At 37.6% G+C, this 127,062-nt stretch overlaps 9 protein-coding genes and 1 non-coding gene across 11 annotated transcripts; 6 read left to right on the forward strand and 4 right to left on the reverse strand.

The window, feature by feature from the left end:
• Nucleotides 1-3,307: 3,307 nt before the first annotated feature.
• DEX1 (defective in exine formation protein (DEX1)) lies at nucleotides 3,308-28,025 on the reverse strand. Its single transcript, XM_089165724.1, has 13 exons — nucleotides 27,611-28,025; nucleotides 27,213-27,323; nucleotides 25,332-25,414; nucleotides 24,358-24,475; nucleotides 24,072-24,226; nucleotides 23,230-23,735; nucleotides 23,035-23,105; nucleotides 21,290-21,546; nucleotides 14,633-14,814; nucleotides 4,583-4,866; nucleotides 4,348-4,465; nucleotides 4,051-4,233; nucleotides 3,308-3,956 (listed from the first exon to the last, which is right to left on the reverse strand). Exons 1-13 carry the CDS (start codon nucleotides 27,757-27,759, stop codon nucleotides 3,639-3,641), a joined length of 2,535 nt encoding a protein of 844 aa, XP_089021850.1. The 5' UTR covers nucleotides 27,760-28,025; the 3' UTR covers nucleotides 3,308-3,638.
• A 6,453-nt stretch (nucleotides 28,026-34,478) lies between these two features.
• Nucleotides 34,479-43,777, forward strand: LOC149027771 (HAD superfamily, subfamily IIIB acid phosphatase). Its single transcript, XM_089165738.1, has 5 exons — nucleotides 34,479-34,777; nucleotides 36,605-36,773; nucleotides 40,818-41,259; nucleotides 41,612-41,812; nucleotides 43,064-43,777. The coding sequence occupies exons 2-5, from the start codon at nucleotides 36,725-36,727 to the stop codon at nucleotides 43,260-43,262; spliced, it is 891 nt and encodes a 296-aa protein (XP_089021864.1). The 5' UTR covers nucleotides 34,479-34,777; nucleotides 36,605-36,724; the 3' UTR covers nucleotides 43,263-43,777.
• A 1,160-nt stretch (nucleotides 43,778-44,937) lies between these two features.
• Nucleotides 44,938-46,020, reverse strand: LOC149027772 (uncharacterized). Its single transcript, XM_089165761.1, has 4 exons — nucleotides 45,719-46,020; nucleotides 45,539-45,631; nucleotides 45,317-45,454; nucleotides 44,938-45,208 (listed from the first exon to the last, which is right to left on the reverse strand). The coding sequence occupies exons 1-4, from the start codon at nucleotides 45,938-45,940 to the stop codon at nucleotides 45,167-45,169; spliced, it is 495 nt and encodes a 164-aa protein (XP_089021887.1). The 5' UTR covers nucleotides 45,941-46,020; the 3' UTR covers nucleotides 44,938-45,166.
• Nucleotides 46,021-47,231: 1,211 nt separating this feature from the next.
• LOC149027773 (Cysteine proteinases superfamily protein) lies at nucleotides 47,232-63,766 on the forward strand. Its single transcript, XM_089165748.1, has 8 exons — nucleotides 47,232-47,392; nucleotides 47,602-47,761; nucleotides 47,918-48,005; nucleotides 48,980-49,043; nucleotides 50,988-51,093; nucleotides 51,231-51,285; nucleotides 60,657-60,710; nucleotides 62,741-63,766. The coding sequence occupies exons 1-8, from the start codon at nucleotides 47,371-47,373 to the stop codon at nucleotides 62,879-62,881; spliced, it is 690 nt and encodes a 229-aa protein (XP_089021874.1). The 5' UTR covers nucleotides 47,232-47,370; the 3' UTR covers nucleotides 62,882-63,766.
• A 2,552-nt stretch (nucleotides 63,767-66,318) lies between these two features.
• On the forward strand, nucleotides 66,319-83,887 carry LOC149027774 (ataxin-3 homolog). The gene is made up of 2 exons (XM_089165773.1): nucleotides 66,319-66,730; nucleotides 81,027-83,887. The coding sequence occupies exons 1-2, from the start codon at nucleotides 66,479-66,481 to the stop codon at nucleotides 81,576-81,578; spliced, it is 804 nt and encodes a 267-aa protein (XP_089021899.1). The 5' UTR covers nucleotides 66,319-66,478; the 3' UTR covers nucleotides 81,579-83,887.
• A 1,754-nt stretch (nucleotides 83,888-85,641) lies between these two features.
• On the forward strand, nucleotides 85,642-85,712 carry TRNAG-GCC (transfer RNA glycine (anticodon GCC)). The gene has a single exon. It is a non-coding gene; the product is annotated as a tRNA-Gly (tRNA).
• Nucleotides 85,713-86,456: 744 nt separating this feature from the next.
• LOC149027776 (Reticulon family protein) lies at nucleotides 86,457-89,390 on the forward strand. The gene is made up of 4 exons (XM_089165784.1): nucleotides 86,457-86,747; nucleotides 87,068-87,248; nucleotides 88,007-88,218; nucleotides 89,039-89,390. Exons 1-4 carry the CDS (start codon nucleotides 86,681-86,683, stop codon nucleotides 89,206-89,208), a joined length of 630 nt encoding a protein of 209 aa, XP_089021910.1. The 5' UTR covers nucleotides 86,457-86,680; the 3' UTR covers nucleotides 89,209-89,390.
• Nucleotides 89,391-91,772: 2,382 nt separating this feature from the next.
• On the reverse strand, nucleotides 91,773-92,598 carry LOC149027777 (putative F-box protein At1g44080). The gene is made up of 2 exons (XM_089142910.1): nucleotides 92,427-92,598; nucleotides 91,773-92,272 (listed from the first exon to the last, which is right to left on the reverse strand). The coding sequence occupies exons 1-2, from the start codon at nucleotides 92,596-92,598 to the stop codon at nucleotides 91,773-91,775; spliced, it is 672 nt and encodes a 223-aa protein (XP_088999036.1).
• Nucleotides 92,599-99,057: 6,459 nt separating this feature from the next.
• On the reverse strand, nucleotides 99,058-113,845 carry LOC149027778 (ARM repeat superfamily protein). 2 transcript variants are annotated; one of them, XM_089165803.1, is made up of 10 exons: nucleotides 113,817-113,845; nucleotides 113,700-113,745; nucleotides 111,173-111,241; nucleotides 110,553-111,087; nucleotides 110,387-110,473; nucleotides 107,348-107,538; nucleotides 104,353-104,548; nucleotides 100,587-100,651; nucleotides 100,327-100,428; nucleotides 99,058-100,175 (listed from the first exon to the last, which is right to left on the reverse strand). In XM_089165803.1, the coding sequence occupies exons 3-10, from the start codon at nucleotides 111,214-111,216 to the stop codon at nucleotides 100,073-100,075; spliced, it is 1,323 nt and encodes a 440-aa protein (XP_089021929.1). In that variant the 5' UTR covers nucleotides 111,217-111,241; nucleotides 113,700-113,745; nucleotides 113,817-113,845; the 3' UTR covers nucleotides 99,058-100,072. The 2 variants fall into 2 exon arrangements, with proteins under 2 accessions (XP_089021929.1, XP_089021922.1); XM_089165796.1 differs by lacking the exons at nucleotides 113,700-113,745; nucleotides 113,817-113,845 and having other exon boundaries at nucleotides 111,173-111,273.
• Nucleotides 113,846-115,348: 1,503 nt separating this feature from the next.
• Nucleotides 115,349-119,162, forward strand: LOC149027779 (pentatricopeptide repeat-containing protein At4g04370-like). Its single transcript, XM_089165813.1, has 2 exons — nucleotides 115,349-115,481; nucleotides 115,943-119,162. The coding sequence occupies exon 2, from the start codon at nucleotides 116,298-116,300 to the stop codon at nucleotides 119,160-119,162; it is 2,865 nt and encodes a 954-aa protein (XP_089021939.1). The 5' UTR covers nucleotides 115,349-115,481; nucleotides 115,943-116,297.
• The last annotated feature ends 7,900 nt before the right edge of the window (nucleotides 119,163-127,062 follow it).

Genomic DNA, 127,062 nt, shown 5'->3' on the forward strand with positions numbered 1-127,062 from the left:
CAAAACTCGATTAGTGGTAAGAGACGTTACTAAAAGATTGTGAAAGAGAGTTTAAGGGATATCCACATTGGATATCATAAGCCATTGGATTTCTAGCAAAGAGAGCACACATACACCATTGAATAGATGACCAAAAGCTCTTAAAAGCTCTTTTCATTATCTCCAACCATTCCTTTTTATCTCTACCACCCTTTGCTTGCTTTATTTTATGATATAAGTTTTATTGTGGAATCTAGTAATGCGAGGCAGGCAATATGTGTCACTACATTGTCATACCAAATGATTTCAACGAATATTATCAAAAAGATAAATAATTCCAAGGAATTTGCATGCAATGACAAATGATTTTCTAAGGGCTGTTTGGTTACATGAGTCTAGAGATTTGAAATCTTTGGATTTATGAATGCGAGATTTATACCCGTTTGGTTGTAAAAATCTATAGATTCATGAAATCTATATATTCATATTTTTATACTAAAAACGTGAATTTGTAGATTTTTATGGGTATGGAGTGAAATCCGAGAATTTCATCCATACTATAAAAATGCTAAACATTTGCGCATTCACAAAAATCACTGATGAATTCACAGATTTCATCCACACATTCGATTAACCAAACAGTTAATTTTATAAATTATGACTCCATAGATTTGAAATCTCTAGACTCATGAAACCAACAGGCCCAAGCAAGCACTATATCATCCAAACATGGCCATCAATAGGAGTCTATGGCCATGTTTTTGTGTTAAGAGAGGTGGGAAAATGTTCACTAGCTATACTCGTATCACAACACTAAGAGCGGTGGGTTCAGTTTGATCTTTTATGTTCAATGGATTTTGTTCCACTGATATCATAGTACATACTATGAAGAGCATGCATCAATTTTGAAAGACCATTCTGTTCTAGATTTTGGAGTGCTTTATAAAAATTTCTCAGGGTAGAGATTTCTCAAGACTGAAGCAAAATCTTGGGGGAGGGGTGGGAGGTTTCGATCATTTTGATTCATCATTTAGCTACATATAATCAGACTAGACTAGGGACCTTGTTATAACAATTTTGTGAGATTGTGATCACTGCTGTCTTTGGAGCTCAATCATGGGTGGTTGCATTCATAGTGTTAACATCATTTTACATAATTTGGGCTGCAGCTTTTCTGGGTTCTCCTTTTATAATCTCACTAGTTGTCCCCGAATGTTGGAATCCAATGTAAGGTTTTAGGCTCTTTTTTGTATCAATTATCATTCTCTATTATGTCTATTTAAAAGAAATGAGTACAAGAATTTATTTTTAGTTAAAAATAAGAATTTATTTTGTGTCTAATCTTGAGAATAAATTATAAAATGAAAAATAAGTTTAGTACGACGCATTAAAAATAATAAATAGTATTGTGGGAAACCAGGCGAATTAGGCTCGGCTATGGCTCAACTATCACTGTTCGAGTTAGATGATTGTTCTCTCCCCTTGCCCCTTGGTATCAGTCATAGTTTCTGAGGCACAGCAATCACTGTTTGAGTTGGATGATTGCGCGTTGCCGAACATTGCTGGTATGATTGATAGAGGAGCTGTACTTTGGCATCCAACGAGAGCTGAGATTACACGTTGGTCAGTTTTGAAATCCTATTTACTGCTTCGAGGAGAGTAGAATCTTCATCAAAATCCTAATGCCATTTGATAGGATCCTCATCAAAACTATATTTGGCGATCTGGGCTTTTACAAGATTCGCAAATCCATCAACAGAATTGGGGATTTCTTCTTGAATTTAATTTGACTCGAAAAAGAGAGAGAAAACGGTCGATGTCTTCGTAGAACTTTGGAAGATCAGGAGCTGGAGCTTCTTCTTCGGTGGGTTCTTCTTCAATCTTCTCTGCTACCTCTTCGGTGATGGGGGTGGGGGAGTCCTTCTGTTGTTGTTGTTGTTGTTGCCATCAGTTGGGGGCTCTGCAGGGTTGTCAAGAGAATTAGATTTGGACTCACCAGCTAAGGGATATGATTACGGAGGAGAAGGAGAAGAAGGGAGATCAGGATTAGGGTGGTTGTTGGTGTTATCATCTAGGTTGGCATTGGCATTGGCAAAACTGTTGGATTTCTCAAGAGGGGTTTTCTCCATCGTGTTCTCGATGTGCATCTCCTTCCAGATGCTTTGTTCTCTACAAATTCTCCATCTTCTTTGATGTATTCCAACGATTTTAATCGCACTTGGGATAGAAAATCTGCTCTAATTCAATTGTTGCTTGCAGTTGCAGAAAAAGCTCGATTTTGGTATTGAGATGTTTCTTGGGCTTGTGAGTGAGTGAGAAAATGGAGAAAAACCAAGGCTTTTAAAAAAAAAGAACGTGCATTTACAATTATGACCCCACCATCCACTTGAAAATTCAGTTGGACTTGTGCATCAAGGAGGTGAATGAATTTCTCACCTATAATTCATAATAGACAAAAAGTCCAATTATGAATTTTGAGGATTTTTCTATTCTTTTAAATAAAAATAATATTTAAAATATATACTTAACAAGAATGAAAAATACCAAAAATTGAGAATGATAATAAATACCGAAAAAGCCCTTAGTAATCAAAAGAGGACTAGCCTTAGTTGAGCCATCCATTGGAACCCAAGAATTAAGTCCACCCAAAATATAGGAAGAACCGAAGAACACATGCATCAACGGAACTAACTGAATCTATAAGGGTAGTGTAGTTTTCTTACTTAGACTCTCGCAGGTTAAGTGGAGGGAATTTTCACCATTAACTAATCCAATTCTGTTTGTCCTTAAAACATTTGGATGAAATAAATGACCATTGTAAAATTCTGGAAGCCAATCCAGGAAAAGATAAAAGGGAAGCCAACTCAATTGACAAAAAACAACAAAACTAGCTGAGTGTATTGAAGCAACTGATGTAGTAGGGTTGAGCGTTCGTCCTTAGTAGTTAAATGTGACACTGCAATTTAACGTGATGCTGTAGTTATTTTTCAATTTGTAATACAATTGATTTCTTAAATTAAAAAGAGATTTCCACGTTTTCTGTCTCGGCAGAACAAAGTGAAGACAGAATAAACCTATTCATACTGACCTATACCATGAAAAACCTCACCCACCATCTAACAGTTCAAATATATTCCAGCCAACTAGTAGATGCAGATGTACTCAATCGTGCTAAAAACCAAAAACCAAAAACCAAAAACCTACATTCTACTGCCGAAAGCTCATTACGACAGTTTGGTTTTTTTCTTCTTAATCAGACGATTTAGATTAACCACGTCAATAAGATACCCCACCGTATTAGCATCCTCCCATCCACTGAAACAAAGGCTAAAAAAATCCGGAAGTAAACTATATATAACTCTCAATTTGCTACATTTCAGAGTCCAAAAGGGAGATATGAGATATCTCCTAGGAAAGTAAGCGAAATGGCAGGAAACAATTCAAGGATCAAATCTTACGGCATTTTAGCTTACTTTCCACCTAAGCAACTCCTGCCCGGTAATCAGATGACCAACCCTCCAGCTTAGGGTGCAGATGAATTTGGAGATCTGTACTTCTGAATTGGACAATCCAAAGATGCTAGTTCAGATATTTCACCATGGTGACGCCTTTCGAAACCCCGGGTTCAGAATCAACTGAGTGTCAGATGAGGGTGAATATCACAAGGCAGTCTTCCGTGAGAATGAAGGCAATGGCATGGCTTCCTGCGGACGAAGGATGACGAGCACGCCAAACATTCCAAGCATTGGAAGGACCAGAAGCCACTTTAGTAGTTTGTAGTAATGCATATGGAAGGAGAGGGAGAATTCATCTGAGAAATGGAGTCCATTCTTGTCAACCATCTCCACCAAAACAGTCCCCGTAGTCCGTAAAGTTACTGCTGGAAGCTTTATTCGATATTTTCCTGGTCGATCGAAGGTCTGGTTACTTGTTATCCGCCTATTTCCTTGGTAGTTACCCGGAACCAACAAAGTAGTCTTCAATTGATGACAAGTTAAGAATAGTTATCAGTTATTCAATTATATTCAAAATTACTTCCGATATATAAGAAAACAAGTACCAGGGGCTTACATTGACATGATAAGGCGCTTGAGAACCTGAAGGAAATCTGTATCTGTCAACAATCTCAATCTCAACCCAAAAGTTCTTACCTTCCTCATCACGAAAAGCTCTCGAAGAAGGCAAAACATAGATCCCTTCACGGTTGTATCGATTTGCAAAGTTGTTCCTTCCCTGGTTAGGTGATCTCCATGCCTGGAATAAAATGATATAGATACATCAAAATTTAAAATAAAATTAAAAAAAAAAAAAAGAAGTTAAAACATAACTCCCTAGAAAGCCAAACAAAATTAATGATATCTAATCTGCCTTGAGTGGGTGATGTGGAACAGGAGTCGAAAAGCAGAAGACATTGCCATTCATGGTAGAAACAATGAGATCAAGATCATCTCCACCATCAACATTGTCTGCCAAGACCATACTGTATCTGTTGCAAAAGAACATAGCATGAGAAGATAAACTACACTCGTGATATTCTATAATCAGGTGCATTGTTTTAATAATAACAGCATAATTATAGAATTTGAATGCAAATAAATCTTACGAGGTCTCCCCAATATCGACAACATCTGCACACGACGTGCGTCCGTCAATTAGGTACAAATAACCATCAAAGGATGTCGTAACAATAGTCAGCCCCTCCTGTTTCTCCCCACGTTTACTTAGATCAACCAAAAGAATTTGATTCATTACTCTACCATGAGTACGATAGGGAAATGGACGGACATAAGAACCATCCTTGCCACTAAGAACATATATATTCCCGGAAATTGTAGGCACCACAATATCTGTCCGACCATCGCCATCAACATCACCAACTGCGGGGCCCTGGTTCAGAATCCAAAAATAAAATAAGATGACCAAATATTCTCGAGTACATGACAGAAGAAAAGGGTTTCATTTAGAAGCTTTCTAAGCATTTATCATGAAAAACAGCAAGAAATCTGGAGTAACAACCTCAGTTGTTGGTCCAAGGTTTTAAAACCCTCAAGTTTGAATTTCTAAGGCCCCACCCATGACAAAGAAATCAAACCATCACAAACAAGTGGAGTTGGTCACATAGATGCTATTTTGCCGTTCAACTCTAATTCAACACCAGAAGGACTTGGATATTAATATCCTCTGTCATAAAAGCAAATCACAGAGCCTTTACTTCACCTTTTGGGAGAGGGTGGGGGATGGATGGCGGGGTTTAATTTTAATGAATTGTGTATTTACTATTTAGGACTCTGACTGATTAATACCCTTGCTGGGGTAACCTTTTGGCTTTGGCTATATTCTGTTCTTGTATACTGTTATCACATCGTCTTGCTTCTTTCAGTCAAACCTCACTGTTAATTTAGATTGGAGTATAGCTTTAAAAGCACATAGTGATCTCTGGCCAAAAAGAAAAGAAGAAGAAAAAAGTGGGAAAGTTTACTGTAAATTAAACAGAAGTTTGAGAAGAGAAGAAGAGAAAAAGAGAAAATCTGCTGATGATGTACTTTGTGGAGCTTCACTATCAATCGTAAAGATTCCCAACACCTTTACCTTTATTTGTATCTTTCAATTACATCAATAGAAGTTGAATAGAACTAAAACTCACAAGAGACAAAACACAAAATTTTGCCCATTTGCCTAACATTTACAAACCACAACTAAGACCAGCACAGTATGGATGCAAACTGACTGCAAATTGAGGAATGACAAAATGGTTGTTTCCTCTCAAAGTTTCCATGCCTTGATATCCTATTCTAGCATTATAGGTCAGAGCCAACAAGAAAAAATGGAGAATAATCCCAGACGATACTAACAATGATACCTACATGCAGCCAAAGTTATTGCTGCTAAGAGTTTCGAGTGGCACAAGACTTAGATTAATCTAAGCAAAAGGGAAACGAAGGATGCATTGACAAAACAATGAGAAAGGGAACTGATGTGGTCCCAGTTTCTGAAACTGTTAGGGCCCTAGAATGGTGCCATGTGGAGGAGAGAGAGTATGTTAGGGTCAGTAGGGGGTAATAAATAGGAGAACATTGAGAGGAGAGGGGAGGGAATGCTATGGGAGTGATGTGTGGGCAGCTGTAGGCTGAGGGGGCACCGTCAGGTGTTGGGGGTGACTGGCACCATTAAAACCAGCCTTATCCTTGTCAATTTCTTATATTTCCTTGTTGATTTCCAGGGTGAATAGAAGGATTCTTAGCAAATTTGTATCAGAGCAGTGTTGAACTGTTGATACCAGGGAGGAGAGATGGCATTGTCACTGTTTTCCAGTGATGAACGAGTGCAGGAATGGTTGACTGAAGTCGAGCTATTCTGTTGGCAACACTAGATTGAGCAAGAACATTGGCTCGCAGTAGCTCTCTAAATTTGGAAGGATTCGCGTTGGGTTGGGTATATGAAAGATCTTGGCCGGAGTTTACTTGGGTGAACTTCAAGGAGGCACTAGGTATTGATTTTAATGACGGGAAGAATGCAAAGATTCCCCATATCAAACCCGTGTTGGTTTATGGTGAAAAGGATTCGCAAAAGCACCCCATAAAATCAAAAGAAGAGGCCGTGGAAGTTGTAGTAAGTGGGAATGAGTCTCTCTGAGCATGGAGAAGAGAGAAGAAGAGAGTGAGTGGTTCGGATGTCGATGCATACCGGAGTGAAGGGGCAGCAGCAGGAAATCATGCCACTAAATTGAAAGATTGAGAAGAGAATAGGCATAAAAGGAGGCAGGGTGCGATTGGAGGAGACCAGCAAGAGGCGGCTAGGGTGTCTTTGCAGAAAATGGGGAAGAAGCGTTGGAGTCTGAGGGTTTTGAGGGTTAATTTGGTTCACCCTAAACTGCTTCGTGGGTCCGGTTCACACCCTAAGGGCCAACGGCTCTATTATTTGGGCCCAACTTAGGTACGCATAGTCCCAAACTTACGGCCCAAGCGAACCAAATTCAAAGATTGGGCCACTAGGTTCCCTAAGAAACCTCCTTGGGCCCAATCCCATTTTCTTCACCCAAAGCCCAATCCATTCCATTACACCAACGTCCAACCCAATTTTCTTAACCCATGACTTTAAGTGCTTAGGCCCAACCCATTCAAAAGAATTACCTTGGACCCAGCACATTCCATTAACCCCGAGCTCACCCTGTTTTATTAACCCGATTCCCAACCCATTTCTCTTAACCCATGGTTTTAAGTATTTGGACCCCACCCATTTAAAACATCTACCATGGGTCTAACCCATTTCATTACACCAAAACCCACAAACTTTCATTATCATGTTGGGCCCAACTAACTCAAATGAACCAAAATCCAACCCCAAGACCAGTTCGAACCAAGGACTTACCAATGAAGTGGTCCAACTGAACCAACCAATTGGAACCATTGTCTTTTACCTCCATCCCTCACATAGGAAAACCAGGCAAGATGGAGGGTTTTTCTCGATTTATGACCCAGCTCCACCAGCAGCTGGTAGCAATGGTGAAGATGGTTGCCTCCGTTCCAACGGAGACGGAGATCCCTCCCGTCGACAGAGACTTCTTCGGAGGGCGGAACTGCAACGACGACTTTCCCTGATTGTTGTTCACCACGACACTTCTGAAACCCACCCCACTACAGGCTTCCAAGCGGAAATAGCTTACCTTTATGCTGGAATTCAGGTGGGTATAACTTCTGAAGCGTCGCTTTTTTCTTGGTCTTGCAGCCGCTGACCCATTATACAGCATAAACAGCTTGGCCGCCTCACCTCTGATATTCAAGGACAATTCCCTAGTGATCTTGGTGTGGTTGTGACTGATTCTACCAGGGTCATTTCTGCAGAATTTGGGAAATGTTTTGCCGAAATAAGGTGCAGAGATTGGGGGGGATTGCTTCTTTTGGGAGAGGACGACCACATCATCGACCTGACCCTCCTTCCTGGTCCTAAAGTGGCTGCAGCAGATTGGGTCAATTCAGGTCCGGGAAGTCTCATTGCAACCTTGGGGAGAAGAGTACTTTTATTTCTGGTTTGAGTTGCTACAGGGACATGGCTATGCACAAATTCCCCCAAATCACTTAAGCTGATTTGTCACTGAATTGGGCTGGTTGCGCGGAAAACATATGAAGAATAAGCCTCTAATTTTCCTTCACCTTGAGAACAAGGTGAATTTCGAGGGGCCGGTTGTGTTAGGGCCCTAGGATGGTGCCATGTGGAGGAGAAAGAGAATATGTTAGGGTTAGTTGGGGGTAATAAATGGGGGAAACTTGAGAGGAGAGGGGACGGAATGTTATGGGAGTGATGTGTGGGCAGCCGTAGGCTGAGGGGGCACCGTGAGCTGTTGGTGACTTGCACCATTAAAACCAGCTTTATTCTTGTCAATTTTTTATATTTCCTTCTTGATTTCCAGAGTGAATAGAAGGGTTCTTATCAAAAACCCTTAAACCGGGTCACTATTAATGGCTGCAGTGAAACTGTAAATATATTCGAGTTTAAACCAACAAATGAAGAGATATGCTGTGTGGACTCAACTGGACACAACAGTTTAAGACTATTTTTGGTAATAAAGTGAAGGAAGGGTATTAACTAAAAAAGCAGAGAACTGGACGTATTCCAAAAATTGATTTAAAAATATTGGAGGGGGTCGTCTTCTACCTTTTACGAGAACAGGAGACCCACAGAAGTCCAGTAGTAGCCTGCAGCCAAGAGAACTTCCACCAAAAGAAGTTCAATTTCTTCTGGATTACAAGCCCCAGTATTACTTACCAACAACTGAAAAGATTTAGTCTATGAAAATATTTCAGAAGGGGCTTGAGATTGAGATTCTAGGGTTCAGGCAGCAGACATACTTGCATCAGTAACAGTTTTGGGGCTTGAAACTCAAGGTTCAATTCATCATAGACAAGGTAAGAGACGAGAAGACAAAACAGAGCCAAAAGGACCCACAGGGAACAACCAGAGATAGACAAGAAAAAAAACAGAAAAAGGAGGCGAAAACCGAGGGAGAACAAGGAAGGAAGAACAAGGACAAAAGGCCAAAACAGCAGAGACAAAAGAAGAAAGGAGGAACAAAAAGAGAAAAAGAACAAAAGGACAACAAAGAACAGAACACCGGGCCCACCGCAAGGGGACGAGGACAAACACCAACCCCGACAAACACAAGGAGCAACACCCGGCCCACCGCAGGGGACGAGACGAACACCAACACCGACAAACACAAGGCCCAAGAGGAGGAAGCGCAAGCAAGACAACAAGACACCAACAAAGCCTAAGACAAAGAGACAAAAACAAAGGAACACCAACCACAGCAACACAACCACACAAACAAAGGAAACACAACCACCCAACACACAGCAAAACAACAGAAACAAACACACACACCACAGCAAAACAAAAGGAAAACCACAAAACCCACCACAACCACCACCACAGCCCTGGACCAAACAACGGCACAAAAAGGGGCGAATTCTCCACAAAGGATCAAGCCCAGAAACCAGGGCCATCCACCCAAAGCCAGCCGCAAGCAGGGCGTTGGGCAGTTAGGCTAATGGGCGAGCTGGGCTTTGTATGGCCGCATCACAAGGCTTCATCCACTCCAATTCTCACACTCAACAAGCTGCTTGTTAGAGAAATCAAACAAAGCTCCAACAATTATGGTTCAGGAATCACAGAGAAAAGGTAATTCACTGAACAAAATAAGGAATGAAGAAAAGGAAGAGTACAGACGAAATAGATAAAGATGGAGGAATGAGAGACCCTCTGAGACGAGAGAGAAAATCAGAGAAGATGACATGTTTGGACACGCTGCTCTTGGCAGTCATGTTATCAACTGAAACTCCATTCATTTCAAAAGGAAGTTTTATTGGTTACAAGCGTCTGCATATAAAGAAAGAAAAGTTCCTACAGAAACTATAAGACTGAGTTTGGATTCCCAACGCAATGTAGCTAATAATCTATAATGTTAGGATAGAAAGTGGAAAAAAAATAACTCAAGCAATAATATAAAATCCATTTGCGTAACTTGCATTAGCAACAGCAAAGGCTCATCCATCCAAAATACCATCCTACCTCATTCATACAATGCCAGTTTAGGTAAGCGTAGATAGAAGACTCAAATATCCTCCAACTGAGAATTTTCAGTTATTGTAGTTTGCACTTTAACTTAAGCTGACATGATACCATGTTACCATCAACTAAGACTCAAAAGATGTATTTAAGAAAGACGATAAACTTTTCACCATTTGCAGATAGTAACTTTGAACTAGTAAAAAGATCTTCAAAAGAATATTTTTCATTGCAAGTATTGAGGAATTGGTGAAGTCCAGTTTTTCCAGCTTTGGGGTGGCCCATGCTTGGTCACACTGATGTAAACCATTTCCAGGGGCAGCATAGGGCCTAGGGTTGCCCCCTCAAACCCTACGGCCCCTAATACCACCAGGGGCATTTTGGTCATTTTAGGCCTTGTATCTAGCATGGCCTCAAACAGAACTGATTCGAAGGCAAGAATCCATGTAGCCAACCCCATTTAGTTGGGACAAGGCTTATTGTTGTTGTTGTTGTTGTTTTATTGATTGAGTCCACGTGGTATAATTGGGTCCACTATGCTTGTGGGACCCCAGATCTACATTTAATTTGAATTTGAACCCGAGTCTTGATTACAGTGGGATTCCTAAAGGAATCTGTCTATTAGGGTTGTCCTAAATCTTCATCTACTCTTAGAATTCAAATGGAACTCTTTAGAGTAAGTTATGAAGGTTCCTTGTGTGAGTTCATATCTTTGTTTCGTGTGTTCCCGGGAGGAATTCGATCTCTTCAATCTCGGGATACCACCTAAATAACTGTGGCCAGAGAGTTAAATAGGTCGGGAAGAAAGAGTCTGAGGTCGGGTCGGACAAAATACATCTAGGTTGGTCCCACCACCAATTGATTGAGTCATCCTTCTTTTTCTTTCTTATAAATAAAGAGAAAAAGAATTCAGGCTATCCGGATAGAAAAGTGCGTCCGATTGCAGTCAATCAATGAAGCGCATGCTTTGTTCGCTTGAAGATTTATATTCTCCCTGGTCCTTTTCTTGGCCATCTTGTCTATCTTGGCTATCCAATGGGGTTGGTAGGTAGGTTTATTCGCGTTGGGCTTATAGAAGATGTTCCTTTCATTGCGGAGGTCACTAGGTCCTTCCACCCACAAGTTGCGGATCTCTCTTCGCGCTGAATAGTAGTTCTGCCCATCCCAACCATTCCGAGGAGTAGGCTAAGCCCATATGGGCTGGATATCTTCAATAAAAAAGAGTAGGTAGTAGTAGTCTTCCCGATTTGTAGGAGTCTCGTGTGCTCGAACTTGTGGGCATGCTCGAATGCTCGGTTGGGTTATCGGGTTGCTTCCTCCTGCTTCGCCCTCGGGGAAAGAAATAATGCTTTCAATGCCAACTTTGATTTTAAATCAAGCTAGCGAGAAGGAAATGCCTTAGCCGCATCTCTTTCCGCCATTCACCAGACCTCCCGTAGCTACTTTAATACTCCTCTATGGGTGGTAATCGGTAGATAGAAACATCCACATTGGTCCCGAGGGAGGAGGCGGGAATGGTCTGTTGGTCCTGACTTATCAATCATCGGAAGAAATTGGGCCCAGCATCAGCATTAGATCGAGATGGCCCTTTCTAGTACCTCAAACTCTGGTTGAAAACAACCCTTTCCATGGACTGATCTAAACAACCAAGCCTTTGGCCACTAGCTACAACCATGGGGGAACCGCGAGACCGCCGAGACCCGAGATATCTCGTTTCAAAACCGAGACGAGACGGGCAGACGCGAGATGGGATATCTCGCCGAGATCTCCCAATCTCGCATATCTCGCCATATCTCGCCATATCTCGCCCCAAATCTCGCCATATCTCGCGGAACTCTCAATTTTACCAAATTTTTGTAGATTTCAGCCAAAGTTTCACGCAACTACTCTAGCACATCTACAACACAAAGAAAACCAATCATCCTCTACTGTCTTATGAACTATACGTTAATGACTATATAAAACTCTAACGGTTGTATACTTTTATCATTCTATTCTTGAAAGTTAAGATTGTAATACTCAATGAAGTTATCTTGATGACATTTAAGTTATTTGATGTATTTGATACACATGATTTTCATATATGCCTTAAGGTTTTATATTACATGTTATATAACCGCATCCTAATCCTACAGCATAAGGTTTTATATTATATGTTATATAACCTCATCTCTAATCCTACAGCATTTCGGTTTCACAATATGGGTAGACTTAAAATCATACTAAGGGGTTTCTCACAAACCAAGGCCACAGTGTGTCAAAGGCATCAAATAGGCTAAAAACCAAGTTTAGCCAACGGGACCTTAAACCCACCGAGATGGGCACCGAGTGCCAAAATGGCACACCGACCGAGATCTCGCCGAGATGGTCGAGATCCGGTTTTCATGGTAGCGAGATCTCGCTCGCGAGCGAGATCTCCCACCATGGCTACAACCATTCCTATGTCCCCAGGATCAAGTATTGGATCCAACAGCCATAGATGAAATATAAATAGAAAACATTGACGCTTTCTCTTAGAACTGAACATAGGAACTTTGCTGTGCGGATTCCACTTTTTTGTTAAAAAGGGATAAGATTAGATGCCTTCCGGAAACTATGTGGGCTAGTAGAGGCCGGGCGCCACACATAAAGTCTTGGGAGTATTGGTTTGATCTATATGCAAGTTAGAGTTAGAGTCCAATTTTGATTTCTCTCTTTGAGTCCAGTCCTAGTCTAATTTATTTCAGTAGGCTATAAATAAGGCTTCAAACCTTATAAAAAGCAGATCGATTTGATGAAGAGAAATTGTTTTAGTGTTGAACGCCATCTAGAGAGATTGTGGGTTCCCTAGAGGGGGCGTGTGATTGGTTCAAGGAGATTAAATTCTGAAATTTCCCTGATTTTCTGCATTCATATTTATCTTCCAAGTAAGAAACAGCCTCTACCCCATTCCCCCTTCTTCTCTCTCACCCACAAGTCTCCCCCACCCTCTAACCCTAGTTCTGGAATCCCAGCCCCTCTTCCCTCCATTGCAGAAAACCCCAGCCCTTTCCAACCCCTGCGGCAGCCTCAGGAAGTCCCCCCCCCTTAGTTAACCCCCTATCCTCCCTGAACCCTAAACTGTAATCTCAGCCCCTCCCCCTTACTTTATCTTCTTCTTTTCTTCTCTTAATACCGGCAGCACTTCTGGAAATTCCAGAAAATTGAAATTCAGAAGTGCAGCAGCTAGTCTAAGACCTATAAGACCCTAAATCCTAGACCTAAACCCTTCCCCTTGTAGAATTAAGCCTAAACTCAGCCCCTACCTTCAATCCCAAATTCCAGCCCCTTCCCACACCTAAAACCCTAAAATTCTGCAACTTAACTTCATTCTTAGGAAACCCTAACCCTAGAATTCTTCAAAAACAAACTTCAAATACAGATCTGAAATCATAATTACAGCAAGGTTTAATGACTGAAACCCTGAAACCCTGAAACCCTAGACCCCTAAGCCTGGCTTAACCTATCCTAACGCTAACCTAAACCTTGCATTACTTGAATTTGTCATCAAACCCTCCACAAAGGGTGATTACAGCCCTAGAAGACTGCTGATTCGCAGGGAAGAGGATCCTGGAGGAGGCCTAGATATAGGGCATTAGGCCAAGCAGTCAAACGCTAGATCCTAGTTCACATCACACACCCTCTCCCCCAGGCTGGCGGGGAGTCCCAGTTTTCCATCGAGTTTAATGTGAAAGGTGCTCTGCCATGAACATGGTCCTCTAGGTGTTAATAATGTTTCACTTACAGTCATGGGTGACATTGATTGGGTTCATCAATTTTATGCTTTTACATCATTGAAGAAATCAGAAAAGTGCTTTTCAGCAGACTTAGCATTGGATATCTTTTACATAGAATATAGCTCTCACAAGCACTCTTTTACAAGGCTGTTTACCTTAGCTTTCACAGCATATAAGTGGATTACTACTTGTGGCTATGGAAAGGTTCATGACAGGAAGCATTAGACCCTGAAGGCTTTCACCAGTATTTAAATGCATCTGTCAATTTGCTTTGCTCCAAACATATTGTTGAAGAGAAGCCACATAATTAATGAAACTTTACATATGAGAAATGAATGTATGTTAGTTTGGTATTCCATGCTGGAGATGCATTTAAATGGAACTATGTGGATGATGGACACAATTAATTGAAAATATGCAGTTTTCCCTAACAGGGAAAAGGGAATCTAATGACCAAAGAGGCACCCTGGATTCCATCCTGCTTGTCATAGCTATATGTGTGTCAATATACTCATTTGGCTCCACTGTGCACCAGCCTAGTCTTAGTATTGTGCTGACTATTCATTTGGAGTTCATGACGGTAGGAGTGCCACTTATCCAGCCTAGCATTCTGGGCTGACGCCTCTTGGTCTACTGCTTTCTTCTACTTGTCCATAGCCCTGCTATGTCAGATTCTTCCACGAGTATTTCTTTTTTAATTGACTTGTGCATGCATAATGCACTGACGAATATTAGTTCCTCCCGAAAATTCACTATCTCATTGATGGCCAGGCTACCCTATCTGACTTGAGATACAATATAGCTAACAAAGCAACGAATGTGATACAGGGACTAACCTGTGGAATGAGACTCTTCAGATGCACTTCCCAAATTTCTTCCCCTTGTGCAGTCCATGCAGCAACATTTCCATGTGTATCAGTTGTCACCAGTTCAATCTTTCCATCATCATTGATATCAGCAGCAACTACAGATCCCTGAATCTCAGCCATCTGAAGAGGAAACTTTTCTCTCACCTTACCTGAGTGAATTTCAGCAGCATGAGGCCCAAACCATCACTTAAATTAAAAGAAAACTTGACAAATGAAAACTAATGTTTGCTTCATCAGCTAAGATGAAGTATTCTTGCACATTGATTCTGTTCATATTATTCAAGGGTGCCCTTGTATGACAATCTCCTCACAGATGCTCAGTGGAAACTATTAATCATTGGTTGTTGACAGGCTTCAACATTAAATGGTGTTTCAGGTTTTCGTAGGAAAACCCATAGAGACACAGGCAAATATAAAGAAAAGATGGTTGCATGTTTCATCATATACAAACATTATATGAATCAAGAACTAAACTGAGCAAGCATTGCAATAGTAGGTCACAAGAATCTGCCCCTTCTATAAATCAAAAAAGTATATTGAGCATGCATTTGGTACAAGAAAAAATGATACTACAGTAAATGCTTTGATCTTTCATGTGAGAAACAATAAGCACACTTTCATAAGTAATAACTAAACTGGTGACAAAATTCCTTAATCGGAGGCAAAACAGATAAATAGAAGTAGATCAAAAAATACAATGAAAAACAATGGTGTTGGAAATAAAAAGGTATCAGAAATGAAGAATGTGATTCAACCATACATTATTTCCATATGTTAACCTAAATTGTGACACCGCAGATCTGGATTCTGGAATCATTATTTAATATTATATTTGTAATATTCTTAGGTCCATGCGTGGGAGATGACTGGTCGAATCAGGGTACTGGAGACTAGATGAGGTAAAAGATTAAACTGATATTCATTAAATGTATATTTTGAGGTAAATCATTATTTTAATAGCACATTATATATACCCCCTGCGTTTGCAAACTATTATGTTTACATCCTGGAATTTATTTTATTGCTTTTATACCCCCAGCATTTCAAATTATATATCAATCACACTCCTACTGTTAGAATAATGGGGTTAATTGAGAATTTTTATCAAAATCGTTGTGTTATGAATTCTGGAATTTTCCCCTGTTTTGAGTTCTTAGGGGTTAACTCAACCCTTTAACTAGCATAATTTGACCCGATTTGGTGCATGAATAAAAGTGTTTGTGTGTGATTTGGGTTCGTTTTACAATTTCAATTAGATAGGCAAAGAGGGAGGACGAATAAGGGATTAGAGGAATAAAAGAAGAGAAGCTGGATGAGGGGGGGGGGGGAATGCAAGAGACTCAGGATGTACACCAGTGACTTCAGTTAGGAGTCATAAGGGTATATTAGGAAAACCATAGTGCCTTTTGAGATTTAGCTCTTGTACTAAATCTCTGAGAGAGATCCTGGCAGAAGTTTGGGTCCATGTTGGACTCCTCTCTGGTTCCTTTTTTGTATCTATGATTTTCTCTATATATTGAAGGCAGTTCTTTGAGGTTGTTACATCGAGAGTGAGGCCTTTCAATTCCTTCCTCTCAATTTATTCTTCCTTCTCATTCTTGAGTTCTTCTTCTTCTTCTATTCCATGCCCATTAGCAGCTTCAAACTGAAGTTGTAAGACAGAACTTATAATATCAAGCTGAGCCTAGAAAACTGGGTATTGAAGACTTGGAAGAGGACAACGAGCTGAGTTTGGACTGAACCTCAAGGTTTTAAAAAAAAAATTAATATTTATGCAAGGGTAAGAAGTCTAGATTGTGGTTGGGTTATAGATCTAATTGATGAGTTGGTTCCATGAATTGAAGGAGATTTACCCCAACGCATTCAACATATAAGTTTTTAATGAGAAAATGGAAGGAAGAAAAACTATTACACACATTATTATATTGGAGGTCTTAATTAGGAACTCCAATGCATTCTGATATACACCCTATAGCATGCAACATAAGTCTTACAAAAAGAAGTGAAATGCTTTGTAGTAGGGGAGTCCTAACTAGAGAAGGCACGGGCTTTACTTAGTTTTGGATCAAAGAAAGTATATTCAAGACAAGAAACAAGTAAGCAACATAGTTACTCTAATGGTTGAAGCATGTGAGTAATGAACAGAATATTGTGTGAAATAGTTTTTCTATCAAGCCTAAGTACTATGAAAATGACAATCTGGTAGTGTGATCCTGGAACTGTTTAATGGTAATAGAATGATGTTATCATAACAGTTGATTGTTTAAATGATCCTTTTTTTTGGAAATGTGAACCATTTTTTAACTTGTACAAGTGTACATCTTTTGCATAAGCTGTTTCCAAGGTTATTACATATTCGTATTCAACTTGAGATCAATGTCCAAGAGACTAAAAAGGTAAATGTTGAGAGATTAAGAATGACAAACAAATAAAAGCTATGGTGCTGAAAAGCACAGCTTCTGTAAGTCCTAGAACTTTAATATAACCGAATTGGAAAGGCATGAAGCAAGACTGAGAAGTGGAAAGACAAAGGCTGGACCAAAAAGCTGCCTATGGTGGATAACTAGCCTTTGCCAAGAAGAAATGGGATTCTCCAAGTGGGAACCCCTAAGACTGAAACTAAGACTAATTCCACTTATGTGGCTTGGACTGAAGGTATCTTCCCTACAGGTAAAGTTTAGGTCTAAGGCTTAAAAGGAAAGAAAATGAAAGAGAATGAAATTGTCATGAAAACAAGCTGTAATGAATTTATTATTTCAAAGAATTATGAAAATGAATTGTATGTCTAAGACATCTTATTGCATAGCATGGTTGTTTGTATTGTTTATTGGGCTTGTGGAGTTCAAAACTGTTGTATCTATTAGAATCCCAAGTCCAAGATAAAGATATAGTGGATCAAGTTTGAAGATGAGGAAGAGGGTTTCTTTTAGTAATTTTTTATCTAGTCTAATGATTTGTAAAGTTCTTTGGAAGTTAGATATGTTTAGTTAAGAAAAGTGAAGACATGGCTGTAATCAAGTCAGGACTTTGTAAACTTATACATATGGTGTGAATACATAGAAGATGTGACATCCGTTAGGTTGCCTTAACTTTATTCCTTCCCATACACATTTTTTGCATAATTTAATAGTAGGTTGAAAGCTAAGGTGAACTGTCACAAGCCTTAGTAGGATTCTGGTGCTGTGAGCCTCACCTGATCCTAGAAACTGCGGTCGTGACTCGTTTCATAAATACAACAAAGAACAAAATCAGGTAGGCAAAGAAACAACCAGCCATAGGGGTATTTTTGGCAATTTTGCATGTAACAACCTGGAGTTATCTTATATTTGTATGTGTGGCTTGAAATGGATTGATATTTTTCTTTCACTTCCTTTTTCTTTGTGGTGCCTTAGGGTGCAACTTGAATTTTGTAGTATTAGTGTTTACATTTTTTCCGTTATTTTGGTAATTATAAAGTTAAAGACTTCTAGCTGTAATTTTACTATCTTTGGTCAAATTAAAATAAATAAATTCCATACATGCTAAAAACTAATTTACATTTTTTTTTTGGTAGACCTAATTTAACTTTCAGTTAGACCATGCTTGAAGTCTAAGTCACAGAGGTTGTCTTCATGAATATGGGGTCGGATTGTACATTGCTAGGCAAAAAACAAAAACAATACCTCCTAAAAATCAACTCCAGACCCTAACGTTTCTGAACTAATTTAAACACTCACACAGGGCCCATTCAATATCATCCACATCAATATCAAATTACAACAACAACCATAAGCTTGTCCCAACTCAACAGGGTTGGGTACTTGGATCCTTAGAAGGTTAAGAAAAAGAGAAGTAACAACAGTAAATTAATACATATATGAAGGTAATTAGGAGACAAAGTCAAGGTGGTCTTCCAGGAAAATCACTTTATGTAGGATTATGCATATGGGTCCCAGTCATCCAGACAGCTCTATGAGCACTCGTATGGGCATCTAGTCCTAGCACATGCATATCCTTTCTTACTACTTCTTCAGTAGTCAATTCAGGCCTACCCCTAGCTCTCTTACCTCCATCCAGTTGGATCTGATTACTCCTTACAGGTGCCTCTAACAGCCTTATTTGGACATGCCCATACAACCTCAAGCGGCACTCCTTTAGCTTGTCCTGAATTGGTGCAATACCCAAGTCAGATCAACTAAGTTCATTCCATACTCTATCTCTCCTAGTCTCTCCACACATCCTCCTCAGCATCCTCATCTCTGCTACACTTATTTCATTTATATGGCTTCTCTTGGTTGCCCAATTTTCTCCCTCATAGATCATAGCCGGTCTAATAACAGTCTTATAGAATTTCTTTTGAGTTTAATAGGCATGTAAGTTTGTCACGTAACACACCCAAAACACCTCTCCACATCAACCATCCTACCTCAATTCTATAACAAATTAACCCTGCTAAATCTAAGCTTTAGGGCTTATAAAAGAAGCACGTGACAATAAAGATTAGTAAATACAAAAGAAAGGGAAAAAAAGAAAGAAAAAAAAAAAAGAAGCTCAAGACCTATGATGGACCAAATTAAAATATTCCAATGCCCATTTGAACATCCTAAACTGCATGAATTGCATGACATCCTTTTCTATCTAAATCATTAGGTCACAAGGATGTAAATAAAAAGAAATTCACACTAAAACAGGGAAAATGATGTAAACTTTAAACTAGCAAAATATCCAAATCAGCAAACTCAAACAAATCATAACACAACTATCTCTGATTCTCCCCGATATAAAGTAAAATGCAATCACAAAAATATCCGCAACAACTACTGTACCAAAAGCCTGGTCGGATTTGGTTTCTCCCTGGTCTTGGACTCTGGCTTTCCAGATAGTGTCTTGCAGGTCCAGCCATGATAGTGCTACTGAATCAATAACATTTCCCATCTGAAATGACAATATTGATGGCGAAGTGCTCCTTTACTTATATTGTTAGTGTACACAGGTTTGGGGCTTAGTGGGCAGTGGCTACTGGCTAGTGGGACCTCAAGGCATTGGATCAGATTTCATCACCATGGCAGCTTAGCAGCAAGATATTTGCTACAGTTTTGGCTATCTTTCCATAATTTATTTGGTAAATTATCACACATTTCTACAACATCACATCATTATGAACAAAGCAAGCAAAGTTCAATATGTATGTCATAGTCAATCTCCTCTATTGCTACATGAAGCAATGGTGAACTGGAGCCTTGGGGTGAACAAAGACTCAAAGATAATCAATTTGAGGGGTATAATGTACTATAACATCGGCTCTCTTTGGCATAAACTATACCAAAGAGAGCCCAAGTCTTGAACTTATTTCAAAACAGTAACTGAAGGAAAGGAAATAAATTGCTGACACTCCAATCAAATCACTGGGTTGTGTTGCAGACTTGGAAGACCGATCAACTAGAGGAGCCTGCACAGTGATTGCTATCATCTGGAATGCAGACTGGTAATAAAAATAAATAATGTAAACAAAATAGAATTTCCAGTGTGAGCCACCGTGACTGCATGTGAAATATCATGTCTGGAAAGCATGCCACCAACATGCTAAAGCTTAACTTTGACGACAGTTTCTTGGATAACCAGGGGAAGAACATTCCTGAGATAAATGCAAGCTATGAAGGCACCATAGCGCTGATTTTGTCCCAGCTTGATTGGTATCCGTGATTCATCCACAAAATTGAAGGTGTAATTACTAAATGTCTAGAGATGCTTGACTCAGAGACAGCATGTTCTGATTGGCAAGGAAATACAGCTTGGGTAATAAAAAATCTCTCTTCCAGCTTTGAAGGTCCATGACAATAATTACATCTCATAACAAAAGCCAGATCTTTCATCTCATTTGGTAATGCCTCTTTCCTGTGGAAGACTAGCCCAGCCAAATTGGGGGATGATAAATTAGCCAGGTCAGGAAGATTGGCAGCCAATTTCTGGGGCTTTATTCCACAATGGGGTCCTGTGACACTGCAACTTCGCTTCTCTAGTAAAATGAGTTAAATACCCACAAAGGAGAGGGGGAAGAAGGGATAGAGTGCCCTCAGTCTGAACTTTGAATGAGGAAACAATGATCCCAGTTTAGATTGCCTATTATTTTTTTTAAGGGTTGGGGGGGGGGGGGGGAACAAAATAAACAATTACCATACATAACAAAATGTAACAATGATGAGATATTTGTAGATGAAGCATTGCTGACAATCATTTGCAAAACCAATCTTACAGATGAAGCAACGGTAATATCCTATGACTTTCAAATAACAATGACACACACACTGAGAAAAAATGGGGAGGGAGGATAGCAAACCCACAGTCCAAACGTGGGAATAAGGAGACAAATAACCTCAATTTTGATTGCACATAATTTTTTCTTTTTCTTTTTCTTTTTTTGGAGGGTGGGGGGAGGGGGAGGGGGTAGGGATATTAGACAAAATAAACAGCTACTTAACATGGAAGATATACCGTTTATAATGACCATTTCATAGAATAACTTATAAGTAACGTACAGCTCACAAGCATTTCTAAAACTAATACTGTGACAAATTAAAATACCATATGTTCCTATAGACGTACAATAACATAGACTGAAAAAAAGTTTGTAGCAGCAGGAATTACCATGATGATCCAGAACATAAAACAAGCCGAAGGAAGTTCCGACAAGAATGTCCAAATTTCCATCCCCATCCAAATCAACCAGAGTAGGGGATGAATATATGTGTGCACGGTAGTTTGCAGCCTCAGTACTAAGATCTAGCGATGCTGTCCACTTGACTTGCTTTGTGTCAAGATTGAAAACCACAATAGAACTGGCCACATATTTTCCAATATCTATACCACCCAATTCCCTTAAATGCACCGGGTTGTCATAGTACCTGTCATCTTATGAGCAACCATTAATTCATCATCAGTTGAGACAAGAGCATAACCAACACTGATAGAAATTACAATTTCACCTTCAAGCAGAAGGCTGAAAGAGATTTGCAGCAATAACTCAACAATTTACAAAGGATTCTTTTTACAACTGCACAGTGCACATACACCTCCATTGACATCAACATCAAGCAACTTTAGAATAAAAACATGGATTGTACATATTGTTTGCACAATACATGCAATTCGCAATTAGTGGCATCGAATTGCTCATCCATCCAGGAAACAACTATTCAATTATTCATGAAGCAGTCAGTAACATTTTAGGTGTCCAAACACCATATAATGTATTATAAATGAAGCTGTCATTTACTTCCGAGAATTTTCAGCAACATACTTGTCCAAATTTGTAAAAACAGTATTTCAAAAATTCATTAGAAATGAATCATTGCCAAGTTTTTTTTGGATGAATAAATAATTATATTAAACGAAGAGGAAACAAGAGAACAAGGTCTTTAAGCATAGGACCGAAAAGAACTAAGGCCCCACGAAACAAAAATAAATATGTTCCTTGGGGTATCATCAACCAAGGGATGGGGGATAGCTAACAGTCTAGAAGATACATCAAAATAGATGGCATTCCAAATCCTGTCTATGGAGTGGGATTTGGAAGTCCATCTTCGAAGATTGCGCTCCCACCATAGGTGATGGATAGAGGCACAATACAATAGCTTACCAATCCGATTGCAAATGGAAGTGCCTAAAAAGTTTCTCAAAATCCAAGACCAATCACAAGTAAACCCGAAGGACCGCCTCGAATGGGGCCAAATGGAGGCTAGGGCTTTTCCCCATATAGATCTGGAGAAAGGGCAAGACAAAGAAAAGGTGCTCAAGGTCCTCCAAACCATTCCAACAGAGAATGCAGTTGGGGTTTGTGGGGATGTGTCGGCCAACAAGGAAGATTGGGTGGGGAGAGCATAGTTAAGGGCTCTCCAAAGAATAAGGGAGTGGCGGGGGATGAAGCCTTTGAACCAAACCAAACCAAGCCTTTGAATCATTGCCAAGTTATATCACTTTAAAACCTAAGTCAAGACCACCACTCCATTGTTTGAATATTCATTCCGTGCACGTCTTCAAATACGAATTTGGCAACAATTTACAGTATAAAACAAGGGGAGGATGGAATCCTAGAGCTAGCAGTCATGAGATGTCTGTTTCCCAGTGGATGGGACTGCAAATCAGGATAAAAAAAAATATACAATGATTCAATAACTGCATACCCACCGTGCCATTTTAGGATATGATGCTAAGGTTAAAGCTGAAAATATCATCACTAAGATCGGAAATAGTGACAAGGATTACATAATTTAAGATTTACTCAATAAATGCAGAAAAGTGATAATGAATAGTTTTAACATATTTAAATTAAACTTTCAGCATAGAGGGAAGGGAGAGATGGTGGAGTTCTAGCATGGAAGAAGATGACTTACTCATGATCAAAGAAGTATGATACTGCAACAACCATCTCAGATATCCCATCATTGTCAATATCTGCTATAACCTGCAAGGAACAAAATGATGATACTAATCACATATTTATCACTGGTTCCATCTATTTAGAAGCAGAAGATCAAGCATATCTATAACCATTAACCAAACACACAAATCTAAGATCCTGAACTCACTGGAGTGCATAGGATGTGTGAGTCAACATCCACAAAATCCTCCATTTTTTCATGGCTCTGTTCAGTCCATTCCTCATCTCCCCACATTGACTCATCAACATAATCATCATAGTCATAGTTGTATTCATCACCTAACTCATCATTATCTCGGAATAACTCAAAAGATGAATCAGCGTCTGCTTCCAGAGCTGCATCATTCTCAACAGTTGCAGCCTCTACATCACCATTGGTAGCTTTTGATTCAGAATCACTCCCCTGTCCCTTCAAATCAGTATCTTGAAGAAGCCTCCTTGAACTTGTCACATTCCCTGGTTTCATGGTGCCTGTTGACTCAGTATCTCCAGATGAATTACCTGTTCCACTAGGCAGCTTAATGTCTATTGGTGTCTGAGAAGAATTTAGTTTGTCTTCATTCTCCGGGCGGGACATATTCACAACGGAATCCTGCTTATCTTGCATGGTCAAAGGAACAGTGTTGTTTGATCCAGGTGTACCTTCATGAGTTTCTGTGACGAACAACAACAATTATAGATATAGTTTATCCCCTCAAATTAATAATTATTGATGATGGCAAAACATCAGATTCAAACTAATAATCTGAAACTGCACACCGACCACCTCCGCATTTTAGCGAAGTTTGGAAAACTGTTAAGTATGCAGAGGGCAAAGAACAATTATCTAAATTATTAATGAAAAGTCTACCACCCAGACGAGCTTATAAATAAATTTGACTCTTTGAACACCTTGAATATAGCTCGCTCATGGTAACGCAAAGGACTGAACTCCATATTAAACTTAAATTTCAGCCATTACAGAAGTTATCTTAATCATTGGTTACTTACGAGATGCCATTTCAGCGGCCTCCTGAATAAGCAATTTATCATCAACATCTGGATGGGATCTATCCACTGGATCTGTATGTAAGCCTACATACCAGTCTTTACGAACTTTCCTACGAGGTACCACCAGCTTTTCAGTCATCATGTAGCCTGAGACTCTGAAACACAAGTACATAACAAGCACGACCAGCCCCAGTTAGGAGTGAATGCACCTCAATGAAGACCTACATTAAAAAATGTTATGACCCTAGGATGAAATTTTTAACACAACCGTCAATGAGACTTCTACCTGAAAAAAAGCACTTCACCATTGAATGTAGCCAACGCAATTTCTCTTACACCATCCTTGTCAATATCAAATAGGAGAGGACTGGAATGAACAGTAGACTCATGAAAGACGGGCCATCCTGACAAACACATAAATGACAGAAATTGACTTATTCCATGTCGAAGAGCAACATAAAACTTCCACTTCTTTCCTGTCTGTGAACTGCACTACATTTCTCCAAGTTGAGTTTCTGACTGACAAAGGGAATATCCACTAAAACAGAAAACATGATCTCGTCATTTTTTAAGTCCATTATATTTCATTCATTTTATACCTTTTTATTTTCTTTTTGGGTGGGAATGGTAGCATGTTACTAGAAAACAAAGTTGTGTAAATTATAGTGACTGCCCTCTCAAGGTCTAAATCAATTGTTAAACAAGGATAGAAGTTGGGAATCAGCATGTTGTATCAAAGCACAAGTCCTATTTTAAGCATCAAGATAACCAAATGTGAAGCTTACTGCAGAAAGATAGTTAAAGACTTAGAAATATATCTATCCTCAAAGACTCTTCCATTAGTTAATTACTTTATGACATAGTAATCAGTCAGTATCCATTTAATAAACACACTCATTGACAAAAACAAAAAGAAACACAAAAGAGACAATAAAACCTCCACAGTGCTTTAAAATGTGTTATTTTAAATTTCCAACACAAAAGCCAAATTGCTACCATTACCTAACTCTAGCTTCCAGGGGCATCAAGATTCTGCTTCAAGAGAGGCCACCACTCCTACAGTACAAATTATAAATGTCTGGAAGATCATATTATTATTTAATAGCAGACAAAAAACTAGAACCTCTTCCTTTTTTTTAACATTTCTCTGAAAATGCTAGTTGTTCAAATGGGCTATTAACCAAAAGACTTCATACTAAAAGTCAACATACAGAAACAGCTTCAAATGAAACAAATAAAATAGAAAGTATCAAGACGTACCTGGCATTTTATCTCCATCAGAACCCTCTAGCACTTCCAAGTAGTGAACAAAAGATGGCACCACTATGTCAAGCTTCCCGTCACTGAGATTCAAAATAGGTTTTAGAATAAATCCATGAAGAGATATTCCTAAATACTAATTTAAACCATCAAAATAGTACCAATCCAAGGAAAAAAATTTACAGTGCATCTATTACATATTGACGATTCAACTGCCACTTGGTAAAACATTTGGGCAATGGAAGGCAAACACAAGTGCCATACCTCTTTGGAAGATTCTAACATGAACTTTTAATGTTGCTCTATTAAATCCAAGCATAGTTTCAATTATATATACATGCTTATTTCTTCGAACGTATCATTATTGAGCATCCCATAGGCATTAAAAATGACGCTCTTGCCTGTTTACATAATTACTTTTTGCCTCCCTCTCTTACCGTACCAACCAAAGTTCTTTTTTCAATTCAATGTCACCAGGTTTTGGTGAACCTCAGATACTCATTTGCTTGTATCCATTAGATGATAAAATTTTCAATTGCTTTTGATTCTCACAAATTTCTTAAGAGAGAGTCTTGTCTTTCCCAAGCTAGTGAGCCACTTGGGAATGGAGCAAAAGAAAGCAAAGCCAGAGAACTCCAACTGGAAGGTGGGAAAACAAGACTTCGTCTTGTCTTAATCCACATAAAATCTTGTCTCCTGTCTCCCGATAAGTTAAAGCAGAAGTTGATTCCACAGTTGTTTCTTTAGAACCCATTGCGGTGGGTTAAATAAAGTCTAATTCATTACCTGGCCCCAATGAATCAGTTCATGCTTTGTAAAATCTTCTTGGATAGTAAAGGAAATGAAGTAGGAAATCCTGAGTGGTGATGGAAATGAAGTAGGAAATCCTGAATCAGTTCATTACCTGGCCCTAATGAATCAGTTTGGCATTCCTCTTCAAATAAAATGTTCTCCTCACAGCAGCTTGAAAACTTATCGGCAAAACACCCGATTGTGCCTTGGTTCGCTTGGTTTGTGTCGCTCATCACATCCCTCGAGATAGCTTCATTGCCTGATATGCTTTGACTTGCACTTTCACCACTCAGGATTTCCTTTACCGTAGGAACATCTCCATTCCCAACTGCTGACTATGTCGAAATGTCACTGACTGCAACAATCATTTATTTTTCAGTAGCGCTTGCTCCAAGGTTATTTGAGCAGGGATCTTTCAGAGGTGTTCTTCTTCCTTTCATCAAGAATGGCATCGGATCAACAGAGTTCAACAGTAAGTAGATTTGCACCCAGCTGTTAAGATGATCTTCTATGGACATCAATGCAACAGCAAGGTTGCTCCATTGTGGTCATGAAATCAAATATGGAAGTAGCCTCTATGCAGAAGCAGGGTAAGGCTGCATCACAATGTCCCTCCTTAGACCCCACAGTCGTAGGCACTATTTACGGTCTTTTGTTAATATGATACTATGTGGACCCAGCTATCACATTTTGTGGGAAAGAAGCTTGCGTAAATGGACTTCCTCCTCATGTTCTGATACTCAGATTCAGTATGCCATTGAATTTGACATCGTTAATTTCCTTGATGTCACCGATTAAATCAGCATCCTGTCTCCTCTTGGATTTCAGATTATGCTTCATTAGTCTTGATTTCGTTTTGTTTGTCATTACTTTGGGTTATTCCCTTTGAACTCCTTTGTAGGAGCTGTTACATTAATTGTCTTCTCTAATATAGGTTATCATTCACCCGTTAAAGAAAAAAGATCCCCCACACCACCCCACCCAACCTCCAACAAAAGTAGGAACAGAAAAAAGACCAAACCACTTTTATTTGAGTTAAATACATCGGCTAGTTACAGATTCAATAATTTAAGAGTGAAAGGGAGTCACCTGTTGATATCAGCAATCAGAGGAGTTGCATATATGCTGGAGCTAACTTCCGTCTGCCACCTTAGTTCCAAATTACGAGGACATTTTGTGTTTAATAAAGCATCCTCGTCACTACAAAAGAAAATGACGAAAATTTTAAAGATACCAGATACATCAATAAATCTTTATTCGAAATAACTCAGAAAACTTACAAGCGCATACCAACAACCCCACTCCGCAACAACACGCGCGGAATGAAACACTTCAATTATCGGATTACGATGGAAATTATGAATTGAGATTTGGGTAACACAGCTAATGTACGGTAAGCATGGGCTAAATTGAATCTTCCGAATACGAATTGAACTCGAAATAAATAAATAAAGATTCAGAGTGGGGATGGGAAGTGTGGAACTCACATGGCAGGATATCCGAGGGCATCATCACTTGCATCTCGTTCCCGAAACTTATTTTTCTTCGTTCCATGTAGCTTTGAATCAGCTACAGCATGAATGAGATTCAAAGAAATCGAAACAAGGACAAATATAAGCAAAAATGTCGTTTTCATCGGGTTCTCGCCAACACAAGAATCTCTGCCGCTTTTAGTTGAGGAAACCAACTGAAGAGTTAAAAGGAACAGCTGATAGATAATTCACACAATGATCATGAAGAACCGAGGAACATCGATCTAAAACTCTATACAAAACCCTAGATGGGGTTCTGAATAACTTCACAGCGATGAGAGGAAAATGTTTGGCGGAATCTTCGTCAAGCTTTGGTCATTCATGTTTGATACAGTTAAATTTTGCAGACGGAATTTGTGTTTAGGCGTATTACCGAGTATGGAGATCCGTCGCTCAAACGTACGAGAGTACATCTGAAGCGTTCAGAAAGAATCCATCACAGATGAGTCCCTCGTGAGTCGTGATGGAATTTTTTTAGATAATTTTCATTTAGCCAGTGAGGTTTTTGTCATTTTTAGTCTTAGACAACTTGGCAATTTCAAATTAATTTAAAGACAAATTATCATTTTTATGACCAAGTTCTCCTTTTTTTTTTTTAAAGTAATATTCATCTGAGGTAGAGGTTTGATTTATGTCATTTTCAATAAAAAATAACTGAGATTTTGCATTTGCCAGCTCTATGGTATAGAAAGAAATCAATTTAATGACAAATTACTATTTTTATGATCAATTTGTCCTTTTTTTTTTTTTAATTTTTTTTTTTTTTTTTTTTTTTTTTTGGTGAAGAAATTTTTTACCTACACACCCCCACTTTTAATGAAATTCGTGACTCTCTTTTTAATCCAAAAATTATAAGAAAGTCTTATGATTCAAATAAATTTTAAAATATGACTAAAATACTCTTATATATTAAAATAACTCAATTACCCCTTGACTTGAGCCTTATTTGCAAAGATTAACCTTAAATAGAGAAGGGTGTTTGCTCATTGCTTGAGTTAAGTAAATGAAAAATGAAGAAGATGGGTGAAGGGGGAATCTCTTCATCCATCTCGACTAAGATTCTACTTTGTAAATAGTGAAATAGGGTTTAAGCTAAGGGGTACTTGAGTCATTTTTACATATAAGGATATTTTGGTCATATTTTAAAATTTATTTGAATCCTAAGACTTTTCTATAATTTTTTGATTGAAAAGGGAATTACGAGTTTCATGACAGGTGGGGTGTATATGTAAAAAACTTTAATTAAAAAAAATATAAAGGCAAATTGATCATAAAAAATGATAATTTGTCCTTAAATTGATTTTCTCTGTAGCATAGGACATGCAAATGCAAAGCTTCAATTTTTAAGACTAAAGATGACATAAACCAAACCTCACGGTCCAGATAAAAATTACCAAAATAAAATAATAAGAGCAATTAGTAAATTCAAGTAAGAAATTTTGTTAATACATAGATAGAAACTCAATAGGTATAGATGAAAATTTCTTTTATGAACCAACAGTTTGTGGGTTTACATCATTTACAACTCCTTATAATTCTTGTATAGGATTGTGACACGTGGCAATTAATTATCCAACCTTCACAATTAAAATTCAAATAAGAATTGAATCTAAAAAAATCATAAAATTCCTCCCAATTTCATCTTTCCTTAATTTTTTGATATTTTTTGAGACTTAATTTTAGGGATTTATTTATTTATTTTTAATTAAGAGCTTTTAATATACTGAGATTGGAATGAGAATATTAATGCCACCGAATGAGTGCAAACCCAAGACCTCCCCATGTGAGGTTGAGCATTGAACTGCTTGGATATGTGCTATTGCAAAGATTATCCTTAATTTTAGGGATTTATTAGATTCATTTATTAATTCGATTCTAATTCTAACCTTGAATAATTACCTACCTCACAATCCAAAATAAGGAATTATAAGGATTTGCAAGGGTGGGAATTGTAGAGGATTTGAATCTTGGATATGTGCTATTGTGTTTCTATATATAGAGTTGTTGTCTCTTCTTTTCTTTTATTTTTTTTGTGGGGGTGGGGGGGGGGGGGGAGGCGCATGATGGGGACTTTGTTTGGGTGTTGGACCATGCAGCCTACAATCAAGATTGAAAGTTGTACTGCATCATGCAACCTACGGTCAAGATCGAAAGTTGTACTGCATCATGCAACCTACGGTCAAGATCAAAAGTTGTGCTCGAGACGAAATCTTGATCACTTGTTTCACAATTAAACTTTACCAACAAGAAATTCATTTATCTGAAATGAGGCAAAACGAGGAGTCGATATTTCATCTCGACCACAAATTTCGATTTGAACATTAAGTTGCATGGTATCGTGGCAAGAACTGAAGCAATTCTACAGGGTCAGATCCAGAGAAGGAGAAAAAAAACTTAGCTGGTGCATAAATCTTGATTTGCCTTGAGGCTCCAAAAAGAACGTCCAAGGAGGTGAAGAAAGAAGCGACACATTGGACAATCAACAACTTAGTTTGCATCTCTCCCCACATGAGAAAAAAGGATTCGACCACCTCCAAAAGAGGAGGAGATTTTATTATTATTATTATTTATTTAGTTTTGATTATATAACTATCGTATCTACCAGTCTCATGACAACAAGGATCAAGGAGCATGGTCGCCTTCAAGGAATAGGACTCGGCTACGGTGGCATGAAACTTGTCCAAACACCATGGGTAATAACAAATAACTCTGCCTCGACGAGCTACACAACGCCCAACCTTCCCCTACTGTTTCAAGGTAGGAATCAATAAGCTCCACTCCATGAAATGGCCTAGAAAACGGCGATAAGGGATGGGATCTTGTTGCGCACGGAATCACTTCAAATGGTACGCAAACCTAGCTGACCATCTTCCCAAGATTGCAAAGGTGCAATTGAAGCCCTAAATGGTGGAAGTCATTCATTAGACTGGACATGTTGTTGTCTTGTTGATGAGATTTTGAAGCTTATGATGTCTTTTGAGGATGTGTTTTTTACGTTTATTAGTAGGTCCAACAACACTTATGCAGATTTCATTGCTCGTGGGGCTAGACATTTTAATATCTCTATAATTTGGTGGAATTACCCCCGGTATTTCATGTTAAAGAACTCTTTTTTTGCCTCCAGAGATTTTCAGCTGGAGAGCTTTATATAAGCTTACTTTTGGACGAAAAAAATATATATATATATATAACAAATAACTCTGCCTCCACGAGCTACACAACGCCCAACCTTCTCCCACTGTTTCAAGGTAGGAATCAATAAGCTACACTCCATCGCCTGGCCTTGAAAACTCTATTGCGCCACGGTCATAACGAGCAAATGGCACAGACAAACCTAGCTGACCATCATTCCTAAAGATTACAAACCGCCCCCACCATGCTGGCGTGGAACCACTCTTCCACCTAATACTAGTAGAAAGCTTCACATCACACCGGGTATCAAGCATTAACCAATCCCAAATACCCCAGGTGAAGTTGCATTCTATATAAACATGGAGGATATCCTCCTTACCTCCAATGCATAAGCTATAATGATCATGGTTCAACAACTTCATTTTTCTCTCCCTGTGGTTTGTGAGAATTTTACCTTTTGAAGCTATTAAGACGAAGCACATAATCCAAAGAATGGATTTTCAATATCCGAAGAATTTCCTAAAATTTATTGTTGGGTAATTGTATTACAAATTATAAAAACACAATAATTGAATTATAATACGAAAATATGAAGATCCTTAGCCAATCCAAAGAGTTTAATGTTGCAATCGAATCAACCACCAATGAACAAGGTTGAGTCCAACCTTGAGTATTGTCTTTAAAATAATTGATGCATCATACTACTAAGGGTTCTTTGCACAACCTCCAACTAGAATATGAAGTAGTTAGTTTAGTCATTTCAAAGAATCAAAAGCTACAACACAACACTAAGACAAACTCAAAGGAATAAACTTTTAAAACAATAAGCAACACACTATGTAAGTGTGAGGAGTGTCTCTATTGCACACCACATGCAACGAAGAAGTTTGGTTCATATATGCTCAAACCACACCTTATATTCATTGAGATTCTCAAGCAATGAATTGAGTTATTGAATCATTATGACTCACTTTCTAACAAATGAAAAAAATCAATTTCTTATTAATGGAAAATCAATGGGCTTGTCATTTATCCACTAATGGGAATAAACCACCTTAACCTAACATCTCCACTAAATACAAAATTAATTTTTATATTCATCTACTTTGTATGACTTGGGATTTAATTCATTCAATAACTTTAACCCTATTCATGGTAATAGCCAAGAATAGCCATGAAGTTACAATAAAAATTGAATGTTAATAGTTAGAATTTGAGTAAAGTTCACCCTCCCTTAAGTATGTCCACATCATCACCATGATCAAGACCTTTATAATTTTCATATCAATTGCAGTTGATATCATTACCACCTTACACCCCATGATCAATGTCATTAAGAACATCATAACCAAGGTCATGAAGGACCTCATTTACTCATAGGTGCCTCATTACCACTATAACCTCATCCCACTTAACAAGGTGTGTCTCTTCCCACTTAACGTCACTTAACATAATTGCTCCTTTGAGTTTTTTATTTTATTTTTTGTGTCCTTTGCTTTAAGACATCATATTATAACCATTTGCCCATGTCATTGATATAAAGAACAGATCCTGCCTGACACAATAGATGAAAATCAAAAAGAGTCCATGTCCTTTATTCTCGATAGAGGTTAACCCTACCCTGACTTGGCTAATATATTGAGGTTCATATTATCAATGTTAGGTCTCCCTCTTAAAATGTGTGACAGAAGAGATATCAATATTGAATTGTCGATGATAGAAGAACTCAATTCCAATAAAAAAGTGTAACCATTTTTTCTCATATTACAATGATGTACATTGTTTTAAAATGTTATAAAAAAAAAAAAAAGAACGCCCTAATTTGCTTTGATTAGAGCAAAACCCCAGGTTACACCAAATCTATCCTTATTCTTGGCACATGTATTGAGAAGAATTACAAGCTTAAATTGTTGTCATTGCATGTAAATCTTTTATTATTTATAGTTGTTCATCTAAATCAATACTTTATCGAGAAAGTCGAGGGTTAATGAAGCTTGAGATTTCACCTAACTTATTGTAGTTGTAGAAGGGCTGCATAAGTAGTAAGATATCAGCATCTCTTCATGGGTGAGGTTAATTTACTACACTAAAAAGAACTTCACTATAAATGCATCAAGTGAAAATCTCTACTTTTTTCTTTTTATTTTTTTTACAGGTTGCCATAAAGTGAATTTTATTAATCCAGAGCATTCAAATGACTTGTACGATCCTTTATAAAAGAATAACATATAAGAAACAATGGCACTGGGTCACCCTACTCTAAATAGGTTATGTTTATAATAACTGAAGCAATAAAAGTTACAAGTGCATTTAATGTTCCACACATCTATTTAGAGGATATAGAGCCAAATAAAGAAAGTAAGATTAAAATATTATTGTTTACAGAAATAACCCAATTAGCACTTGCAGATACTAAAGCATTTTTTTAAGTCGTCACTAAGGAGTAAAAACTTGCATACATTTTTTTTTGCTAAAAAAAAAAATTGCATCTCAAAACTTACATAACTTTGTTTTTTTCAAAAGAAAAAAAAAAATTTGCATCACACAATTCCTCACCTGAGGAATGAGGATAGTACACAAGGACGTGAAACTTGCCAAATACCTTAGGGCCTGTTTGGTTACGCGAATCCAGAGATTTAAAATCTCTGGATTCACAAATAGGAGATTTTTCCTTTTTAATGTGATCTCTAGATTTTATGAAATCTAAACATTTGTACACAAGGAATGTAAAATTAGTCTGGAGATTTCAAATATCTAGAGATTTCAAATCTATAGACTTCAAATCTATGGAGTTATAATTTATAAAATTAAGTGTTTGGTTGTGGAATGAAATCAGAATTAATCTAAAAAATTTATTTGGTCGACATGATTTTTGTGAATGTACAATTGTATAGCTTTTTGAAATCTCGGATTTCACCCCTTACCCATAAATCTACAGATTCACCTTTTTACACTAAAAACATGAATCTGGAGATTTCATGAATCTAGAGATTTTTACAACCAAACGGGTATAATTCTCAGATTCATGAATCCAGAGATTTGAAATCTCTAGATTCATGTAACCAAATCAGCCCTCGCAAAAACATAAATAAGCAAATTTATGGGTAAGAGGTGACTAATCCGAGATTTCACAAATCCTATCAGCGTTAAAGATTTGAACCATAATTCAAAAAAAATTTTTTTAAGATAAATCTAGAAATTTCATTCCAAAAATTCAAACTACACCAAAGAGTTAATTTTACGAACCATGACTCTAGAGATTTGAAGTCTGTAAATTTGAAATCTTAAAATTTTGAAATCTACAGACTCAAGTAACCAAACAGGCCCTTAACCAATGACATGAAAAAAAAAACTTTGCATAATCGTTTTATAGAGTTCTACAGAAAAGTACAAAATATCTGCACAATTTGGGGTTTCGTTGACTGACGACTGGCGAGACCAACTAAACTCCTAAATATTAGCGATCTTTCGTCGATTAAAACTTATACTCAGAAAAAAAAAAAAAAAAAAGAAAAAAAAAAAAAAAAAACGTTTTATGGAGAAAGAATTCCGATTCGGAGGAAACAAGAGTTAGCGTAGAATTCCGATTTCGGGGGAAGATAGCGAGCCGAATCCGATATGAACGATTCCGTTTTTAATACCTCACTCATGAGTCATGACTCATGCGAAGCTGCAGCCTGCAAGCCTGTAAGGCTGTAACTCGCTGATGATTGACGACATTGCCGACGCTGCTTGTTTCCGCTTGCCCAATGAACGGATGGCACCTTTAATTCACTAATGTCATCGCCGTGTCCTTCTAATTTGTTTTGAAGTTAAATGGAACTGTAAAAGCTATGCGCCGGAGACTTCGAGGTCTACTGATCTTATTCTTTCTGGCTATGGCTGTTGATACAAGATTCATGTAGATACAATTATACAAATCTCCTGCCAAATGGCATCATCTCTCCGTCCCCGGTTCAGGAATCACAACCTCTTCAATCTGGCTCTGCGGTAAAACATTTTTTCTTCTTCGATTCCGGTTCTGTTCATCATAATTCATTGTATGAATTCTGTATTGTGAATTGGGACAAATATTCAACGAAATCCTTGATTTTTATCCCAAAAAAGTGGAAACCAAACTAATTTACTAAAAGCTTGGTCTACCCGCTGATGTTACATGTATAAGGATCACGGGTATCCCGTGTAGCACCAAATGCTAAATTAGAGAGGGGAACTGTAGATAGTTTGTCAATTAGAAGCATCGTTATTGATGGTATAATGGAAACACGCGAGCTTGAGAGACTTCGTGTCTACTAGGAGACGAACACATCAAGAGGAAGATAGGTTCTGGCATTCTTTTATGGTTAGTGTAAATAATCCCTTCTTTTCTTTTTTTTGGAGTCAATGATCCTTTTAATTTATTTCTGTACTAGTTTACTGTCGTTCGCAAAATGGTATTGATCAAATTGTATCAGAAATTGATGAGTTTTAGGAGTTCAAGTATCATCTATATTTTCTCCCATCCTTCGCATTTAATATTTCATTAGGTTAATTCAATGGAGTAGCGGATAGACTCTAGATTGCTCGAAGGAACAAGGAGTAGATTGCTCGAAGGAACAAGGACGTAGAGAAGAAGAGAGGTGGTAGTCCGGGAGGATGGGCTGCGTTCTTCGTTTGTCTTTCACTAATTATTTCTAGTATTTTATTTACCAAAAAATTATCTTTTGTTATTTTGGTTATTTTTGTACAGGCACACTGATAATTGAAAAGAGGGTTTTCTTTTCCCTTTTTTTATTTGGGGGTGGGTGGCCCAGGTGGGTTATATTTAAGAGGTTTTGGTGCAAAAATAAAAGTAAGAGCAATAACATAACCAAAGATGATAGTGTTCTTAAAATCTCTCATAATTGCTTTACCTTGTTCTGGCCTACTTAATTTCGCTAGTTAGTGATAAATTCTGTGAATTGATTTAGAGACTGCATGCGGTTTTAGATTAACCTATTGGGTATTCGCAAGCACTTTACAATGGATGGTTCCTCTTCAGATGAAAAACCATACAATGTTGACTTAATTGGAAGGTCATGCTTGACGTGTTGGTCAAGTGCTCACTTGCTGAATGCTTGGTCATGGGTTTATGTACTGGATAACACCTTTTTGAAAACTGGGGTAAGGCTGTGTACAGTTGGCTGTCCCCAGACCTTGCTAAACATGGGAGTCTTGTGAACTGGGTATGGCCTTTGGGTATTGACATAATTGAAGGTTTCTAAGAATTCAGTTTGTTCAATATTTGGGGAAATAAGGTGCCTGCTGGATGTTTAAATTGCCTAACAGATTTAGGTTGTGAAGTTGCTTGTTATTTTTTTCATACTATTTAAGTTCCATAGGGTGAGTCAAGGTACCAAGTTTTGAAGTTAAGAAAGAATAAATTGCATTACTAGCGCATTGCTGGGAATGAAGGGCCTTGGTGGTTTCTTAATGGATTGTCAGGAGGCAACCGATGCAGGGGTGGGTTACCGGGTAAGGGCAAACTCTTTCTATTGGAAGGGAGCCCGGATTTTATGCCTTTGTTCTCTTCACCTATCTGATGCCTAAACAGAGAAAATGCAATAGATGATTTGATTCACAGGCCAGCCTTTATGGCTGGCTGCCCTGGGTTGGCTGACTATTCACATCTAAAGGTAAATGGTCTTCTATTGAAATTATAACTTTTACATAATAAACACAGATTGACAGAAGAAATAAACAAAGCCTCAGAATATTCCAGTCATCATGATTAGTTGAACATCCACGTCAGTGAAAATTGTTAGTTTTTTCGTAATTCTACTCTTATGAATGTGACAGGCAAAGAAACTGAGGCTGGTCTTGGATGCTTGGATAAGATAGTGCACGTACGTGGGATATTTCTTCCTGCACGTTACATTTCTTGTGTTAAGTAATCTACTGTCTTCTTTTGCAAACCAAATGGAGCATGCTGATTCTACCTATAGTCTTTCAAGTAGAGGAGGGTCTGGTATGTAAACTTTCTTTACTTAAAGTTCTGTGCCTTGTGGTAGTTTCATTTGTATTTTCTGATGATAATCATATTCAGATTCTTGGTTGTATGCTTCTAGACTGGGGACTTGAAAACTTGGACTATAATGCTGTTTGAGTATTAGATGATTTCGATAAACATCCTACTGGATTAAAGAAAGTCAGGAATTGAAAACTCAAATTTAATTTGACTTATTTTGAAGTTTTTCTTTAATACTATTAGGAGGGTATTTAAATGTAATTATTTAAAGCACAGAAGAGAAACAGTAGCTTACCTTAAATAAAATTTAGAAATACATCGATAATTGTTACTCAAAAAAGTTGTAAGAACTGTTAGGTTGGATTAAAATAATTTCTTTTGCAAAATTGAATTGTCAGGTTAATTCTTTAAAGTATCAGCTAAACAGCGAGCGTTATTCCATGACATGTAACAGGCTTAAAGAATTTTGTAGTGCCATTTCTCTCCCTTTAGAGCTACAAATGCTGTTGTTTCTTAGGAAGCCTTCTCACCATGTCATCCCAAATCATCTTTGGTGATCTCCATTTTCGATCAAATCTGTGCCCTCCGAACCCCCCCACCCCTCCCCCCGAACCCCCACCCCTCAGAAGAAGAAGGGAGAAAAAAAAAAAAAAAAAAAAAAAAAAAAAAAAAGAAAGAAAGAAAGAAAGGAAAAAAAGTTGGCTGGAGGAGATGAGATGGGTGTTGTAGGAAACATATTGTACATGGAAAATATTAAAAAATAACTAGTTTATTTGCTTATTAGTCCGTTGGCAACTGCTGCAGTGAAATCTAAAAATGATGTGTTGAGAATTTACGAGTTACGAGGAGGATAAGAATAAAAGGAGGTTTATAAACATGGGACAAATTGGTCTTAATGATGCAGCACCACCAAAAGTTACTGTTCACACTACAATAATGCAAAAAGAAAACCTAGGAGATAATTCTTCATATTTGGTGGGCCCCAAGTTCATTTTGCAAGGAGATAAATTCAAATTTGATGGGCCCCAAGTCCAGGTTGCAAGAAGGTAAATTCAAATTTGGTGGGCCCCGAGTCCAGGATGCAGGAAGATAAAATAGAAATTGTTTTCATGGGATTTTTAGAGATAATGTTAGATTTTGTTATTTATTTATTGGGATGATTATGTAATCATATTTTTAATTCACTTAGGATATCTAAGATCAGTTTTAATTAGTATTGAATTCCTAAGAGGTGGTAGGATAAGTTATTTGTTAGTTTTAAATTACCAAGAGTCCTATTATAGTTGTTTTTTGTGCCGTAGACCGTAGTATGTCTAATTTTTCTTATTGAGGATGGAATGAAGTAAAACTTGTGTTTTGTACACTGCAGCCTGCCCTTCTCTCTCTCCTCTTCGCTTCTTCTTCTTATGACTGTGTCCTTCTCCATCTTCCCCTGCTTCATCGGATTCTTCTAAGGTGTCCCTTTTTTTTGGTCTTCTTTGTCTGTCTTTCTCCTTTATTCCGTCCCCCTTAATTTGGTATCAATCTGGGTAACTCTCTTTGTCTATTGAATTCTTCACTCTCTGATCTTGCTCTCAATTTTTCTTCCCTTGTTGATTTCCTTCTTCTTATAATATATCTTCCCAACTAATTTTTTCATTTCTATTTCTTCTTCTTACTGTGATCTTCCTCCCCATTCTGTTCTCCACCTATTCACTACCACTATGATTAATATCAATATCTGCAAACCTTACTTCTCTGCATCCCGTACACCTTAAAAGGGGGAAAAAAACAGGGTACTTCCTTTTTGAACAAGTGTTTTTCATACTATATTAGTTCTTATTTTACCAAACCTCAAGGACAATTTTTTCTTTAAGAGAGGGAGAAAAGAATGCAGCACAACCAAAAGTTACTTTTCATGCTACAGTAACGTGAATAGTAATCCTTGGAGGTAATTCTTCATATTTGGTGTGCCCCAAGTCCAGCTTGTAAGGAGACAAATTCAAATTTGGTGGGCCCAAAGTCCAGGTTGCAAGGGACTAAATAGGAATTGTTTTTGTGGGATTTTTAGAGATGATGTAGGATTTTGTTATTTATTTATTAGGATAATTATGTACTCAGATTTTTAGTTTGGGTAGGATATCTAGTATCAGTTTTAGTTATTTTTAAATTCCTAAGAATCCTATTAGATCAGTTTTTTTGTTAGTTTTATATTACCAAGAGTCCTATAGTTGTTTTTGTACCAAAGTATGTCTATTTTATTATTTAAACACTTCTAATCAACTTATGAGGATGGAATAGAAAAATGGAGTAAAGCTTGAGTTTTGTACTCCTGCAGCCCCTCCTCTCTCCTCTCTTCTCTTCTTCTTCTTATGAGTGTCCTCTGTCTTCCCCTGCTTTGTCGGATTCTTTAAAAGTGTCCCCTTTTTCCCTTATCTTCTTTATCCTGTGTCCCATTATTTAAACTTCAAATGCTTCTATGTGGACTCAAGAGCCATTAATTTTAATTAATAAGTAAAAATTCAACGGAAAAGATGTTTTGGTGGTGATAGATACTTTTTACCATTTGTAAGGGTGATGAGAGATTTGGTATATATGGGCAGGACACAATCCTTGCAATGATCTAGGCTGAGGACATCTGCTCAAGCTTTAGACAATGAAGGTTTGCAGTCACTATATTCAATTGGGACAAGCAGGACAATTGGGTTTAAAAGGTCTTAGTAATGCACTGTTATTCATGAAGAATTGATCAAGTGAGGGGGTCCCTACTTAAGAATCAGGTGTAGACCCTGCCAGCCTGCCCCACTGGTGACTGCAATGAGCGTGGTTTCTCCAACATCCAGCTTTGTTTTTATCAAATATTTCTTAGTCCTTGCTCAATAGCCCCAACTTGATTTATTAATTTGGGAATACTTACCAATTTTATAAGTTTGAGTAGCCCTCCATAAATCATGATTCTTCTTGGGTTATAATATCTTTTAGAAAGAGGGAGAGAAAGAGATACACTATTAAGTGTGTATGGTAAATTTAGGAATCTATATAAAGAAATTTTTTTGAAGTTCTAATATCACTCAGAAGGAGCCACATTCTTGGTAGTTAATATCAGTAACATTTATCGTGATATATGATATCTTTTCTGTAGAAAACCCTTGATATCCTTTCTGTAGAAAACCCTAAACAGTGAGACAATTGTTTGGAGAATATCTGTGAGACCTTGGTTTTTTCATAGCCTGTAGGCTTATATCTTGTTCTTTGAATGACCACTATTCTATATTTCTGTCTGATAGCTGATCCAAAGAATTTCTATGAAACCTTCGTCTTTGCAGATTCCTAATGAGTCACAAATTATGATACAAGCTTTCGTCAATATTTTGCCAAACTGAAACATTTCAGTTTTGTAGGCTCTCAAAAAATAGCCTGTGATGCCAAAGAGTTGTAATAATCTGACCGAATTTTGGTCTTTTGTATCGTTTTAATCACATTTCGATAAAAAAGTTGTCTAATCCTTGAGTATAAATCCTGCAGCAGCAACAACATTTTAAATGTTTTGATCTGGGCCAATCATTTAGGTACTAGGACTCCAGGACTCTAGGGTAGGCATAAGGATAACTTGTTGCTTATATTGTTGACTATGCTATATTTGACCCTTTGTGACAAACCATGTATGATCCATGAATTATGATATGGACAAACCATGTATGATCCATGATTATGATATGGTTTATAATTTGGTGTCCGTTAATTTATGTAAGTTGTTTAACAGGAATTATGTGTGCTGTAGTACTAAATTTGTTGTGTAGAACATACAATATTAGAGAATGTATTCAATGAACACTTTAGACAAGGGTCTGAATCAAACTACCATTTGGTTGTGATTTTTAAAATCTAAGGCTTCCACTATGTATAGTGGGCCTAAAATAGGGTATGGTAGAAGTTTCAGGACTTAATTTGGGCACTTCCCTCTAAAGTTATGGGAAAAATGTACAGTTTGGTTGGTCAGGTACTATGTCATTAGTAAGATTACTGACATAGTTAGATAACTGATAATACTTCATTTTGGTGCAGAAATGGGAAGCAGATATCTGGAGCCGGGTATCTATATCTCATCTTTTGCTGCTGCTGTTTGTGTTGCTGCACTTGTTGCTGTCGGGCTTTTATTCATTACATTGCTGATAGCATTAGCTTTCATGTTGCAATCCTGTCAAAGGAGGAGTTCTGGAGTTGTTCAGCTTCGGGGAACATGTGATGACTATGGTTATTGCAAGGTTTTTGCTCTACATGCAGAGCTTAATGCATTGGAAACTGATGAATTTCCAAAAGTTTGCCAGACACTTGCCATTCAATATCTCAAACAAGGTCAATATCTGAGAGATTTGAACTTGACCATTTCGGTGGCAGAGAGCTACTTGAGCAGTTTAGCACCAGAAAATGATGGTTTGGATGTTGTATTGATTGATTTGGATGATATCACTCTGACAAATCCCCATTCCTATCAACTGCACAACCGGTAATTTTCTAGTAACTGTTGACCAGCTCTTGTAATAGTGTTGGACTGCTCCTACATTCCAAGATCATTCTAGTGCTTGATAATAAGTGGGAACTTCAGTTGGCTAAGTCGGAATATCTTAAAATTTGGCTTCTCTTTAGTGCAGTAGTTCAGGTTCAATGATGTAAGGCTTGCTGATGATTTCACCTCATGCTACTATGAATTTCAGAATACTTACTCCCCCACCCTGAAAAGAAAAGCCCCCCTCTTGTTTGTAATCTGTATACCATTGTATTGTTGCGTGTTATTTCTTCTTCCATCTGCATGATTTAAATCAGTGCCGCTAATCTTTTCATTATCTTCTTTTGGAAAGACTTGGTCAGCACTACGTGAATGAATGGACTGAAGAGGCAAAGCATCTAAAGCACGTGCTTGTTCTGGGACTGTACAAGAAGCTTCAAGCTAGTGGCTGGTCCTTGATCCTTGTCACCAGGAAGCCTGAGGAAGAGAGGAATGCTGTCCAAGAGAGTCTCACTGATGCAGGATATGGGGGCTGGTTTTCCTTGATTATGAGGTGATGTTCTCATTCCTCAAGCCCTGTGCTAAAAGATAATTGGAGATAGATTATTCTTCTATTGGACTTTCCCTAAAAACTCATTGCTAGTGTTCCTAGTGATAAATGATAATAGAGTGAGTTAGAAGTTATTCTTGTATGGACGTGGTGTAACCTTCATAAAACTGATCCAAGGCCATTTTCTACTTTTCTTCAATATAATGACATAATTGAGCATACCAAAGAGATGCTACTGTCTAAATAAGTGTAATATAATGCCTGACAATTTTCTAGTTCTTTATAAGACATCATTCTTAAGATGATGGACATTAGCACCCTCTCCTTTTTAACTCAAGTTCAAAGAGTACTTTGAAATCTGGAACTGGAAGTTCTAATAAAAGCTTTCACTTCACTGCATACACTTCACCTGATTCGTCTTTTTAACTTGATCCAGAAGCCATTTTCCTTGGTATTTGTATGTTCAAATGGTTCATTAGCCTTAAGAATTGGTGATTCATGGATACTAGCAAATAACTTGTCTGTACTTGTATTAGTTTGAGCCAGTGTTATTGGAGCTTCCTTCACATTTTTAAGTAACGTTGGACGTTAAAAGCTCCACCTATACCTCTGTGCATTTCATGTCTTGTTTGTTGTATCCTGGTAAGTTCGGAATCCCCTTGGCACATGCAGGGGGTGTTGACCTGTGTTGATCTACGTTGTTGTACCCCTTAATTGACAGCTCAAGCTTTTAGGATAAACGGTTGTAACAGCTTTATTTTGATGTGGTATCTTTTGCAAGATCCACTGGATGTTATGTTTAAAGTTTGAACCCTTTAATTTCCCTAAGTTTCCCTGTGTGGGGATATTACTGACACAGGAGTTTTGTCTACTGCACAGCCAAGAGGGTGCCCTACTCATAATTAATTCTACTTTCTGTGGGCTCTTTGATTACATTGATGATTCTTAAACATGGTAGAATAAAAGCTGATCTATTTGTAGGGCCACTGAGTGCAGGGTAAGCCTGCTTCTGGCCTTAGGAACTTGTGATTTAAACGCACAACTCTGCTGTTAATGTATGCAAATAATAAAACTAGAGATTCACTTGATTATTATTTTTGATACTGAACTGAATAAAACCCATGCAACCATGGTTACTTTATAGCCTACTGTGTCACTGATCATTGCACATTAGCTAAATCTGCCTTTTCTTATGTGGTGTTCTATTATTTTTGTACACTCTGGAAGGTACTTGAGAGGACTGTTTTTTTGCAGATCATATGGTGAAATGCAAATGACAAGCTGGGAATACTTCTCCAGGAAAAGGGCACAACTGCAAAACGAAGGCTTTCGTATCACAAGCGTGATTAGCAGTCAAATAGATGCTTTGACTGGACCATGCATAGGAAAACGTAATTTCAAGCTTGCAAACCCTATTTATTACAGCTTCAAGGACCAGACTGACAGCATCTAACTGCTGTTAAATTTTGGTAGAATATGTCCATATTTATATTGTTCATGAAAAGTCTTCTGTAAATACTAGATATTGCTTTATAGTCCTTGATTGTATAATCCTTTTTCTGGATTTGTGTGGGTTACTTCATATTTTTGGTTAGGATTAGATTCCTATCCTGTAAGTGAATCTTCATTTTGCATCTCAATGACAATAAAGATTATCTATTTCATGGTTAGAACAACATTTCTATCTCAACAAATTGGGAATTGGGGTCAGCTACGTGGTTCTTTGTCCTCCAAGTAGTCGTATTCAATCACGATAGGTGTGTTTTTCTTACTTCACTTTAAGATTATTTTGAACCATCCGTTAGCCTTTTAAGCTCTCCAATTTGAACTAAATCACTCCTCTTTGTTAGAGCTTTTCACTGCCTTTGCTGAATTTGCTAACTTATAATGTTTGTTATGGTTATTCTTTACTTTATTCTCTCTAGATTCTGTGGGCCTATTTAGTTACATGAATCAAAAGATTTCAAATCTTTGGATTTACAAATGAGAGATTTAGACCTTTGGGGCGGTTATAAACGAGTCCTTTACGCAAAAAAATCTAGAAATTTCATATTTACTATAAAAGTATTACATTTGAACTATGACTCCATAAATGGTTTTTTATGATGAATCTATAGATTTCATTCCAAAGATTCAGGCTACCAAACAGTTAATTTTTTGAACCATGACTCCATAGATATGAAATCTATAGATTTGAAATCTTTAGATTTTTGAAATCTTTAGATTCAAATAACCAAATAGGCCCAGCGTTCTTCATTTTCTGCATGCACTGTAGCAGATTGTAAGACTATCGTAAATTTGTTTTTCTTTCAGCTGTAAAATAATAAATCCATGGCAATATACTTCAGAGCATATTATTCATCCTATTTCAATTCTATGAGAAACATCATCCATTTGTATCACATTCTTTATTGTAAGTATTTAAAAAAATTATATCGTGCATTCTACTTGTAATCCACTTTTTCCATCTTATATGTTAGTGTAACACAATGTCAACTTTGTCCTTGTTTTACCATTCTTCCAACCTAAACCAACCTAACTTTGAGGGGTAATTTAGTTGCCAAAAGACCAAGGCCTTATTGTATGAGGTCAAGATTTTGAATATTCAGGAAACCAATAGCAAAACTCTGTCTTATATTTAAATTATATTTAATGGTACTCTCTTAAAGATTTTGTGACTGTTATCTTTAATAAATAAATAAAAAAACAAATTACATTGGCAACCTAAAATGGAGGCTACTGACACCCCATTTTATGTTTAAAAAACACAAAAACTCTAAAATTGAATTTTCATTGGATACATTAGTCAAATTTGTCACTATTTATTATAGGGATGTTTTTGAAACTGAAAAAATAAAATAAAATAGTGATTTAATAGTTTTTAGTGATAAATTGGACTAATTTGTTCAATAAAAATTCCATATTGGGTCTCTATGTTTTTCAAACATAAAGTGGAGTGTTAGTAATTTTAAGGCTGTCATTGAGGCACTTGTGCAATTTGCTCAAAAAAACAAAAGAAGAAAAGAGTAAGGCTAAATCTTTAAGACAGGCTTAGGCTTGTAGAGTACTTCTTGAACTATACCAAATTTTGAACTTTTACATCAAAATGCCAAACCCTGAACCCTAAGTAGCATAACAAACCTAACCATCAGAGGAATTCCATTTATATAGTCATCGTTGTCCTCAGTACAGTGAAGGTTCCTTCATATATCGCACCAGTACTTCTTGAGCATTACAAATTTCTGAATTTCTACTTCAAAATGCCAAACCCTAAACCCTAAGCAGCATAACAAACCTAACCATCAGAGGGATTCCATTTATGTAGTCATCGTTGTCCTCAGCATAGTGAAGGTTTCTTCATGTATCGCTCCTGCTAGGCTTATCAGACCTCAGAGTCATCTGCATCCCAGATTACAATAAATGCACTTCTAAATGTCACGCATCCCTCGAAATTAAAAAGACGTAAATTGAATTCAAATACTGCTTGAACTTCGCACTTTGGCTTACCATATCACCAGTTGCAGGGATCCAATCGTTGGTTGCTGGGTTTCCAGTGCAAGAGTGGCAAGTAGAGCAGGAACTCTCTGGTTCAATCTTAAAGGAACTTCCGTTACTGTTCTCTGTCCCAATGAATCCCGTCCCAGTCTGCCAAACGAAGCCTTAAAAGCTAGAAATTTGAAAGCCTCAAGAAGAAGTTGGATGCTAGAAAAGCAGTAATATTTAGAGTACCGTGTGGTGTTGCTTGTCCACGCAGTTGAGATCTTTGTAGTATTCCGTCTCCACGAACTCCTCTGCTACATCTTCTCCTTTGTAAGCCAGTTTCTATAATAAATGCAGGCAAAGAACCTAAATCAGATATCAAAAACATGCATTCATGATTTCTCTAAGTGAGAGCAAGCAACGGAAAACCTCGGGATCGTTCTCGAGCTGTTGGAATTTGACGAATTCAGGAATGATTTCGTTGGAGTTACTAGTGGTGTCTGCGTATTGAGAAGAGTAGTCGCTGCGTTGGGGCTTGGTGTGGCGTTTGGGAGCTAAAGCATCGAAGTAACCTCTGGTTTCTTTCTCGATCTTCGTCTCTTCCTCCACTGACAAATGAGCGTCGCTCCTATTTGGCCTCTTATCCGCCATTCTTCTTCTTCGTCTTCTGCTTACAGCGAAGAGATCCAATTATTTTATAGACATAACCCGGTTGAGATATTTTCTGGAGCCGGAAACCTTACGGTCATTGAAGGATTAACATCAACCGACATTCTCGCGTGCTGTGTGAGAAAAAATATCTGGGTTCTGAGAGGGGAAGGGCCAGTAGACAATGACAATTGCGCTCGGTGGACTGTGGAAATGGAAAAGTAGTTGAACAGGTCAAGTTTAATTTGGATAGAAATCAAAATCATATTTAGGTGAGGGTCATAAAAAGACAGTAAAAATTTTGGAGACTTTATTCACATGTTCTTGAGATATCAGAGGCTATGCTTACATGCATTATTGAGATATTGGTGACTTCTGCTGAGTAGAGCTGCAAAGTGCATGAAAACAAATTTGCTAGCCCCACTTCCCAGCCTGTTTTTGGCTCAAAGCTACCAACATTGAATTCTCAACTTTCTATCAGAAACTTTTTTTAGGAAAAAAAAAAAACGAAAAACAGACCAATTGACTAACCGGCGGGCGGAGCGCGGGCCCACTAATTCGATACGCCCGCCAAGGAGACTTAAAGGGCCCAACAAGAGGTCAAGAAAAGAAAAGAGAAACGGGGACAGGAACACCGCCGGCCGGGGGAAGGATCAAAGTGAACTTACAGAAAGAAAAAAAAAACGAATTGATAAAAAATACCGATTATTGATTGGTGATTGTTATTTTTTTAAAAATTTTTATTTTCGTTTTATATTATTTGGTTACCGATTACAAGTTTCCGAATCCGATTATCATTAATTTTTCAGAGAAAAGTGTTTAATACTTTACTCTAACTGGATAATTCTCAATTTTTGATTATCTGCTCACCGATTATTGGTTTCAGTTTCCGAATCCGATTATCATATATTTTCAGCGAAGAAAATGTTGAATACATTACTCTATCCGGATAAAAATCCAATCCGATAAACAATTATACGAATCCAAATCCGATTGCTTAGCGGACAAATACAGATTTTTGGCTATCCATTTATAGGTCTATTTAAAAGTGTGTTGTCACTTGTCACCCGGATTTCAAAAGCGTGTCATCACCACTTAACCTCCTTACTAAGGCTGGAAATCCGTTATCCGAAAAAAAAAAAAAAAAAAAAACTAAGCCTGGAAAATCCGAGCCGGACTAAATAGCTAAGCCAAATCTCAAGATATGGGCCTGTATTGGGCCAGTCTTGGGCTAAGCATCGATACCCTGGGATGGGCTCGGTGTCTACTCTAGGCTGTAATCGTAGCGGAGAGGCTGTTTCCGTCAATTCTCGATGTTTCCAAGCCTAAAGTCCTCTGAATTCAGAATGAATAGTCTCGCCTTGTTCATCTTCTCTCTTAAGTCTTAATTCGGCGGCACTCCCTGCCAGTGTCCAGTTCAGTACCGCTTATCCATGGCGGGCAAGCCTTCAAATGGTAATCTCTATATCCTAAGTTCCAGATTTTCTCTTCGTGTTCAATACTTCTTCGCTTTTCCCTTTTTTGTTTCTGTGCGTAGAGAACTTGACGTTTAAGTCCTTCCCAGCTACTCTTAACGTTTATTCCGCCTTTTTTGTTTTATTTATTAATTTAAATCTTTCTCTTTCTTTTCTTCTAAATTGGTTGCGTTATCAAACTTGTGGCAGAGCTTCTTCTGAAGCAGTTAAATGATGGAAGTGCAAAATTCGAACTCGTTTCTTCACCCGTAACTCCGATTTTCAGTACGCAATTGGTTGCATATTCTTCACCGTTCCTCGGAAGTGGCTCTCAAAGTCAAAGGTTCTTCGCTAGAATAGCATCATACGTGTAAGTTTTCCTCGGTTGAATTTTGTTGCTCAGATATTTTCATGGACTGGGAATATAATGTAAGCGTAAATACCTCTTTAATCTATTCTTATCTTTAATATGTGTTGCCTTTTTTCTTTTCCCCTTTCCCTGGGGCCTGCATAATTTTGTCCGAAGTGGTGGAGCTTCTCCTGCGTTGAGAAAGGTGGAGCGTTATTCAGTTCAGAAGGTTACCGGAGATGGACGTTGTATGTTCCGTGCACTGGTAACGTTTCTCGTTTCTTTAGAAACTAATGTGGGTGAAACTGTTAGCCAGATTGTTGAACAGTATCGATTTGTTTTTTTTCCAATGTCAACTAGAACTGTTAGTACACTGAGCATCTTACCTAATAAACCTGAATTCTCACCTAGCCCAAAACTGATTTAAGTTACGTTTAATAGTTTAAGGATATTTGACAGAACCAAGTTGAAAACAACTATTCATATTGAAAAAAGGAAGGAAAGATTCGAAAAGAACACAATGCTGCATAAAGACTCTGAAAATAATGGCACTTTGTGTCTTTGTTTGTGGTTATACGTCGAGGAGCTGCTTCTATTGGAGCTTTATTTTCTGCACATTTATCAGAGAAGAACCACACCTCGAGAGGGCAAGGATTAGCAGACCCCATTTAGTGGGTAACGATGAGTTGTTGTACCACAAAATGTGTTTAACAATCACCTAGATATAAGTGGCTTTTCTCTTTGTTACAATATATCATCGGTTATTGATATCATAGACATGGTTCGATGTTAAAATTGTTATAACTTACAACAAGGTGAAAAGGGTTAATTTTTTTTTTGGGTGGGTTGGGTGTGTGTGTGTGGAAGAAGTGAGGAAATAGAGAGAGGAAAATAGGACTTCATGCTCTACACAATAATGCTAGCAAAGATCACTTTACTGTAAATAATTGTAACTAGAAAAAAAAACAATTTAATAATTGTAACTAGAAAACTAAACTGGTAGCAGTTTTGTATGATCAAGAAGTTATACGTTTGGTCTAAGCAGGTTATTAATATTTCATCCCAGATAAATGCGTTCATCTTGTTGGTAATTTAGGTGAGAATGTGAAGTATATTTGACAATGCTTTGATGCTAGCTTGTAGCTGGTGTTTTTTTGAATGGTTTCCATTTTCAGAGGTCTTTCTTTGCTGCCACTAGATAGTCAATTCCAATTAATGAAATTCAGCTGGAACCATTAGGTGAAAGGGATGGCTTTCAACAAGGGGATTGCTCTAAGCCCAAGGGAGGAAAGGGATAATGCAGGTAACTTGGAAATGATTTGCATGTGTGTTCTTGTATCAGTCTACGGGGTGAATGAGAAAACTTATATTTATTTCTGCATTGTGTACATGGTGTTCTTCTTTTATCTGTCTATTGGATGAATGAGAAAACTTATATTTATTTATGCATTGTGTACATTGTGTTATGAATAGGCATCATGAAAAGTGGACCTGCATATTCCACTTAGGTATTTCTAATATCTAACACTAGTATTTTGCCTTCTCCAACACCTTTGGAAACTCCATTTTTCCAATCACTATGTTATAGTGGCATGATATTTTCTTTTTTATGCATGGCTAAATTAACTGACATTTTTCAAGTTTTCAACTGCTATTCACTAGTAAATTTCCATTTATTAGTTGAATAGGATCTGCGACATACTCCAACCATAGAAGGGTAAGCTTCTGTCATTCGTTGGTAGAGTGGTTCTTCAATCTTCGTATCTCTATTGGTGCGGAATCTTCTCCATCCCCAAATCCACCATCCATGCTATGGAATTCTTGTAAGCCTCTCGCTTTCTCCACCCTATTAGTTGGTCGATTATCTGTCGCCCAACTCCCGAAGGAGGCTTGGGAATCCGCCGGATAACTGATGTTAATCTAACCTGCCTCCTTAACTCATTTGGAAAATCCCCTCAAAGCATGGCTCCATTTGGGCTAAATGGGTCCAATCCTATCTTCTCTGTGCGGATTCCTTTTAGATTGTTCCTTTGCCCTCTAACCCTTCGTGGTTCTAGAGGAAAATCCTCTTACTGCGTCCCCGCGCCCTCTCTGCCATTTCTACCATCATCTCCTTTGGCTCTTCTACCTTATTCTGGCTCGATCTATGGCACCCGATGGGCATTCTCTATAACCATTTTGGCCCTCGAAATGTTTAGGCCTCCCGCATCCCCAAAAGCACCCCCTTGTCAACCTTCATCACCGATGGTTCCTGGAACCCTTCCCCCCTCCCCCTTCTCACTCAGGTTTGGGAATCTCTCCTCCCTCTCGCTAGTTCCTCTCATGATCTCACTGTTTGGCTCCCTTCTCCCACCAAAACCTTCTCCACCCTCTTAGCCTAGAATCTCCTCTGAGCCCATAACCCTAATCCCCCTTGGGTCCCCTTGGTTTGGTACAAAGGCTTCATACCGCGCCATTCCCATACCCTTTGGAGAGCCCTCAACCATGCTCTTCTCACCCGATCCTTCCTTATTATCCGTCATATCCCAGTAAACCCCAACTGCATCCTATGTTGGAACGGTCCGGAGAACTTTGAGAATTTTTTTTTATTATCTCTTGCCCCTTCTTTAGATCTATCTGGAGAAAAACCCTAGCCTCCATCTGGCCCCGTTCGAGGCATTCTTTTGGGTTTGCTCATGACTGGTCTTGGATTGTGCGAAACTTTTCAGGCTCTTCCATTTGTGATCAGATTGGTAAGCTAGTTTTTTGTGCCTCCATTCATCATCTTTGGTGGGAGCGCAATCTCCGGATATGGACTTCCAACTCCCGCTCTTCAGATATAATTTGGAATGCCATCTATTTTGACGTTTCTTCTAGATTGTTAGCTTACCCCCATCCCCCTATTGATGATACCCCAAGGAATAGATTCATTGTTGTCTCCTGGGGTCTTAGCTCTTCTTTTCGGTCATCCTTTTAAAGACCCTGTATTCTTTTTCTTTTGTTTCTGTTCTTTAATATAATTATTCATTCATAAAAAAAAATGATTTGTGGCATAGTAAAAATTTAAGCAGATTTTACTTGCAATTCAACCTTGTGAAAATAGGAATCACAACTTTGAGATTGAGACTATCCTAGATGTAACTTGGTCATAAATTTTACTCTCCAGAATTTGGTGCACATGAAGGAATTGGATCTTCTTATGTTCATTGCGTTTCATTGGAATTATATCGACAATAAAAATGATCATATTTTTTCAGAGCTAATGCAGATGAATTGAGGATGGCTGTAAAAGAAGTTGTATGTGATGATGACAAAGAACGGCGTCAATATGAAGAGGCACTAATTGCAATTACGGTTGAGGAGTCTTTGAAACGGTTTGAACATCTACTTTTAGTCCTAGAGAGGAATTTTCTTTTAGGTTTCTACTGATTACTTATGGTGGAGATATATTTCTTTTATCATTTATCCCTTTGTAAAGAATTTTAGTAAAATTTTTAATGGCTTGCTGTAGATACTGCCAACGCATTGAAAAAAATGATTTCTGGGGTGGCGAGTCAGAGTTACTGGTGAGTTTTCTAGTTCCCAATCATCTGACCTGAGTTTTTCCTTCCTTATATTTTGAAAACTATTTACATTTCTCAAAGTTCCACAATGTAAGATCCCTGTGAAATTTTGATGAGCTATATTAATCACAGCAATTGCTAAGGAACATTTGCTTATTCAAGGTTTTTGCTTGTGTCTGTTTGCTAGCCCTATTTTTCTCCATTACAAATTACAGTTACTGCTAGAAGTATTGATGTAAACCAAGAACAGGAGGATTTTACTGTTGCCTGATGAATAGCTGAGTGTGTAGGGGTTTGGGTGCTTGCCACTAAGGAAGAATTGGATTTCAAGGCCTGTGGCTAGGGTTTTAGGTCTAAGGTCAAGCTGGGTTTAATTGTTACTTGAAGAATAGGTGCTGCTTGTTCCTTTCTAAGGGGGAAAACTTCAATTCGATTCTGATTTTGATATTATTTCTGCAATTTAATAATGTAGATTTAGGGTTAGGGTGCACAAGGTAGGGAAGGGATTTCTAGGGTTTCTAAGGGTGGGGGAGGGCTGCTGGTTGCAACTGAAGGCTCTAGTGATGATCTAGGGGCTAGTCGTACTCTGGTTTAGGCTTTAGAAGTGATGGCCTGCAGAGTTTTAGGGTTTTACAGGTATAGAAGTTTCCAGAAAATTGCTGCAAGTAAGAGAGAAGAGAGGGAGGGCTGGGGAGGGTTAGGGCTTGGGTTTGGGGCTGGAAAATAATACCTACTTGCTTTATCATCAAAGAGGATGAGAAGAAGTACTGCCTTTTCTGCTTTGAATGATGAATGAATGAAGAAAATACCCACACAAGGGCTGCTGCAGGTCTCCTCCTTGGAAACACTACATCAACTCGTTGATCCTCCTCAGTTCTTAATTCTCTGCAATTTCATTAATTCAAAACTGATTTGTTACAACTCAAGGCTTTGAATTTATGGCCAAATTAAAAGACTCCCACTAGAACTTGATGCTAGGGGTTTCTTGGCTGTTGTACTTGGATTCAAATTCTGCTGCTGGGGTTGTTGATTGGCTGTTGGAACTTGAGGATGGAATGCTGCAAAGCTAAAGATCTGAAAATCCGCCGTGGCCCTCCTGAAGAGAATCATGACCTGTTCCCCACAAACAATATTCAATTCTTATTCAATGTAGACTAAAGTTTTCAACCATAGGCTGGCTTATTTAAAGCCTTGCATCAATAAGAAAGAACTGAACACAAACTGAGAGACTCTATCTTGACTCAACTAAGACTTGGAGACCAACTTAAGTGGGGTTTCCTTTATAAGTTAGAATACCCTTTTACAACTAATTAACGAACACCTAGATTAAAGAATTCTTCTTGAAATAAAAGACCAGCTTATCTGTAGGAGTCCAACTTAAAGAAAGACTCCTAAGGGCTTAGCAACTCAAATCACAAATCAAATCAAGACTTCTAAACAAAACATGACTCTGGAAATAAAGAAAGAAATTCTGAAATTAAATTCCAGTAGGTAATTAGGGCTGAAATTGACCAAATTACGCCTTTTAAGCTTCAGCCAGCCGTGGATGGGCCCATTTTAGGGTTTCAGGCAGAGGGGGGGGGGATCAACTCTGTTCGTGTCACTTTTAGTAGGGAACCTACTTAAGAAACTAAATTTAGAACGGACTACAACTCAACGTCACTCCACGGCTCAACAACAGGGACAGGGAACCTATCAGAAAATGGCTTGTTTACCATAAAGTCTTCCAAGAATCAGATTTTCTTCCATCTCCAATTCTAGACCTAATTGTGCAGAGGAAAAAATGGTGAATATTGTATACAGCTTCCTTGAAAGATCAAGATGGATGATGGGGATCGGATTAGAGAAGAGAAAAAGAAGTAGACAAGAGTTTCGGGGGTGGGGGGGGGGGGAAGGTAGGGGAACCTGAGAAGAAATCAGATTTGTAGGGGAATAGGGAAAAGAAATTCTCATGAGAAGAAGAATAGAGGAAGGGTGCACACATCAGATAGCTCAAGCCTTAAGTCATTCTATTCCATCATTCCTCATCCCATCAAGCTACAAACTTGCTTTGAGGTAGTTATAAGTGTCCACCACACCACTAATGAAAACAAAAATTGAAGTACATGTAAAAAATTTACAAAAAGAAAAAAGAAAAAAAATACATGTAATATAAGAGAAAAGAAACTGCTCTTATAAACAACTGATACAAAAGTAACTTTACTGAAATAAATGATAAATTCAAGGCTGGAAGGAGTCGGGCCTGAGATGGTAACTCTTGTAGTTTGTAACTGGGCTTGGGCTAAGTCTAGTAGGGGCAGCCCCTATAACTCAATAGGCTTGAGTGAACAACTTGGCTTCCTAACTATGAGAGTGGATGTGAAGCTATGAACTCACTGTTCAATTCAAAAGGCAAGTTAGTCTCCTAGCATTGAAGCATGTATTCTTCTTTCTTGTTAAAATATTACTTTCTATTTTAGCTTGGGTTTCTATTTTGGTTACTTTCTATTTTAGTTGCCTTCTATTTTGGTTACTTTCTGAATTACTTCCGATGATGGTTTTCTTTTTAATAGATTTGGGAGATTCTATGCAATATATAATTTCCGTTTTTGTTGTAACTCATTTTAGGAAACTTTCCCAAACTAAGACTTGATTTGACATTATAAATAAAAAAAAAAAAAAAAAAAAAAAAACACCCCCCCCCCCCCCCCCCCCTTCCCCCCCCCCCCCCCCCTCCTTCCCTCTCCCCTCCCCCCCCTACCCAACAAAACCACACCCCCCCCCCCCCCCCCCCCCCCCCCCCCCCCCCCCCCCCCCCCGGTTTAGTTTGCCCATGGACTATCTCTTCTCTCTTAATTTTCTCTATTTCACATACCCCTTCCTGGATGAATGATATATTAGAACTTTCTTCACAATTCTTGAAGTGATCCATGGACCTGCTTCATTGAGTCTTTATGGTCCCCCACCCCCCAAAAAAAAAATAAATGCTGTTGGCGCCATATCAAATGCTGCTGCAATTCTCAACACAATATTATTGGTAAAGATCTTTGTCCTCCTAAGATGGTATTCTACAGCAATACCTCATTAATTACTTAGTTAACTTATACCTACCTACTTAATTAATAGTAAAATATACTACTTTTATCTGCATATTTGGTTTGTAGTAACCCATATTATCTTTTAACTACCTACTTGGTCCCCAATAACCAGTCTTGTCTTTTACCTAACTACTTAGTCCACGATAACCAATATTGCCTTTTACCTACCCATATTTTTGCTACTATTTGCCTTCTTGCGTAGAGCTTATATGCGACTTTGGGTTGCACATTTTATCTTCCTGTGTGGAGATTCCTCCCTACGACTGGCATTATTTGGATAGTGCCCTTGATTTAATTGTTGCTGCTACTTATGGATATGGTTCATCTTCACCACCGCTTATTATTCTTGTTCTTGGATGGTTTGTTCGACATGAAGATTGTTTACTTAAGTTGTTGTTGATCATCTGCTGGGAGAATTACTTATTGGAGCTTATCGACGTTTGTTATTGTTACATATGCTCAAGTTTAATAAAGTTTTTCTTCGTGCATTCTTGTTATTCCAAGTTGGAGACGTTGATATATATACTCCAGCTTGAGGGGGAGTGTTAAAATATCACTTTCTATATGAGCTTATGTTTTTATTTGGTTACGTTCTATTTTGGTTAGTTTCTAATTTTCTTATTGCTTGGTTAACAAGCAATCTCCCTAGGAGAGTTTCCTTTTTAGTAGATTTGGGAGATTCTATGCAATGTGTAATTTTCCTTTTTGCTGTAATTCAGTTTAGGAAGCTTTTCTAAACTAAGACTTGATTTTACATTAAAAATAAAGTACTAGGGAGAGCCAAAGTATATACATGCAAGCTCTCTCCCTTTTCCTTCTCTTCTTCTTTAGTCGTTTTCTTTCTAAGTTTCCTTTCAGTCCCTAAGTTGATTGTACGTGCTGAAATTCTAACACTTGTAAGCCAACATAGTTAGGCTTGAGTACCCAAATCGGCATCCCACCTATCAGGTGTAGCCATTAACAAAGTTAAGCTAAAATATGAAGAAGTAAAAATAATAAAACCAAATAGAAAACTGGGAGATGCTTCCATAATGCTCCAGCCTCCTATCTCCAGCAGGTCTTCTTCATGCACGAGCTCGGCCTCCGTCTCTCTTTCTGGTTCTTCTATTTCGTCCTCTTCTCTTTTGTAGCTCATCCACCTCCTTTTCCATTTCCCCAAATTTTCCTTAAGTGATAGGGTAGAAATGGGCTGTAGGATTAGAATCTTTCCTTCTGATATCAAGGGCTGAGATCCTTTACGTAGTGACAAGAAGAATGTCAAATTAGTTAGTCCTTTTCAGTCATTTCACTAGGTGGTACCACATGTGTTCAATCTGGGAATATTCTGCTACTGTGATGCTACAACATTTTTACAGCAAGTTGAGAAGATATGTTCTTTGTTCATCTTCTATGTTTCATGTTATATCTTCATCCTTTATGGTTCTTTTCCTACAATGCCAAGAAAAAGAGGGCTGATCAAATCCATCAATTAATTCAAGAGAAATTCATGCATGAATGACATAAAAGACCTAAACAAGATTTAAAACACTAAGACTTACTAAAACGAAATTTAATGACAATTAACACTAAACAAAGATAAAATACTCTTGAATCAAGCTATCTCAAATATAAAATTACTAGAATTAACTCTATTTCATAGAATTATCAGATGTGAGAGTGAAGCACTAAACGTCCTCTGGCGATGGCGATCAACCTTCTAGCAATATGGGGCATTCTCTCTCTCTCTCTCTCTCTCTCTCTCTCTCTCTCTCCTCTCTTTTCCTAAATGCAAATCAATAATCGTACAGTTTGCGGCTTTGTCCCTGGTGTCTTTAATTATAAATCCCTGTTTCCTTATATCATCATCTTGGTAGATACAAATTCCTCTACTGCCATATTCTTTGAGTTGTTTTGAAATTCCCCCTCCTCCCAACACCAATAACATTATGAACCATTTGTCTGATCTTTGTGTTTGACATGCTTTAAAGGAGTTAAAACAGTGGACCCTCTTTTCAAATTTCTATAAGAGACGCATTTGGAAAGGAAATCAGTAAATTACCATTGCCTCTGTGCCTTAGTGTCTTCCCTTGCTGGTTCCTAAGGAAGTTTATTGACCCCATGTCAGGTTGGAGCCATGCTTCTTTTGACAAAACAAGTAAGCTTTTATGCTGATATTTTTGCTAGTGAAAGTTGCACTGCCTGTCCTATCATCAGTTATTGTGGAGGAAGGAATCAGCCTTTAATTGTCATTGACAGTAGACAGAGCTAGAGAATATGGCTCAATAAGAATGATGAGGAAGAAGTTATGACTGAGAAGAATGTCTTATGATAAAATTTTAGAGTTCATTTGAGAAATATCACAACTTTCACCAATGAAAGGCTTGTGGATGGCTTCTGGTATAATTCTTACCACATTTTTGGGTGGTTATGGTTTTCTAGAAGTACGAGGGATCTGTACCATGATTTCCCTTCTCTGAATTCTTGGCGTCTAAATACTCTTAAACCACTAGGTCCCCTTATAATATGCCCCTTCATGCTTTTCTCCTGTTTAAAATTTTGTCCGTTCTAACATTATATACTAGAGAGAATACAAAAATAAAAAGAGGGAGGAACTACCCTTCACAGATCCTAATAAGAACCCACGAATAGAATGCAAAACTAATATTATTTAATTGATAGAATAACGAAGAACAATGATAAACTGGTTACAATGGTGCCAGTTACCCCTACAACACATTGCTGCCCCTTAGCGGTCAGCCTACGGCTGCCCAAACACTCACATAAATAATCCTTAACTACTACTCACATCTTACCCCTATTTATAAGCCCTAATCAACCTTAATCTCCTAAAATCTCTCTCATTCAGTAGTAAATATTCTGCAATATTCTGCCTGTCCCCAAATCTCTTTTATTCAGTAGTAAATATTCTGCAAATCATTCACAATATTCTACCTGTCCCCAAATCCCTCTTAGTCAATAGTAAATATTTTGTAAATCATTCTCTATTCAGCAACCTCCTTTTCAGGACCAGATTTGATTGCTTTATTTATTCAGGAACCTCCTTCTCAGCACCATATCTAATTGCCTTCCCTAGTTGTTGTTCGCCAAATCTAGCTTTCTTCTTGTGCTTGCGAGAATACATACGAGATATGAGGGGCTATCAATACTCCCCTCCAACAGTCTCACCTTGTCCTCAAGGTGAAAATCAGGAAAGAATTTATTTGGCAATTACAACCACGTCGCACCAGAATTTTGCTAGAATTCAAGCTGTTTCATCTCCGACGGTGCTGACGAGTCCCCTTCCATTGCTACCACTATCAGCCATGGTGGTTTTTCGTTGGAGTTCTTGCTTCCCAATCCACCTTACTTTCTATCCAGAAAAACCTTTGTGCTCCCTTCCTATGTTTCTTCTCTTCTCTCTCTTTAGTGGAAAACTCAAACAAAACTTCCATGCCATTGTTTCGATTATCGGCGCAAGCCTGAACAGGTCTGAAATTAATCATGGCTTCATCTGCAATTTTCGCCTTCGTCGATCCGCTTCCTCTTCATGTGATTGCATGGCATGGTTGTCTTCACTAGCGTTGATTGCTATTTTTGGATTGTGCAAACTCAAAATTCGTTTTGATTCTTTACCATAACCAAAATCTATTTAATGGCTTCTTGGAAACTCACCCAAGTAAATTTCGACCAAGATCTATCATACACCTAATCCAACAAATCTCCTTCCAAATGTTGGAGAACCACACTCAACCTTCTCTCCTCCTCAATTTGGTGTTCCCAACAGATTAACAACACTTCAAGAAGCCATTCTTGCACATTGCCTTCGCCGAAAAACATGGACAATCCGGTGTCCGTCTATTCCCGTAGATCGTCATTGCTCCGATATCAATTTGATAAGAACCCACAAATATAATGCAAAATTAATATTATTTAATTGATAGAATAACGAAGAACAATGATAAACTGGTTACAATGGTGCCAGTCACCCCCATAGCACATTGCTGCCCCTCAGGCCTCAGCCTACGGCTGCCCAAACATTCGCATAAATAATCCGTAACTACTACTCACATCTTATCCCTATTTATAACCCTAATCAACCTTAATCTCCCAAAATCTCTCTCATTTAGTAGTAAATATTCTGCAATATTCTGCCTGTCCCCAAATCCCTCTTAGTCACTAGTAAATATTCTGTAAATCATTCTGATGAGGACAACAACGAGTCGTTCCGTGTTACCGGCGATGCTGACGTAGAGATCATCCCACGATAACATCTATGTGGATCGATGATGAGTTCGAAGGTTATCAGATTGCTAGGATCCTATGGTTCGATGAGAAACACTGCTCATAGGCAGTTTGTCATGTTATTTTCCTTAGTCTTAGTGGGTTGGGTAGTAGTTTACTATCGAAATATATTAATTTCATGTTTGAGTCTTTATGGGCTGGGCCTAGAGTCTATTTTGGCCCAATTTTGAATTATTTTGAGTTTGGGTTATATTTACAACTTAAGTTGGGGTTATTTTGGGAATTAAACATGTAGGGTTGTGAGGAATCAATTTTTTTTATTTAAAGCTTGTATGGAATTCGTTTTCAGGCAATGAATGAATGGAAGTTGAAAAAAAGAGAGCTCACGTTGCTTTTTTTTCTCTCTCTCTCTTGGCGGAACTAGCATTTCCCCCTCTCTCCTCCTTTCACCCTTGTTTCCCACTAGAGAAATTCCCCTTGCTCTCCTCTACAAAGATCTACTCTTTTTTTTTTTTTCTCAAAAAATACCTAGTTTATTTCCTGGAAATCTTCTTCTTCTTCCCCAAACCCAACGGTTCTGTTTTTCTTGCAAAAAAAAAAAAATCTTTGTTTTTTTTTCTTCCCTCTTTCCCTTATACGGCAGTCTAGTTGTCTTTTGTTAGTCTCCCTTCCCTTCTCTTTGTTTCTTTTCTTTCTCTCCCTCTCTCTTACCACCTACTCTCTTTCCTAGGATACGCCTTTACTTCAAAATATTTTTTTCTCCTTTCCTAGGATTCACCACTACTTCAAAATATTTTTTCTTTCTCTTATTTCTGTTCCTAGATGCTTTCTAACCCTTGTTTTGCAGCCATGATCAGCAGGTAACATTATCTCTCCCAAAATATTTCTCATTTATTCTTTGGCAGTAGTTTTGTTTAAAACAAAAACTTCCCAAGACTCCTTTAGGGCCATTGTTAATTGTTGATTTATATTGATTAGGACAACTCTATTTTTCTTTAAGTTGAATCCCCAGTTTTAATACCACAACCAAACTCAATTGTAAATTATAACCAGATTTGAAATCTATAAATTTGAAATCTCTAGTTTGAAATTTCCATGTAGGCCCAATTGATTTATATTGTTAGGACAGATGTGCCAATCCCCATCCCCTTGTTTCCCTATTGATTCTTGTTTAGTTGTGCTTACCATTAAGACTTATTGTGTTTATTTCTCTACTTTAGCTGTCTTACATGCATGATTAATCAGATTTCAAGTGCTGCAAATTCCTTTCTTTACTATCTGTCAAGAATAGGTGTTTAATTCTAAGAGTCTAGTAGCCCGCTTTGTAGGTCCCCTAGTTTCTAGGGTTTTTCCTACATCACATTCTCTATTCAGCAACCTCCTTCTTAGGACTAGATTGCTTTATCTATTCAGCAACCTCTTTCTCAGGACCATATTTGATTGCCTTCTCTAGCTGCTGTTCGCCAAATCCAGCTTTCTTCTTGTGCTTGCGAGAATACACACGAGATATGAGGGGCCTATCAGATCCTGTCTATAAGATTTAAACATGCCCATACTTTAAAACTAGGAGGATAGTGCATCAAAGAGTCTGGAACAGAATCAGTTTCCTGAGCCAGGATGTGTGATAATACCACTAATACGTTGCCTTTAACCTGTGAGAAATTTTAGATCAATATGTCCTGTCCTTGAGGATGTTTCACCAAACAATTTTAACATTGAACTGATAGACTAGTAACTACATTGGAATGAGCTTATGCTCCTGCTTGTGGGGTGCTTTTCAGTTTTACCTGTGGTGAGTTATTTTAACTTCATAAGCACTAATAATGACATAAATTAGTTTACATTGGTACTAAGTAATGAATTTACGTAGTTTTGGATATAACTTAACATAGTAATTGATGGTTTATTTGCATATTTATATTTTGTTTAAATTTTATTTAGCAGAAGCAATGAATATAGAGTTTTACATCCCCATATTTATATTTATCATATTTTAGTATTTGCAATTTCCAAAAATTATGTGTCTCGTAGCTTCTTTAGTCCAAAATGTTTGATGACCATTAATTCTGTTCACAGGTGTTGTCAAGGTTGTGCTGTCAGCCAATTATTGTGTACATACTGGAGCATGAGGTCTCTCTCTCTCTACTGGGAAAAATCTTACATAACTAATTGGTTTATTCCTGTATTTATTTTCGATTCTTTTGATGAGATACTTCAACATACACATTCTTAGATAAGAGGATAAAAAGTTCATTCAATTTATTATCATTCTGCTGGTTCTGATTTTCTATCTGAAGTTTTTGTCACTTCTATTGCAATTAATCAGACAAGTGCAAAGTTCACAAATGTTGAGCTTATGGAGTTCTGCCATTACTAATTGCTGCCTTGAATCATGGCACTTGCATATTAACTGGGATTAAATGTTATGTTAATTGATAATCAGGGAGTATTCCACCTTGATATAGAACAACAAAGTTGTAAGACCTTATCAGATAGGCTGGGACAGTTATGCTAGTATGTGGCTCAAGCAGCCATGCTAATTCTCATGCTCATAATGATGGTGTTTTGCAAAATATTTCAGTTTCAAGAGGACTCTAAATGAAACAAGGGTTGATTCTGCTGCATACCTTATTTTTGACTAATATTATTGGTATTTCATCCAAAATTTCAGCCGAAGTTGTCCATTACTCCATTTTGCTACAGAGCCAAGGCTTGCTAATCAACTGTGGAGCATCCACATTAACAGTTGGGTGGATTTGACACATTCCTTTAGCTAAACTTCCTCAAATTTCAAAATGACCACATACAACACTCTTCTGGTGGACTTTGAGAGATTCTTTACACAAAGGATAACATGGCTGCCATAGGTCATAGGTGATAGGGCCAAAGCTACCCTACTGCTTAGGGTGTTCGTGCTTCAAAAATATGTAGATATGCTTAAATTGGCGATTTTTATTAATCATCTACGACTGACTCTCTTTTACATCAGCATACTTAAAAGTGATCTCCCCCCATTTTAATTAACTTGACTTTCGTTAAGTTTTCTAGTTTCAGGCTACATAAAATAGGTTGTACAAGAGAAAGGGTCTGTAGCCAAATTAACCTTCCTCTTAAGTCCAAAAGATTTTGGCTCTTGTCAGCATTAAAACCCTGTTGAAATCGAGATTCTGAATTATGGTTATGCATTGGAATGTACTGGTAAATATAGAAACTTGATTCATCCAAAAAAAGAATATAGAAACTTGTATAGTGCTGAATGCAGATAGGTTTGTTAGTTTTAGACACCAAATGGATGCTCAACATGACAACATACTGGCTTGTCAACAATTCAAGTCTTCCAAACAGTTTCAGGAACTTGATGAAGTACAGAAGAAGTCGTTACTGAAAAAAGAAAAAAAAAGACAGAAGAAATATAAGATCACATAAGCTGATGGGACTGTGATCTAGCTCTGTCCTGATCCCAACAGTTGATACAAAGAGAATATTATTTATCACCTAAGATAATTTACTTTTTATTTTAGAAAAACAACTGGCACATCAAATATGGGTAGATTATGTATGATTCTCCATGAACATCAGACAACTATGTAGTAAAATTTGATGCTCGTTTAGTTTGTGTGCATACCCTAAATGATATTGGCATCCCAGCTTTGCTTCCTGACTTGAAATTGCCGGGATGTGATCTCAAGTTATTGATTTTGAACCCCTCAATTTTTTGTCAGTAAAAACTTCAGAAACTATTAACTTTCACTTAGAAAATACACTTGGTAACTTTCCCTATCATATTGGAGGTTGAAGCTTGTTACTTCATCCTTCCCTGCACAACCCTGAAATGACAATTCATTTTTTCCCCCTCCTTTCTTTTGTCAGGTTGAAAGTTCTTTTTTATCTTGTCATTTTTGAATAAAAACAGATATGAGATGGTCACTTCAATAATTTGCGGTATTTTGCCTTGTGACAGCATGCATACAAAGTTCAAGCTTAAATTTTTTGATACACTTTACATAGATTCAATACTGCATGTTGAATGATCTTCATGGAAGAGAAAAGATGATAACATGTTAGATTGTGATCATTCTTCAATCCTATTAGATGGCTTTAGAAATTGTTTCATATTATTTTCCATCTACTTGTAATATGTAATTTTCTGTAACTTGCAGCACACAATGGGGAGGGGCAGTGGTTTTATTCCCATTGCTGAATATGGAGCTGAGTTCAGTAAGGCCTCAAAGAAAGCAAAGGCAAGGAAGGTAGTGAAGCTTCTCTATAGTGGTAAGAACCATTACGATCTGCTTGTCTGATGGATTGTTTAATTAGAAATGATGTATTAGGAAGAGATGAAAATGAAATTTTCAAGGCCTTACTGACCTTGAGTCATGTATACTTGACTGCTGAAGCATCATTCAGGATGTCATCTTTACAACAGTTGAGTTGGTTTTATAGTTTCAATGGTGCGAAGTGTGCTGTCATTTCTGGATCATTTTAATGTTTTATATAATATCAGTAATACCTACCTATTTGATAGGAGGATCTAATATGCAAGCTGCCAGGTTATAATAATGAAATAATTGAAGACAAGATGATTATCGAATAATCAGGTCACGACTTGATGGTAATAGTCTATGTCCAGCAGTGTTACCTGCATAGCTTTGAACTTCATAGAAAATCTTAGTGGTTTAGGAATAGTACTTGTATGAAGTGAGATAGCAACAATTTCTGTAAAGCACAAAGAAGGGCATCTGCAGTACATGAGGTTACCTCCACTGCAGGGTCTGGACAGGGTCATAATGTTCACAGCCTTGGCCCCACTTTTTGGAGATGCTGTTGTGCAATTAGAACCTGTGACCACTAGGTTGCAATGACATAACTGTACTGTTCTTCCAAAGTCTGTACTCTTAGGTTGTATAAACAATAACACAAAATCTAGCTTCGGTTGTGCTATGGTATTTATGGACAGCCTGCAATGATCTCATCTTCAACAAGAAGCTTTGGGGCCCCAGGATGTAATTGAGATAGCGAATGGGGCCCATCTGGAATTCTGTGAGGCCCAACCCACTCATAGCTGATGCACCCCAGCAAATGAGTGGACTGAGCTCAGGCTCCGATGCGGCCATTTCGAAGGGCTCATCATTGGGTATGCTGGGTTTTGTGATTAGGGACCACAAAGGAGCTTGCAAGCTGGGTGTTTCTTTGCCAGCTAACTTCTAGTGCCCTTTCATCGGGGAAACCTCTTTCCCCGGGCCTTAGGCTGGCCTTCTTCATGCGATGGGAGAGTGTTGGGAAAAGGTAGTTGCAGGAGATTGCTTTGAAAAGGTAGTTGCAGGAGACGGACTGTTTAGAACTTTTCTCTTGCCTGATGGGCCAGGGTAAAACATGCAGGGCTGAGGCCCATGTAATTGTGGATGATTTTTTGTATCTAGCATCAAAATTGGTTAGGTGTAATTTTTTGTTCGTTCATAGGGAATCCAACTCTGTTGCGGATTCCCTTGCTAGGAAGGCTTGTCTTGAGCAAATTCCCTTGCTAGGAAGACTTGTCTTGATGGCCAAATTCCGCCTCTTGGCTCCTCGACGCCTGTGTCTTAGATGCCACTATTGTTGCTTAAAAGAATTATTTCCCCCCCCCCCCCCCCCCAAAAAAAAAAAAAAAATCTAGCTTCCGCATCTGGGTGCAATGTTGTTCTTTGTGATCCCATTGCTTTCCTTTCTTATCTATCATTCTACCTGAAATGGTTGTCTTAGGAAATGAAATTCCACTGAGACACCCCAAGACAATTGACAAAAAGCATAGATGCCCCAAAAATATTTCAACTTTGTAGAGACACCCCAAAATGTATCTTAACTTTCACAATGGTACACTTATGTTAGCGAATTCTATTAAGTAATTTCATAATTCTTATATTACTCTTAATCTCATGTGACTTTACAATGTTGCTCTTAAAAAAATTGAACCCGAAAATTCATCTTATTTCTTTTTCAAATTGTTATTATTATTATTTTTTGGTTTGCCAACCCCGGTTTATAAACCGGTGGTTCGACCCGCGTCGCACACCTAGTTATGGTGGGTGAGTCTCCTAGCAGGGATTTCAAATTGTTATTTTAGGTGATAAGATAGAATAGTATAGCTAAGGGCATATCTGTCATTTCCTGTAACTGACTAACATTTCTAAAGAAAAATATGGGTGATTGCCAATTTGGCAAAGATTTGAAATATCTATGTTTTTTGTCAATTATCTTGGGGGTGTTTTGGAAAAAAATTTTAAAAAAAATCATGCATAATGTATGAAAAGTGGTTCCAAATTAGCAACAAAAAATAAAAAGAAATGAAGTATTTTTAAAACGCATAACATGATTAGCATTTTTAATAAACATCACAATTTTAAATATCTTTTTGTGTTTACTTAATTCATTTATATTTAGCACTTCATATTATGTAGTTCAAAATATTATTTGTTTTTTTAATACATCCAACAACCTTTTAACTAGTAGTTAAATACGAATATTACTTAGACAAGTTTCACAAAATGTTCAAACTCTATAAATAAAATGTTATGAGATGTAATAGTAATTTTATACACAAATTTGAAAACTAGTTAGTTTCATTTTCTTGTTCTGGTGGGTTGAAATTAATTACCATGTCATATATATGAAATATATTATTTTTTTTCTCTATACCTTCATATATGGTTACTAAACGTAAAAGTTTACAAGTCATATAAGGAAGTAAGAAAGCATTTTTTTTTATTATTCTTTGAAGACTATTTATAATAGGTCATTTATTAAGGACTTGTTCGTTGACTCACCTGAAAATTTTCTTTTAGTCATCTTACGAAATTGGCCATTGTTGTGTTTAGAATGACAAATTCTATAAATATCCCTTTTAAAAGTGTTTCACTTTAAATTCAAACGCATTTAATTTTGCTCCGATAAACAAATACAACAACCATAAGTGTAAAAAGTTAGTTCTTTAACTAACTTTTTGAGAAGGTTTTATCAAATGATTTTAACTAATTTTTTTGTTTTCCAAAGCAAGAATCTGCCAAAAGCCGTTTTTTAGTTGGTTATCGAATGGATCCTAAAATTATTTTTTATTTTGTAGTTCATTTAATCAGTAATTATCAAAACAATTTTTAATTTTTTATCAAAAATAATTTTTAGTATTGATTTTTCTTTTTAAAGAGCAGAAACAAGAACGAATGTCCTCTACGGAAAATAATGTATATTAATGAAATTTGTTTTTGGGTAAGATTAAAAAAAATGTTAGCTCAAGGGAAAACTTAAAGATAAGTAGATAACACCAGAAGGAAAGAGAGCATAAATTGGAACGCATTTCAACAAACATAAGGGCTCATTGACTCATTGTCACCTGCTTGGTCTGCCACGTGGCGTGTTATTACCAACTCGAATGGATGGCAGCGGCAGCGCAAACTTCTTCCCTACCGTAAGAGAGGAGGAAATGGAATGATATCTAGATGGAATCGATATTCTTTCTCAGCTCTTTCCACTAAAGAAAAAATGAAAAAATGAAAAAATGAAAAATTGAAAAAAGAAAATAAGAAGATGGAAAAAACAAGTTCCCACGCGGCCTTTCGTTATCTAGACGCGCTTCTTAGCGACTTCCACATTCCACATGGCCCGTCACGAATTATTAAACGAAATAACGAACAACGAAGTTATTCGAAAAAAAATATATAAATAAAACGAACATTAAAAGCTCCTCTCTAATAAGTCTCTACCAGTCCGCCCGAGAGACCTGAAACAAGAGTATCGGTGTCTCAGACAGAGAGATATTACTCCTACCAAAAAGGGAAAAATAAAAAAAAGGGAAGAAATACGAGAGAGATATCACATATTCTCGCGCCTAATTTGGAGCGATTCTTCACTTAATATCTCAGGTAGTGATGGAAGGTCAGAGCAATGGCGGATTGTTGTACCACGAGGTGCAGGAGTCGAAGCTCTGTGCTGTACATTGCGTGAACACAGTGTTGCAGGGCCCTTTCTTTTCCGAATTCGATTTGGCTGCCGTCGCCTCCGATCTCGATCGGAAGGAGCGTCAGATGATGCTTGAAGGCGGTGCTGTTTCCGATGACTTCCTCCGTTTCGATTCCGAGGGGTCTCATAATGTATCAATGGATGGCGACTTTAGCATCCAGGTTAGGTTTTTCTTGCTGTCCTTTCTTTCCAGTTCGAATTTTAGGAAATTGCAGTTAATTTTTTTCGCCCAATTCCCTACTGCCGCCTGCACTGATGGTGGATTGGGGATGGAATGTTTGCGTTTCATATACCTGTGCTCTGACATTTTTTAGCGTCCGAAAATTTGATTGCCGTTGATGTTAATTCTGGGTTTTGTATCTATCAATAATGAATAAGTGGTTTGGAGGGATTGATAAATGTTAGGATTAGAGCGATCAATCACACACACAATCGGATAGAAAATAAGGAAGAAGGAGACAAGGATTTTACCGTGATTCACCTCAATGTGAGGCTACGGCCAGCATTAGGTTTTTCACTATATTCTTTTCGAAAACAACTTTATACAATGTTCCATTACAATAGAATATATATAGGCGCTTAGAAACCCTAAGCCACAGCTATTCATGGGCCCAAACCCTAATTGTAAAGAAACTTTGAGGCCGATAGAATCATGGACCCTCTACAGGCTACCGTCGGGGAGGCCTCCCTGGAAGCTTGCTTGCTCATCGGGGAGCGGGGCCGTGTTCGTTAGCAACACAATGTGAAGTATGAGCCATACTCAACAAGAAACTATTCAAATTTAAATGAAGGTGATTTTATGATGCGTTGTGATGTTTATTGAAACGTCCAAATGGGTTTGTGTCTGGGTGTGGGGATGCATAATTTACTATTCTTCAATAGAGGTAGAAACTTTTACTTTTCCTGCTTGTTAGAGGAGAAAAGTTTTGATCCCATTGGGTGTTCACTCATCCAGTGAAAAAAGCTCTTCAACTAACATGATTTGTAATATATAATCTAAATGATTTGTATTTTTATAACATTGTGGGCACTCTTGGTATATATAATTTAAGCAGTCGGACCAACCAAAAGTAATTTAATTTTTTTATTATAATAAATGTCGAAGATATACACATTGCTTGGACCTGACTTTCATGGATATACCGTATGTGGTATTAGTTCACCTCAGAGGTTATTGCTAGTTTATGTTGGATAAAATTTAATATTCATATTGTAACATCGAATATAACTTTAGGATATGTGAGTAAGATAGACAAGAACTAGAATGGAGATAGGGAAATCATGGGGCATTACTCTTGTCAGATTCTGGCATAAGAATGAGAGTTCCTCTTCATTAAACAACTCAACTCATTCTGAACATATTCAAATTTTAGCAGCTCGGGTTTGGATGTGGGGATCGCTAGAACTCTGTATCAACTGATACTCAGTATGTTTTATCCAGACTAGGGTACCTAAGGTTTTGATAAATTGTAGTTTAGGTGTCTAATGTTTCACATATTTTATCTGCGGTATATTGAGGATGTCCAAATGGGTTTGTCTTTGGGCTTGGGGATGCAAAATTTACGTATTCTTCAATAAATGTAGAAACTTTTACTTATCCTGCCAGCCTACACATTAGGTGTTTACTCATCCGTCAAGTGAAAAGAAGAAAAGCTCTTCAAAGTAACATGATTCTGTTACCCATTCCAAAAGTATGTTTTATTATTTGCTTTGAATGATTTGTAATTTTATAACATTCTGGTTACTCCTGTATTTATTATTTAAACAGTTTGACCAACCGAAAAAAATATTTCTGAAGTGACAGATTGCATTCACTTTAAAATATTAACTAAAATACATGTTGAAGATATACAAATTGCTTGAACCTAACTTTCATGGATACATCATATATGTGGTATTAGTTCACCTCACAGGTTATTACTATTTTATGATTTTGGGGAAACTTTAATTTCATAATGTAACATTGAATATAAATTTTTTATTAGTAGTTTATGATTTCGGTGAAATTTTAATATTCATAATGTAAAAGTGAATGTAACTTGGTTATTACTAGTTTATGATTTTGGGTATATTTTAATATTCATTATGGAACATTCAATATAACTTTAGGATGTGTTAGATACCCACGACTTAGAAGGGATATAGTAAATGTCAAGGATCAACTTTAAGTCTATATTTATTTGCACTTATAATTGATGAATTATCCAAAGACATTCAACATGAGATTCCTTAGGGTATGCTTTTTACTGATGATATCGTGTTGATAGATGAGACACAAGTACAGATTAATACTAAGTTAAATCATGGAGAACAAATTTGGAATCAAAAGGCTTTGTTCCTTAGGGTATGCTTTTGTTGATGATATCGTGTTGTAGATGAGACACAAGTATGGATTAATACTATGTTAGAATCATGGAGAACAAATTTGGAATAAAAAAGCTTTAAACTAAGTAAAATGAAAACGGAATGTTTAGTTTGTGACTTTGGTCATGGTCGGGCTGGTGATGAGGTGGTTAAACTTGTGAGAAGGAAATTTTTCAAAGTGATTGTTTTAGGTACCTTGGTTCAATCATAAATAAAAAAGGTGATATAGAGGATGTTATTTCCTGAAGAGTTAAAATAGGGTGGATTAAATGGAGAGTTGCATCTGGGTCTTGTGTGATCACCGTATTCCTTAAAGCTTAAAGGATCTATAGGACCATTGTACGACTAGCTTTAATGTTTGGTTCAGAGTATTGGGCTTTTAAGAAGCATCATATAGATAAACTCAGTAGTAGAAAGGAGAATGCTAAGATTGATGAGTGGCAAAACTAAGAAGGATAAGATAAGGAATGATCACATTATAGATGGCTTAGGAGTAGCTCCGATAAGTGATAAGCTATGAGAAAGTCGTCTGAGGTGGGATTGTCACGTTCAACGGATCCTTGTAAATGCCCATGTGTAGAGAAGTGATTTAATCTAGATTGAAGGAATTAGAAGAGCTAGGGACAAATCGAAGATGACCTTAAGAGAAGTGGTGAAAAATGATATGCATAGCTTAGGCTTTATATATAGTATGGCCTCAAATTGAGTTGATTGGAAGGCAAGAATCCATGTAGCCGACCTCATTTAGTTGGGACAAGGCTTGTTGTTGTTGTTGTATGGGAATGCATGGTGATGTTTATCAGACTTGAAATAGATTTCAAGTGAGAACTCCAAAGAGTATCCCCAAGCCGTTGTAAAATTCCAATTTGATTAAGTCGGCTACCAATCTCAAGTTCATCAATGGAGATCAAGTAGGCAATTTCAAAAGCATGAGCAGCTTTTAACTCTTTATTTTGCTTGCTGGAGGCATTAACAAGATCAATGATAGGACATCAATTTGGAGAAAATTTCTCGATTGGGTCACTTCTACATGTTGGAACTAATGCCAATTGCAAACGATGGGCAAAACAATGGATATAATAGACACATGGACAATCGGTAATTACTAAGGCTCGTCACCCATTCTATTAACCTTGCATATTACTTGCTCCACCATATCCTTGTCCTCGATTGTTGTGAATGTTAAGTCCATGATGAGAGAGTAAAGAAATTTGTAGTCTTCAAAGTCTAGGCTTTTGTATTTTAAATATTTACAAGATGGAAAGAAAAAAGCGCTCTTGTACGAATCTTGCTTTGTTTAACAAACCTTAAAACAAGAGCCATTTTCTCTTTTAGATACATCACTAGATTCATCTACTATTTGGCAAAACTTTGCATCACCAATCTTTTTGCAAAGTTCACTCTTTATTCTATTTGCTATGATACGTGAAATCTCTTTTGCATCTGACGTGATGTTTACAATGCATTTTGAGGAGCATTATCCAACACAACTGTCACAACTTTATCATTGTAGGAAGCTATCAACTTTATGAATTCAATAAAATTACCCCTATTGACCGAATATTTGTTCTCATATTGACGTCTAAAGGAACAATCTTGAGACATAAGCAATTTAATTACGTCAATTAAGGCTCTAAAACTTAACCAATTGTTTTCAATTTCTTGAGATGGTTTCAAGAATTAAATCAATATGTTATTATTGTTCATTTAGTTTGCACAATCTTTTTCAACAACTTTATGGTATGAGTTATTTTCCTTTCAACATAATTTAGAAAAGCACCCTTTCCACCCGCTTTCTTCTAATTCGGGAATCCATCAATAGTGAATGACATATGTATAGAATTTGCTTCGGGCTTATTAAAGAGAAAGCATGGCAAACAAAATACTGCATCTTTTGAAGGAGAATATTCTAACAAAGAAGGATGAACCTTGAACCACGAAAATTGAAAATGTTGAGGATGACTTGATGGTCCAGGTTTTGGATATTGTTGAAGAATATGCTCGTATGGTCTAGCTTTAATGTAGTGACGCCTAATTTGATCACATTGATTAATTGGATAATCCCTAATTTGTTTTCTTAACCGCGGATCACAATCAAAATAATTATTTTGCTCTCTTTCATGTATTGAAGACTCTTTAGGATGCTTTTCACTAGTTGAGGTCTTAAGAATAGAGGTATACAATGATACATCAATTATGTCATTATAAACATATTTTCTTGAAAGAAAGAATCAATGTTATACTTCTTTCCCATGGGAAAACAAACCTTTTTTACTTTTGAGAACCACACCACTTGGTTCACTCCCAAAGAAACTGCAAAAACAGCTTGTTCTCCTGAAGTCCCAACCTGTGTCCATTTAATTTGATTGATTGTTAAATTTGAGAAGATGAATAAAAAACCTCCTTCTAAACTTGCAATCAACAATGCAACACGACAAATATACAAAAGGCAAATTTTCCTTGATCTACTAACTACTAAAAAAAATATTTACTTAGTAAGGTTCTCTAAAAGAAGTTCTACTTAGATTTTTTTTCATAGTGACTTTCTTTGTTAAACCAACTTCACAATGTCTTTGTTTTCCATATCTTATTTTTTATGGGAATAAATACTTAAAAATTTGGAAGAATTTTTTTTCTTCATTTTTAGGTGTATGTTATTAAGAAAATTCTAAATTTTACAGCAATAATTTTTAAATGTATCTTGAATTTTGACATTAATTTTTGCTATCCAATTATATTTTATTAATTTTTCTTTGGAGGAATAAATTATTAAAAAGTATATATAAATAAATGGGAAGGTGGTAGCTGAACGGACGTGTGAATTTGTTTGCTAAACGGTTCTAAATATCTACCGTCATATCTAATAACTAAATCTGAATTGTCCAATAAAATTCGTATTTTTCCTCCCATTATTTATGGGTTAGGTAAGTAACATTCTATCACTGGTTAAATTTTCAAAAAGAAAAGAAAAAAAAAATGCTCGATTCTCGCTAATGGTTAGAGTAACGTCTCTTTCTTCTTCCTCTGTTCCTTCTCTATCGGCTTCATTGAAAATTCTTTCATAAAAAAACTAGAAAATCACACATTCCCTCACTATAGAAAACTAGAAACGGAAAAAAAGGAAGAGAACAGAGAAATACCTAAAGAATTTTCTTGAGAAGAATGGGTGTGCGACAATGGAGATATAATTTAGCATAGATAGTTTAGAATCTTAGGCAAGATATCAACGATCATTGTTGTGAGAAACATCGAAAGGATTTGGGAGTGAGATGAGAGAAAAGGAGGTGCCTATGAAATGAGATTTATTTTTCACTTCTTCAAAACGACAACAAAAAAACTACTGGAATCATAGGGTTTCAATGACGAACTCCTAGTTTGATGAATGCAAGTGAAAGGGTTTTTAGTAAAGCCGATAGAGAAGGAACAGAGGAAGGAGAAAAAGATGTTACCGCCAATGAGAATCGACAACTGGTGATATTAGGTTAAACTTATCTAACTCATAAATAATGGGAGGAAAAATAGGAATTTTATTGGATGTTTCAGATTTAGTTTAACAAATCTGATGATGAATATTTAGAGCCGTTCAGCTAACCTATTCACACGTCCGTTCAGCTACACTTTAAATAAATTATGAGACTAAAATTGTATGTGTGGATTTGTTAAAATTTAAACGCACATACAATTTTACTCTTCATGCATTTGAATATACTTTTTAAAAATTACTTCTATAATTTTGTTACCAACCTTCATAATTTTTATTTATTTGATTGATAGTTTACTCCTTAAAAGGGGGGGGGGGTGTTATAATGGATTGCAAAAATTGTTGTCAAAATTCAGGATACTTTTAAAAATTATATTATTGTAAATTTTAGAATTTTCTAAATAACTTGCACCTAAATAAAAGAAAATAATTTATTCCAAAATTTTGATTATTTGTACCCATAAAATTTAAGATATGATGGATAACAAAGATATTGTGAAGTTGGTTTAACAAAGACAGTCACTAAGAAAAAATCCAGGTAAAACTTTTTTTTTTGGTAAATTTACTAAGTAAATCTTTTTTAAATATAGTACATCAAGGAAAAAGTTTCTTTTGTATATTTACCTTATTGTATTGTTGATTGCAAGTTTAGAAGGAGGTTTTTATTCATCTTCCCAGATTTGACATTCAATCTGAGATTTAGGGAGGATGAGCTTCCTTTGTGGTTTCTTTGGGAGTGAACCAAGTGGCGCAGTCTTCAAAAGTAGAAAGGCTTGCTTTACCATGGGAAGAAGTTTACCATTGATTATTTATTCAAAGGAAAATATGTTGACTATGACATAGTTGGTGCATCATTGTATACCTATATTCTTGAGATCTTAATTAGTGAAAAGCGTCCTAAAGAGTCTTTAATACATAAAAGTGAGCAAAATAATTATTTTGAGCGTGATCTGCCATTGAAAAACAAATTTGTGATTATTCGATTAATCAATGTGATCAAACTAGGTGTCATTACATTAAAGTTGGACCATACTATTATATTCTTCAAGAGTATTCAAAACCTGGACTGCCAAGTCATCCTCAACGTTTCCAGTCTTCATGGTTCAAGGTTCATCCTTCTTGATTAGAGTATTCTCCTTCAAAAGATGCAACATTTTCTATGCTTTTTCTTTAATAAGCCTGGAGCAAACTTTGGACAAAGGTCATTCACGGTTGAGGGATTCCAAATTGAAGAAAGTGGTGGAAAAAGTGTGATTTTATAAATTATGTCAAAAGAGAAATCAACTCATACCACAAAGTTGTTGAAAAATATTGTACAAACTTGATGAAACAATATCAATACATTGATTTAATGCTTGAAAGCATACATCTCAGAAAATTGAAAGCAATTGGTTACATTTAAGAGGCTCAATTGACGCAATTAGATTGCTTGTATCTCAAGGTTGTCCTCTTAAAGGTCATGATGAGAGCGAATATTTAGGTAATTTTATTGAATTTTTAAAGTTGATAGCTTCCTATAATGATAAAAGTTTTGACATATGTGTTGGATTACCTTTATAATGCATTGTACACATCACCTTGGATACAAATGAGATTTTACATATCATAGCAAATAGAGTGAAGTGGGAAATTCTCAAAGAGATTGATGATGCACATTTTTGCCTAATAGTTGATGAATCTAAAAGAGAGCAGATGACTATTGTCTTAAGATTTGTTGACAAAGCGCAATTCGTACAAGATCACCTTTTTTTAAAAATCTTTTTTATGTTTTTGATATAAAGGCTGTGACTTTGAAGATTGCTAATTTTTCTACTCTTTCTCATCATGGGCGTAACATTCACAAACGTTCGCACTTAAGTATGTGATGGAGAAAGTAATATGTAAGGTGAGTTAAATGGGTGACAAATCTTAGTAGTTACTGACTGTCCATATGTTTATTATATCCACTGTTTTGCCCATTGTTTGCATTTGGCAACATCTAGAATTGACCCAATTGAGAAATTTTCCTCCAAATTGGTGTCTATTAGCAATCTTGTGAATGTCTCCAGCAAGCAAAATGATGAGTTAAAAGTTTCTCATGCTTCTGAAATTGCGTACTTGGTCTTTATTGATGAACTTGAGATTGGAACTTTACAATGGCCTGGAGATACTCTTTGGAGTTTTTAGTTGAAATCTATTTCAAGTTTGATGAAAATGTTTGGTGCTACATGAGAGGTTTTGACCACCATGATTGATAGGGGACAACATCATCGCAAAGAGTTGCAATTTGGAAGTAGAGTTGACCTATGATACATTGGTCTCCTTTGATTTTGCATCTAATGCAAAAAATTATGAAAATGTTTGGTGCTACATGTGAGGTTTTGACCACCATGATTGATAGGGGACTACATCATCGCAAAGAGTTGCAATTTGGAAGTAGAGTTGACCTATGATACATTGGTCTCCTTTGATTTTGCATCTAATGCAAAAAATTATGAACATCACTGATGTGCTTTATCAAGCTTTGCAACGGAAGTCTGAATACATCTTAAATGCTATTCATCTTGTGTCTGCTACAAAAATTTTTATTCAAGAAAGGAGAGATGTTAGATGGGGTTTTGGTTGAGGTGATTTCTTTTTATGTAATGCGTAACTTTGTTATCCCTGACATGAGTGCTAAATTTCTTGGAAGGAAAGGCCGAGCTCGCTATCAACATGATGGTTTTATGGTTGAACAACACCATTGAACAAATATTTTTTTATGCTACAATTGATAGTCAATTAAGGAGCTAAATAATAGATTCAAGGAGCATTTTATGAAGTTGCTACTTTTAGTTATTCTTAGGATCCTAGAAATGGGTGTGAAGATTTTAAAATTGATGATTTTTGTAAGCTTGTGGAGGAATAATAATACCAAGATTTTACTAAGCAAGGGAGAGACCACTTGAAACTACAACTACGACACTATGAGGTTGGTGTGGTTAAAGGTCCAGATTATCAGAAATTGTCAACCATTAGCAGTTGTGTCGGTGGTTGGTAAAGGCAACAAAATCTGACGTCTACCCACTTATTTATCGATTAATTACACTCTTGGTTACTCTTCTCATTTCTACTGCTACTTTAGAACGAGCACTTTCTGTCATGATGATTATTAAAACTGAATTTTGGGATAGGATTGAGAATTCATTTTTTTTCATGGGCTCTACGATGTTATATGTTGAAGGAGAAATTGCTGAGAAAATTAGTACATAATCAATCATTGAGGATTTTCGGGATCTTAAGGATCTTCGAGTTCTGTCTGGTATTGACATTAGAAAAGTGTTTTGTGGCTTTTCACTTATCTTTGTTTTTCTAAGAATCTAATATAGATTAGAATTATTACCAAGTAGTTTTTTATTTTTAAATGTTTGTGGTAGAAATTCTGTAATCATTACCTCCCCCCCCTTGCCACATGCTGAATCCTGGCTCACCCCATAAAAAACCTACTTTGAGCTACCTGAGCGCACCAATTCATCTTAGATCCTAAATGTTGGCTCCTAGTTTTGTTTCCTACCTATCTAAGAATGTATTGGGATCTTGGAGCCAGATTGCGAGAAGAATCTGCCTCCTCCCTTCTTCCATTTTCTTGAATTTTTGGATGTATTAACCACGTAGATAAGTTACATTACAGACTGGCTGAGATTGATGGAAGTATGGAACCAGATCTGAGGCCAGGTTTGAGAGGCTTGAGGTCTGGTGTCAAATGAATGAAGTTAAAATCTGTCAAATTTGTGGAAGCTGTTCTTGCTTTCCTAAAAAGACTAGATGAGCAAGTTGAAGTAGGGATGGTCTAATCCAACTGATGTGTTTGGCTTCCTAAAAACATCCTCAGATGTAGGGGTTCCAATCCCTGCAACTGCACCATTAGGTATTTGAGTAGGTATAGGAAGCTAATGTAGCCTCATTAGATCGATAGCCAAGACAAAACCTCGACCCCAAAATAGAAGGGGAAAAAAATAGAGAGGCACAATAAAGGGGGTTTGGTTGGAAAAAAATGGGTGTGTGTGTGTGTGTGGGGTTTGGTTTAGGGTCTTAGGGTTGTGTAATAGGGCCATAACTTTAACGAAATTGGAAAAAGAGTGAACAAGAGGAGGGGGGGGGGAGCTGAATAGAGGTTGGACCCTCTTTGGGGCTGCTTCTGATGGTTTGTTAGGAACCCCTAGATTTTTGGGCTGTTGAGAAAAAGTAAGGATTAAAAATTTAAGAGGGCTTAAGGAGTTGTTTTGGGCTGGGTTTTGGATTGAATGGAGAGACTGTCAGGGGGATGATTCCCTTACAGTTAGTTGAATTCTAACTGACAGTTGGGGGTGGGGGGTATGTAGTTGCAGGTTCCGGGTTGTTATGGTGGTTAATGGGGTTTAATTTCACTGGTAAAAAGGGGCTGTGAAAGGTTCTTTCTTGCTGGACGGTGGGAAGGTTTTAATAAAAATTGGATGGATGATTGGAGTTCCAATTGTAGTAGCAACCCAGAAAATAAACAAAAGGAGGGGGGGGGGGGGGAAGAAGAAAATGATGGAAACAAGCAGTATCTAGGACATGACTCACGTAAAAGCCCTATTAAATATTGCACGCCAAAGACAACCTAGATATACTCTGATATGACCCTCAATGAACCCCCATTAATCTCTTCTCTGCTGACAAATACAAAGAGTTAATGGCTGAAAGCTATGAACTCAGAACTGCCTTACTATAGAATGGAAATAGGATAACAGCCAACTTCATTAAACTTCCCTGCTTGGGATATGGCCGTTGATTACAAACTGCTTGTACTAACTGATAAGAACTTCTGAAATAAAGAGAAACTACATAAAACTTTGATGAACAAGTTCATCCCAATGGCTAGGCCATCCCCTGAGAGGTTGCCCTCTTCTCAAGCACTTGCATGACTTCCTTTTCTGTCCTCCACATGGCCTCATCCTAGGGTCCTAACAACTACCGGCCCCTCGAAAATCACCTTGTCCTCAAGGTGATGGAAAATTTGAGGTTGACTCTTCACATGTGTGCCAGCCAGCTCGGCAACCTGCACATTCTCCAAAATTGAGAAACAGACCCATTCCAAGGATGCAAATGACCTGTGGTGGGCAGCTCTTGATGCGTTACATTCTCACTGCCGTTGCAAACAACAACAAAAAAACGAGATACAACACTTCGGTCCCTCTCGAGCACGATACCAAACACCAAAGACGAGTAGATGGGAGTCTAGGAGTTGCAACGCTGCCATTACTAAAATGGTGTTACAGTGAAGACCAAGATGCGATTTGTTAGGGTGTACCTCAATCGCCGCAGCCCCGAAATAGTCGCCTGCCTTTCCATCGTGATGTTCAGAGGTTGAAGACGATGCTTTCTCAATTTTCTGGTTCGGTTGGACCACTTTTCTGGTCCGTGCTTGATTCAAGCTAGTTCTGGGTTTGGGTCTTGGTCAGTTTGAGTTATCTGGGCCCAAAGTAATGAGAAGAAAAAATGGCTTTTGGGGAAGCAAAATGGGCCAGGCCCATGATAGATGTTTTAAATGGGTGGGGTCCAAATACAAACCATGGGTTAAGATAAATGAGTTGGACGTTGTGTTGATGGGCTGGATTGGGCTTTGGGTCATAAAAATGGAATGGGCCCAAAATAATTCTTTCGAATGGGCTAGGCGTAAACACTTAAAATCGTGGATTAAGAAATATGGGTTGGATATTGGGTTGATGAAATAAGATGGGTTGGGGACTAATGGAATGGGTTGGGCCCAAGGGGGTTTCTTGGGGAAACTGACGGCCCAATCTTTGAACTTGGTTTTCTTTGGGCCTAAGGTTGATACTTTGCATACCTAGGTTGGTCCCAATTGATAAGAATTTTGGCTCTTAATATGTGAACCAAACCCATAAACCGGTTTGAGTTGAGCCGAACCAACCCCAAAAAACCCTACAACTTCATCGTCTTCTCCCTTTTCTGCGATCAGACATCTTCGCCGTCGCCTGCTGATTCCCACCAAGCTCTTCCGACCAGCTTCCACTCCCTGTGTGACCCTTGTTTTGTATTCCATTGCTAAGAGCAATAGCCTCAACCATTAAACTTTTCTTTGGCACTCTTCTCATGGTTTGGTGAGAAACACCTTCTGCACTTAATCGGCCACAACCCTCGGCCGCTTCCTGCACACTCCCTTGCACTTGATTGAAGTGGTGCTGCGGTTCCTCCTCTAGAAGAACCAATGCAGATTCGATATGAGGAAGCTTTGCATTGTTCCCGTTACCAAAATCGATAACCAACGCCTTCTTGAAGTTCGTCCAGGTAAATTCCATCCGGTTCTTGCAATATACCCAGTTGAGTGCCTCTCCTTCCAAATGTTGGATCGCCACCCCCAACCACTGCTCTTCCTTGATCTGGTTCTCCCAGCAGAACAAAAGAACCTCTAGAATATATCTCTGAACTTCTCCTTCACCAGAAAACAAAGGCAGTGCCATCACCTCCCTGGATCGTGAATGCTCTGATGCTAGATGATATGACCCTCAATAAACCCCCATTAATCTCTTCTCTACTGACAAATATAAAGAGTTAATGGCTGAAAGCTATGAACTCAGAACTGCCTTACTAAAGAATGGAAGGATAACAGCCAAATTCATTAAACTTCCCTGCTTGGGATATGGCCGTTGATTACAAACTGCTTGTATTAACTTACAAGAACTTCTGAAATAAAAAGAAACTACATAGAACTTTGATGAACAAGTTCATCCCAGTGGCTAGGCCATCCCCTGAGAGGGTGCCCTCTCCTCAAGCACTCGCTTGACTTCCTTTTCTCTCCTCCACATGGCCTCATCTTAGGGTCCTAACATACTCCACCGGATGAAGTTCTTGCAATGGAGAAGAAAACAGAGCGGTGGGGTTGTTGGCAATTAGCTAAAAAATATTTAATCTAATATTGACTTTCATCTCCCCATGATGGGGGTATTTAAACAGGTTTGTGAGTAGAAACTCAACTTCAAATAGAAAAAAGACCCTTAACTAATAGCTAATTAGGTTGCTGACCAGAAACAGGTTTATTTGCCTTGTTTCTGAGTCTCTTGAGAGGACTTCTTTGCATCTCTGTTAAACCAGAATCAAGCCTCTGCATCATCTTTGAAGGGCTTGCTTGGGTTATCCGTGGCAGAAAACGTCAATTACTGCCTAACAATGTCGCAAAGCACACATTCTCATGAGAAACAATGTTGCTTCCTGGCTAAAGAGCATTGAGAACTGGGCCCAACAATCCTCTGGCTCTCCAGTAGGGAATTTTTGGGCAACAGCCTTGCTTCTGAATTTCTGGAGCTGACCTGTTTGCATCACCATAGAAACAGAATCAACCCTCTTTTCCATATTTGACTCTTGATTCTTGAAAAGAACTTGTCCACAGAACTTCTCAGAAATGGCAGTGCCTGAAGAAAATTTAGTCCTCCAACAACCTCTTCTACTTGCTTTACCGTGGTCTCCCTACATAAGGGTATTTTGAGTCTAAATGAATATACTAAGTTTGATGGTGTTACTTAACGGTGTTTTTTCATTGGGTTAGGTACAGTTGATGGAATCTTTCCATTGCAGGGGAGGTTTATGCGTTTCACCCTTAATAACCATGCATGACAAGTGCCAAGTCTAATGGGGGAAAAATAAAATAAAATAAAATAAGATAAGGAAAACTAGTTTAGAATGCCTTGGGACTATTGACTTTTACTTCTTGCTGTCTAATTTTGTCTGAAATTCCAGAAAATTGTCCTTTTCTTCTCTTCTCCTATTTTGAGTGTAGCATGAGAGTACCTGTGTTTTGTTGCTTTTGCATGTGAGTAGTTTACACTGTTAGAGTATGGGAAGCTTTATTGAAAGAAAACAAATAGTATTAGTTGTAAAAGTGTGTCCAGCTAGATTTTGGGGCTCTAGGTGGTAGCTGCCTTAGTGGTATTTAATGCCTTGGCTCTCTATATTTGTTATTTCATTTACTTTAGATATTATATTCATAAATATCCAAATTCCTCCTATTCATCCAATTAGTGTGTATAGAATAAAATTCCATGTATAGAACTGTTTGATCAGTTAAACTTCTTATAGGACAGGAGCATTTCTCTAATTGATTATAGTTTAGACTTTAATGACCAATTCAGAGACATTATAAATCAACTCTGTTTTAATTGTTTGTAAATTGTAACCTGCAGTGGCTTGCTTCTTCAGTGTTGCTGTCTTCTAGTTCTATGTTGATGTGGCTTAATTTTGATTTTGATGACTTGTTAAGGCTTGATGTCGAACTTTTAATGACTTGATGTTGCATGAAACAAGGTATATAGTGTTACATATTAAATAATGGTAGGAAGGGGAACATACAAATTAACAGTGTCTCCTAAGTACTTTATCACCCCCCACCACAGCCTTGGATTGCATTGGCTCCTTGACGACTATGCAACAGACGGTAGGCCTTATGTCTATATATATTTGACTTATGCCTCTGTTTCCTGCTCCCCCTGCCCAACCAAAAGAAAAAACAAGCCACTTCTAAAACAATCATGAAGGTGAACCAAGAAGAAAAAAAAATCCCTTACGTCTCCTTTATTTCTTACTCCTGTGAGCTTGACTTGGGTGTATTTTGCTTCCAGGTCCTCCAGAAGGCTCTAGAAGTGTGGGACCTGCAAGTCATCCCTCTTGACTGCCCTGTAGCTGAGCCTGCCCAAATTGACCCAGAGCTGGAAAATGCATTTATCTGTCACTTGCAGGATCATTGGTTTTGCATCAGGAAAGTAAATGGAGAGTGGTACAACTTTGACAGTCTCTATGCAGCTCCTGAACACCTCTCGAAGTTTTATCTTTCTGCTTATCTCGACTCTTTAAAAGGCTTTGGATGGAATATTTTCCTTGTCAGGGGGAACTTCCCAAAGGAGTGTCCCATTTCATCATCTGAAGCTTCCAATGGTTTTGGGCAGTGGCTTTCACCTGAAGATGCCCAGAGGATCACCAAGTCTTCAAATGTGACACAAGCTGCTCCTCATGGAACTGGCTTGGCAAATCAAACTATGGATCCTAATCTGCCATTTAGAGAAGATGAAGGACTCTCTGACATGGAAGATGAAGATTTGAGGGCAGCGATTGCTGCTAGCTTGATGGATTCCAATCAGGCAAGTGCTGGGACGACTGGAGATGTAAATCAATAACAGCTAAGAATGTGCCTAAGATTGAATTTTAAACTCAAAGAGAGTCCATTAGTTGAACCATCTGGATTCAACTATAATACAAGTCTTTTCAGATACAAAGAATGCAGTCTTTTGTCTCCGTTTAAATGTTTGTAATGTGCTGAATGTATCAAGTCACCAATTTATCCTTCGTGATACACTTCCAAAGTTAATGTTGTAAAGGGCTCTTCTTTAAAGAGTTTTCTCATGCATTGAATTGTATGGGCTACAATGTTTTTGAATTTTAGAATTAGAAACATAAATCAGTCACGGTTAAGGAGCTAAATTGTTCACTTCTGTTGGGTCTCATTGTCTGTTTCCTTTGTTTATTGAGAACATTCTTACTATGGCAACGCTGGTGACCTTCAAACTTGAAGGAAAAGGAAGGAGGATTGCAGAAGATCAATCAGAGTCTGGTGAGCTTGATTTCTTGAGGCGGTTTTGGCTTGAGATGCTTTTTTATTCCCCTAGTCCTGTAGCATTGGCTGAGAAGTTCTGAGCATTGATCTGTTCGATGAGTACTGAAACTGAGCTGTTTCATTGATTAAGAAGAGACTGTTGAGTGGATGCATAGGGTAAATGGACGTCTTGTTTCTCTCAATTGGGTAACGTCTTCTTTTCTTTTTCTAATCATTTTATTGTCCATTCTTTTGCTTTTAACTATTTTGTTAGCTCTCTCATTCCGGTTATCTTCTCTGAACCTAAAGGTGGTGTCTCATGAGTCTGGATGGGTTTTTTGTTTATCCATTTTCTGCTTTTTTCCAATTGTCATAATGGTTCCTGTTTGCTGGGTTTCGCCTCTGTCTGTCTGCTATTTATTTATTTTATTATTTATTGGATAGGAGACAGTTAACAGTTCCTGTATCACTGAACCAGCCTGAGGGCTGATGAGAGTGTGCACCAAGGCATTAGTTTGCATGGGATATTTTATATCACTGGGGGACTTAACGATCTTTTCCGCACTCTTTAAGTTGGGTGCTGGAACCAATCCACCATTTATTCTCTGACCTTATTTTATTGTTACCATGAAGTATGTTAGTTGGTATGTCCAAAGGGTTCGTAGCATATATGTGGAAAGTTTTTCATCGTCATTTTAAAAGCCTCAACCTTGATAGTGTATTCTTCATCTGAAACCCAGTTTTCCTCCCTGTTTTCTCTTTTCTACATGTGTCTACTAGGGCCTGTAAATCTCTTTGGCTTTATTCCTCAGTCTGGCCTTGGGCTCAGGCTCTGGCTCTGGCTCTGGTTCTAGTCCAAAGGTTTTGAAAGTGGTGTTTGGTGTCTTTTAGGGATATTCTGTCAATGATGATTCAGTTTCTGTTGGATCTAGGCTCACTGCTTTATTTCTTACTGATCTATGCGATGTAAGAGCATAGACATATTTCTAGGAATCTAGTAATCATCATTTTAAAGTTGTAAACCTGCTGCTTTATTCCTGTCTCTGGCTTCAAGGGTATGGAGTGGGTGTTGGGTGTCTCTAAGGATATGGTGTTGATGTGGATTCAGTTTCCATTAGATATAGTTTCATTGTTTTATTTGTTTACAAGTCCAAGTTCTGATATTCTACGGTTTCTTATAGGTTTATTTGGCATCTTCCTATATCTGGTCATGTTTGGGTTTAGCCTGAGTTGTTTTCTTTTGTGGAATCTTTATCCTTTTTCTTTTTTACTGATTGAAATCGCTATGTCTGGTCATCTTTAGGTTTTCGCCTGAGTTGTTTTCTTTTGTGGGATCTGTTATCCATTCCTTTTCTTTTTTCCTGATTGGGGATTTCAATCAGATCTTGAATACTAGTGAGTACTGATGGGTAGGTCCTCAATCCTCCAATCTTGTAGCGTATTATTAATGTTGTTTATCTTATCACATATGGCTGTTTTTTATTGCCTTCATTGGATACTACGTTAGGTAGAGAAAAAAAAGCACTTTTTAGTTTGAGATGTGTTAATGGGGCTATGGTTAACTCTTTATGTGGTTTGAATGTTTGATTATTCGCACATTGTTTGTGTGTTTTACCTGCTTTAGGCTCTAATCTCCCTGCTTATGTAACCCCTTTGGTAAATATATGGAAACAGTCTCTCTGCAACGCAGTTTCAGAAACTGCGTTATCTGGTCTAACTAGATAATTCTCCTTAGTTTGAGAGTCGTTAAATAGGACTATGGTTAGATTATTGTCATAATATTTGTTTTCTGCCTTTTTTCTCTGATAATAATTCCTTATTTAAACCCATCAGATAAGTCTCTGAAAGCAGCTCTTTGCAAAGCATTGGTAATACGAGTCCGGATCAGCGACCCCGACTTCCTGACCACAAAGATCAGTGGGGCCCACGGTGAAAAACACTTTTTGAAAAAAATAAAAAAATTTTTTTTTTTTCACCAGTGGGACTCACTGGTTTTTGTGGTCAGGAAGCCATGAGTGCTCCCCCGACATGGGGAGAAGATCCGGATTCTGGTAATACGGTGTGCATTATGAGCCTTTACAGATTCTGCAGTGGCAGGACTCTCATGCACTAGGTTTATCTTTTTTGTTAGTTTGCAAATGTGGGGTGGACAAAATAAAGTGTGGAACCGAGGAAATAGGGAAGGAAATGAAAAAATTTTGTGAAAAAGTTATAAATGTAGGTCTTATTTTGTTGTTTTTTTTTTATTATATTTTTTCCAAAATTGTACCTATTTTGTGGGATTTAAAAATAGATGCGGTGGAAATCTGTCAATTTTTCCACCCGAATGAACCAAACATGTCATATTTTGAGATTTCATGACAAAAAAAAAAAAATTTTTAAAATTTTTTTTCCCACTCCTTTTCCCCCACCCCCACTTTAGATCCGACAAACAAACGGTGTGATTCTAAATGAGTGTTATTTTAATGGTCTAAACATTGATTGTAAGTTACATGGCTTTGCTAACTCTATGGATCTTAGAATAAGAATGTTTTTGTCGTCCTGCAGCGGAAGGATGTTTTGTTTGTACAGCTTAATTTTTGGAATCTTTAGATGTTTCTCCTTTGAGATTTAGGCTCTTCTGGGTGATACTAGCAACACTTCGAATCGGTTAGTGTGTCTGGAGTTTTTTCTTTTTCCTGGAAAGAACAATTCTATGGTGTCGTATGTTAAGGTGAGAGGAACTCTTGTGTTCTTTCATTCCATTGCAAACAATCAAACGTTCGTCTTTGTAGGAATCTTGTTTTAGTTGACAATATTGGCCCCAAGGGTTTTGAATCTTTTGATGCACCTTCAGATGCTAAGTTGTTAGTTGAGCACTTTCAAAGGATACAGAACTAGTAATCCTTTAGACTCTTCCTTCTTTAAATCCCTGTTTCAACTTATCTTTTTTAGGATAATATCTTATTTTTAACTGTTGTTCCCTTGGAAAACAAGATTCATGATGTTGTCTGTTGACGGATTCTTTATTACGTTAGGCCAAAGTAGGTGGGATTTTTTCTGAAATATGATATTTTTAAAAATATGTTCTCTAATCTATTTCAAGTTGGAGTACTTTATTACCCTAGAAAGAATATTGAGTTCAAAGTTGCTTTTATGTTGATCTTACGAATTGTCCATTCTAAATTCTACGCTTTATCTTGTGTTCAGTAGTTTTGGAGATCATAACAAAGGGAATGCTAAGTTCTCATATTGAATGGTCCTTGCTATTAATATTTCACTCTCCATGTGTTGAGGTCTCAACAGATTATGGTGTGGTTGACAAAAAGCATAGAGGGCTTCAACAAGGAGTGCTCACTGTCAAGGGAGAACAATGTGCTCCATTGACATTTTTTAACCACACAACAGATTAGGGGCAGAATCTACTTATAAATATGCATAAGCTGGGTCCTATTGTTGTGTGGTTGAGGAATGTGAGCACTTTGTTCACTCTTGGACAAGCTGAGAAGCAAGGGACGACATTGCCTATTTGCACGGAATGTGAACTAGTGGGTGGCTAGCTGGCCCATGGAACATTAGAGGATGGCTTTGGAAAGAGAAGGAATTGTGTTTGTATTGTGTCATTTAATAGCTAAGAATAAAATTTGAAGTTCCATAAACATCCAACAGCACCAGTGGTCTAGTGGTAGAATAGTACCCTGCCACGGTACAGACCTGGGTTCGATTCCCGGCTGGTGCAGCTGTCTTTTTTGTTTTACCCCACCGCAAATGATGATCTGTAAATGCTGCGATTTTGCTCTCTCTCATTTTAAGAGGCCGGAAGCAATGGTGTGTTGTTACGGCCAAGGTTTAATGTATCTCACGATACCATACGATACTAGCCGATACGTATCTTTATTTAACCCAACCGATACGATACATTTCGATATGTCTTTCCATTAAATTACACTAAAATACATTAGCTAGAGCAATACAAGACGATACGTCTCTTAAAATCACCTAACCGATACAATACTCCATATTGATACTTTAAACCTTGATTATGGCTAACTGGAGGAGTAGCATTGGATGTAGAAGTATCAACTGTAGCGACAAAGAAGGTATGGGAGCTGAGCAGGGACAAGGACCCTGGGGCAAAATTGTCAAAAGAAAAATAAATACTGTTTTAGTCAAATTTGTAAACCCAAACCCGAAAAGTTATAATTTTATGGAGTGAAAGTAAGATTGAGTGGTTAATCCCTGTATCTAGGACCCACATCAAAAAGCGAAGAACTAAGGGATGTCCAAGACCTTCTTGAATGCCTATTTTACCCTCAACAAAGGAGCGAATGGATGGCCTGAATTAGGACTTGACTGGTAATTTAAGAATAAAAGTAAAACCGCCCACGTTCATCGACAAAGTAGTCTGCTGTATCCTATATTCCTATATCAACCAATTGTAAAATTGCGATTTTTTTTCTTCTTCTTGTGCTAAATAATAAGAAAAGCAAAAGCTGGAGACGGAGACGGAGATGATGGGAAGTCTCGGTCACACTTTTAGGCTGGATTCTAAATTATTAGCCAACTCATCCACTTCCAGAAAATTTATTTCAATTGTTATTTTGTTTTTCTTATCGTCATTGTTGATTCGCTGCAAAGCTTGCAATGAATTGAAAGTCCCCTGGTTTCACAAGAATCTGTGAGAAACTCCTTCTCCCTTTCTTCCTCATGGATTCATCGAATCGACTGTTCAACAGAGAGAGGACTGTGCATCAGATCCTCGGGGGAGGACTTGGTACTCTCTCTCTCTCTCTCTCGCTTACCAATTGATGATGAATTACAGTTTCCATTTTAGAATCTCGACTTGATCTATTGCCGTTCTGCATCTTTCTTTTTCTTTTCTAATTTCACCGATTGTCCTTCGGAGAACTCAATAGAAGCAATCTAGTTGGTTTCTGAATAACGTCTGGTGATAGTGTGTTAATCGATTTAAAGCCATAAATTATGCTGAATATACTTGTCTAGACTTCGGTTTTAAGGATTGCGTAGTTTTAAGTGGTTGGAGTTTATGCTGTCTTTTTATTTATTTTTTATTTTTTTCCCCCGGGATATCAGTTGCAGATGTCATGCTGTGGAGACGAAAAGATGTTACTCTGGGGATTCTCCTCGTAACTCTTGCTGTTTGGGTGGTGTTTGAAAAATCCGGCTATACTCTACTGTCGCTTGTTTCTAGAGTGTTCCTCCTCTTGATTGTCATTCTCTATCTCTGGTCGAAATCGGCTGAAGTTCTTAATAGGTAAGTATTAGTAATTTTCTTCCAAATAACTAGATACGTGAAAAGGGGATTGATTCATGGGAAAAGAAAATTGAGATGTACGCTACGAACAGTTTTCAAGTTCACCAACATTATCAGTGCTGTTGATTAATGATAGAAATTGCTTCTTGCTGCAAGATTGTCTAATATCTAGGCAGTGTAAACACGTACTTTCAACTCTAAGAACACAAACTTACTGCTTAACATGGTCTAGGTATTGAGCTTATTTAAAATACATATTCAGCACTTATTGTTATTTTACTTTTCATTTTTTCATTCCTACTCCTAAGTGGTCATGAAAATCTGAAATCTTCATTTGATACTGAAAATAAAAAATTTTGAACTACTATTCTTTTGTCGAATTTCAACTTCTATGATTTTCTGAGTAAGTTTTCTTAAGTTCTATCTTCATATATGAAAATCAATACACGGTTTAAAGTTTCTGCGGCAGCATTGGAAATTTGACTAGCTTGCTAGGTTGAACTCCAGGGACCCTCGATGTGGAATGTCCAGGTAGCCCAACATAGGTCTTACAAACTGGTTATCTTACCAAAACCAGCCATGTTCTGTTGAACTGGCTGATCCATTTGTCATTCTTTGAACTTGTTTGGAACCTTGTAGAGTATATAATGACATTATCAGGTTGACCTGACCAACTTGCTCATGGAACTGAGTGATTCCTGGTTTAGAGCTGTTTTATTTCAGCACACACCTTACATTATGAATGATGTTGTATGCAGACCGTCTCCACCTTTGCCAAATTTGCATATATCCGAAGAAGTGGTAAATGAAGTAGCTGCTGTCATTTGTTCTCAAATGAACAACTTGCTTTCAACCTCTCGGGATGTCGCGTTGGGAAAGGATTCAAAGATGTTTCTAAAAGTTGCTGCCTTCCTCTGGTTGATCTCAGTTGTTGGCAGTTGGACGGACTTTCTTACTTTTGGCTACACCAGTAAGTTTACTTTCTTAATTCCATTTGAATGATTAGTAGTTTCAAGCTTTCACTAAATTATGGAAATTCTTTATAGTCCTAGTTCTTTTAGATAGAAAGGTTTTGAGAACGAATTATAGGAAGTATGGGTGTGGCCATGGGGGTGATCTCCCCTGTTTTCACTTTAGAGAAGTGATCACATGAATATATCCTGTCAAAATAACTGCAAACTTTTTGGGCTAGGTAGAGAATATGAACTTATGCACAGAGAGTTTTGGCCTCAATTTTTTTCAGCTAAACAGAGAATCAGCCAGTGAACCTACTACTATTTGAACATTTTAAAGCTATATAAGTAAATTCTGATAATCGAAACTCTTTCTTCCTATTGGAGGTGCTGTTGGTGTTGTGGGGCCAGGTGATTTAACTGCTTCTCTGTTTGATTTTGAAAAAAATCTCAGCCAAGCATTGAACCAGCCATTAGCATATCAACCTTCAATAGTTTTAGATTAACTTATGAACTATACAAAGCTATGTGATAGTGTTTATTGTTTGCTTGAAGGAAAGAACACTATATTCTTCATTGCTTTTGGTGAAAGTTGGATGGTTCTTATTCAACCCCGGTATCACGTGGTCCATGTAAGGTCAATGTGGAGTTGAGGAACTAGTTAGGCAGAAGGCTTGGATTCCTGTCTTTAAACCCCCTACCCCCCCCCCCTAAAAAGATTAGAAGAATTCTGCCCCACCAAAAAAAAAGAAAAAGAAAAAAGGAAATGAAGTCATTGTTTGATGTTCCTGGTTTTCATTTCTCTCATTGGTACTTCTTCACTTGCTAAAATTACAGGTCTTGCTATAATTCTCACAGTTCCTGCATTTTATGAGAAGTATGAAGATCAAATTGACGGATATACATTGATGGGGTACAGGGAATTGCGGAGACTCTTTCTAAAGTTAGATGATGAGATCCTCAGTAAGATCAGACGAAGTATGTATGAGAAGAGGAAACTTGGTTGATCGACTTTCCCTTCAAGTGGTGATGGTAGATCAATGTGATGCTTTTGAGTGTGGATGTGTCCCTTTTTAATTTTTTAGCCTTTCTTTTTTATTTTTTTTATACTTTTTGTTTTAGTTTCTTTGCTGTGGTTGAGAGGTTTTTGTGAAGACCGTGGCAGATTTAAACTCTGCTCTTAGTTTGAGGAGTGGGTTTTCAGGGGTGTGGAAGATGGTGTTGATTTTTGGGTCAGTATACTCACAATCGTACATCATTTAGAATGGTTTAATAGATAGAAGAATGGAGAAGGAGAGGGGGGGATGTCAATTATTGTAGAGGCTTATTTTCTTTGCCTCTTCAGCCTAGCTTCATTGGCAACTAGTATTCTCTGGATATCCAGATACCACCTGTAAAGCAAATATAACGGGGATAAAGCAAAATGTAGGATGTAAATACCGAACTATTGAAACACTCACCCACTAAGCATTTGAAATGCTTTCCACGGTTCCTTTACACTCATCCACGCACAATGATGGCTATAAGCTTTTAAAGATGCTAAAGCATTGATGATGTCACACCCCCATCCAGTCAGTATTGTAATATACATCTACAAGATTTTGGTTCGTGGCCAAGCCATAACCATATATACATAATAGCATAATCAAAGTCAGACCAACAATGGCAATTATGGCTTAACACGAACAATGTTATACATCGAAGACCAACAAAAAGCCCAGCAGAATTGTTCATATGGCAGAGCAAGTATCTCTCCTCAATCCTGCAACAAAAGGGAGGAACTTTCACTTGGAAAAACCATTAATCAAATGGGAAGCGCTAAAATTCAATGTGGATGGGTCTTGTTTGCAGCAACAGAATCAAACCCTTTCAGCAGGATATGAGGACATTCTTAGTGATCATAATGGGAGAACGGTGCTCTGTTTCAACGAGGGATGTGATGATCAGCCTTCAATGATAGCTGAAGCATTTGCCAGTAAAAAAACCCTTAATTTTGGCCAAGGATCTGAATCTCTCACATTTGATAATTGAAGAAGACAACTAAGATATTATTGATTTACACAAACAGCAACAGAAATGGTAGCTGAAAATTCAGAGCAATCATTCATGATAATAGGTTTCTGAGATCATCTGACAATGTCCTCTTCAATCACACACTCAAAAAAGGAAAATAAAATAACATACTGCTTGGCAAATCAAAGAGCGAATGCTCAAGCAATCTCCTCCCCCTTTGCTTTGTTTTGGCCTCTTGATAATTTAGGTTGTAAATTCAATCGAGGTTTTCAATTTAAATAAACACCTATTTTACCAAAAAAAGAAAAAACCTGTCAATAACAGGGAGCTTATGCCAAGGAGTAAACAGAAAAATGTGAATCTCTTTTGCTCTCTAAAATTTCAAATAGTTGAGTACTTTCTGTAACAGCCTTCCTATTAACTAGATTGAATTCGGTTCAGTTTGGTCTACCTAGGGTTCACACAAGCTCTGTTTTTAAAGGAATTTGTATTGTTGAATTTAGGGTTGAGCACATTGCTGGTTTTTGTATACAATCAAATTAATACTCAACCGCCCGACCAAAAAAAAAAAAAAAACCGTCCGACCACTCTTCATCGCTCCATTAGAATTCTTACCCATCAATCATCAATCATCACCATTCTCCTGGGCTAGTGCCATGCAATAACGTTAATGCTGGTTATATAGTTCCCATGGATCAACCGACCTGCCTTTCAACTGCTAAAGACATGGATTCAGGGCTTGTAGTCCATCATTTACTTATGAAGATATGACTCAATCACCCCTCATTCTCTCTATCTAGTCCCGCTTATTTGTCATACATCAATATACTATTTTTATCTTCTGATCTTATTATTCAAACCGAATGGCCGTAGATGATCTAGGAATTGGAAAAAATGTAACAAGACATGAATACATTCAGGAAATTTTTAAGATAGAAAAGTTAGTGGTAGTTGCTGACATATTCATGAATGTGGTCAAATTAATTACACTTGGCCAAGAGGCAGGGCTAAATGGAGGGAATTTTCATTATTAATGAGTCCGGTTGTGTTTGTCCTTGTAAAACATTTTGATGAAATAAATGAACATTGTAAAAATCTGGAAGCCAACCCAGGGAGCCAATTCAATTGAAAAAACATAAAAAAATATGAACAAGAAGAATAAAAGAAAAAATAGATGTTTAGGTAACCTGCTTATGATATGAAAGTTAAATAGAGCAAAATTTCATTATCAACTAATCCAATTCTGTTGTCCTTGAAATCTTTGAATGAAATCAATGAACATTGTAAAAATCTGGAAGCCAATCCAGGAAAAGATAAAAGGGAAGCCAATTCAATTGACAAAAACAGATGCCCACCTCAACAATTCTCTGAAAAATCACCCATTTTCTCTCTACCAAGAAACCGGAGTGAACCATATTGGTGCAGACAAATAGGAATGTGAAGCAATTGGAAAAATAGCACCAATGCTTTTATCTTGTAAGTGAAACACACTTAAATCATAGCAAGCTGCTCTCTCACTTTGTGGTTCTGGAGGCCACATGGCATCATAACCATGAAATTAATCATCTGTAAAATATATAGAGTTTCCTTTAAATCCAGGATAGTCAAGTGCTGAGACAGAAATGCCAGTACTTGTGCCAATAAATAACATTTGATCGCCTAAGTGTTCAACCTCAATCCAGCATGGATGCTGGAGATCCAACTTATACACCGTGAACATGTAAGTTGTTGGACGTTGAGCATCATAATCATAATCATGAGTTAAATAATCAAATGTAATGAATTTGATCCATCTTGTAACCACTAACAACTCTTCACGACATTCCACCAAACAAAGAGAACTACACATATCATCATCTTGCTCCAATGGGGGAGGAGCAATGTTACAACTTGTTTCCCTTGGTTGAGAAGATAACTCCACAAGTATAAGATCATAACTGAACTTAATTGCATATAATTTTCCTTGATAGACAATGAGATCTTCATATCCAGCACTTCTCTCTTCTATAAAGCTCTTTGTTAAGGAGGTCCATTTCTCATCTCCTGATCTACAGAAGGCTAAATGACAGCTCATATAAATCACTACAGCCAAACAATCACCCTTTGCCACCGCCGAAGAAGAGTTCTCATCCAAATTGGAATCGTTAGCAGCAGCAGAAGGAGGCGACACCGGCCAACATAACCTTGCGAATGTAATTTGGGTTCGACTCACATTCCATAGCTGCATCTCCAAGGTCCAAATTGGGAAGAGTGTATTTAGGTGGAAGTTTGATACGCATACGAGTAAATGGATTCAGAAGGAACATGCTTCCGTTATAATTACCCAACATTATCAACCAACCCCAGCTAGACCCACAACATCGAGCACCACGGATTCTAGCCATCTTTAACCTAAAAACTTTGTCATGGAAGAGACTGAAAAAACCCTGATGATGAAGATGACACTCTTGACTCCGTGTAGGAAAGCATGAACCATGGTAATTGAGGTTTGAGGAGAAATCCATGCCGTATCTTATTGGCAGCAATGGCGATGGATTGCCATTGCCGGCACACAGCACCGAAACGATGAAAGCCCACCGGGTCTAATTTTTTTAAAATCAGAATCTGAATTTCATCTGGAAGTAGGGCAATAGTACTACTAGGGATACTATTATTCTTAACACCAGAATGGCAATTTGCAGTTGAAACCTTCAAACGATTTCTAGCGCTTGAGGAGGAAGCCATACAAGCTAAGTTACAAGATTGAGAGAGGCTTGGCTGTTCCTAGGTCGGTCCAACTACAGCAATGAATATAACAAACAAAGTAAGAAACTACCTGGATGAAGAAGAAGAAGAAGAAGAAGAAACACCTGCTCCGCTTCCGCTTCCGCTCCTTGGGCTCTACGGTATTTTATCTATGTTTCTTGATTCCGAGTTTCAGACTCCTCGAACCTCTCCCGCTGTATACATAGGGAGACTTAAAATCTCTCGGTTTCCTATTTCCGAGTAGGATTCAAGCTCCTTAGTCTTTACCCATCTGGCTTTCCCACTTCTAGTATGATTCTGATTTTGATAGTTGGGTTCTAATGCATAATGACCTTGGGAACAGAGCTTGTGCAAAAGATGTACGCTTGTACAAGTTAAACAATTGTTCACATTCCCAAAAAAGTTTAAATAACCAAATGTTATGATAACATCATTCTATCATCATTAAACAGTTGTAGATTTTTTCTTCGTAAAGAAACAGTTGTGGATCACACAACCAAATTGTCATTTTCATAGATCTTTAGCTAAATACTATAATCTGGATTAAAGAAATTAAAAGAGCTAAAGTAGGCTTAAGATAAATTTAAGAGAAGTTGTGAGAAATAATCTATATAGCTCAGGCATTATATCTTGCATAACCTCAAACATAACTGATTGAAAGGCAAGAATGGGACAAGACTTATTATTCTTGTTGTTTTAGCTAACGCTAGAAACACCGATTCACAGAATATACATCATTCATGAGATAAACCATATCACTTATCCTTTATATCTGAAATATACTTTCTTTGATCCAAAATTAAGTCCTTGCCTTTTCTAGTTACTAGTTAAGACTCCCCTACTACAGAGCATTTCGTTTCATTATTTTATAAGGCTCATGTTGCATGCTATAGGGCAAATCAGAATGCATTGGAGTTCCTAATTAAAAAACCTCCAACATAATAATGTGTGAAATAGTTTTTCTTCCTTCCATTTTCTAATGAAAACTTACATTTTGAATGCCATGCGGTAAATCTCTCAATTCATGGAACCAACTCGTCAATTAGATCTATAACCCAACTACAATCTAGATTCTTACCCTTGCATAAAGAATCATTCTTTTCTTGTCTTTCTTTTTTTCCCCTCTCTCTTAAACCTGCGTGCGTCTGCATGGAGCCGCCTCCTGCATTTATTTGGTTTTGTTGTTACTCCTTCATTTGAATACATGAGATTAGAATTCTAATAGAGGACGAAGGTATCTGTAGATCCCAACCCTTCCATACCCAAATTTCTCCACTTGAAACGTTTTGTTGTCCACCTCCAAAATAGAGCGAGTGCCGTGTAACTGGTAAACTATGCAAAAATATGTATGGAATGGAAAAATTTTAGGGCAACCTAATGGATGGCACATCTACGTATTCACACCATATAAGTGTACAAAGTCATGACTTGAATATACTTTCTTTGATCAAATCTAGACTTCTTACCTTGCATAAATAATCGTTCTTCTTTTCTTTTCTTCTCTTTCAAACCCAGCTCTTTTGTCCTCTTCCAAGTTTCAATACCCAGTTTTCTAAGTTCAGCTTGATATTATAAGTTATCTTTTACATGGACTCAAGACTTCCACCTGGATCTCTCTAGAGATTTAGGCTCTTTTTTGTATCAATTTTCATTCTTTATTATGCATGTTTAAAAGAAATAAGTTCAACAATTCATTATTGGTCAAGAATGAAAAATGATTTTGATGAATTTTTTCAAAAATAAATTATGGAATAAAAAATAAGTTTGGTATCAAAATAAAAATTGTTAGTAAATAATAGTGAACAAGTAATAAAAGAGGGGAAAAAATATTTTTTTTTTTTTAAATGTGTATTGACTATTTTACCTTTATTTTAATCATAAAATTTTAAGTAAACTTATATATAAATGAAGAGAATGAAATTCTCACCATAATTTATAATAGATAAAAAGTTCATTATGAATTTTAGAAAATTTTCTATTATTTTAAATAAAAATAGAACTGATAATAAATGCCAAACAACTTAAAATAATGAAAAACCTCATAATCGAGAATGATAATTGATACTAGAGCCTTAGTAGAACAGCTAATCTTTGAGAGGCACTATGGTTTTCCTATTATACACTTAAGAGTTCTAACTAAAGTCATTGGTGTATCTCCTGAGTCTCTTGTATTCCCATTTTTTTTTTCTCCTCATCCAGCTTTTTTTTTTTATTCCTCTAATTCCTCATCCATCCTCCCAGGGGCGGACCCACTAAGGGGCCGGAGGGGGCCATGGCCCCCGGATTTTTTAATTCCCTTAATTTTTTACTTTTTATATTAGTTTTCTTCTTTTTTTCAATTTTGTCTCTTCTCACATGTGAAATATCACTATTTGGCCCCCTCAATATTGATTGAGAATAAATTTTAAAAGTAAAATAATGGGTATAAATGTCATCCCTAGTTAAAAATTAACTCTTCAATCCCTATTTATTCTCCCCTCTTTTTCCTCTCACATCTTTTCTTTCTATTTATTATCTTATCTTTCTATAAACGTAGGTTAAAGGAAATTTTTAAAAAAAAGTCTTATTAGATATTCAAATTGTCATTTCTAATTAGAAATTTAACTCCTCAATCCCTATTTATTCTTTCATATATCATCTCTCCTCTCTCTTTTCTTCTCTTTTCTTCCTATTTATTATCTTCCGTTTCTTTTTTCCTATTTATTATTCCCTTTCTATAAGCGTGAGTTAAAAAAATTTGGGGAAAAAATCTTCTCCACAATTAGGTACTCTTTCTATTTCTCAATTTATTTATTGTTTAAAATTTTTTATTATTTTTTATTTGATTTTATATTATTATTTTTTATTTCTTCTGTAATTTTTGTTATTTGATTTTATATTGTAAATAAAATGTCTAGAGTTAACCATTGGTTTGTACTGATGCTTTAATTTACCTATATTTTGCTGAAAAAATATCATTATCAATAATTTATTTATTTTTGTCAAATATGTGTGGGTCCCACAAAATATATGTAGGTCTATTATTTATTACAATAAAATAATTCATAGGTGGGACCCCCAATGGGTCTTATGAGGGCCCACCCAATATGTGTTTCGAAAAAGTATTGGTGCTTCCCTAATCCGAATTTCCATTTTTCAGCCCTCTAATATTGAATCTTGGGTTCGCCCTGTGTCCTCTCTCTTTGCCTATCTAATTGATATAAAATGAACTCAGGTCACTCATACATATATAGATTCAGACACCAAATCAGCTCAAATTATGAATTATGCTAGTTAAAGGGTTGAGTTAACTCGAAGACCTCAAAACAGGGGGAAAAAATTTCAGATTTCATATCACTACGATTTTGATTTAAAAAGACTCTCAATTAACCCAATTATTCTAATGGAAGGGGTGTGTTTGATATATATAATTTGAAATGCATCAGATATAAAATAATAAATAAATTTCAAAAGTGTAAACTTAATATTTTGCAAACTCAGGGGAGGAAGTATGTATATTGTGGTCTTAGTAGAATGCTTTACTCCAAAATATACAATTAATGAATATCAATTTAATATTTTATCAATGATAATGTTATCCATTGTCTAGTATGCAAACTCATTTTGAAGCTGAGTTAAGAGTCACGGAAACAAAAAAAAAAAAGCTCTATTGAGGGAATCTGTTCCTTCTGCTCCAACTCATTTGATCTATGGTATGCAATCCATCTGTTCGTTTTATGATCTATGTTTCAAAAAAGAGAAGCTCTATTGAGAAAATCATCTGCTTCTGCACGATAAACGTAGTGATCTTTCTCTTTTATGTTTTGCAGCTCACTCTGATCCACTCCTCGGAGAATAGGAATCGGACACTTGGATCGATCTATCCCGATTTTGGTGAATCAAATCTGTTTAATTTAAAAAAAAATAAAAATCTAACTGTTTAATAATTATGTATGTAATTATAAAAGATCAAATTAAGACCAATTGACGGGTTATCAGCTTATTGAAGTCTGAATGATTTCACTAATCCAACAACCATATCCCTTATGTGATGATATAAATAAAAGGAATTTGAGGTATCCATTATATCCAAAACCTTTTGATGCCAAAACAGTGGTAAGGAAAAGAGTATGAATTGCCAAAACTTTTCCCATTTCAGGCCGTTGTTTGTCACAATCCGAGTGTGCAATGTCTTATTGAGTTAGGAAAACTTGAAACAGTTATGGTATGTATTTTAGTTGATCAAAATATCCCTTAAATTGATATTATCCGTTCATAAAACCCAAGAACTACCAACCCCAAAGTCGAAACCCAATCCCAACCCAAAAGTTGCGTTGTGTCTATTATATTATATATTATATATTTATATTGTATCTCCGATCATAAAACCTAATCTTAATAAGAGCAACAAAACCATGTGCATCTGCAGGTGAACGTATATACTAATTCTATATAAAAGTAAAATTTCAATTTTGTTATGATGTTACCCAAAAAAAAAGAAAAAAAAAAGAATTCCGTTATGAAATGTTTTTTCTGGACCAAAATATCCTTACTCCAAAATAATATAATTTTTTCTCATTGAACACACCCTGTCAAAATGTCTCATCTATCCTTATCGGAGTCTCTCAAGAGGTATACTTTTTCAACTAACACCCTCTTACCTCAAAGCCTAACTTCCTTACTTATCCCTATAAATATTGTATACAACAAAAAATTTTCTCATTTTATTTCATCCCACCCTAACAAATTTGCTCAACATTTTATTTTTAAAAAATTCTTAAAAAATGAAAAAAAAAATGTAATTTATAATCCTTCACAACATCTTTTTTTTTTTTCTTGAACAATAAATAACAATTAGTTCTCCGTTTTTGTTTCAAGAAAACAGAGTAGAATGAAACTCTCTATTACAAGACCAACTCAAAATAGGAGGACATGATCTCAAGAGAGATGACTACATCTATATTTTCTTAAAAGTCCTTATCCATTCAATTTGAATACAATAATAAATCAATATTACAAGACCAAACTCAAAATCGGAAGACATGAATACAAGAGAGATGGCTACATCTATATTTCCTTAAAATTCCTTATCCAGTCAATTTAAATACAAAAATAAATAATATCCAATATCATAATTTGGATAAGCAATAATTCATGAAATTTACTTATTTTTTGGGTTTGCAAACCCTGGTTTCTGAGGCGACCAAACTCAAAATAGGAGGACATGATCTCAAGAGAGATGGCTACATCTATATTTCCTTAAAGGTCCTTATCCATTCAATTTGATCAAAATTTACTTCTTATTATATGTTTGTAGCATTTCAATTGCCCCCAATATCTCAAGCTTATTCTTTAAAGAAAAACGACCAGAGAAACGTAACCATAAAAAAATGACAAAAACTACAAACATTCAATTATCTACGAGGATTTTGTGTGTTATTTATTGTTCTCAATCATGCATAATATGTTAATGATAAAGTAGTTTTAATTCACTAGAAAAAAAATCAAATGACATACTCTTAAAACACCTCATGTGATTCACAATTTTTAATAAACATCTTTATTGCATTTTCATTCACTATTTCACATAATAGGTATAACTTTATAACTAATGGTTACCTAGGAGTATGACTTAAAATGAGTTTATCTGGTTGAGTGTTGGTCTAATCTAATTTTTACAAGTATAATAAAATGTTAGAACTTTGCATAAATTATCAACAAAGTATTACGGGACCAATTAGCAATTATGTACACAATCTAAAACTAATTAGTTAACAAGTAATATATATGAGATAAATCACTCGACTCCTCTATCTGAATTTTTTTTCTGTATTCTCATATATGGCTGCACGGACATATATATGTGGAGTTTTATTTAATATATATACTACTTATCCCTTATTAAAGAAATAATTTCCGGGAAAAAAAAATTTGGTATTCACTAAAACGCACTCTAACTTCAAGTATTGTGCCTCCTGAACCCCTTCTCATTCCACCATTTCATAGAGTTTTGCGCCTGCGGATTTAAGTGACCTATAATCCATTGTAAATTTGTAATTATAAGTTTATACCATTAAGGTGGAGCCAATGAATGCAGATTGCTCAAAGGGAGTAAGTTTTTATTTGGTAAGACAGATTCATAACGAAAAAGGAATTGAATTCAACTAGGGGCTTTGGATGCAAACATCCTAGCTTCAAGGAGGTCAAGGGTGGGTGATGGAAATTTTTTTTTTTAATATTTTTCAGCTGTGAGACCCACCGATTTTGTGGTGGTAAAACTGTCAAGAAGCACTGTGCTTCTCGACGGGATGATGATCCGGATTCTCAATCTTCTCCTTACAAATTCTTGTGGCTCTCCTAGTCGCGAATAGGGACAGAAGTATCGTTTGTGTCGCGTCAAATACCTCTTCTAGGCGGGAAAGAGTTTGAGCCGTAGATCCGAGATTTAACCATACATCCGGATTATATAACACAATCCAAATTTACTAACCATGACCCGAACCCTTCCGAATCACCCGAAAATCGATGAGCTGAGTTGTTTCCGGCACTCTGGATGCGAATGGTACATCGCAAATGCAACTTTCATTCTCGCCATGGATGTACCAGTCGAGCCTCCTTCCCTGCCTCTGCCTAAAAACCCACCTCGACCATCAGAACCTACCCAAAATCAAATCCCCGTTGTCATCAAACAAGAAACACCAGCCCCAGATACAAAGAAATCCTCTTCTCCCAGCAATTTCCGAACGCCGGAACCCTCTTCTTCCTGCAATAATGTTATCGTCGTTCCCAGCTATTCAAGTAAAAAAGTCTTCCAAACCCTCGTCTTTAGTTGCTTTTGTAACCATAGTATACATGAAAAGCGGAAGATGCCCATACTAACATTAGTTGAGATGCCATGATTGGTATGGCATAGTAGATATCCTCACGATCATCCGTGCGGATGATCAAATGTTTCACCAGTTTGGTCGTTTGATCGGGAGAATTTTTGGTTAAGTCATCTCTTAAATCACCCTCACAAATTGAATCTCACTCAAATCCATGAATATTCGTTGATTTTCCAAAGACTTCTGTTACTTCAGTGACTCAACTAACCTAATCGAAGTAACTACAAAAGTCTGAAAGGTACAAAAAATTTTAGCATTGAAGAATTTTTCCTTCAAAGGCTGGAGCAAGAGTGCTCAAATTTGGGTCGTCCTTGTGTTTGTCCCAAACTGCTTCAAACTGCAGGCCCTTGCTTCTTGATAACCACGGCGCACCAGAAAACAGGAAATACGATTAACATCAAGAAACATAAAATAAAATGAATGTCAAGAAACATACTGCAGCAAGAAGACTCTCCAAACTCCATATGGATAAAATTTCAACAAAAGGATGGGCTCTTTACTTACTGCTGGAGCAAGATCAATATCTGAAGAACATGAGTCCGAATAACTTCACGGCCTCTTCTCATTGCTGCATTCTTGTATGTGATTGTTAACTCATCAACCAATCTGAGGCAGAACAACATGACAATATTCAACAACTAGAACAAAAGTGATCCAGAACTGCATTAGCCAGGAGACTATTGAGCCAAAGTTGTAGGAGATGTTTCATACGGATGCAAATTGTGAACTCCATGTCTAGACAATTTTCATGTTGTTCATCTCACCTTTCAACATAAGGTGTGTTCCTGATCCACGTTAACTTCATAATTGTATAGACCCGCTGAAGAACCTGCAAGGTATTGGGAAGAGTTCATTCCTCCAAGTCCTCGATACAAGTATTAATGTATTATACAGCATTTGTTTCAAAATAAACACTAGTAGCAATGGCTTTACAAAATATCCCTCATATATTGCCCAACTGGCATACCTGAGGGATTCCGAAAAGTTGATGAAAGTTTATTGATTTGTTATTCTTATCTACTCTAATGCAATTAAGACACCACCTAAATGGCACTTCGATGCAATAGTAAGATTGCTCCACTATGACCAAGTAGACACAGAATCAAGTCTAGCCACATTTGCTTTGCAAAAGCTAGGGTCTGCATAGAAACCTCCTAGATTTTGCAGTTGCAGGAGCCTTGTGCACTGGGTATGCCCTCTTATGTTTAAGAGAGCAACTGGCCTATGTCAACAGCTATAAACTGTATCCATGGGATCCTTGGAGGAGGTGAATATCATTGCTTCCATGTTTTACCAAGACTACAGTTTCTACAGGTCCAAACCAGAAACAGCCCTAGAAATAAAAGACCCCTCCCCCTTGGGGGGGTGGGTTGGTTTGGAGGGAATCAAGTAACAAAAATAACAAGGGCAACAGCCACAAAAATAGAAAACCTTCTTTTGTTAACTAAACAAACACAACCATCTGATGCAGATGAATCAGAGAAAATAGCCTTATTTTGGTGGAACTAAGCCTCAGGTTGAACTACATATATGTTGGGCCTCTAGTTGGGATAAGGCTTGTTGCTTTTGTTGTTTGGGCCTCTAGTCCAACAGGTTTTCTCTCTAATAGGTCACTTTGCTCAGAATATGTGGAGGAAATAATGTGCTATTAATTAGTCCAGTTGAAGTATTTCTTTATTTGACCAATTTTTTCTTAGTAGTGGACAGGAATAGGGATTGAATCTGGCCTATTTAAGCTGCTTTCCTTCAATTTAAGCAGAGCTTATTTCAGGTTAAGAACAAACCACACAAAAGGCTGGAAGTTATGGACTTGGTTTGAGTCTATTTTTGAGTCTCTTATACAAGCCAAAAGCCCCTTGACCCATTTTGATAAATGGAATCTTGACTTCAGCCTGTTGATCCTATGTGATTCAGAGTTTTCTGCTCTGGTGTTTTAGCAGCTATCCAGTGATGACCCCAAGGTAATGTTTCAAATCTAAGAATTCCCATAATTTCAACAGACTTTGTGAACAATAATTCTTTAAAATTTATTCTGCTTTGATGTGTAACATCAATTTTCAGATTGATCTTAAGTTTTTATTTCTATAAACATCCCACTTAATCATTCATTGGATCTGATTTCAACCATTTAAGCAACTGGTATTGAATTCTGGTTTTCTGTCAGAAATGTAGATTCTTATCTTAGAAGAATTCTTTATTATTTTGCAATCTGACCAATTTTATGGTTTGATCTCTATACCTAATATAACAATTGCCAGAATGTTTGGTCAATCTGAATGCGTTGACTAAGACATTTGACTCTTTCTAATGATTTGGGTTCCTACTCTCGTGTGGATAAAAAATATCTCAATGTTCTAAACCATGTTCTAAAAGACACTAGTAAACCCACAGAAACCAGAATCACAGTGACCTTAAAATTGAGAAATCGGGAGCAAATGTGATTGGAACTCGCAAACTATAGATTCGGTTCGACTGAAATTAATACAGAGTAGGGATGTGGTTAACATATCATAGCAAACTGACAGTTAGATTAGGAGATATGAACATGCATGGAAAATAGAGAATAAGAAAAAACAGGAAATAGAGAGTAAAGAAAATTTGAATAACTTTCAATCCATCAGCCCAATGATGTTCAAGTTTGGATTGGATGGTCCGATGTCCTGAGATCACACAATAACCTTCAGACTCAGATGACAAATTACCCTAATGCAGACATGAGACAGCATGTAAAAACAACACAAAAATAAAAAAGCACTTGGAAAAGCAATAATAGAGGAATAGTGAAAACACAGAAAGGTTTAGATATCACTGAAGAGAGGGTCACAGTGGAGAGAATTAGTTGTTGAAATCCCTGGAGAACACTATTGGAAGAGGGAGTAACTTTGAATAGAAGATGGAGAACATGGGATATGACTATAGGCTTCACCACCAATCCCAAACCAAAGATCCACTACTTTGGGTTGCCACCTGCTCATAAGAGCTGTGGCTGATTCACCACAGTACACACACTCACATGGAGTTTGTTCATCACAACATCCAAAATGGGGCCAGCTGCTATCTCCTCTTAATGAATAAGCTCTGATCACTACAACCACAAAAGGACAACTCTAATATAGTAAGAGATCCTCTACAACTAAGCAACAATACTAACATAGAAAGCCTAACAACTAAAAATCCATAAGAGTTCAGAAAAAATAACAACTATTTTTGAAGAACTCTAGTATGGTAAGAGATCCTCTACAACTAAGCAACAATACTAACATAGAACCTAACAACTAAGAATCCATAAGAGTTCAGAAAAAATAACAACTAAAAAAAGTACCATACTTGCTTACCAACAAAGGAAGTAACAACAATGATATAAACCACCACTAGACAAAATAGAAACTTGCTATTTTCAACTCCCCAGAATATTCCAGTAGCAAGCTTAGGCCCACATATGCCAAGTACGCTGATTAACATCAGTATCTTCTTGAAGTTCTCAAATAAGTAACCAGATATAAGTCTACTTTGCTCCTCTCAGGAATGTCTATCAAGTTCCCAAAGTGATTAGATATCTATTGTTAAAATCACTAAGCAGCATAGCAGTCATAATGTCCATCTTCTTGAACTTCTGTAAGAATAGTTGGCAGCTGGCATTGTAGACACCCATACAGAAAAAAAAAATTAGAATGAACCTGGGACATTGATTACAACTTATGCAAAAAAAATGTGCAGTTGCATCCAAATGACCAGATACCCGAGCAGGCAAATCTAGATGCCAATGGGAAAGTATTTCATGCTCTCTCACAGAATAATGACCATCGTATGGCAGTGGAAGGGAGTAGAGGCTGGCCATGTAGGGGAACAGAAAGAGAAGGACGAGACTCAGGATGGTGCAGTGTTACTTACTTAGAGATGCAGTGGAAGAGAAGGAATCCACAGTGAATTTGGGAGGAGACAGGAAACTTTTCTTAACCCATAGTCGTGTAACATGTTGGGGTCTCTCTAGTCCACTGGCTTGAATGTGGGCTTGTGGGAGATAGAAGAGATGGGTAATAGGTGAACTATTTCAACTGTTTGTAGTTGTTTATTAATCCTTTCTACCCTCTCCTGTCTCTGTGTTTTGTTTTTTTAGTCATTGTGGAACACAAAAATGGGTTAGGCTTCACCCTGGAAAGTAGGAGGTGGATTTGCATTGATGTATGAGCAAACAATGTCTAGTTAAGTTGAACTGAGCTAATTGTCAGGTGCAACCATGCAAATCCCACAATTTTCAATCCAACAACAAAGTTACTAATCAAAGCCATGAAACATTTGAAAAGAGGACACTGACAATAAAAAATTTCCAGAACTGAAATATTATAGCACCAATGGTTCAGAGCTAGCAACAGATTTTTCAAATCACAAACACAACATCTGAACAAAGATTCATGACCAACAATTAGGGTATCATTGTAATAGGAAACCATCCAAGATACCACTAGATCCCATATTATCCATATGTCAAAGGATATGCATCGCTCTAAATAAATTATCATGAAACCTCACCAGTATAACAGTTTCATCATCATCAGCATGCATCCACTGAAAGAGAAGTGGGAAAATACGTCTGAAATGGGCTAATAAGACAAGCCCCATTCCATTAAGAACTGGCTCAATGAGTTCAAGCCATGCAGTGCGGCGTTCTTTATTCCGTGGCTGCCGTTCTAAATGACTTAACATCTCAGTGAACATCCTTTCAAACCTGTAAAACATGTAGCACACAGCGGTAAAACATAGAAACAAGTCAGGCATGCATGAAAAGTTGAAAAAGACATTGCTAGCAAAATAGATGTGTAAAACATTAGAGGTAGTAGTGTAGTACTAAATACTAATCACTCCTCCAAGGAGAGGAGAGCTGGAGACAAAATAATTATTTGAATGAGCCCAATATGTTGGATCTAAATACAGATAAATCATAGATAAGTCAGAGAGGCTATGGATCCTCCAGACCTTTTATTTAGACCCATCCCAGTTTTCTACCACATTTGAGGTAGGGACCAATAAGATATATATTTTTTTTAATTTTAAAAAGTGAAAGAAATAAAACATGATCGACAATTTGTTCAGCATTGCTTCCCATTACCCCACAAGTTCCATTCCTCTCATTTCTCTCCTCCATTAACCTCATTTTCTCAGTTTGTGCAGTTCTCTAACAATGAACCAGCAAGACAGAAATTATAATTATGGGTAATCTAAGTTGGACAAATATTTTTATTCTCATCAAAAAAAGGTTGGACAAACATTTGGGAGTATTACTTGGTGAAGTTCCTAGTCATTCACTATCATGCATAGATACTTATAGTACCATTGCTTCATAACACTAAAGGGAATAGGACTTTCACTGGTTCATCTCCATTGCTTGTTGGGTTTGTTTGGGCCTTAAGTTTGAGACGAAACATAACTGATTGAGGCCCAAATAAAACAATCTTTGGCTCATAGGAATTGGACCAAACCCACGAACCGGTTTGAGGTGAACCGAACCAACCCCAAAAACCCTAAAACTCCATCGTCTTCTTCCTTTCCTGCAAACCAAAGTCTTCGCCGCTTGCAACTTGCCGCCGATTGTACCTGACCTCCTTCTATGCTTCTTCACTTCACCGCATCTCAATTTTATCGCAGAATATTGCTCCTCCACTCTGGTCCAGTAGGTATCTTCACTCAATCCTATCTTCGTCTTTCTGTTCCACGTTTGGTGATGCGTGACTTCCATATCCAGTAGTACTTCATCCTCCGTTCAATACTTCTTTCCAACCTTCTTTACAGCCTGATTTGGCGATTCAGTCACATTGATACTATACTCTGATCCAACCTGGTTGGTGTCTATCTCCAAATTTGATCTCTATTGTCTCCCGTCGCTAAACTCACACTTCAGGGCTTCTTTGAATCCCGTCCAAGAAAATGCCGTCCAATTCTTGCGATAGATCCAGTCAAGTGCCTCTCCTTCCAGATGTTGGATCGCCACCCCCAACCATTGCTTGTCCTCAATCTGGTTCTCCCAGCAGAAGAGAAGAACCTCTAAAATCCATCTCTGAGCTCCTCCTCCACCAGAAAACGAAGGTAATGCCATCACCTCCCTGGATCGTTACAGCTCTGATACCAATTGTTAAGTACCCGAATGAGGCAACTTAACAAAGATGGAATAACTCAAGAAGATAATAGCAATAATGGACTTTGAAAAAAAGTTGAACGAGAAACAAAACACACTACTAGCAGTAGGTGAATCCTACGGCTACCCAAAAGCAATAACTCTCACCCAATAACTCAAAAACCTTCTCTCCTCTACTCTTCCTTCCCCCTATTTATAGCAATTTCGTTCCTAAAATATTAATCAACATAATCATCCCAATTCGAATAGGACTCTTCAATTCTAATCCTAAAAAGTAACCTGAATGTAATATGACTCTTCAAATCTAATCCTAAAAAGTAACCTGAATGTAATATGACTCTTCAAATCTAATCCTAAAAAGTAACCTGAATGTAATATGACTCTTCAAATCTTCCACCCGATTTAGGGGATTTGCTTGCCACGCTTTCGTTTATAGACTCGTGATACAAGGGGCTTATTAGACAGGAAAAGGCATGAGGCTGGCAGGGTAGAAAATGCTTAGAGCTGTGCGAAGAGCTTCTCAACATTAAGGTCCAACTTTATTAGCTCAGATACAAAGTCCCAGCTCTACTCTTTACCAATCACTGGGTAGGCAGCATATGCATCTAGGACCATAACCTATTATGTAATTTCTTTCTTGGAACAGATAAAGTTGCCTGGACCTTCAGAGCTTACACATGCACGCTGGCCAATGGGAGAGTATGCACAAGCATATTTTGGATGACGTCATAAATCATCTAAGTCTTTATATGACACAAATACTGAGAAGTACAAATATTTTGGAACTAATCAGGTAATTAGCTGTTCTCAAGAATCCAATCTATGGAACCTGGTTTCAATTTGGTTCTATTGAATAGCACACGGAAAGAGGGACGCTACCAGATCTCCAAACACACTTAGTTTCAGTTACTCTAGATAATACAATTCTATACAACCATAAGGCAACAAATTTGAGTCCCCACCGGCAATTATCTGGGATCAACATCTGAAAATTAAGGACCTGACGATGGAAATACAACATAACTTCTCATTAGCTGATCAAACCTGTTAAGTCTGAAGCCACCAACTACTCTTAATAGACCAATTATCAATGGGTTATCTATTCATCACCATCTTCCCAAGTCACAAGTTGTAGTCTCAGTCCTGCCATAATATCTTTACCTTCTATTCAGTTAAAATCTATACTCGATGATTGAGGGAGAAAAAAAAAGGGAAAGGGATCATGTTTGGGCCTCTAGAGCATGAGCTGCCCAATGGGAGTGTGCGTCCAACCATCCTGGGTGGAGTTTCCACCTTTCCATGGAACAGTACAGTAATTCTGCACACTTCTGTATGTATGTATGTCTGTATCTATGTATGTATGTGTGTGTGTGTGTGTGTGTATTTACTACCTACCATGAGCTACGAGGATTTCTTTGCTGGATACAAGTTACTAAGCCGACAGACATCTCAACCACAAAGCGCCATAGCTCATCACTAGAAGCAATATTCCGGCAGCATATATCAAGTATCACATCTTCATACCAACCAAGCTCAGCAGAATTCACATTCTCTGCAAGATGTATAAAGCTGATCATACCCTGTGCCTGAAATGAAAAAAAGTAATGGTTAGCGGCTGCCAAAATATTGACAGTAAGCAACAAAAGAATATTACTGCCTCACTATCACACTGGTACCATTTGGTCCATTTCTATCCAAAATAATATTCTGTCTCTGAGCTATGTCAAGAATATGTGATCAGTTTTAAATGTCTAATCACATTCATCCACAAATGCAAAATGGATGATCAGTAACTATAATATATAATCGTAATCATATACCCAGGACCACAGTCATCCAACCATGTTTTAGAACCAAACAGAATCACAAATCAATTTACACGACTTAGTTTTCAATAGATTGACTGTGAGGTTGTGCAAAGAGATAGGGGGAGAGAAGGCAACCTCAGTGAATGCCAACATGGGAAGGAAAGAAACCCGCCAAAGAGCCATTAGTGAAGAAGGGGGTGGAAACGCAAGATTCAACCCGATAGACAAAGGTTGGGGCGCGCGCGTGGGGCGGGGGACCCAATTAGGAACAGCACCTCAAAGATGAAGTCGCAGCAAAGAGAGTTAGAGGCTTTGTGGAGGTTGTTGATCAGCCCCTGGTGACTCGAGTAAACAAATGGAGGAATAGAAGGGGAAACATCGGATCATCACCAGCAAATATCAGAGCCAATCCAACTAGCAAATGACAAATGGCTGATTAGTATTGGGCAGCATCCACAACCACGCTGGACAGAGGCATGCAGAAGATACACCATGTGGCAGGGAATGATTGGAGAGAGTGTGGGAGCTTGTTAGGATTGTGGGTGCATAAGAAAGGGAATGTGGAAAGTGTGAGGGGGAGGAAGAAAGAATGGAGTGGAAAGCAAGCTGAGCTTGCTGGGGAGAGCAGGGTCTCTAGGGTAGGATGTTCAGAATTATTGCTTTGTAGTTGTGTTGTTTTGAGAAGATAGCAGCAGTATTTCAATTCAGTGTTAATGTAAGCTTTGTTAATGCCAATCAGATTTTAATGGATGTAGCATTACAGTTCCTGCCTACTGAAATTTAATTATGTAGTCTTAAGAAAAAGGGGTCCTAACAGTTGATTTTCAGAAGTGCCGTAGAAGAGTACCACCAGCGTTCAAACCTCTGAATAATTTCCGTACAGAGAAGGATGTTATCGGCAATGCTACGACCCAAGATGAAAGTAGATTGGCTTTTGTTGACATGATATGGGATAATATGGTGGATGCTATTGGCAAGGATCTTAGCGATGAATTTATAGAGGAGATTGCAAAGGGAAATAGGCTGAAAATTCCTATGGAAGGAGGCATCAGGCTTCTTAGGGATGAGGCAGAGAAACGTTTGGTTGATAGAAGAGAGTTGGGATGGGTTGATGAAGAAACCATGGACGGCATTGATGAGGTCCTCTTCAATGAAACTCCAAGAGGCTCCGAAAAAGCCCACACTAAATCCATCCTAAAGCCTCAATTTTGGATTGATTTCATGAAATAGTCCACAAACAGATGATTAAGTCAAAACAAGAAATTGTTATGGTTGTATCAATCAAAAATATTTTGTAGAATAAAAAAAATGTAATTGGAAATTCACTTTTTCAGAGTAAGTCCCTATTTTTTTGTAAATGGTGGTGGTGATGACAATGGTAGAAATGGTGGTGGCATGGTAGTGTAAGACCACTAGGAGAAGAAGGGCTTTGCTTTATGTTTAACATGCAATTACTACAGTACCCATCAAATTAACCGTCTACTCATCAACAAGAAAGATTTGAATAAAATGAAATAGATATTCTGAAATAGCTCTTCAGCTAGTCCAGAATTTCTATTTCACCAGAATAAGGTGTAGAAATCAAGCCAAACATCTTTTGAAATTGAAATTACCCCCTGAAACAAAAACAGAAATCGTACTTGTTGGTTAATGCTGGTCTAAATGTTGCTCCGAGAAAAATCAACAACATAAAAGTACAGTAAACAAGTGGTGCATCATGCTTGTTGGTTAATTGATTCAAGATCGTCAAAAGGAATCATTTTGCACAATAGATATTGAAAAAATCTAACAAACAATGATCAATCACTCTGCACTCATCTCCAATATGCTTGACATAAGTTCGATCGAGACAGGATTGGGAGGGCCTGTAGGAAAGGGGACCTAAGTGATGCAGTTAAAAATGTCCAAAAAGATCAAGTGAGCTTTGAAATACTTAATTTTGGCACATGGGTGGGTTCTATAGACATTAAGGTTCTATTTTGGGATAATTGATGTAAGGGCCTAATGTATAAATCCATAAAGTAAGGGTAACACTGCTACACAGGATTAGTAGTTAGCTTCAACATTTAAGTCAGTGATTGAGTTGGATGAGGATACTTAATGATAAGACTGTTTTATGTTATTTACATTTAAGTAAGTGTTTTATGTTTTTAGATCGATGAGGAGTCCTTTTTTTCAGTCAATTAGGAGTTTTAGAAGGTCTATATATATAATTGCATCTCCCCATCAATTAGAAATGAATTAATTAATGAATATGACTTTTTATAAGAGTTTTGGAGCTGTTTGGCAATGCATACGGGATTGTTATCTCTTTCCTGTTTTCTTCCTTAAAGCTCTTCTTTTATTTTACTTCCCAAGAATATCTCTTCTATCATTCAAGTTGCTCTTCAAAAATATCTTCAACAACAGTAAGTTGAACAATTCCCAATCACAAATCTTGTTCTAACAATCTTCCTATTCTTCTAATTCCCCTTCCGTGAAAGCCACCATAGCAGCCCAAGATACTGGAGGTTGGGATTTGAAAGACCCAAATATGTGGAAAATAATGAACTCCAGGAAATGCTAGTCAAAGTTTCATGGAAGTTGAAGCAAAAGTACATTGTCAAGTCAACAATTACTTACGTACTTTCACTTCAGGGGACCAATGATCCAGGGTGGTCAATGCGCAAGGAATCACCAAAGAGCATAACTTCCCCAAGTGAGGGTGATCAACCTGCAAAAAATATTAGGGGCATCCCATCATAAGAGATCAATACCATACTGAAGACTCAAGAATTTAGACTGCAATAAACCTGTGTAAGGAACCATCTGAACTGATGTGCCGCCACAATCGCAAATGCAACAGGAGTCCTGGCAGAAGCAGCTGAAATCTCATCACCGTCATCTGTAGGATCAATAGAACTTTCCTTAATAGTAGCCTTGAGCAAAGGTAACACTTGAGGCATCAGCTCCACCACCAGTTTCCGTTCTTCTGGAACCAAAGCCAAATCCACTCCAAGATCTCCCACCTTTCCAAACTTTCTCCCACCCATACTGGAGAATAAAATTCTTGAGAGCTCTCCCACCGCTGCCTCCCCTGCAGCTGAAAGATCTCTGGGAATCCATGCCATTAGATCCCCCGCTTCAACCTTGGATGAAGCTAATGCAGCACAGCATAAACAGAAATCCCTAATTTCTCTCTCAATCTCTTCTTCAGTGGTTTCAGCAACCAATGACAAATTCTTGTCAGGTAGTAGAGATTCGAGAATGGATTTAACAGAGACATTTGTGCCTTCGGGGGGGTTATACTGAGTGCTTGATAGTGATTTCCGGATAGGTTCTGCTAACCTAAATTGAAGAAGAGTGTGGTAAATAAATAATAAATACAATCACACAAAGAGGCGGAGAGGGATAGAAAGAGAGGAAGGCTTACTGCAGTATAAGATCTCGAGGAACATGCGATAAGTGGTGGATCATCCTGGTGCTCTAAAAACAGTGATACCTGAAGCACGTCACAGTTCATAACTGATAAGGTCTGGGATACAAATTGAAAATGGACTTCTCATTTTACTATTTATTTATTTTATTTTATATCACAAGCTACGCCTACATATCTAACATGCACCGGACTCTAATTACAAGTTACAACTACGAGAAAGTGAAGGGGTGTCTCAACAAAAACAAACAAAGCTTTACCCCAACTAAAGGGGAGTCTGGATCTGCACCCCGTCATGGGTGCACTCTGTGCTCCCCGACACCTTTACCACCAAAAAAAATGTGGGTCCCACAGGGATTGGTATTTTTTATGTTTTATTATTTTTCCCTGTGGGCCCCACATGTTTTTGTGATGGTAAAGGCATCGGGGAGCACAGAGTGCTCCCCTGACCCGGGGGGCCTGCACATGGATCATTGCTCTACCCAGTCAGCTCTATTGGATACACATGATACAAGACTTATGCTAAGCATGCCTAGCCAAATCACATTCACTAAGATTATGGCTTTGAATCTTTCAATTCCCTCAACTTGAATCAAATCACTCCCCTGCACGAAGGCATTCAAATGCCTCTATTGAACAAGGCCACGCTATCTCGAACAACTCTCTTAAAGCTTTTCGTGAAACAAAGCTACTCATCACCGACCTCTAATACACTTTATCCTTCCTAGTGCCACATTCCATCTCAACATCCTCATCTAATAGACAATTTTTTTCTTACTTTTTTTATATACTTCTTAACTGTCCAGTAGTCTCCCCATACTGTTGTATGACAGTCCTATAGAATTTTCCTTTCAACTTTAGGAATGCAATAATCATACACCACTCCAAGTGCACCTCTCTAAGGGCTCACAATTCTGTATATTTTTAATCATACTAACCTTTGTCTCCCAGCTGCGATTTAGGACTTCTATCATTTAGTAGAAGAGGATAGACTAGGTATTAGTAGGAACCAGCTAAAGTATCAAAATGATCCCATTGCTTTACTATTCATTTTGTATCCATCACCGATGATCATTTTATTTTTTATTATTGCTTCTACTTTTCTTTTTGAATCTTTCATCAAATCATTCTGATGGTGCCTGTAAATCTAACAGTTATTGTGGTGGAAGGGGAGTTATAATTTGAGACCATAAAAGATATTTACTTCCAATTAAATGCAAAGCCTATAGGAGCTACTCTACAGCACCTACAGAAGCAGAGGTATAAGGTATAATATCCTGCTTGCTTGGAACTTGCATCTTCAGAAGTAATGCTGATTTTTTTTATTCTAAAGGTTAAGCCTCTTGCTTATATGGGACTTCTAAGCCTCAGACTGAGAATATACTCTGTTAGCTGATGATGTATTATATCTCTGTAGGAGTTGTTTCTGTCCTTTCATATCTTGTTGGTAATTGTTTGCCCACCTAAGGTTGTACTATTTCTAAGTCGTATTAGAGCTTGTTGAGTTCAATTATTTTCGCTCATTGTAAATCCTGGCTATTTTCTCTGGCAGGAAGTTATACCATGTTTTCTATGCAAATCATTCAGCAGTAGCATTTCTCCACCTTTTCTGTCCAAAACAAATTAGATGTCCAATAATTAAAATAGTCATATCACTTTCCAAATGGCTCATCCACCAAATTCGCCCATCTTATGTCTTGATGCTATTTTTCAGTAATTTTAGGAGGCTAATATATTACCACTGCATAGATTTGCTTCACTTGCAAGTGAAAAAGATCTTGAGTTGATCATGTAGCTAGGTAAATTTGTATTCAAGGGAAAAAGTAAAAAGACAAGACTACAGTTACTTCAAAAACCTATTGGTATTCCAGTCCAATGTCCTTATAAGAGTCCAGCTTAGGTCTGTCTTCACCTCTGTGAGCCATGTAGTTTATTATATTTTCACAAAGTATTACACGTTGAAATGGCATTTTCTTCAATAAGACAAGTATGGAAGATGATCTCACCAAAAAAAGATGGGAGATGGTTTATTCGTCAGAAAGCTCACTAGTTACCATGACAACACAATGGGAAGAATGTGATTGAAAATGCTTTTGGTAATTAGCTTCAAAGGATCAGTCATAGGAGGAAGAAAAAAAAATGCTCATGCGTACTTCCAAGCAGGCACGGTGTTACTAGAACACATAAATCAACTAGAAAACGTGAAAAAAAGAAGAAGCTAAGATACCATTCTTGCTGAAGGATGCAATCTTCAACACTGAACACCAGACTGAAGGCCGGAACCATGGTTAGCAACATAGACATCCCGAGCACTGCACTCAGAATTGAAGCAAATATCTGACCCCAACCCTCAAAAGAGTTGCTTCCACCAAGATGACCACCAACCCAAAGTCTACTCACTAACCCCATCAACATCACTTCAAGTAACTACCAAACCTCCCCCAAACCCCAATAGCCGCTCAACACTTTTTAAACTCTACAAGCAGCAGCAATCTTAATGTTTAGAAGAAGAAATATGACTTACCTCTGCCAATCCCAAGACGGGCAACGTTGTGACCAGGGTTATGGTTCTGCAAAATGCAAAAATCAGTGAGGTAATAACAAATGGTTTAGCGACAAAGAAATAGAGATTTTGAAGCACCTCCAAAATTGAGTACGAATGGAAGAGGGTCGAATTTAGTTGAAGGAGATACGAGGAAACGGGTTAGTTTCTTGTGAAGAAGGAATTTAAGGGGTAGGGCATTTCGAGTTGTAGAGGGATGAACCTGGATCGGCTATTAGGGGCTTATGTTTAGATACACCTTGTTTAAAGGTATCCGTACTTGACTTGTTCTTTTTTTTTTTTTTTTTTTCTTTTTTTTTTTTTTTTCGTAACTGTCCTGACTTGTTCGACCAAGGTGACAAGGTGAGTGCTTGCACCGTTTTTATAAGTTGGCCATTAGATATGACTCCGAATCCGAATCCGGCAAAAATTTAGAGAAGGCATCCGAATCCGAATCCGAAACTTTATCGGATATCCGATAATAATTCAATCCGATAAAATATCCGATTATTGATTGATAATTGTCACTTTTTTACATTTTTTATTATAAATTTCTAATTACGATTACCGAATGGCACCAAGCAGTTGGAGTATCCCGAATGGGAGAGTTACCGAGCTAGTTACCATGAACTCAATGGGGAATGTATCATCTATTTTTAAAGGAAAAATGTTAAATACTTTACTCTATCCGGATAAAAATTTATCCGGATATTATTCGATCCGATAAGCAATTAGCCGAGCATCCGGTTACTTAAGCAATATCGCCAAGATTTTCCACAGAGATATTTTCCTCAAGTCCCAAACAAGAAAATTTCAAGGAGCGATTTGTTTAGGATACCCTTAAATCCGAAGACGAATGCGAATTCAAAATGCAGGTGAGGTAATAACAAATGGTTTAGCGACAAAGAAATAGAGATTTTGAAGCACCTCCAAAATTGAGTACGAATGGAAGAGGGTCGAATTTAGTTGAAGGAGATACGAGGAAACGGGTTAGTTTCTTGTGAAGAAGGAATTTAAGGGGTAAAGGAGCAATTTACGAGTTTTAGAGGGATGAACCTGTTAGTGCGAGACTATTAGGGGCTTATGTTTAAATAAACCTTGTTTAAAGGTTCTCTGTACTTGACTTGTCTTGACTTGACTTGTTCGACCAAAGGTGACAAGGTGAGTGCTTGCACGGATTTTTATAAGTTGGCCATTAGATATGAACGCATGTGTTATTCTAATCTTATGGCTTTGATTTTTTCAACCCTTTACCATTTAATCCCTAAGGCTACCTTAATTTGCAAAAGTGGAGTGGGAAAAAAGAACATGTGGGTCCCATGTGTAATGGGGTCTGAGAGAAAAAAAGAAAAAGGTTTTGTGAAAAAATGATAGTGGTGAGTCTCACTTTTTACTTTTCCCAACTTTCCCACCAAGTCCCACCAAATATGTAGAGTTTTAAAATGGCTTAGGGTGGTGGGAAAGTTTGGATACCACTTGACCAAACAAATTTTCTTGATTCTCCTACTTTCTCAACCTCAAGCAACCAAATAATTTACTATCTTAGAATTGAAAGGAAAAGTAAAAAATCTACACTATTTTAAAAAATTTTTCCCATCCCACATTTATTCCAGCAAACAAACGCAGCCTAACTTTCCTCCCTCGTTTTTCAGCTCGTCTCTGCCTCTTCCCTCCTCAGCGCTGAGAACACCAACTAGGAGGACAAGGAGAGTCAACCATTAGCAGAGGATCTAGCAAAAGGTCTGCAACAACGATCAACTCCAGGTAATATAAGAAAGAAAATTTCTTCACGAGTAGAGGATCTAGAACTCAGCCACATTAGCAGAACCTTGAGAAGATCCATCTCAACTGTCCCTCACACAAGATAGTTAACCAAATTTCCTCAAAGACAAATGGATATTAAAAGAAAATCTGAGTTAACTGCAATAAAGCAAACCCCTTATCGCGGAGGAAAAACGACGATAATACAGGCGGATATATCTTAGTATCGATCTTCCTTGTCCCTCAAAAATCCATCTTTTGTGAAGATATCAAAGATTTCGTGGTTGAGATGTCTTATTTCTAATATTTCTCATGCAACCATTGTGGAAACTTCCTCAAAGACTACCTATGGTTTTCCCCGAAAAACAGAGTATTGGGTTTTTTTTTCTTCACAAAAAGTTTTAGTCTTGATCTATATCATTTCTTCAAAACATATTGTCTGAGGCGAAGACGTGGTGGTGCAGGTGGTCACTCGGTATTGCCAGAGCCAAAGGAGAGGCGGCGAATAAGAGCTGCAAAAAAGAGAGAGAAAAGTGAGGAATTCTTCGAAACATATTGTCTGAGGCGAAGAGTGGTGGTGCAGGTGGTCAGTCGGTATTGCCAGAGCCAAAGGAGAGGCGGAGACGAATAAGAGCTGCAAAAAAGAGAGAGAAAAGTTAGGAATGAAATAGTTAAGTGTTGTTGACCAAAAAAACAGGAGCCTACTAGAACTGGAGCTGATAAAAATCTGCTTACACTCTTTGAAGTTTGAACTTCTTGAGTTTGCCATCGTCCTGTGACACCAATGAATGACGATGACCTCTCTCTCCTCTAGAGAGAATGTCACGGTGCAGGACCTTCTGCTCGTTGAGGCAGCAAGAATCGCTTGCAGAGAAACTGTGGATGCTTTCCATAGAGGGCCGCTTAGACGATGCCATCCGAATCCTTCGCCAAACCCCAGATTCAAGCCGCCAACTTTTGACCTCCGAAACATACCTCCCGCTGATCAGATGCTGCATTAAATTCAAAGCCTTTGCTCAGGGCAGAGAGATTCACAAACACATTATTGACAGTGGTATCAGACCTGATGTAGTCATTCAGAACAATCTGATGATGTTGTACTCAAAATGTGGGAATCTCGAGATTACCCGCCAAGTGTTTGATGGGATGACCCAAAGAAACCTCTTCTCTTGGACGGCAATGATTGGGGCATATTCTAACTTTGGTGATTCGCTCAAAGCCTTCAAAACTTACGAGCAAATGATTTTGGCAGGATTTAGAGCAGATCACTTCCTTTATCCTCTGGTTTTGAAGTCCTGTTCACGAATGGAGGCTTTAGGGAGAGGGCAACAGGTTCATGCTGATATTATAAGAAGTGGCTTTCAGTGGGATCCGGTCATAATGAACTCTCTCACAGATATGTATGCGAAATGTGGAAATGTTGGAGACGCCAGAAGAACTTTTGATGAAATGGCTGTCAGAGATATTTTTGCCTGGACTTCGCTGCTTGTTGGCTACACGCAGATGGGTCTTAGTCTACAAGCATTGAAACTATTTAAAGAAATGATGCTATCAGGGGTTAAACCCAATTCAGCAACCTTAGCGGGGATTTTGCCCATTTTTTCTGATCTAGGTTCTCTGAAACTGTCCAAACAGATTCATGGATTGGTTATTTTAAGTGGGTTTGAGTACGAAAAATTTGTTGGGACTTCCCTTATAGATATGTATGCAAATTGCAATGGTCTGGGGTATGGCCGCCTCATATTTGATAGAGTAAAAGACAAGGATGTTGTTTGTTGGAACACCATGATCAAGGGTTACGCTCAGGTGGATCTCTTTGACGAGGTTCTTGAGTTATTGAGATGGATGAGTAAAGACGGAAAAACTCCTAATAAAACAACATGGGACTGCATTATTTCACATCTTCTCCAAGGAGGACAGCCTGTAGAAGTTCTCTTCAGTGTGGTCAACCAATTGGAGCAGCATGGTATGAAGTTAAATGAAATGTCATCAACATTATTGGATCAAATATGTGAACAAGTAGACGATATAAAACAAGTAAAGGAACTCCATGGGCACCTAAGCAGGAGTGGATATATCTTGGGGAGTATTGTAGCATCTTGCCTTATACGCATGTACTCGAGATGTGGAGATCTTGAAGCTGCTCAAGAAGTTTTTGACTGCCTGAGGGAAAAGGAGTTAGATTGTTGGATCTCTATTATTGCTTGCTTTGCTTACAATGGATATGCCAATAAAGCGTGGGAACTTTTTGATTCAATGCGTAAGAGCTGCATGAAGCCACCAAATATTCACAGCTGGAATACTGTAATTGCTGGATTCGTTGATGTTGGCAATTTTGAGACTGCTTTGGAGACCTTTAGTTCTATGAAGTGGTCGAACCAGAAGCCTAATCCAACGAGTTTTGATATTATTCTTCCAGTAGTTGGCAGTTCTTATTGTTCAGTAATGGGGAAGCAGTTACACTGCATGTTTCTTAGAAATCATTGTGAGATGTCCAGGTTTGTCTGCACAGCATTCATTAACATGTATGGAAACACTAGACATGCAGATTATGCAATTAATTTGTTTGAGTCAATAAATGACAAGGATTTAGTGTCATGGAATGCAATCATGTCAGCCCTTGCAAAGAACGGATATCTTGATGAGGCTTCTAGAATCTTCCAAGAAATGAAAATGGCAGGGGTTTCTGCCAATGTAATCACTTGGACCACATTAATTTCAGGTCATGCACAGAATGGGGAAGTCGATGAAAGTTTTAAGCACTTCCGTGACCTTCAGTTGGAAGGACTTAAACCCAATTCCATTACTATTGCTAGCATCCTTCCAGCATGTGCACAATCAGCTACTTTATCCCACGGTAAATCCATTTATTGTTATGTCATAAGAAGTGGGATTCAATTCTATGATCTATTTGTCACAAATGCGCTTATAGACATGTTTGTTAAATGTGGATGCATGGAGTATGCTGAACGAGTGTTTAGGATTCTGCCTTGGAAAGATGTTGTCACATGGAACACAATGATTCAGGGATTTTCAGTGCATGGGAAGGCTGAATCTTCACTTGCCTTGTTCCGTCAGATGTTAGAGGATGGAGTGGAGCCGGATGGCGTCACATTTGTTGGGATTCTCTCAGCATGTAGTCATGCCGGGCTAGTTGAGGAAGGATGGAAACATTTTAACAGCATGAGTTCCAGTTATGGAATTGTGCCAAGTGGGAAGCACTACGCTTGCATGGTTGATCTCCTTGGGCGTAAGGGTCACTTCGAGGATGTTAGAAATTTCATTCTCCAAATGCCACTGCAACCCACTGCAAGCCTTTGGGGTGCTGTTCTTTCTGCCTGCAAGACTTATGGACATGTGGAAATGGCAGAGTATGCAATGGACCATCTCATAGAGCTACAGCCTCAGAATCCAGGGAACTATGTGATATTATCAAATATTTATGCAAATGCTGGGAGATGGAATGATGTTGATCGTGCGAGGAAAATGATGGTTGATCATGGAGTCAAGAAGCTGCCGGGTAGTAGTTGGATTGAGATTGGGAGCTCAATTCATGCATTTACAGTTGAAAACACATGGAACATAGATATGAATGAGGAAATAAACAAAATACTGTCAGATCTGGCAGCTCCGATGATGGAAGAGGGGTATGTTCCTCACACATGCACAATTGGTGGTACTTGAATTTTTCAGCTTGCACCAGTGAGATGCGATTGTAAAACTCAGCTTTTACATGAAAATGGTGAGACGCAAAGAACAACATTGAGACCCAAAGTGATGGAGCCATCATGTATCCAAGTTGAGAAACACATACTCTGTGAGCAGATTGAACTGAATGGTTTTTGGAAGCAGTAAATATTATATGCATTACTCCCCTTTGGTGTACATCAGAGTCATAGCCAGATCCATTTAACACCTACCTCTCACCCTTCTCTATCTCACTCTCGTAGTTCCTGGTGTATTGTTCATGAAGATAAGGAGCTCTCAGCTATCCTCCTTTATGGATTTCTCTTATATTTTATTCTTTGAGAATCTCAAAATCCTTGTATAACCTCCTCATTTTCAATTTCTCCAGTTTTTTAAGTCTTCACAAACTTTCTTGACCCAAATTTCACAAGCTGCATTATGCTGAAGCATGCCATCCTTGACTTCCAATTCTGATGCTCATATATGATTGTCCAGAAACTGGATGGGATACGTGATCAAGCTTCAAGTTATAGACTTATAGTATTCTGTGATGCTTGTGCCACTTAGGGTTCTTGCTCAGGTTTAGTGAATGGAAATAGTTTTCTCTGATGGAATTTATTATTTTCCTATTTGTTTCATTTCTTGAATAATTTAATATTTTAGTTTTATTTCTGATTTTGTTTTTTCTGGGTGTTTTTGTCTCTTCCCATTCCTTAGCCTGAACTGCCATCCTTTATACATTATTTTGTTCTCAAACTCATTGCTGAGAGCACATTTTTTACAATTACGTTTGATTGTCTAATAGTTGTCGAATGGTACCCTTCATCTCAGAGCAGGATTTCAATGCCTTCAACTGTGGATCAATAGGAGATCTCAGGGAATATGAAGGTCATTGAAGATAACCATCTCATAATATTTGTTGATCAGAACAAAGCAGAATTGGCAAGCTACACTTTTGCATTGGAACTTTTCCCACTGGATGCTCTGAAAGAATCCAGTTAATGTCCTTGTATCCAAGTCATTCTAAAGGCATTCACATGGAATATATTGTATGACCCAGAATGCAGTTTAAATTTGAGGCCAAGTGGATTCCATTTGAATGGTCCCTAAACTGTTTGGACATCCTTGTTCAAGACATGATATGGACCCTAAAGCAGCATAAGGAAATGCATTCCAGTTTTGATGGAATTCTAACAAATGTTCTTCATACCTCTCTGTGACCCCAATTCCTTGTTTGCTTGTATCATATTATTCATACTCCAAATATTAAGAAAAATTGATCTTTGAGCTAAGTTTGTTCACCTTTATTGCATGTTTTCACCTTTGTAGATTTAACTAGAATCTCTGGACCAGGCTTGGATGATGTTGTGATATTACCCTCCTCTGGGTGTTAGATTGAAAGAATGTTCACATATAAACTCTGGCAGCCATATGCTTCAAGTGATGGAGCAAATTAGCAAATCATGTTCACATAAGACCCTCGCGAAAAGCAATGACTTAAGGGCCTGTTTGGTTGTGTGAATCCAGGGATTTGATTCATGAATAGGTTTTTTTGACCCCGTTTGATTAGAAAACATGGGGCAGTTCACCATTTCAAAATATAGGGTAAAAACGTGAATGAGTTGAGTCTTGGGTTTTGGGTGAAATGAGTGGAATGAATCCTACGTATAAAAGGGGTTGAATGAGCGGATTCACGTTTGACAGAACAAAACTTGAACGGCAACTTCTCTCTCAAACAGTCTTCTCTGTCTTCTCTCTCGACAACACGAACAATCTTCAACTCTTGAAAGTGAGTTGAAGTTTGTTGTTCTTGATGTTCTTGTTCAACTTTTCTTCTAGTTTCTCTAAGTTTTTTTTTCTCACGGTAGAGTTTTGGAGGACCGAAGGAGAAGGTGTTGGTCGAAGGTGCTTCGTTCTCTGAAGCTTGTAGGTGAGGTTTAAAGCTGATGTTTATCAAGTCTTCTATTTGTTTTTTTTTTTGTTTTCCTTCTATTTCTCTGATCTATTTTCTCTTGTAGGGTTTTGGAGCGACATTTTCTTGCCGAAGGTGTTGGTCGAAGGTGCTTCATTCTCTGAAGCCAGCTGTTGTTCTTCATCTTCTATATTTCTGATTTTGTCTTCTATTTATTCTATTCTCATTAGTTTCCACAGAAGTTTGATTTTGAGATCTTAGGAAATCATTGTACCAGAGGGAGATAGATTATTTTGTTTCGATTTGTGTCAAAGCGGATCGATTAGTTTGTTTGGATCTGCAATTTCATTGTTTTATATCTATCTGAATTAATATACCAGATTTGATCACTCATCCCTAAGGTTTTCAACATTGGAGAATAATTCGTTTAGTTGAAGCAGCATTCTTGAATTTTGTGATAATGTATGCTTGTCCTGCAGATTAGAAAGCTTGCCCTTGTCTTCGTATGTTCCATATTCTTGTGATTATAGTAGTAATCAGGTTCTGTGACTTCATTGATCATATTTGATTTCTACACATGGTTAAAATGTCTAGATTTGGAACTCTGCAATCAATCTTAGCCAAGATTAATAAAATGTTCCTTAATTTACTGATCCAATCAATATTATTCCGGTGGTTGTTATCTTGCTTGAGAAAGCTTAATTATATGGTTTTGTTGTTTTCTTAATGATTTCTTGATCATTTAGTTATCTGGTTATCTGGTTCAATCCAACTGATATCCCTCCTAAAGTTTTCCACAATTGGGATAGGACGTGGAATCCTTCATGATGCCTTGGCCCCCATGGATTGAACCATAAAAGGGGAAACTTGAAAACAAAAATTATAGTTGTAGTTTCACAAGATGTTATCCATTGTATGATTGCAGCAGAAGAATCCAGTCCAGCGGATTAGTGGATGATGCATCATCTACCTTCTTTGTCATTTTAGAACTGCCACTTTGTCAGCTGGTGATTTGATTTTTTACTAGTTGAAAGATGATTACACTTGAAGAACTGGTCTCTATTTTTGGTGCATCGAAGTCTGAGGATTTGCCGAACTACAACATTAATCCTGAGATTTTGCCTGCAGTTTCATTGACAGTAAATTGGTGTGCTTCTCTGTATCAACTAGAAGACCACAAATTGATTTTACTTAAGGAGACAGGCTGGCTGACTCCATTAATCATTAACACCAATCTTCATATAGCAGTGCAAACTCGTGGAGTGGAATTCCAGTTAACATCTAGAAACAGTGAAACTAATATGAATTCACCAAAAAGAACACTGCATGTAAAACAGAGGCTAGATAATGAAACAAATAAGCAGCACAACTGAAAGACCACAAATGCATTTCACACAAGGAGATAGGCTAGGCTAGTAGCTGACACCATTAATTTTTTATCACCTGAGGGAGGTGGGATCCATATTTTGTAGTCTTTTAGATGGGGAAGGCCATAGATGCCTAAAGACTCTTCTTTAGGCAAGGCCTCTCCCTGCTGCTTCTTTATAAATTTAATCCGAGCATCCGCTTGTAAAATCTTTGAATCAATCTCCTTCAACAATTCCTGCGACTATGGTTTTTTAAAGTTTGTTTCTTTCCTCTCTTTTTTCTTGCTGCTGCTATGATTCTGCACAGTTATCCTTTGCTTGTATTAGCTTTACTAGGATCTTTGCTGGGACATTTAGGAACATCTTTGCTGGCACATATATCATAATGCTAATATTACTTGTATATAGTTGCCTGAAAGCAGGTTGGCTACTCTAGATTAGCATGTTGTATGTGTTATTTTAGGCAACTAAGTTAGGTCATAATATTTGCTACACTGCACCAGTATAGCATTTGTTCTTTTACAAAGATTTTAGGTATCAGTATACCTGCTTGTTTGTGCATTTACAGGATGTCAACTTTTAGCATTAATGATCCTTCAAGGTCGTATTTGAAGTATACCAATACAAAATGCAAATGTGGGAAGCAAGCCCCAGTTAGGATTGTTGAGTCGTCACGAAATCCCAACAGACTATATCAATGTTGTGCAGCCTTTCCTAATGGATGTGGCTTCTTTAAGTGGTGTGAACCACTAGAACAAGTTAGCACATCCAATCTTGCAATTGTTATGGATACAAGGCAGGAAGAAGATGTAGCAAAGGTGGAGATGAGAGCTTTGAAGAAAAGAGTGAAAGAAGTGGATGAAAAGCTAGGATTGATCCAAAATATTCTGATTTTGATTGTGGTACTATTTCTTCAAATGTTAGGAGTGCGATGGTAATTTTAGGACATCATAATACATTTTCGGATTAATGATTGTACTTATGCCTAATATTGTATTGAAACCATGGCATTTAGACTATGTAATCTACTATGATTGTAATGAAACATTTTTCCTTGATCTCTAATGTTAAATGTAATAACTATGGTTGCAACTAAACATTTTCCTTTGATCTGTTGTTGTCACTATATGATTACAACTTTGAAAGGTATTGTGATATGAATACTACATAATTCTAATTTATTAAAATTAATTGTAGACCTCTATTAACATGGATGACGAGTACCTTAGGAGACAGAGTGAAGAATTGAGGAGACAAAGGCGGAGGAAAGCCGTGATATTTGTCATTATGGGTGTTGCCCTAGCAGTGGAAAAGATTAAGAGACTGCTCCATATCGGGGTGAGACTCTTCGTGGCCAGCAAGAGACACAAAGAATCATTGGGGTGTCTGATCGTACTTGCCTAGAGCAAATTAGGCTTAGTAGAAAGGCATTCTTCAACTTGTGTCAATTGGTTAGGGATAAGGGTCTCATGTTCAATAGTAGGTTTCTCAGTTTGGAGGAACAAATGGTGCTGTTTTTTAGAGTAGTTGGCCTCAACCCTTCAAATCGTGACCTTACTCATCAATTTAGCCATTCTGGAGACACTGTGAGTCGACACTTCAATTTTGTTTTGAATGCAATAATAAAATTGCATCCGGAACTATTGAACCCTCCATTCACGAGGGAGTATAGAGCTAAATATTTTCCTTTCTTCAAGGATTAGATTGGTGCCATAGATGGATCCCTTGTCCCTACAATGGTAGCGGTGGACGAGCAAAAAAGGTATCAGGATAGGAAGGGAAATATTACTCAAAATATCTTGGCTGCATGCGATCATAATCACAAGTTCACATATATCCTATTTGGTTGGGAAGGTTCAGCCTCAGACTCAAGAGTTTTGGACGATGCCCTACATAGACAAGGAGCAGGGTCAACTAACGGTACCGAAGGGAAGTTCTTTCTCGTTGATGCTGGCTTCCCTAATCGAAAGGGCTTCTTAAAAGTGTATCAATGTACTCGATACCATTTGAAAGAGTGGAGGAACTATTGTGAATCACCCAAAATTTTGAAAGAACTATTTAACTTGAGATATTCTTGTGTGTGAAATGTCATTGAACGAACCTTTGGTTTGTTGAAGAAGCGTTTCAAGATTTTGAGGGTTCAAGCGGAATATCCTTTTAGATCACAAGTGAAGATTGTTTTAGCTTGTGTTCTTCTACATAATTTTATACTTACTCAAAACACTTTTGAAGAAGAGGATGAAGACTTATCTGATGAGGAGGATGAAGAATAAAGTTCAAGTGAGGATCTAGAAACCCATGAAGAATCTGATGAAGACCCTCCCATTACCAGTCATCAAGTTCACAATGACATTGCCTTTGATTCATAACATTTTCGTGATCACATTGCTCAAACAATGTGGGATGATTGGGATGGAGGAGTTTATTTGAATGAACTTTCTTAAATGATGTATCATGTTTTGAATTACTACTTATGGAGTATCTTGGACTATTTTGATAAGTATTCAGTTTGTTTTTTTTTTTTTTTTGGTCATCCTTTTGTATCCCCTCCCCTCTATATTTTTTTGGGTGAATAAATAATATATTAAAGCAAAACAAGAGGCAAGAAAAAAAAATGATACAAGAGAGGGGGGGAGAAACAACCCCTAAATAGGGGGCTGGAAAGCGGAGCTAAGACCCTAGGAGACAACAATGAGCCTGTTCCTTGGGGTGTCAGCAACCAAGGGGTGGGGAATAGAGAGGAGCCTAACAGAAACATCAAACTGGGATGGCATTCCAAATCATGTATAGAGAACGAGACATTGCCTAAGATTACGCTCCCACCAAATATGTTGAGCCGAGGCACAAAAAACTAGCTTACCAATCCAATCACAGATAGAGGAACTCGAGAAGTTCCTCAAAACCCAAGACCAGTCACGATCAAAACCAAAAGAACGACGGGAGCGGGGCCAAATGGAAGCAAGGGCTCTTCTCCAAAGAGAACTAGGGAAAGGGCAGGTAAAGAATAGGTGCTCAAGGTTCTCCAAGCCAGTCCAACAAAGGGTACAATTGGGGTTAGCTGGGATATGGCGACTGATAAGAAAAGCTTTGGTGGGAAGGGCTAAGTTAAGGGCTCGCCAAAGGGTGAGGGAATGGCGGGGATATGGCCTTTGAACCAAACCAGGGGAGGCCAAGGGGGCAAGGGGGAATGGGATCAGAGAAAGTTCCAAGCTGAGGAGGTGGTAAAGGAATTGGTAGGGTAGGGGAGCCAAAATAATAGGTCACCGGGGGAAGATAGAATGGGGGGAGGGAATTCCAGACTTAATCGAGACTATGATGGGGAAGGGGAGCCCAGGAACCATTGGTGATAAAGCGGACAAGAGGGTAGCTTTGGGGATACGGGTTTCATAGGCTGCACGAGGGCCAAGGAGAGAGAAGAGGATACCCGTTTGATGCCACAAGTCAAGCCAGAAAGACGTAGAAGATCCAGAAGAAATATGGGTGGAAATAGCGCGGAGGGCACAAGGCCTCAACAGGAGGAGCTTCCTCCAAGTCCAAGAAGAGCTCCCCTCTATCTTTGTTGGCACATTTTGGTAGATTGTATTGTATTGGCTGTAACTTCACAAAGAAAGAAAGTTGTTCTTTGCCCTAAGTATTTCTTTACTACTGATTGCACGCACTCTACATTGTGTTTTTTTTCTTGTGAACTGCATCCTCCTTAAAACAGAGCAGCATATTGCCTTGCTGATCACGAGCTAGTCCTGATTTTAGCTTTTAGTAATCCAGTAGCTAGCAGCAAAATCAACTAAAGCTGTTAGTTGTTGAGAAGGAGAGGGAGGAGTCATTGAGCTCCACATTCCTCAAGGGATCCTATACCAGGTGACTGGTACATGTTAATTTAGAGAGGCATCACAAGTAATTGGTGAGGACTACTCAATCAGAATAGTGGGATTTAAACACACTCAAAAAAGGAAATTCTCTTTATTCACTTCATTCATATACTAATACAAACATTCTGTTTATTTTATTTTTCCACAGAAGTTTGATTTTGAGATCTTAGGAAATCGTTTTACTAGAGGGAGATAGATTATTTTGTTTCGATTTGTGTCAGAGAGGATTGATTAGTTTGTTTGGATCTGCAATTTCATTGTTTTTATATCTCTCTGAATTAATATACCAGATTTGATCACTCATCCCTAAGGTTTTCAACATTGGAGAATAATTCGTTTAGTTGAAGCAGCATTGTTGAATTTTGTGATAATGTATGCTTGTCCTGCAGATTAGAAAGCTTGCCTTTAACTTTATGATGCTGAATATATTGTATGATATGTTGCCCTTGTCTTCGTATGTTCCATATTCTTGTGATTATAGCAATAATCAGGTTCTGCGACTTCATTGATCATATTTGATTTCTACACATGGTTAAAATGTCTAGATTTGAAGAACTGATTTGGTATTGACAGTATCATAATTTCAGAGATGCAGCTCCATTGCTTCTTAGAAGACCTAGAAATGGTATCAGTGCTGCAAATCAACTTACATTTGAGAGTTTCTTAAGCTACTAGAGTACTAGATAATGTCAGGGGCCTACGTTGTTCTTGCTGTTGCATCCTCGACCACTCAGGTGCTTGGGCAGTAT

Source organism: Hakea prostrata, chromosome 1, assembly GCF_041222555.1.
Source record: "Hakea prostrata isolate BN-2017 chromosome 1, UWA_Hpros_2, whole genome shotgun sequence".
NCBI classification, from domain to species: Eukaryota; Viridiplantae; Streptophyta; class Magnoliopsida; order Proteales; family Proteaceae; genus Hakea; species Hakea prostrata.

Coding starts and splice junctions, on each gene's coding strand:
- LOC149027771 (XM_089165738.1), top strand. CDS start 36,725: ATGGAGCATGCTGATTCTACCTATAGTCTTTCAAGTAGAGGAGGGTCT. Junction 36,774..40,817: donor TTCAAGTAGAGGAGGGTCTG/GTATGTAAACTT, acceptor ATTTTGGTGCAG/AAATGGGAAGCAGATATCTG. Junction 41,260..41,611: donor TCCTATCAACTGCACAACCG/GTAATTTTCTAG, acceptor TCTTTTGGAAAG/ACTTGGTCAGCACTACGTGA.
- LOC149027778 (XM_089165803.1), bottom strand. CDS start 111,216: ATGATCCACCACTTATCGCATGTTCCTCGAGATCTTATACTGCA. Junction 104,549..107,347: donor AGAAATCCTCGTAGCTCATG/GTAGGTAGTAAA, acceptor CATGTTTTACAG/GTTTGAAAGGATGTTCACTG. Junction 100,176..100,326: donor ATATTGATCTTGCTCCAGCA/GTAAGTAAAGAG, acceptor GTGGTTATCAAG/AAGCAAGGGCCTGCAGTTTG.
- LOC149027774 (XM_089165773.1), top strand. CDS start 66,479: ATGGAAGGTCAGAGCAATGGCGGATTGTTGTACCACGAGGTGCAGGAG. Junction 66,731..81,026: donor ATGGCGACTTTAGCATCCAG/GTTAGGTTTTTC, acceptor TTTTGCTTCCAG/GTCCTCCAGAAGGCTCTAGA.
- LOC149027777 (XM_089142910.1), bottom strand. CDS start 92,598: ATGGCTAGAATCCGTGGTGCTCGATGTTGTGGGTCTAGCTGGGGTTGG. Junction 92,273..92,426: donor TGGAGATGCAGCTATGGAAT/GTGAGTCGAACC, acceptor GCTGTCATTTAG/CCTTCTGTAGATCAGGAGAT.
- LOC149027772 (XM_089165761.1), bottom strand. CDS start 45,940: ATGGCGGATAAGAGGCCAAATAGGAGCGACGCTCATTTGTCAGTGGAG. Junction 45,455..45,538: donor TGGACAAGCAACACCACACG/GTACTCTAAATA, acceptor TTCGTTTGGCAG/ACTGGGACGGGATTCATTGG. Junction 45,209..45,316: donor TCCCTGCAACTGGTGATATG/GTAAGCCAAAGT, acceptor TCTGGGATGCAG/ATGACTCTGAGGTCTGATAA.
- LOC149027776 (XM_089165784.1), top strand. CDS start 86,681: ATGGATTCATCGAATCGACTGTTCAACAGAGAGAGGACTGTGCATCAG. Junction 86,748..87,067: donor GATCCTCGGGGGAGGACTTG/GTACTCTCTCTC, acceptor CCGGGATATCAG/TTGCAGATGTCATGCTGTGG. Junction 88,219..89,038: donor TCTTACTTTTGGCTACACCA/GTAAGTTTACTT, acceptor CTAAAATTACAG/GTCTTGCTATAATTCTCACA.
- LOC149027773 (XM_089165748.1), top strand. CDS start 47,371: ATGGCGGGCAAGCCTTCAAATG. Junction 47,762..47,917: donor GCTAGAATAGCATCATACGT/GTAAGTTTTCCT, acceptor TTTTGTCCGAAG/TGGTGGAGCTTCTCCTGCGT. Junction 48,006..48,979: donor GTTGTATGTTCCGTGCACTG/GTAACGTTTCTC, acceptor TGGAACCATTAG/GTGAAAGGGATGGCTTTCAA.
- LOC149027779 (XM_089165813.1), top strand. CDS start 116,298: ATGTCACGGTGCAGGACCTTCTGCTCGTTGAGGCAGCAAGAATCGCTT.
- DEX1 (XM_089165724.1), bottom strand. CDS start 27,759: ATGAAAACGACATTTTTGCTTATATTTGTCCTTGTTTCGATTTCTTTG. Junction 24,476..25,331: donor TGATGGAGATAAAATGCCAG/GTACGTCTTGAT, acceptor TGTGTTTGTCAG/GATGGCCCGTCTTTCATGAG. Junction 4,466..4,582: donor GTCGATATTGGGGAGACCTC/GTAAGATTTATT, acceptor CTTTTGCAACAG/ATACAGTATGGTCTTGGCAG.